The sequence below is a fragment of the Microplitis demolitor genome, chromosome 1 (genome assembly GCF_026212275.2).
Source record: "Microplitis demolitor isolate Queensland-Clemson2020A chromosome 1, iyMicDemo2.1a, whole genome shotgun sequence".
NCBI classification, from domain to species: Eukaryota; Metazoa; Arthropoda; class Insecta; order Hymenoptera; family Braconidae; genus Microplitis; species Microplitis demolitor.
Window position 1 is genome coordinate 16,262,949 of NC_068545.1, and position 100,943 is coordinate 16,363,891.

General features: G+C 28.1%; 1 protein-coding gene across 2 annotated transcripts; it reads right to left on the reverse strand.

Moving 5' to 3' along the window:
- Window positions 1-10,278: 10,278 nt before the first annotated feature.
- LOC103574406 (insulin-like growth factor 2 mRNA-binding protein 2) lies at window positions 10,279-100,698 on the reverse strand. 2 transcript variants are annotated; one of them, XM_014440781.2, is made up of 8 exons: window positions 99,515-100,698; window positions 84,948-85,011; window positions 16,316-16,492; window positions 14,581-14,961; window positions 14,263-14,515; window positions 13,170-13,526; window positions 12,406-12,657; window positions 10,279-12,316 (listed from the first exon to the last, which is right to left on the reverse strand). In XM_014440781.2, the coding sequence occupies exons 1-8, from the start codon at window positions 99,687-99,689 to the stop codon at window positions 12,032-12,034; spliced, it is 1,944 nt and encodes a 647-aa protein (XP_014296267.1). In that variant the 5' UTR covers window positions 99,690-100,698; the 3' UTR covers window positions 10,279-12,031. The 2 variants fall into 2 exon arrangements, with proteins under 2 accessions (XP_014296267.1, XP_008552073.1); XM_008553851.3 differs by lacking the exons at window positions 84,948-85,011; window positions 99,515-100,698 and adding an exon at window positions 45,585-47,470.
- Window positions 100,699-100,943: the final 245 nt, after the last annotated feature.

The window sequence follows — 100,943 nt, forward strand, 5'->3', positions numbered from 1 at the left end:
TTTTTTTTTTATTAACTAGAATAATTTATTCTTCTTCACAGTAGAAAAAAGAGAATGTTATCAACTTATGGACTGCATTGTATTCATAATATATATACAATTACACACAATCCTAAAAATTGAATGTTACGCATAAATTTAGTATAAATTAATTTTTATCTTTGTAAATAATCCGTTGCGAATGATATACAAATATCTGTAATCTTGAAAGCTATTTTATTTTCTTTTTTTTTTTTTTTTTTTTTTTTTTGTTAATCTTGTTTTTACTAAATGCGCTTTTACAATTTACATACTTTATTTTATACTTATTTTTTTGTACGACAAATATTTGTTTATATCGTTAATTGATCTATTAATATTTTCTTTTTTAATAATGAAAAACAAAAAAAAAGTAACAATCAAAATTCATGGAGTTAATTTGCATTTTGAATATTCCAAAGTAATATTAATTGTACAATATGTTTTTTTTCATTATATGTGATTACAGTATACTTTGATTTAATGGAAATATATATCAATTCTAGTTTATAAAAGTGATAATAAAAAAAAGTAAACAATAATAGCAATGCTACTGAAAAAAAAAGAAAGAAAAAAATACTTTCATAACATATGATGACAATTACAATTATTTTTTTTTTATCAATTTTTGCTTAATCAATACAGGAGCGAGCAATATTTTTTTTTACTTCATAGTTATCAATCTTATGTTTAATTATACCATAAATCGGTTATTTGGTTACTAAAATTTTGCATATCGCCAGGGAGTTTTGTTTATTTTATTTGATTTAATTTTTTTTTTTTTATTCATCATCTTATTTTTGAAAAAAGCTGTATTTTTTTTTTATTTGAATGAACTGACACTTATAGATTTTATAATACGCTTTTTTCTTGCGGTAATAATTAACGTAACCGTGGCGATACGCTTATTTCTAATAATTTAACGTATTTATATCGAATAAAATTGAATAATACAATTAATAATTTTTCAATAAAAATTTTTATTATTACCGCATTAATAAATCGCTTCAGTGAGGAATTGTTTGTTTTCTTTATCTCCAATAATACTTATTATTGTTAAATTTTAATTTAACAACCACTAATTACTCTTGCGTTAACAGACAATGTTTATTATTTTAATATTATATAACAAAAAAATGGTGGTTATAATGAAATTTACATTTAATGAATTCTTAATAATCTTTATAGTCATGGAATTGTTTAAAAAAAAATAATAATATTCAATAATTTTGATAAATTTTAAATATGCCAAACGTACTTTTTGTTTATTACGATTGTTTTAACGCAAGGGTATTACAAAATATTATAGACATTTTCATTTTTAATTATTATGATTATTATTATTTTTTTTCTAATCAATCATAGAATAATCAATTAACTCTTTCATTTTTTGTTAGTTATTCATTATCTTAAATTTTTATTCTATTGAATTCGATTAATAAACGGCGACAACTTGAAAATTTTATTTACTTATTCTATTAAACGTTATACCCATAAGAGCAACAAAATTAACAGATTTATAATCGGCATAATAACACATTGTCACAACGTTTTGCGCACGACAATTGCCAAAAATAAAAAAAAAATTATTTTAGATGTATTAACTATATTTATATTTTAAGATGTAAATATACATATATATAAACATAAATATATGTATATAATAATATACATATATATTTAATGCCATTGAAAATCGCAGTCTGACTTTATTTTATTAACATAAAAATTAAAAAAATGATACAATACGCGCAATTATCGCGGCAAACGATACGTAACAAGATATAACATGTTACTCACTATTTTCGTACTCTGTTACCATAAATGTTAATAATAAATCAATCTCCTATAAATATTTTAACATTTTGTTGATCAAGTTATATTAAAAAAAAAATAACAACAATTAAAGAAACTATTTAATAAATGTGTTATCAATAAATTAATAATCGGGACGGTTTTTTTTTTTTATTTTTACTTTTGGCAGTGACGTTTAAATTAATTATAAACTACTGCAAATTATGTATCATATGAAATTTATCGTATCTATATCATTATTTATATTATTAATTATGTGATAAAAAAAAAAAGAAAAAAAAAATACCAGTCCTTTCGCCTCTATATGTGTTTACACATTTACAAGCTTAACAGCTGGTTGAGCCTGTCAGACCTTCTCATAGAGCTATTGGTAAATATAGTTATTTCATATAGACCAAAAGCACAGCGTGGAAGGTCTAAGTGCAGAAAAATCTGTAACGTATGTTCACATTGAACCAAAGGCAAATGGCTAGGAATCTATGTTTACTACTATTCACATGCACCACACAGGTGAAAACTGGTCATGAACATGGAGAATACAGGACATAGATCTTCTGCCGTAATTATCAATAATTAACAGGAGATGAAATTTTAGTGATAATTTTTATACATAAAAACACATTTTGGTAACAAAGCGAAAATAACAATATATTCCATAGCATCATTATTATTACGTATTTATCAGTCTGTCGTTAGAAGACATGGCCGATGAGTTTTTTTTGACTTCTATAATTTTGTGGTAAATTAATAAAAAAAAAATTTACTGATGATCATTATAATCTGGCAGTTATGAAGAACAGTGGATTGATTATTATTATTGTAATTATTGTTATTAATATTGAAATGTAAATAGTAATCAATTATTAATTTTTATTATATTATAAAAATATTTAAAATAACATATTTTATACCGGCAGTAGTTTGTTTTTTTATATTTTTAATTACAGTAACTTGTGTAAAAAGTTATATTCGCTGTTAGTATTTATTGTTGTTAATATTACATGTTGTATATGTATTAAAATGAAATTTGCGAGGTAGTTTATTGTGAACGCATTTCTATAAAAATGGATTTATTATAGTTATAATTTTTATCCTAAATCCAATATTTAAAATGCATATTAATTCTGTTACTATTGAAAAAAACTATTGCACTCTTGAGTTTTACAATTATCGGCTTAAGGAAGAAATATTGTAGGCTGTTTTGTTAGTAAATTAATTATTACATTGTTATTATTCAAATAATTGATTAATTTAAATTTAAATATACCGTTTAAACGTTATATAAGTTCATTTTTTTGACATTTACGATATTATATATAATTTAAAATTTATTATTATCTTTTAAGCTGTACAATGATGACTTTCATATTATAGTTATAGAGCTTAATTCAGTAGATTTTTAATTCGTCGCACACACACACACACATACATAAACTTTTATCAAAATCACGCTTTTGTTTTGTATTTTTTTTTTTTTTTTTTTTATTTAATTTTTTATTATCATAAGATAAATGGGCAATTCCTCACGTTCACGTATCCTATGAAAAAACAAAATGTTTTTTTCATGATTTCAAGTAGCAGAAGCTATCACTCCAGAAGATAAACCTAGGTACATTTTTTTCTAATTTTTTTTATACAATTATAAATTTATAAATATCAATTTTTCGAAATTCAGTTAGTTACAAATATCTTTTTTTTTTTGTTAAATAAATAAAATAAAAAAAAAAAAGAATTCGTTATTTTGACATCTGGAGTGAAGCCATCTGCTATTGTATAAATCCTTATTGCCTATGTTTTTATTTTTATGTTATTCCTATGTTTTTCTGTACTTAATGATTAGCTGTAAATATGCAATAATTTTTAGACGTAAATGTAATTTTTTAAAAGTGCTGTACGTTTTTTTTTTTTAAATAAAATTTTAAAAGAAAATTTAAATACGCCAATTCATTAATAACTTGAGTAATGATAAATATTATAAAATAATATTAATTGATAAATTAACAAAAAAAAAAAAAAAAAAAACACTCCGTAATCCCTTTTCTTACCACAAAATAATCATTTTCTTAATTTACGTATATATTTTATTTTCTCCCTGTAAATCATCACACTTTGTACTGCCCCCAATTAAATTAATAATTAAATATTTTATTTTTTTTTTAGAATTTTTTTTTTTTTAATTTTTCATTTTTTTTTAGAATTTTTTAATTTTTTGTTACTCAATAAAAAACTATAGAAAAAATAATATTGTGGTAATAATCGATAGATGTAACGATTAGGGTAGAGTTTTTAACATAGTAGAGTAGCATTAATTAGACAAGAGGAATTGAAAAATAATTATAAAAATTTTTATCGTAATTACGAGACCGCTGAAAATTTTTATTCATTCCTTATTTTCTTGTTTCTTAATTTAATTAATTAAATACTATAATTAATAATTGTAATTGATATTTACGTAAATAATATTTTTTCCGAAGCCGGGGTGATCCCAAAATAAAGTAAAAATTAATTAATTAAAAAAAAAAAAACTATAGTATGTGCGGAATGAATGCAAGCCAGGAAGTTGTCTCCATTGACAATGCTTACCTTCTCAAAAAAAAAAAAAAAAAAAAAAAAAAAAAAAAAATTACAATCAACAATAAACGCATGATACTTCCACATATTTTACGGCATTGGTGCCGAATGTTTCTTTATTCAGTATTTTATATTTAATTAATTTCTCTTCATTCTGTTTGTATATGCATGCAACCACCGTTTAGCAGTAAAATATCATTACTTGAACAGCTACGGAAATGCTGTATTTCGTACTTATTCACATTGCATTATTTATCTCAAGCAAAAATGAATTTCATAATGATAATTATTAATATTAATTAATAATTAACTTATTTTTTTTCGTTTATATGCTTAGTTTTCTTTTTGTCTTAAAATCAATAAATCATTATTATTGTTTTGTTTTGTATACATTTATATACACGAATTTGTTATAAGTCGAGCATAATATACAAATTATAAATTTCCCACGTAAAAAAAAATATTTTAGTATAAGTTTCCAAGGGTTCATACGATACATGTACGATTGTTAATAAATATTTTTTTTACCCTATTTGAGTGATTTCGCATCGATCATCTATCAAGTATTAAATTATTTATACTATTTTTTTTCTTATTGTTTTATTGTGTAACGAGTGAAAAATGAATAATTAATCGATGTTATTTTATAGTTAATTACTATTATAACGTTTAATGCTTTTTTTTTCTTGGCATAACATTTTAAAAATTACATTTTCGGAATGAACATTCAATTAGCTTTTTCTTACAACGAATTGATGGTAAAAAAAAAAAAAAAAAAAAAAAAATAGGTAAACAAAGGATATTTAGAAAATAATATAAAGTAATAATGAGAACAATTAATAAACGGAACAAGAGTGTTAATATATAATTAATAATTATTTAAACGCAATTAATAAGAATGATTAACAAATTGAAATATATAATTATATACGCGGTATTGGAAAATCTGTGGAACAAAAATATGAAACATTTAGTTAATAATTCTTTTTTTTTTTTTTTTTTGTAACTTTTTGATTATTTTTTTTTACACAAAAAAATAAAGAAAAACCTGCAACAACTATTTTAAGTTATATTAATATCAATAAAATAATGGTCCACAGTAATTATTTTAAATAAATTTAATATAATATATAAAATTGTATTATAATTGATGAGGTAGTGGACGCGTTACAATAAGTTAAGTTTAAATACCTTGTTACGGCAAATGTTGAATAATTATTATTATTATTATTTTTTCAATGCAACTACTTGAGATTATTGTTCTCAATTAATACATTACAAATCACGCCACTCATTACTGAATTAATTTATATTCTGTGCTTAACTTTAATCACGAACCAAATTATTTTGGGATTTAGTATTAAGCTTGCATTTTATTTTAATTTTCTTTTTCAACTCCTTGAATTTCAATAATTCAATTTTTAAGACGAAATTTAAGAAAGCACGCATTTATTCAACAATGATTGCATAGCTTTTTATGTGCAAAAGTTATTAATTATTTATTGTATGTAATATTGACTATGTATATATATATATTTATAGAGTTATGATTTGTTTTTTACGGAGAATATATCTTTGTGTAAATAAACAGTTATTATTATTATACCCGCACGCTTTTTTCATAATGCCCATTATTGGCAACAAGATAATAATAATAGTAATAATAATATTAATAATAATAATAATAATAATATATTACGATGCGATAATATATTACGATTTTAGCAACATATTACTTAACTTTTATTCATGTAAGTTTTTTTTTTCTATTTCATTATCTATTTACTTAGTAAAGTCACCTTATTTTAAATATATATACAATAACTGATATATTTATTATCTTATTAGTGTTTATCACTTGAAATCATTTATATAACAATGCCCAACTGTTTACGATAAGGCCCACGATTTATTTACCGTGTACTACTTCTCTGTTTTATCATGTTCTTCTGATACTACTTGTTGTTTTTTTTCTACCCCTTAAGAGAATGAAACAGGTGATTTTTAAATGAACCGTTTTCATAGATAAAGGTCCAAAAAATGAAATAAAATATGTCATTCGATGCGTAAAGTTATTATTTATCGAATGAAATCCTTCCGCTTTGGAAATTTTAGTTTATACCTGAAAACGGCTCATTTGAAATTTCCATTTGCTAATGTAAGTGCAACAAGGACCGTTTCGTTTGTTCACATGTGTGTGAGAAAGAGAATAGATGGCAAACCTTATTAATAATACTAAAGCCCAAAATATTCCGTCTATCAAGACAATTGTTTTTTTTTTGTCTTACAGCTGTTGATAAAAACTTTACGCGTTACTATATATCATTTAAATCTTATCTTTCATTTTACCTTTTATAAACAACAATAATGATGTAAATTTAATAATTGGTCATAAACGTGAAAATATTAAAATTTTTTTTTTTTTTAATTTTTTTTTTTAAATTTTTTTTTTTTTTTTTTTTTTTTTTCCATTATTTTTTATAATAATTACTATTATAATTTGTTTTTTTTTTTTTTTTTCTTTTCTTTTCTTTTTAATGCTTATTATTATTTATTAATATTTAATATTATGAATAAATTATTCATTATCGGTTGGATTATTAATATTATTATCATTATATAATTATAAACACAGGTAAATGCTGAAAATTTTAATTTAAATATTATAGATAATCGATTTTTTTAAAAATACTTCCATATTATCAATGTATACATAGTATATGTATCATTTCTGGTTTAAATTTTTATTTTTTAATGCTTGGAAGATGTTTTACTTTTTTTTTATAAACACTTATTAATAGTTTTAATTATTTAAATGATTAAATGCATTGTTAAGATAATATATGACGTTGAAATAATGTAATTTTATACGCGGGAAAATTATCATTACTCGACTAATTTTTTTGTTATAAATACGTGTGCACTAATTTTTTATCTTCCTTATTTATAACTCATGAGTTATTTTCAGGGTTTCTTTTTCTTAGTGATTCGCGTAGCTGTTACGCATTATTGGTATATTTAGTTTGTCTGTGTAGCATCTAGTTTATTGTTTGCTCATACATTAATTATTTTAAAATAATTAAAAAATAAACATTAAAACAACGATTACAGTTGTAATTATTGTTGTATGTATTTTTTTTTAAATGATAAATGGAATGAGCTTTTAGTGTACGTCTCAGTTAATATCTTTTTTGAGTAACACACAATTACAATCTTTGCGCGATTAAATACTTTAGATACTAACATTTAAGATTTAGCGATTACTCGATTTTGTACATTTATCCGTGGTATCTTTATCACTTATCATATCTCTCTCCCTTTTACTTATTTTTTTTTCATCTGACACTGAACCACACTTAATAATATTCTTATTAAAATTATTAATATTAATAATTTCTCTGCATTTTTTTTTTCTCTTACTTTGTTTGATTTGTACATTCTTTTTCTACCCTCCGAGCATACGAGCGAGTCTCACGTGCTCAACATTATACAATAAGTTTCTCATTTATTATTTTTTGTTTTAGTATTTTCGAATTTTACTATTTATTTACTTTTTAATTAAAAATTTTTTTTCTTTTTTCCCTTTTTCTTACCACTCCTAGCGTTATCTTGAGCTGGAGTTAAAATTAACATGTGTTAATGTTAGGTGTGAATATGTTAACGTCAAAATAATTATTTTTAAACTCATTTTGATGTTGATACTTAAAGTTTTTTCGTTCTTCATTATTACTTATTTTTCGTTATTTGTTTTTTATTTCAGGTAATTAAATAATTAAATTTAATAATATTGTTTTTTTTTTTTTTTTTAATATTTTGCGCGACAATGAATTGCTATTTGGTCCATATGTCTTCATAATTATTATTTTCCGTCACAATTGTAGAGCTTCAGAATTGTGAGCGAGCAACGAAGTTGTAAAAATTATTTTTTTATTATTAAAAATTAATTTTTATTTTAATTTATTTAAGAAATTAAATATAATAATGAATGTTTATTAACTATCCAGAAGTTATTTAGCTATTTCAAAGAATTTTTTTTTTTTTTTCATAATTAAATTTTGAAGGAAACGTGAGTGTTATTAAATCAGTTTTTTTTTATAATATTGTGTGATAAAAATGTAAAAGAGTGTTATCAATATGGTTATTTTTTTTTCTTGACATACTTTTTTTCTGTTAGATAAATGTATAGTGTCACCGTTAAAATAGTTAATAATATTATATTTGAAGTAACTTTATTTATTTAAGATTCAAATTTATAACTGGAAATAGAGGAATAAGTGCCATTTTTAAGTTTCATGATAATCTGATTTATAAATTATTTGTACTCTATATTTCTTTTATATGATTTATTAATTGGCACTTTTCATTTTTTTTTATAATTAAATTTTTTTTTTTGCAATTACGGTTACTATTAATTATTATAAATATTTACGCATGATAAATAATCCAGAAGTGGTTGAAGAGGGAGGCCGTGTTTAATTTAAAGAAATTGTAAGAATGTTTCTTATCACATAAAACTGTGAATTAAAACGTTCAAATTTAATTAATATGGTGATACGGTCTCCCTGCGACCTGACCACCACCGTATTTTTTAAAAATATATTAAATATATCATACAATGTAACGCAATATAGATAACTGCCTACAACATTAATTATCTCTATTACTTTTATTTATCTCATCTTTGATTAACTCACTCACGAAATTACCTTGTCCGACGTAATATTCGAATATTAATTATTTATTTATTTTTTTTTTATTTTTATTAATTATATTAAAAATTTTAACTTTTTTTTTCTTTACTTATTATCAACTTTATCATTCCTTAATATCGTTAAAATTTTCTTAGTTATTAAAACATGTAACAAAAAAAAAAAAAAATTGATAAAGGAAAGTACTTAGATCTCCTCCAACAATGTATCAAAAATAAACTTATACTCTTATTTTATTTATTTTTTCTTCTCTAACTTTGTCAATTAATTCTCTCCTATTCTCTTAAATTTATGCTTTTACCTACGACCTTTATTTGAAACAAAAAAAAAATAATAATAATAAAATAAAATAAAATAAAAAATTTTCGTTAACTTCGTTCTCTATCATCCGCTCAAACCTACCTATCTATCATTCTTCGAGGAATTTATAAAAAATATCGTCAACAGAAAATTATTTATTCGAACTATTAAACGATATTTATTTTATATTTGATAATCCCCGAATTCGATAAATGTAATAGAACGTACATACTTTCCAAATTTAATCGATGATACGCAAACACAGCTCTATACTTTAATTTTTAAACTCATATTTTTTTTTTTTTTTTTTTTTTTTTTTTTTTTTTTGTACTAAAATGCCTATTAAATACCGAGAATTTATGATTATACAACAATTTTTTAATTTTTATTAACAAATATGAAAATAAAAAATTATTAATTGTTGTCATGTCGCGAGATTTATTTATCGAAGTATATTACGATAAATAAATAAACATTGTCCTCTTATTTAAACAGGCTTTAATTATATGTTTCACTGTAGATAAATAAAGAAATAAATCATCATGAATGAAACTATTAAATAATTAAAAAAAAAAAAAAATAAATAATTCAATTATTTTATTCAATAAAACCATTGAATTATTATTTTTTTTTTTTTAATTATACTCCAAAGAAATGATTGCACATTTATGGAATTACTTTCAGACATGATGATGCAGAATTGTCAGTCCGATAGTAAGTGATTTTTGAGGTTTTTTTTTTATTTTAAACCTCAAATCACAAATCTAAGAAAATCTCAGGTGTTAAAATTCTTTAAGTTTTTTACAATCATATAAAATAAGATTGCAGTTTTCTTATATGTTACATGCATAGATTGTTATATCTATAACATTGAAACAATTGTGTATTTGTTTTCCACATTATAAATACTGTGAAAATAATAAAAAGATAGTGAGGACCCCCATAGCCCACGACGATTTATTTTTTTCTTTGATTTACTAATTATTTATTTATTTTTTTAAAATTATAATTCATTTGGGTATTTTACCCTCAAGCACTATTCTTGTATCGATATTATTTGTTTTTTTTTTTTTTTTTTTTTTTTTTCTTCCATCAAGAATTTACGTATTAATCAATAACTTATTAATTAATATTCATCAATCAGTCAACATACGCACACTCACACAATACTACACTCATGGTAAAGTAAAAATCCCTGAAAATGTTTTGTGTCTCTTTGCAATTATTTATATTTTTTATTTATTTTAAATATTAATTATTATTATTATTATTAATCGCTTGATCACTTTCTGTACTCAAACTTTTATAAACTGAGTCCGTTAAACAACTGTTGTTAAAATAAATTTAACAATCATATTGAATAAAAATTTATTCGATTGTTAAATTAATAGATTAGCCGAGCGGCTCTTATTATGGAACTTGAGGCGATTTATTTTGTTTATTTTTAATATTTGAGCCCATTACGTGTAACATACAAGCGACACGTATTTTTACTTCACTAATAATACGAAAAAAATCATAAACGTTTCTTTGGTATTACGGTGCAAATCGGGCGTTGCCTAAAAGCTCCTTAGCTCGTTTAAATAGTAAAATGTTGTCTTTTTTTTTTATTTTTTAAATTATACAACTTAACTGCGTAATTCTATCTGTTCTTTTATTTAAATTTATTATAGCTCTTAAGTTTGCGCAAAACTTTTATTGAATTTTAATGATTATAATAAAACTGCAATAACTAATTTATTATTTTTGTTATGTATAAAAAGAAAAAAAAAAAGAATAAACAATTGTAAAACAAACGATTTTATCTGGATTACCAGAATTGGTAAAAGTAATAATAATAATAATAGTGGTAGCAAATATTAGTAGTAACATAATTGTGTAATCGTTAATTAACTTCTTTGTATAACATTATTATTATTATTAATATTATTATTATAACTTTAATATTAGGTAGACTTTAATTAGTTGGTTTATTATTTCTCATTTCACTCTGCTCTATCTTATTAAATCTTTAATCGTAATGAATGAGGTAATAAGGTTGTGTGTGTTTTCCATCATTTTCAACGTTTCATCGGCGACGTGAATATCATTATTATTATTTTTTTTTCTTTTTGTCATTATTTTGACAAATTTATCGCACAATTACTTGAATAATAAACGATCTTATAAATTACATAATAATATTGATACGATTTAATTCACGCCTACACTCACTTACTAAACAATTGCATTGATATAATCTCAAATTTACGATTATTGTATCTAGGATTAATGACTACCAGAGCCATGTGTTGTAAAACATTTACACATTATGATCATCTAAGATCAATAAAAAATCAATTAAAAAAAAAAAATAATAATAATAATATTAATAAAGAAAAAAAAACATTTAGCACGTGAGTTTGATAACAAACACGATTTATTTTAGAATAAAATTCCGAAAATTAATCAAACTCACGGCATGATAACCAATTAATTATCGTAATATTGAGATTTTATTAATACTTAAAATAAATTGTTTAAGTGAGTTAATTACGAGGAATTATGAAACCAACGAGGCCGATTGAAGCGTAATTTAATGTGACGTTGGTTGGCCATCTGTTGTAACTTGATCAACGTTACTGATTTTGTTGTGGCTGTTGCTGTTGACTTAATGGTGAAGAGCTTTGTGGCGAAGATGTCTGCGATTGTTGCTGAGACTGTTGTTGCGTAGGTTGCTGCTGCTGTTGTTGTTGAGGCTGAGATGCTGAGCTACCTTGCTGAGATGTTGCACTTCCATCTCTTCGGGTACGGACACCGCCTTCCTGGCTACTTCCACGACCAGCGCGTACGCCAGTTCCAGTCGGTCCGCTTCCTGGAACAACTGATTGGAGGACCATTGCTCTAATTCTTCGTTGGGCCGACTAAAAATAAATCAATAATTATTATTAAGCTAATATTTATAATTGCGTGTGTTTTATTTCATTTCAATTATTTTATTTTTTCTTTTTACCTGAACTGAGAAAAATGGTCCGATAATGTGAACGGTGGTTTCTTCATCAGCTGCTGCCGGTGTTGTTTGTTGTTCTGAAAGTTTAATCACACTTCCAGTAACTCGTTGTAGTTCTCTGACGTTTTGACCACCTTTTCCAATAATACGGCCAACTTGGGCACTTGGTACCAATATTTCAATTGTCAACCTCACGTCTTCAGTTCCTGCTACAAAACCTTCTTCGCGCATTTTTTCAAAAATCAAATACTGAGCCTGAAATTAAAAAAAAAAACAAGTTTTTTTACATCACAGTGATTTGTTTATTTTAACTAAAAAACAATATATTTAAATTATTAAATTAAATTTAAAAAAAAAAAAAATTGTTGGAGAGGTACGGGGGTTAAATTGTAAATGTTGATTACGAACTAACCACAGGAAACTCTTCTTTTTATTTACCTGCACGTATCAAGGTAATGCCTGTATAATCGCCATCACCCCAAACCGGCAGGATTTGATTGTTAGTAATGTTTTTATAAATTTATAAACATGAAAAATTAAAAGTTGTTATTTATACTGTTACCGGGATTCGAACCAACTTACCCGTAAGGACTAGTCTCTTACCTTGTACACATAGCCAATAACATCTTACAGATATATACATTTTAGACTATCGCATTAACGTATACTGAACTTGATAAGAACTACTGACATCTAGCGGTTATTTTCAGTATCACTTCTGTTGGCGTGTAATTTAAAAAAATAATTAAAAAAAAAAAAATACTAACTTTCCATTGAGACTCTGGTGAACCGACAATAGTGACTTTTCGTTCAGTTTGTTGATCAGCAGGCTTTTCCTGTTCTAAAGGAGCAATTTTAACACTTGCACCAGAAAATCTAATTATATTCCTGATGTGTGATCCTTTGGTACCGATAATTGCTCCTACGCTATTATTAGGAATATACAAGAAAGTTGTTTCTTGAGCTTCACTGGCTGGTACTCCTTGCTGAGGTGGTAGACTTCCTTGATAAGGATACGGTGCAGGTCCAGAACCATAAAGCCCTGGTCCACGTGAGCTATAACCCATACCAGCTGTAGACATCATCGCCATAGGATGAAGACCTGGGAACATCATGCTCTGGGGCTGTTGAAGAAAAAAAAATATAATAATTAATTAATTAATTTTATTATATAAGTAATTATCTGAATAATAACGAGCAACCTGCAGTCACTACGTGACTTCTCAAATATCTCTACTAAATTTATAAAAAAAAAAAAAAGGAAAAAAAGGATTTTTTGCTGCAAAAAATTTTTACTTGCACCAAGAAATTTTATGCATTATGATTTAAATACAAAAATTTTCTTGGGGCGAGAAAAGATTTTTTTGGGCAAAAAATAATTTCTTGCGCCAAGTAATTTTTTCTAGTTTTAAATAAATTTTTGTTTTCAATGAATCCTTTTTTTTCTATGCACACATTTTTGGCTTTGAAAAGCTTCCTAAAACCAAAAGAGAGTATAAAAATCTGTCGTTTTGAAATAAGTAATGCGAGATAAATAATAAAGCTATATACTCAGTGACATTCAGTCATATTTAGTGACTGAATAATTAAAATATTAATTTATTTAAAGAAAATAAATACGATCGTCTGTTTCCCGTGTAATTGAAATGTAATTCGAATGAGATAGACAAATCGATTTATGTCAGTACTTGGAAATAAAAAAAGAGTTTAAATTATGAAAAGGCGCAAATTCAAGTCAAGACCTTTCTAACGATACCAAATTTAATAACATTAACCAATCCTATCATATAGGTATGCCGGGAACCAAATTTTCCTTATTCTCTTAATAATATAGATAATAATAATATTTGAGATAATTACAGCCATTGCTTGAAGATCATTTTCATAGCTTTGACGAAGTTTACTGGAGATCATTGACTCGGCCTTGCTCATGTTGTCAATAGTACCCTTGACCGTGATAATACGCTCCAAGTTAAAGCTATTGATGTCATTTATGCTACTAACAGTTATCTTTGTGTCAGTATCCATCATTATTCTTTTTATTGTATTACCCCCTTTGCCAATAATACGACCAATCAAATTATTGTGTGCAAGGATTTTCAATGTAATTTCTCTGTAATAATAAATTATTATTTTAATTATAAAAAAAAATTAAAATTAATTATTATAATTACATACCCTTTGTTGGTATTATTAGCTTCTTGTTGCATAACTTCCAATATTTTTTTACAAGCATTTGTACAATTTTCAGGGTTACCGTAGATAGTAATTGCTTTTTCCAAAGATCCAACATTATCTTTGCGATGAACATCAACTCTAGCACGTGTCATCTGTGTAATTTGACGTATAGTGGAACCTTGGCGTCCGATTATAGCACCAACCATATCAGACTGCACCAAAATACGCAGTGGGAAATCTGTTTGACGACCGGAACCTGGTAGACCAGAGAAAGCTACACCACTACGCTGGCTACGTGCTCTTCGTCGGCTTTCCGCGCTCGACATTTCCACTTTTATCGGATTTCCGTCGTACTCATAGCCATTCAACTGATTCACAGCCCTAAATTTAATAATAATTATTTATTTTTTTATTTTTAAACGTTTCATTATTTATTTAAATTTATCAATAGTTCATTCGACGATAGATAAATTTATTTTCTTATACTTTAATAATCTAAATAAAATAAACTAGAAAAATTTATATCAAGAAATGAGAAGTCGTTTTTTATGTTTGCTCTAAAAATAGTTTTAGTATATATTTTATTATCAACATCTTTTTACTAATATTGTTTTAAATTTACAAAAGTATTAAAATTTCTATTAAGTTTTCGCGCTATTTTCAAAAAAATTCAAGCAGTAGATAAAAAAAGAACAGGGTAATTATAATTTCACTAGGATATAGGTTTTTTAAAAAAATTATTTACAGTTATTATTAATTTAAAGTTAAGCGTAATTTGATAAATTACAGTAAAATCTTCATGACAAGATAATAAATTGAGTTTCGATAAGGACATTCTCAGACAGTACCCCCCCCCCCCCCCCACTTTTGAAAATACTAAATGACTTTCAACTTCATAACCGTATTAAAATTTAATTAATTAATTAAAACAAAGTTAGAAAAAAAAAAGATTCTTAAAATGAATCAATGAAAAAGCTCTTAAACAGCTAATTTAAAACAAGTGTAAGTATTCTTTTTTAAATCTATATCTTAGCAAAATTATAATTACGTTAGCCTTTTTTTTCAATGGGTGTCCCAATTTTTTTTTATTAATTAATCAAATTCAGCAATAAAGTTTTAATAGTTGAAAGTCATTGGACATATTTAAAAAGTGGGAGCTATTGTCTAATGCATGCGATTATTATGAAAACTACTAAATACATTCACATATACTTATTTTTTGCGGCTGCGCTTAATATAAAAACAACTAAATGCATTCACATAAATCTATATCATAGGATTTAATAAATTCTGAAGAGGGTTTCTTTTCATATATTTTCTATTTTCGATATACTATTGATAGTGTTCTTCTTTTACTCTCAAAAAATAATAAGCTGTGTCATGTTATCTGTACAAATGAAGAAGAGACTCTTTTTCTACATCGTAATTCGTAAAAACTAATAAATATTTTTTTATACAAATTTTACTTATATGGGTAAGTAATAAGTTAGAAAAATTTATTGAAAAATTGGTAAATTTTTTTTATTTGTTTGATATTTTTAAGTTTGAAAAAAAAAATCGTTTTCATAATAAGAAAAAATTAAAGTTACGGCCCCAGTTCAAAAAGGCGGGGCAATTACTAGTATTTTTTCATATAAATTCAAAAATTTTCTAGAGATACTAAATTGATTATTGAATTTGAAAATGTTTATAAATTAGTTGTAATAAAAGTATATAACTTAGTAAATAAACTCACTGCTGTGCTAACTCTTGAGTCTCATAGCTGAGGAGTAAGGTTTGCGTATTTGGATCACGAGATGGTACTTTCTCAACGTTTTGCACCTGTCCGTATGTCGAGAACAGAAGCTCGACGTCCTCAAATCTAGCGTGAGCTGGCAGATTGCTGATTAGAACTTTAGCCCCAGAGCCGCTACTAATTAAGAGGAAAATAAAAAGAAAAAATTAATTGATTATTTATAATATTAAGAATAGATTTGATTTATTTTTTTATAAATATTTTATTATCTTAAAATTAAATTTATTCAAAATTATTTGGCGCGAAAACTTCCATTTAATAATAAATTAATGTATTTTTACTTTTTTTTTTTCTATGTAAAAAACTATGTTTTTTATCATTGCATTTGAAGAAGAAGTTAAAGATCATCAAAAGGTTAAAAAAAAAACGTTAGAACTTAAAAATTACTTTAGCTGTGAGATATATATATATATATATATATATATATATATATATATATATATATATATATATATATATATAAATATATCTTTAAAGTTAGAAATGCACATGATTGCCAATTAATTATTTTAGCAATTTTTTTGTTGTTGCTATTAGTTGAATATTGATTAAAAAAATTGAATTAACATTAACTAGAAATAATTATCACAAAATAACAAAAATAAATAAATAAAATTAAAAAGAAATGCGAGTTAATAAAATCGAGGTGAAAATGGATGGCATCAAAATATAAAAAATTAATTTAATTGAAAATATCGTGAATTTATTAAGGATAATTGCAATTTCACAATGTAAATTAAATTAATTTAATTAAATAAATTATAAATAACGAAAGCTCTTGTAAATATGATGACACATTTAAACTTTAAATTATCACAATTTAAAAATTTTTATGAATTTAATTTGTATAATGTGCTTTTTTTTTTAATTTATATCAATTGATAATTCTAAATATTCTGTTAATTTTGTTTTACTCTCTTTTTTAAATGTAAAAATATTACGGTTATTTTGGTATAGGTTTTTTTTCTGCGTTCGCTTTATTACAAAAATAATTCTATTACGGTTATTTTGTCGCCGGATGACTAATTGGAGTACCCATGATACTTGCATCGATAATAAAAATAATTTTTTATTAAGGCGTGAAGGCATATAATAAATTTTTTTATAGATTCTTTTTTTGACTACAAATAAAAAAAATTATAAATAAATATATATTTATCTAAAACTTTAATAATTAACTATGAATTATTAACTCTATAATTTTTGAAAAAAAAAAAAAAAAAAAAAAATTGGAATTAAAATATTGTGAATAGTGGCATCGAAAATGTGTTTTAGAAGAAGCTTTTATTCACTTTATTCTCTAACAGTGATGTGAATGAATGAAAAGAAGATGGAAGAAAAGGCGGACAAAAAATAAATAAGAAGGGTAGTAGCGATTTTCAGGCCATACTAGATAAGGCTACGGGAGAATACTTTTACTTTTGTACGAATCGATTTTTTAAACTTGCTGCGTAACAATTCAGTAATTCTGTCACGGTCGTATACTAGACTTTTTTTTTTAATTTTGCTAATTTTTTTTTTTAAATAAATTTTATTCATGTGATTCAACGATGATTAGAATAATCTTTATTAGATAACAGTCAATAATGAGTTATCTTAAATAAAAAAGCCATTAATACATTTGTAATCATTATCGTATTCAATATTAGAGGATGTGATTAAAATTTCATTATGTGTTTAATCTAACAAATGATAATTTGTTCGTTTTATTTCATTAAATAAATTGTAATTGAGTCACTTTAATTATCTATTACATTAAAAATAAACGAAAAAATAATTAATTTTTTATAGATTTTTTTTAACTTTATTTTATTTTTTAATAACGCCATCATATTTTTTATTACAATTCATATATATGTATATATAGGAAATATTAAAATTAATAGAAACTTTAGTTAGCTCCTTAATCGAGGATTCCCTTACTAAGATTTTTTTTTTGTAAAAATTTAAAACATAGAGAAACTCGGGGCAAAATGGACACTGTTATGAAGACGAAAAAAAATTGTTTTTCATTAAAAATCCTCAGTTAAAATTTTTATAAAAAATCAGGCAAGCTAAACAACCTAGGCAATGCAGCCGATTTTAAATTCTGTGTTAAAAATATTTTTCAATGATCCAGGTTTTTCAAGGTCTTTCGAGTTTTGTTCACGAAATTTCCTAAATTTAATCAATTATATTATGTGCTATCCAGGATAAATAAGGTGAATTTTTATTTTTGAACGTTATTTTTCGTTTCGCTCGAATGAATTGACGGATTAAGATAGTTCTTCTCACTATCGACGCGGTTCATCGTTTTGTAGAGCGGATTGGATTTTGGAATCAATTGGTTCATTGTTTTAAAAAATATTCATCAAAAAACGTTTTTTACCATTTCTTTCTCAAACGATATATCGTGAGCAAGTTAACCGATTGTGATGGTTCTTGCGGCAATTGACGAATTTTATATTGATTTCTAGAATTGAATTTATTTCTCGTCTTATTCGAATTTGGTGTTGAAATTTGAACAGAAATTTTGTGTGGACCGTTTTTAACACACAGATTATGTTCATTTTAACACAATATCTTTTACTGTGTATCTGATGAAACTTTGTTTTTTGAAAGTCGGAGTGAAAACAATAACTTACAGAACTTTTTGAAAGCCGTCGATTTTCATAGCGGGAAGTTTAAAAATCGTGGTTAACTAAACCATAATATTTTTTTATCTTGGTTTCCTCTAATTATTAAAAAAAGTTAATTATCTGATTACAAGTTTATAAGTTGATATAATTTCATAAATTATTTCTAAATTAATAAAATAAAACTATTATTTTCAAAATTTGTGTAAAAAGACAACAAAAAAGTTTTACAACTAATGGAAGATATCGAGGGAGAGAGTGAGATATTCTTATTCTGAAAAGAGAAAGATAGAGGGGAGGGGGTACAAAGTGAACCAATAGTATGCATATGGCAAGAGGTTCTTTGTTTCGTGTACCTATACAAATTTTTGATGGTAATATTGAGTGCCCATCAGAGGGTTCAGGAGGATATAGAAAAGGTATAGGCACTGATGCACAACCATTGATAATACTGATTTTGTCTGAAGTTTTTTTTAGCTATCCCACTACATACACATATTAAAAAAAATTTTTTTTTTAATTTTTTTCATTTTATTTTTAAATCAAACAATTATTTTCTAAAATCTTTCTATCAAAATAAAAATTTAAAAATAATAAAAATTTTTATAAATACTATTGGCTATTAGTAAATGTATGTGAGAAAATAAAAAAATAATAATAAATTAAAAAAAAAAAAAATTTATAGAGGCCAGACAGAAAAAGGAAGTAAAGTCTATAGTTGTTTGGTGTCGCGTCGTCAGGCGCTCACGGCGTCGCGAGAATCGATTTTAAAAAGGGAAAGTGGCGTGTGTGGGCTTGACAAGCAGCCGTGCGTACGGAGGAACTTAACGGTGTGGCGCGAATATAAAAGTGCTTGCTGTTGCACTCAAGCTTAAGCGCCGGCGTCTGATGAACTTTTACAAATTATAAACAAAACAAAATTAAAAAAAAAAAAAAAAACAATAAAAACGTTGCCCATCTACTGTATATATGCACTCGATAAATTCTGTCTTGTACCGGTATTTTTATCCAATACATAATTTGGGTAATATATATTCATACTTTGATAAAAGTTATATCAATAGAAAAATTGAAGCATAGTAATTTAAATTAATTATTATATCTTAGTTCAGGTCATAAAAATTTGAAATTAATGATAGCCCATGATAAAGACAATGTGCATACGCCATTATAATATTGAGTTAGATTGATAGTTATTATTATCATTATTATTTATCAATATCATTAACAAGTATGAGTATTTCGATATTTTCTGTTCTACATTTTCCTTTATGTAAGTTCTTATCTCCCTTTCAGTAATACACCAGTAGGATATGTGTACTTTTTCTTGTCGTTATATTAAAACAAAGATGTTGAAATATAATAATAATTTATATGTTAATAAGAATTAAGTCACTATATACATTTAAAAAATTTATGAAATTTCTTTTTATGGTGGCAAGAAAGTTAAAGTGGAAAATTGATAAATAAAACAATTATGAGCAACAGCAAATCTACAGAGACAATTATTATTCAGAGTATATACTGTCGTTGCTATAATTAGTTGGAAGTCATATATTATTCTTGTAAATATTACAGAAGAGCCGAATAAAGTAAACAAGTCATTTTAAAAATTATTAAGGTATTGATTTCCTCAAATATTTTTGCCCGGGAAAAATAATTTAGATTTGCGGGGATCAGATATGAATCAGATATTTTAGTAAGATTTAATTTTATGTATGTCTACATAAATCGGAGTAGATCTATTAATATCAATGTAGAATTAAAATTTTATAAGATCAGAATTATGGGCACATTCGGAAATGCAATAGCTAAATATAGCAATAGCGCGATAATATAAAAGATTTAATTTATTATTTTATAAAATTAAATCTTCAGCAGGTCTGAACTTTTTCAAGTATTTGAAACTTATTTTTATTATTTATAATTTTAAAAATGATACCCTATAGTATCTATATGTGCGTGTAAGTAAAAGTTTTTAGTGAGATAAGAAAAAAAAAATTATTTTATCGATTAAACTTTTAATATTTTCATGCCATTTTCGTCAAACTATTATAATTTAAAAATTATAATAAACTCCTACCAAGCCTAAACAATGTGTATTACAACGATTCCTAGCGATAAACACTAAAAATTAATTTGTTTTTTAAATAAATAATTTAACAGTTTGTTTATGAGAACGACATATGAAAATACAATAATTTCATATTTAAAATAATTTATAAATGTGTAATGACGTTTATAATTCTCACAATATATTTATAGTTTATCAGTATGTGCCTAGCTGTTATTTATTTTTCTTTTGTTTATGTCAGTAGAGTTATTTTTTTTATATACAAGAATATCTGTCGTTTGTACAGCCGTTGAGGTTGACAATTTAACGAACGAAAAACGGTTGCTCAGTTTAGTCATGTATATATTTACATATATATATATACCGAGTTATATAAATATAAATATATATAGTAAACTTGTCCAGTTATCAGAATTATTGAATATGTTATATGCGGGCAAGTCAGTTAAGTAGATGTATTATTAAAAATGACTCATTGTTACAACCTGCTTGGAATTATATATACATTGTTTGAAAGATGACGTGTCTATAATCCCTTACATTCATTCACCGTATTACCAAAAAACAAAAACAAATTCTATAACTATTATATATAATAATGAAAAAAAATCATACTATAAGTAGTTTTTTCTTTGTTAAATACCGATGCAAGTATTTCCGTGAGAATTTCAGGGTGATCGAGATCATTAAATAGGATACGATTTTCTGGATGAATATGACCCTCGTCGTTGACCCAAGTTAGATTGACAAAATTTAAAACCGCTCCAAATTTTAAATTGAAGAATTTAAATTTCACTTTATAATTTATTTTGTCATCGATAAAATTTATATTTATGTACAATTATAATAATTTTATGTTTGACTTATTTAATAAATCTAAACTAACGACTAAGAATTCTTATAATAGTTTCACGGTTAATACATTTTTAAAATAGTCAATATAATACGTAGATTGAATTTTATTAATCAAATAGCATGTTTCCGACAAACATCGACGTGAATAAAAATAACAAAGAGGGAAGACGCGTTCGTTTCGGACGTTCTTCGGCTTTGGGGAACTTCCAATGGAGGTCAGAGTTCATAATTACTACATAATTATTAAAATAAATATAATTTAAAATTACTAATGAGTAATGAGATTGAAGTATTTATTTAATAACTTTTTTTGTTGACTTTTATTTTTATTTAACACATGTAATGAGACTGCAAATCCATTATTTGTGATCCTTTGCGTGTTGTTTATTTGTTATTGTTCGACTTCAACTTGAGTCGTAATATCAAGACAGACTTTGACCTCCATTTATTTAATTTTTTTTTTAACAAAAATAAACAAGCGAGAATTCAAAATTATATACCAATCAGTATGAATGAAATTTATTACGATATTCAATAACGTCGTTGCTCAGTATTATCACCAGTGTAACCGCGATACGTCCTGTTGTGATCGTGATTAATAGTTATATAAAAAACACATGTTTAATATTAATGAAATAAATAAAAATGATAATTATAATTATGTTTTTAAATAAATTTAATTTGATATTCAAATTTATGAAAATAATTTAAAACTCAATGGAATTTTTTTTATTAACTTCTGTTTCAAGTTGTTATCACGATAAGAGTATTTTTATTGTAAAGGAAATAACTTATCTTGAACGCACGTGTTTGTTTATATAAAAATTTTAAAAATACCATTAAAGAACCAAAGTATCTTTTAATAAAATAGATCTTTATTAATTTGTTTTCACTTATTGACAATGTCGTTTGATTTCCACCCAAACTAATATATGCAGACTTAAAAAATAATTCTTACCAGCTCCAGTGGCTTCTTTTTATTATATAATAAATTTTGTTAATCACAAAAACACGATAAATAAAAAAAAATTACTTAATTATTTAATTAATATCGATAAAAAAAATGTTATTTATAACTACTTGCTTACTTATCACTACACTAGTAGCAATAGATTCATTAACAAAAAGAAGAAAAAAATAGCAGTACATTAACCTCCAGAAAAATCTAGCACTTTAATAGTAATGAGTTTAAGTGAAACCACGTGCTCTGCAACCGATGACGCACCGTGGTTTAACAACTTGTGATTTTATGTTATCGATACTAATCAATTTGACCTCGATTTTTTTTGTCTTGTATACACTTTTAAGTAAACGATATGTGCGATTATCAATAATTAATAATATTTGAATAAAAAAAATTTATTTAGAAATAAAAATAAATAAAAAAAAAAAAATTGTCATCAAAGACTAATGTAATAACTCAATGGAATAGAGTACAATAAAATTTACACGCGAACCGCACAATGTTCCACGGTGTACTAATGCAAAAGTCGCAGCGACGTTTCGTACTAAGGGCTGTACGAGGCACTGGTGCGCCACCACGGCAAATATATATATATATATACACACACATATATATATATATATATATATATATATATATATATATATATATATATTATAACGACAGTTTATAAATGTGTCTAAGTAACACTGACAGTAATAGCAAGTCCAAGTGTAACTAGTCTATATAATAGATAATTATCTTAATAAATTGTAAGACTAAACGTGTTTATAGTCAAAGATAATTTAATATTATAAAGAATATTTAACTTATTTTAAACGCACGTGTTTGTTTATAAAAAAATTTAAAAAATATCATTAAAGAACCAGTGTCATTTAAAAAAATTGATCTTTATTAATTTGTTTTCACTTATTGACAATCTCGGTTGTATTCCATCCAAACTAATATATATATATATATGTATATTAGAGTGTTTAAGAAAAAAAAAATTTTTTTCTTATGGTCTCAAAAGTTAGTCTTAGGTATAAAAAACTATTAAACTATATTAAATAATATAACTTCATGTTTCCATTATATTAAACAGTTTTTTTAAAGAAATTTAGGTTTTTTCATTTGAACTAATGTTATCTATCATTTTTTTTGTAATACATGGTAAAAATTTTCCTTACATTCAAAACAGAACTTTTTCTTTAATTTAAAAAATACAGAAAGAAAAAAACTTTTAATTCTTAAAAAAAATATTTTTCTTTCGAAATTAATACGGAAAATAAGTAAGATTTCAGAAATCTTTTTAAAACACCTTACTGATTATACATAACATATAGATTCACCATATAAACATGTACACGTAATAAAATCCGGAAATTATCTTTACATTAAGTTTTTCAATTCACTATTGTTTCAAGCTTCATAACTTTTTTTATGTTAGTTGTACGAAGAAAACACTTATGGGCTTTTTTGTAGAGAATTTAATTTACTACAAGACCACGTACTTTGATTTTCGAAAAAAAAATTTTTAAATACTTTTATATACAAAAAACAATAAAAAAAATTTTTTACACGTAATTTAAATGAGAAAATTAATATTGGTTGAGCTCTTAGTAGGATTGAGCTTTCAAGCTACTTTTTTGGGAGGATTTTTCTAATACCTAAGACTAACTTTTAAGACCATAAAATTAAAAAAAAAAAGAAATGTTTATTTTGAAACACCCTAATATATATATATATATATATATATATTTATATATATATATATATATATATATATATATATATATATATACATGGACTTAAAAAATAATTCTTACCAGCTCCAGTGGCTTCTTTTAATTATATAATAAATTCTGTTATTCACGAAAACACAATAAATTCAAAAATTAATTAATTCTTTTCTTAACCGTCCGTTATTCGCGCTTTCTCTAATGTCTCACTCGTATTCACGCCAACTCTATTAGGTTGAGTAGTATTGTACGACGAATCGCCGTATAGCACGAGTAACGAAGGGTTAATATCGGTAAAAAAATATTATTTATAACTACTTGCTAACTTATCACTACACTAGTATAACAATAGGTTTATTAACAAAAAAACAAAAAAAAAAGCAGTACATTAACCTCCAGAAAAATCTAGTACTTAGATATTAATGAACACAGTTTCAGGAGTCGCCATTAAGCAGCGAATGAGCGCACAAACTTTTCCTCCTCAGACACATATCATCTACTTTTTAACAGCCATTCAAATGAACAATTTTTTTTTTTTTTTAAACAATCACTGCTAATGTATTAGGAAATTGTATCATAAACGTCAAAGTTTCATGCTATAATTTGTTAACCGTGATTGAAATTAAGATCTTTTTGGTACAAACCAGTGATATACAGTTACGTCCTTAATACCGGTCAAGCTTCGTACTGTGAAATAATGTTTCGTATCTAGAAGACAAGTTTGCATACAGATATTTATGATATGTGTAGTGGGTGGACACCAAGTAATCAGTGGAAATCTATTGAAGAACTTATGCACTTCTTTTATTCTCCATGAGCGGGTGGGCAAACGTACAGACTCATTCGGACGAGTTCCTAGGTTTTTGTAAATCGTCCGCAACCATGGGGGATAAAATGGCATATTTTACTGCCGTAATACAGAAATGTATTAAAGTATTGTGATATTCTTTAATTCGTCGTTGTCGTACAACCCGCTCGGCACGAATGTCAGAAAGATATCTTTTTGATATCAGAAAGATGACATAATTTTTTAGATAACTTTATGATACCAATAAGATATCTTTCTGGCAATCATGCCGAGCGGGAAGTATACCAATCACGACATACAAAACTTAATGAAAATTGAAATATGTAAATATTAAATTTTTAAATATTTTATTTAAATGAAATTTTATTTGATATTAAACATGTTTGTTGTTGATAGTCTGTCTGCGTTAAAATTTTTAGAGTATTTATGCAAATTTGTTGATATTTTTTTTTTTTTCGAGGACAAAAGATTTATTTATAAAAGAATGTGGTAGATAATATTTATGAAAAGAAGTTATAAACCATAAAATAACTATTCATGAATTATAGGCGGGTGAATGCATTATAATACAGCGAGGGATACTAACACGTTGATGTAATTCTATATATATATATATTTTATACTATTGAAAAAAAGCTTCTCGTTCTTTTGGCTTTTTTTCCAATGAATTTTTATTTTTTGAGATTGGTGAAAGAGGTAGCAAAAAATAGGGAGTATACTATCTGAAAAAATATTGAGTAAAAGAGAGAGAATACAGGAAGAGAACGCCGGCGCCATTGGAAACAGGAAATACTCTCTATCTCATTCTGAAAAATCAAGCTAAAACTTTAAGGCCAAACTAATTTTAAATTTATTTTTATTCTATTTGTCATTATAAATTTAAAATATTTATTTTAATAAATATCTGCATTTAGTATTATTGCAAATATTTTAATGAAAATTATTTTATTGTAAATTAAACAAAAAAAAATATACAAAAAGTGCATATGAAGAAAAATTTTTTTCAATTAAATGTTATCATTTTAACTCTTTCTAAATAATTTAAATGTATTAAAATTGTGAAGACTGTTCAAATCATGGTATTATAAGAAGAAAAAAAAATAGATTATGTGAAAAATAATTTTATACATTGAAATATTATCAAATATTTAAACTATTGCTCGTTGTAAATTTTCAGCTTAAAAGACGGAGGGTGAGAAAAAATTATATGAAGAAAAAGGAAGTATAGTTTTGTGCATAGATCCCGTTAAATCGTGATGTGAGTAAGAAAACAATGGAATGCATTTGTCCTTGAGGGTGAAACTAGCGCGTTAATCTCTTCTTCATTCTCTTATTCTCCCCTTGTTTATTTATTTTCTACCCTATCTCCATTGACGTTATTCTCATTCTCCATTTTACTTGTTCTGCCATATCTCAACTTATCTTCTTCGTTAATGTTGACGATCAAAGAGAAAGAGAAGGATTATTTAAAAACAATTGTTGTAAGAAAAGAATAAATCATATTATAAAAGTAGCACAAGCAAATGGCAAGGAACGCCAGTGGTTTATATTTGGGTCCAATTAGCAATTTAAGGCAATAAGTAAAAGCGCACCCTCTTAGTTTTATATTTTGCCTTATATGCCCTCACTAAAAATTACATATTGCAATTAAAGAGAGTTAGAGTTCTAGACGTTTTTCTTTTTTATTTTTCAGTGTAAATTCTCATATTCTTCTCTTGTATTTTACATGTATATATGTACTTAAACTGAGAAAAGTATCAAATCCACTTTATAATCATTCAGCACACAAGTGCTATACTACCCCCATTTTTTTGTTAAATTGACAGTAAATGAATTTGATACTTACATAGTTCAAAAACCGTTTGAAAATTATTATTAAAATTTAATTTCATAAATAAATCAAGATAATTATTAAAAAAACAATTTTAAAGAAATAAATAGCTACTCTCGAGTAATTTAAATGAGGAATGTTTTTTTTATGTACTAGCTTTGTAATTGAAATAAAAAATACTTTTGGACTGTATTATATATAATCTAAAAAGCAATGAGAAAGAGGGAAGAATGCATTTTCGGGTTTTGTGTATAGTGAAGAGGAAAAGGGTCTTACCGTCTTTACCCTCTTGAAAATTTACGAATTATACATGTGCATGCAAATTTATCAACTATGAGAGAAAGGGAGACATTAAGTGCACAGGATGCCAAGAGTTGGAATATTAATTTTACTTTGAATATACAGTTTATTGACGATGTAATTCTATACTGAAGAATAATCAAACGGTGCTTTTGAAGACTCGAATAAAAAAAAAAAAAATAATAATATCTTTATAATTCATTCATTTAAATACTCTAATGGTTTCAATAAGACATTCAAGAATATGACTACGTCGCGATTACATGGGTGGTCTGTTCATATTTCGTTAAGTAACTTAAACACATTTTATTTATTGTTATGACTGTATAAAAAATTTATTGCACAAGATCTTTGTACTTTATCAGCTTTATTTACCAAACTTTTCTATAGCTATAGCAATTGTTTTGCTTTTTTCTCTAGGGATATTTTAAGTGTATAACTATATTAGCATACTTGGACGCTTAATGTTTAACAGTTTTAAAATTGTTACATATTATTGATTTGTAATTATTATTTTTTTTCTCAGTAAAATGTGCAGCTTACATTATATTAACAGACAATTAATTTTTTATTTATTGAATAAATATAATACAAAATAAACATCTTGTAAAAAGTATGAAAACCTATAGCAAAATGAGCCACCATAAAATCTATAAGTATCCGAGGCACGATGAGACATCATTTGAGATTTTTTTCTGTTCAAAAATCTTTATTTATGGTATCGGCGAGGGTACTGGGGCAAGATGACCATCACAAATAATAAAAACAAAATTTTTAGAAAAAAAAAAAAATAAATAAATAACTATGTTTCTAAGTTTATTTTTTGAGTTATTCTTTGGAATGAGTAAGGATTAAAAGAAACAAATATTCGGAATTTTTTTCTAATTTTGGAGTGACCACTCTGCCTGAAGTGATCAAGTTAATCCACCCTATTTAAGATCTTGTGTACAATAATTTATCAGAATAAAAAAAAATTTGTTCTAGAAAATGGTAACTCATTTAGCCTCAAACGTTTACGGATTCCGTTAGTTACAATTATAAATATATAAATAGTTACAATTGTAAATTATAAAATTAGTAACAAATGAAAATCAGTGTATTGATATCCTTTAAATGAGTAAAAGAAAAATAAAAAAATGTATCTTTAAAAATATTACAACCAGCTCACTCAGAATCACCCTCAAATATGTTGGTTAAAGTATAAAATCGATAAAAAAAGTCGTCAGGTGCAGAAGAAGCAGTGTATACGTATTACGACGACGCAGCTGGGGAGGGTTACGCGAATGTAACCTTGACCCGAGGGATGAACGACCCAGCGGGTGCGCGTGGCTCTCCCTTTATCCCTCACCTCAGTAGTACTCTGAGGTAAAAATCCACGAGACGGGTGCGACTTTCATTCCACTGATACTACGACCCCAGCTCGGTTATATTTCTGTGCTTTACTCGGCGCTTTCACTGTCTTTACTATCCACTGTATACTCTCACTCTCTGTACGATCTCTCGAGTTGTTCGCCGATCCGTTTTTCCTGTTTCACTACTTTTACCACTACCATTACTACTACTACGAGTCACCGTACGAGTAACTTTACTCTTGTCTACTTTTTACATCATACAATACACTGAAGAAAATGAGAAAATATCAGTGTGTTACCGAATAGGGCAAAATAAAAAAAAAAATTCAAGGCTAGAGAAAGTAAAAATAAAAACGAAAAGAATTATTAATTTTTCAACAACTCATATTCTGCACTTTGAGGTTATAATTTTAGTAGAATGTCACGTTTTATGTAGGAGTGTTTTTATTGTTCTCGTTGAAGAGTATACACAAAAGTCTCTTGTCTTCTTTCAACATTAACTAGGGCTAATAAAGCCCTTTGAATTTTCAAGTACATATGTTGATATCAAACAATCCCATTTTTTTAAATTTTCTTCTTACAATTTTTTATGCAGTATTCTATATACGCTGGACTGCATTTTTTAGTATAAATATATATATATTTATATATATATATATACATGTAATTTCCAAAGTCAGTTGTAACTTTGTAATAATATAAATTTTAAAAGAAAAAAAAAAATAAATTTCAACTTTTAAAATCGCATATAGATTTTCCACACTGTGGTCATTATTATTTCTATGTCTCACGGAAAAAAAATTTTTGTGGCATAATAATAAATCTCAAATTAATAATTCTATGAAAATCGAAAAGCGCGGGCACTAAAAAATTTTCGAAGTTAACGAGAATCAAATGTGGCCCAGATGATTTTGTTTTTAATCCCACGCCTCTCTTAGGAAATGAAATCTGGCACCCGATTAGATACCTGGATAGCGGACAAAACATTTATAGGGCCCCGATTGTGGACACCCGGCCGAATACCTGAGCAGAATGTAAGGTTTTCGATCTGGCTAGGTATTTGTAAGCCTGGTCCGGCGTCTGATCAGGTAAAATTGTATTTACACAACCAATCAGTAATCGTGTCATGAAAATAGAGGGTCTCAATATTTTGTGCAGGCACTCAACAAAGCATATGACCACCTAATTTTATTAAAAATTGTAAATTTATAAAAAGTACAAAAAATATGGGACATAGTAACTTGCCCGTTGAGACACCCGGCGTGGTACCTGAGAGTCAGACTATAGATTTTCCCTCGGCCGGGCAACCATTAAGGATCATATAATCAAGGTATCAGTTATTCTCCCGGCGGAGTGTTGTTTTGTAATCGGGGACGTCGGTACAAAATTCTACCAGTGCCCTCTTAGTAAAATTTACTTTAACGATGAGTTTTATTCATATAATTTATCAAAAAATTCGACGGAACAAGATATGAGAAGTCAAAATCACTGAAATATACTTTCTAAAAACGAATCAGTGAAGCAGTGAATATTCACTAATTGCCAGTGAAAAGTATACACAGAAAGAACAGTTAACTTGATTCAAGAAAAATTTATCTTCCGAATTTTCTTTCTTGATTCAATAAAAATGAAACACTTGATTGAAAAACCCTTTTTTTGTTCAAGAAAGTAAATTCTCTTGCATCAAAAAAAATTTATTATTAAAAGGAAATTGAAAATTTCTTGGTTTAAGGAAAAAAATTCTTAGCTAAAGAAAATAATTCATCTCACTCCAAAAAATCAACGTTTTGAACGGAAATAAGTTTACTTGGGCCAAGAACCTTTTTCTTGCCACAAGAAAAAAAAATTTCTTGCACTAAAAAATAAACGTCTTGAATAAAAAAAAAAGCCCCTTGGGCCAAAAAAAAAATTCTCTTGCTCTGAAAAATAAATTGCTCAAATGAAAATAAAAGTTGCTTGGGACAAGAAAAAAAAATTTCTTGGTCCAAAAGTTTGCTTCTCTAATAAAAACGAAAAATTTTCTCAGTCAGAAATATATTCTCTCTCCGAAAGCTTGACGTGTTGATTCTTTTTTTTCTTTTTATTTTTGTATTTTTCTATTTCGTGAAAAATTATTCAAGTAACCATTAATATTAAATATTAATATCATGATGTATTATAGAATGTACTACAATACAGTCCAAAAAGGTACTTGTCACTCTGTTAAATGACAGAAGAGTACTCGAACAAAATCGTGTTCTAATTTGGAATATAATAATTCTAAAATATCTATCTTACTAGGGATACTACAAGTGGCTAGGCGCGATCTCGTGGTGAGCACCGGCGACTTCCCTTTCTCCATATCGATCTTTTCTCCCAAGAAATTTTTTCTCTTGGCTTAAGCAACTTTTGTTTTCTTGATCGGAGAATACAAAAATACTTGCGTGGAAAGTATGTAGTACTTGTTCTGAGGAATTTTGTTTTCTTTAAACAAAAAAATGCAATATTGCTACAAAACAAAATGCATCTTGCTTCAAAAAAATATTTTTTACTTTAAGAAATATAAACTCTTGAAACAAGTGATAATTTTTTGATTTAAGCGTAAAAATATGTTGTCGTGAGAGAAAAAATTTTGATTCAAGATAAAAATTTCAAAATGATTGTTAATTGGTGCAAGTAAACTTTGATTTTCCGAATCGATCAAAAAAAACTTCTTGAATCAGAAATTTTTTCTTGATTCAAGTTTACTGTTTTTTCTGTGTACCATTATTTGAATTAGTGACATACTTTTCACTAGTAAACAGTGAATAGTCACTATTTTAACTATTTCAAATTTAAGGGAGTAATAACATCTTATAAACTAAAAAAAAAGCAAGAGATAAAAAATTGTTTCATTGTTCTATAAATAAATTTTTTTCAATTTTTTGATAATTTGGTTTAAGTTATTCCAAAAATAATTAATGTTTTTTAATTCTACAAAATATTTAAGATCAAACATTCGAATGAATAGATATCACGTAGTGAACGGAAATCTACAGCAGGTGCGAGGCGAATCGACCTTGAATCTACATATATATTATATTTCACATTATTTTAATTAAAAATTGAATTGACTTATATATATATATATATATATATATATATATATATATATATATATATATATATATATATATATATATAACTATTAAAATAAATATTTTAACAAAATTATTTTCATATTTTTATTTTTGACTCACCAATCTTGCGAATTGTAATTGCTCAAATTAGTTAAGAATTAGTATGCTTACCTGAAACAAAACAAAAAAATAAATAAATAAAATTAATCCATAAATTATATTTAAAAATTTATGCTTATAAGTTAACTAAATATGTACTGTATTTTCTGCAAGTTCATGGTCTCATGCATTGGTTTAGTCCGAAACTCATAGCTTGCAGAGACTCGATCGATTCGGCGAGACTGCAGAAGTTTCGTGTAAAGTGATTAAAGCCTTGTAGTTTTTGAGCAAACGGATATGTTAGTATTTTTATACTAAAACAATGAATACCTAAATCGATTTAAAGTAATTTACATGCCAAGTTCAATTTTCGAACGATATCTATGGAATTTAAATAAAATATGTTAAATATGTTTATAAGTCAAAAATAGCATTTAAAAAAAAAAATAAGTTTTTTCTGCTGAATAATTATAAAATAAAAGTGCATAACTCAAACACTGGTACATTCTATGTTTTATTCTTTCCGAAAAATTTACATAATGTGAATTACGCACGATATTATAACTGCAGCAATGAATTTTCATAATGTACACTCAAATAAATGTCCAATGAATAAATGTGGTTTTTCAAGTCGTTCAATGGATGATTTTTTTTTCACTACTTAGTTAGATTATTTATATATGTAAAAAAATTTTAAAAATAGTTTAGTAAGTGATTTATTATATATAGTTTCAAAAAATAAATATGTAGTTGAGTAAAAATTTATTTATTATATAGAAAATAAATAAAAATAGATTGTGGAGCGTACTTTAGATCATGAACTGTAATTAAGTTGTGGAATGAATGCGAATTAAATCCGGAATGAATACGGAGCGGATGATTTTTTTATTCTTTAATTCCATCAAAGTAAAATTCGTTTTAATGAGGAGTTCATTTTGCCATTCAAACTCCGGATCGAAGTAAATGCGGAATGAAATAAAATCCGTATCACTCCGAAATCATTCCACAAAAAAAACTCCCCTTTCGCTTCGTATGCGGAGTAACTTTTTAAAATTCCAAAACTCCGATTGACGGAGTAAAATCGGATTGAAATAAAATCCGTATTCACTCCCGATTTTTTACAGTCTATCTACACAAAAACAAATAATGCTTAAAAGTGTACAAAATTGTAATATATTTTTTCAATGATGAATTTTTTCGAGCAAAGAAATAAGGATTATCAATCAAAAAAAAATCTGGAAACCGATTGACCTTGCGAGTCCGGCCCGAGACTTTCCGCTGTTTTCGAACTCTATGAGCTCGAAAACATTACTGCCAATTTATGTATGAGCTTTTTGAGCTTGACAATATCTTCGAATACTTTTATATTTTAGTAAATAAATTGTTATTTTTTTAATTTTTCATCGTTGATGTCATTCGAACTAATCAACAGTTTCTTAGGTCTAGGACAGCTTTTGAAGCGGGTTTTCAACCTTTAACGCTAAAAAAAATTTTGAATTATTCAGTTTTGCAGTTTTTGAGTTTATTAGAAAAAATAACTTTTTTGAGATTATTCCAAAATTGAAATCTCTTGAACGATTAATCTATGTTTGCTGGTTGAGGTAGCATTCGATGGCAGCATATAAAGCTTTAGAGCTGCTAAAATTTTTAAATTGATCGATTCAATAGTTTCTAAAATATCCGAGAAAAACGCAAAAAAAAAATTTTTTTATTCTTTCGTAAACGATAATTTTTTTTTTTCGTATTTCTTATATGTCTCATAATCTATTTGACTAGATGATCTCAAATTTTCTGGAAATCTAAGTTCAGAAGAACTCTTTCGAATGCCGCAAGAGCCATCTAGATCGGTTCATTCATTAATAAGATATGAGAAGTGTAAACCAACACCCCCCCCCCCCCCCCACACACACACCTCTCTGAAAATTTCAGAATAAAATCATAGAAACTTCAAACGTTGACAACTGCTGGAAACTCGATTTTTCAAAATCAGGGCGAAACCAATAAATAACTTACTTCGCTTGTTCCACACAAAAAAAAATAGTATTACACGAGTATCACTAAGGCGCGTTGATCACTAGTTGAGTGCCCGATAAAAACCAACTAAATTCAAGGCACGTTAATCACTTCCTTGCCGATGCTTCGGCTTGTTCAATTTTTCAATAACAAAATCAAATTTGTTCATGATTATTATTACCCTTATATCGGTCAATTGTTCGTTGCTCAAAAATCGGAATTGTTCAATTCATGAAACGCGGTCATTACTTTCGAAACTCCGAACGATTCTCTTTTTCAATCCGTGCGTTGGATCGATTGCTCAGTCAAAGTCAAAATTCCAGTCATAGATGGCACTAACATTTTGCTCAACAGATAACTTTTAAGTATTGTAAAAATAATTAAAACCATAGATCAGCGTCGAATTTTCCACACGTTACAACCCCCCCCCCCCCTCCCACATCGACACAGGGTTACAAGGTGTTTGGTCACTTTGACCGTCGGTTTGATCAGCAGTTGTTTCTTTGTCGTGGTCGGCATCTTCAACAAGTTGTACGTCGTAACCTGTTTAGTACTTGTTGTAGTTCGTCTGATTGTCCGTTGTTCTTCGGAAATCGTATGATCGGCAGCACTTGCTGGACGTGGACATTTCCCAACCTTGACTAGTATCGATTGCAGGTCCTACACATCGGGGTTGGGTCGTTTTCGGCACCACATAACCAGCAGTAGTCGTGAGGTTTCGGACAATCACGATGTCCATGATCCGTATGTTTACAATTGAAGCACTTACCACGTAGCTTCAGGTCGGTTGTTGGCGTTAAATCAGCTCGTCGTATTACAGAGGTGATATTTTGTGTCGGAAATACTGCGGCGATTTGTGCTACCGGTGTGTTTCGGCTTCTCGGTGACGGTATCGGTGGTACAATCGATGTTATTCTGATAGAACCACTTTATTCGTTGTCTTTAAGCTGTTTGTAGGGTTCCATTCACAATTTGGTCTTTTTGGGCTTCTTTTAGTTCGATTTGGTCTTCTTCCAGGTTTGTTGATCATTACCGATCATGGTATCAAGAGCTGCGACATGCAAATAATCGGCAGTCCTGGTCTTTTGTTCGTATCAGCTTGGATGATATACTAACTCCAGCATCACACTTTTTTCCGGAGATATCGGCTGCCGTCGTTAGTTTCGATTACGAGGAATGTCGAACTTGCGTACCATATCGTACAGTTGATCGAAAGAGTCGAAATCGTATCGGTGTCAAATTTTCCACAGGTAATAATACTTAATTAATTTTATTTAACTTAATTAAGTATATAACGATGGTTGACGAAATTTATAAATACTAAGTAGTAGAAGACGCATGTAAAAAATTATCGAAAAAAAAAAAAAAAAAAAAAAAAAAAGTTACATGGATGTGAGTGACCTCGCTTCGAGTTACGTCAAGACATTGCAGCGTCATTGTGAAAGTCTAGATTTCATTAGAGGAGCTATATGCTAACTGAATGAGTGAGTGAGTGAGAACAAAAAATAAAGTAAAAAATATAGACGAGAACAAAGACAGGAGAATGGACCCAGGTTCTAGGAAAACGAAAGCGGAGCCCATGGTCAAATTATTTATGGCGCTGCGAAATTAAGAGTCTACTCGTTCTATTCCGTTTGAGGAGGGCGCGATCAGCCGCATGATGATGCCGATTAGCGGCCTTGGTCCAATTGTATCTATTCTGCGGTTCATTCTATCGTTGGAAGACTCCCTAGAATTCACGTCATTCAACCAAAGTGGAACATTCGTATGATGTATAAAATATGAGAGGGGAGAAATACTGACTAAACGCAATGATACTGCAACAAAATCAAAAATCTTTTCTCAATACATATGTCTTCATTTATTAAATTAGTAATTAATAGTTATCGAGATTGTCTACTGATTAACAAAATGTTTATTATATATTTTACTTGCATGTAAAAAACAAAGTAGTGAAAATTTACACAAAACAGCAAAACATTTAAGATATTATCAATAATTAGTATTTTGATACAAATAAAGTTACTAATTTTATTAAACTCACAATCACTAGAATAAATTATTCGAAAAACTGTATAAATACATGATTATAAATGCGAACTAAATACGGAATGAATGCAGAGCGATGGATTTTTTGTTTATTTAAGCTCTTTAGAGTAAAATTTACTCCAAGAGAGATTTATTTATATTTATTAAAAAAAAAATTTGGGAATTGGTTGACCCTGCAGGCCGGCTCCAAAATTTACCGCTGTTTTTGAACTTGAAAACGTTATTTTCAATATTTTTATTTACTGAAAACTTTTTGTGAATAAAGAAAAATCCAAAGAGAGACGCTTTGTTAAAGTCAAAAAAATTTCAAAATTGGTGATTTCTTAATATTTTTACTTATTCGATCACTATACTTGTTAATAAATGATATTTTTTATTAATTTTCATAAAGAATTGACATTTTTTGTGTTTTATGATCTTTAAAGTTAATACAAGCGCACGCAGTTTACTCCGCTTTTACACCGGTTTAACACCGGTATTTTAATACCGCCGAATTACGCTTTCTACACCGGTGTAATTTCATTTTAACACTGGGCGGAATTGAAATGAGTCCATTTTTAGCACCGCTCTTTTTACAGTGTACAAATATTTAATCATCTTTCATAAAATATAGCACTGGTTAATAATTACATACTATATACATAAATATACTAATTTTACGTAAAAAAATAGCCTACTGACTATTAAAATTTTAATCATTATTTTCTTTTATGTATAATTAAGAGACGAAAATTAACATCGCGGAATTTTAGAGACCGCACAAGATAATTGATTATTATTGTAAATATACAAGAGAATAAAAGTTTTACTGTTGAGAAGTTTTATCTATATCTTTGTCGTGTAAGTTGATCGGACAGTAAGATACGCAATTAAAAGGGTGACAAGGAAGACACAACACACAAGAAAGAAAGAAAGAAAGAAAGAGGGGGGGGGGGGTATCTTTAACTTGGTTCATGGTGGCACTTTATTTCCTTCCTACATACACTCTGGGGAACTCTCCATAGGCTATTCCTCTATTCCTCTATATCTTTCTCTTCACCAGAAGTGGAAAGTAATCAATACTTTGGGATGGTGCGTCGAGGCAAAAGTTTCGGTACATAGGTAGTCTGATATGATATTCCTGATAAATCCTCAGTTTAAATGTTTAAAATATCTGTCGAATATTATTTCATTTACTTCAAATATATACTAGATAAAATTTTTGTATATTATATACTCTTTTTATTATTAAATAATAATTGTTATAAAACTATCATATATATATGAGGGACATTTTGGTGACGAAAAAGATGAAATATGTCGCAAAAAATTTATTCGTGATTTTCTAGTTGCCGTGAGGAGTACGAGTGTTCACAAGAGAATGAAAGAATAAAAGATCGCCTATGTACTTGAGCGATTGAGGGGCGCATAATTGGCCCACGAGGCACCTTCAAAATAAACTACACAAGGTAAAAGTCCCAAAGAAGAATGAAAGGGTTGAATATATCTTCACTCTCACTAATGCATCTTTGTGATAGCGAGATTTCTTTGAATTATTTTATACGACTGTACATCACTACTTTAACTTTTCTTCATACATAATTAGTTGAAGTTAATTATTATATCACCTTCATTTCTGCATACTTAATTGTGCAATACTTATTTATTCAGCTAAGGTAAATAATTTTAACATAAATTTATTCATTTATTTGTGTGACAACTAAGTTATTCTTGAATTAAATTTTATTTAAGGTGGATTATAAAAGCTGATTCATATTTCGTGAAAAGTACTAAGCGCAGCATATACTTTGTTTTTATATACTTACTTATCTGCCAAGACATTTTCCAGGAATTAATATCATCACACACGTGTGATTTATCTAAGTGCAATGACAATGTTGAAAATGATCGTTTGTACAATTTAATATATTGTATGTTATTGTTTTTTAACACAAAAACGTGTAGAATTAAAAATATAATAATTTTTGCAAGTGCAAAAAGTGTGCAATTAATTTTAACTTACAAATTATTTGTGTCAAATCGAACAATTAAAATTTTCAATGAGTTTTCTGAGTTTTCGCAAATTATTGAATTATTTGTAAATTATTGTGAAATATTTTTGTAATTTATCACAAGACGAAAAAATTATTCGTAAGACAATTGTTTGAAATGTTATGGTGTCATAGTAAAGTCGAACCATGTTCGTCCCCTGCAGAAATTGAAATAAACATATGCAAAAATTAAAATGGCCATAGTAATTTTATAGTAAAATTGGCAACAAAATACACGGAGAAAAATCCCGTTATGAAAATTGAATTTTTAGAAAAAACGAAGTTATTGGTTTCGGTCCAATTTTCGAAAGGGCTCACGAAGACTTAAAACTGATTAAATTTTGAAGTTGTTCGAGTAGTTTACAAGTGATACGAAAAAAAAAATTGAAATAAAAAATTGTTTTTTTGGTTTTCGATGCATAACTCGAAAATTGCATGACAAATCCAAGTCTTACCAAGATCTTTCGATTGTTGTAAAACACGTGCAAATCGCTCGATTTGTTCCAAAAATATCACCTAACCAAAATCATCTTTTTTTTCGAAGAGCCCATAAATTTTCAAATAACGTTTTCGAGCTCTCTGAGGTCCAACAGCTGAAAGTTTAGGGGTTGGTCCGCAGGATCAATCGGTTTTTAGATTTTCTTTGTCGTGTTTTATAACTAACTTCATCCACAAATAAATTTACTCTGGGCAGCTGGAGAATTTGGTAGTAAGTAAATATACACAGAAAAAAGAGATTTCTTTGCATTATGAATTGAAAAAAAAAGAAAAAAAACTTTTTTAGGCGAGAAAGAAATTCTTGCGTCGAGAAAATTTTACAGTCCTCAGAAAATTTTTGTCTCTAACTCATAGTGCGAAATATTTATTGCGCCAAAAAATCCGTTTTTTCTGTGTAGTTCACTGCTGATAAGATAAATGTCCCAATACAGGAACGACGAAGGGTATACGACTGATTTTTATCGTTTTAAAAATATTCAAATAGATTATAAACCAAATAATTTATTAAATCATATAGAGAAGAAATTTACTTATTTGAAAATAATCAAATTAGTAAATTCTTCTTAAATTTAATATAAAATAAATTTTTTTTTATAACGCCCAAAATACCAAATACCGGAACGCTGAAATAATCCTGTCTCAATACCGGATATCGGTTGTTCTAATACCGAAACAATAAATAAAATAAGTTATTTTGCACTGACGTCTATTTACTATAGTGAAAATATTAACATTTATTTCATAATATTAATGTAAAATGCATTTAAAAGATTAAATATTTATTAAAAAATCAATATTTTGAACTGAAGAATAGAAACAACATAAATCATTTGAGGTTATACTATAAAAACGATTAAAAAAAAAAATTTCAACACAAATATTTTTTTTTATGATTTAAATCAGAGCTTATCTATATTTAATGCGTTTTTTATAACAATCATACTTACTGCATTAAAAATTAGGTCTCCAGTAACAATTAATATTGAACTTGATATAGCTAGTCAATAAAACATTAATATGACTGACTGTTCCGATACTGGGCACGGGTTTATTTTGGTGTACCAATAGATGAACAGTAAAGTTAATATAATAATACTTTTTTTTTATATTGTTAATATGTGTACTTGAATTTTATGTCATTTAAGATGCATATGCAAAAAAAAGTACTGAAAAGTAATTTTATACATTTTCTATAAGTTTAAGACCATATAGTGACTGGTTCCTTAGCCAAACCATTAAGAGACATTAAAAAGTCATGGATCCGAGACTATTGCTATAATTAACATTTTTTTTTCATATTTCGGATATATTCTAAAATCTATTTTATATCATATTTTGTAACTGAAGGATTAAGGTTTTAAATAAACAGTTTTATTTAATTTCATCGCGTACAAGTTAAAATATAATATAATGATTAACAAGTCGTTCCGGTATGGGGACATTTACCTTATGTCCCACAGTAGAATATAATATATGCACCAAGTAAAAATTAACAGAAAATTTTTACCTTGTACATTTTCAAAGATCAAATTTTTATTATTTTTTTTATTATAATATACTGAGAAAAAAAACTGTTTTCAAGTATATAAATGGTTGTATCGTACTGAGTAAATATTTGTTTAATTTTAGTAAAAATGTACTCCAATCAAGTATATTTTCTTAAAATAAGTATCGAAATTCTTAAATCAAGAAAATATTACTCGGTTGAAGTACATATTACTATGATTAAGAATATTATTTGGTTGTATAGAGGAGACCGGGGAAGACGGCCCCCTGGGGCAAGAAGGCCCACCTCAAAAATTAACCAAAATTTTTTTTTCTTGTTTTCAATTGATTATCACAAATTCAGATTATTTACTCATTTTTAGCCCTATACGTCAAACTAGGGGCAAAATGAACCACTTGAAAATTCTAAAAAAAAATGTATGACATATCATTATAACCTAGTCATGATTACTTTAATAGAAATATCATTTTTTGGTTAATTTTATGGATTTGGAGTAAAATAGAGCATTTGAAAGTTAAATATACCAACACTCAATTTTTTTCTACAGAAGTGAACAAATTACTCGTATTATATTAAAAAAGGTTATTTCGAGTAATATAAAAGTAAATACAGTTGTTAAAGAGAAAATTATAAACATTTATAACGCGGGAAATTTTTTTACAATTAAAAAAAAAAAAATTTTTTTCATTTTTTTTTCGGAAGGGGCCATCTTGTCCAAAAAAAAAATTTTTTTTCAGGAGCCTCACCAAAATTTTGGTGAATTGAGTTAAAGTTGGACGAGAGTAAATCAACTTGATAGTTAAAAGCCACAAAGAATAACAATCGGCTTAGGTGGGCCGTCTTGCCTCGGTCTCTCCTAGTACCAAGTAAATATGTTTTAAATGGAGTATTTATCCTTGGGAAATGTTTTTTTTTTTTTTTCAGTGTACTGTTTAAAAATGGATGAGTGAAATTCACTGAGAATCAATGGATAGTTACTATTTCTCTAGTTATAAGTATACATACCACTTATTGAACTAGTGGTATACCTGTAGCTGGTTCTCAGTGCATATTCACTAATTTATTTTTAGAGGGTAGCTTTATATAATCAATAGCTCCTTATTAAATTTTATGAACATAATTAAGTAAATATATCGTGATTAGAAAAACGAAATTAAAATCGATACTCTTACGACATACATTGTTAAAAATCCTGAGTGAATTCGGAATGACGTGGATTTTATTTTGACTTGCATCCAATCCGATCCGAAAGAAAAATTATCAATTAATGATAAATTCCAATTTCCACAAAAAATTAGTCAGATTGTATTAAATTAAAATATACACCAGCAAATCATTAAAACTTGCCTTTAATCGAATGATATATTAAAAATGAGTTTATTTCGGTGCAGATTTTATAATAATGTCCAAAATTAATTCATTAAATGAGTACTATTTGTATTATTTTATATTAATATATTATATAGGTTGAATTCATTTTAATTAATGATTTGCAATTAAAAAAAAAAAACCGTAAAAATAAGTATATACACATATACTTCAGTATACCTCTACATGCAAATGTAGTTGTGTATGAAGCCAGTTTTTACAATGTCGACTTAGATGATCATAAGCCGCCATTTTTACGGTTCCTCCATTATTAAGATATATATATATATATATATATATATATATATATATATATATATATATATATATAGACGAATAACGTGAATATAAATAAATAAAAGTATTTATTATTGTTATTTTGTAAAAGTTATTTTTTTCACAGATTAAAATGAACTTTTCACCTGGAAATTTTTCTATGATAATGCTTAAGCCAAATCTTTCAGGATAAAAGGGTTTAAAATTACTGCTTGAATAATTTTAGGTAGAAACTAAATAAAATTTAGTTAATACAAAAAAATATATATATATTATTTTTTGAGAATTCGACGAGAACGTCAATAGCGATCGAGAAGAATCTTTTGAAAATAGCCTGGAGTTCAGTTAGGAATATATATATATATATATATATATATATATATATATATATATATATATATATATATATATATATATATATATATATATGCATATATGTATATATATGCAGGTATACTGAAAAAAAAAAATTAAAAAAATAATGAAAGATGACTCAGTCGGGCTTGAAAAATATTTTACTGTAGTCAAGTAAATCCACGTAGGCATGGACTATAGACCTTCTTGAGAACCTTACTGGCTCCAGCAACGATAGATCTGTTCAGGTAGTCAATTTGGCTATAAATGAAACGTTAAGATGCCAACCGTGGGCGAGACAATAACATGTATATATATTTTTCGAGTCTCGGAGAGATGAAAAAGATTTTTAGATAATGTATAGGTGAAACCAGTGGATTGAGCAAGCAACAACTATTCTACGAAATCGTACAAATCCAATACTTGAACAAAAGATCTGAAAAACTTATTCTGTTTGTATATTACCTACTTATAAATAGATTTTCAAAATTTCTTTATTTCCTTTCTTTGCTGACCCTGAATCAACTATTCAAATCTTGAACATTATTATTTTTAAAACGATCAATTCACAAAAAAATGTTATGTATTTTGTTATTGATTTCACATTTTTTTTTTTTTAAGTTGCTAATAAAATAATTATTTGTCGATACTTTGCCTCATGTTAACGAAAAAAATATAAAAGTTATTGACATTACCGGCATTGCGGGGGCGAAACGCAGCTCTCAGCCAAAAGATAGAGCCACGCACAACTTACGCATGATTGAGTAATAAAGTAACGTCATGATGTTGTTTACTATAAGATTCGCGGGTTTTTATGGGTCATTTGCCTTGAACTTTTTTTATTTTAAATTATTTTTATACTTGTGTCATACCAATAAAAATAATAATGAATTAATTTATATAATTTTATATATATATATATATATATATATATATTTAATCATTAGGTAAGAGAACATATTATGAGATATTTTGTGAGACTAGTTTTATATATTTTTTTTTCACACACCGTCATCTCGACCTTTCTCTCTGGTTCATCGTGACCTCGGTAAAACGTTAATATGTTTATGTATATGTATAGTTTTAAAAAAGTTTTTTTCTTCTAAATGTTATAGATAACTACCGAAACAGTAAATTTATTTGACAAGTATATTAATAATAAAAATTTTGTTTAAAGACAATAAAAAGCTGTATTAGTTTAATACGTATATTAAAGGAATGATTAATAGTAAAAATTAGATTATAGTGAAATAAAAAATCACTATGACCTTGAATTGTGATCATCTAACCGCACGGTTGCCATTAATGCCGGGCCGATGGATGGCACTTCTCAGAATTTTATCCACATTCGAATTCGTCTCGTGTTCACCGCTTCAGGCAACTCGTCGTGCTTACACTATATTCCTTAAACTATAGAAAACAAAAAAACTATCTGTTGCTACACACTTTAATATATAATTTCTAACATAATGTAATTATGGATAAAAAAAAATATATTTATTCACTAATATAGATAGTAAATAATATAGAAAATATTCAATGTGCGTCATTGATAGGTATATCAAGACAAAAACAAACTGATTGTTGAGCAGTTATTCGGTAATTTGGTTTAATTAAGATAAAGAAAAATAAGTAGGTTTAATCATTTGTTACAAATATATGTACAATAGCTTGTGAAGGAATAAAAGCATTAAAGCCCTCTAAGAAGATGACAGTAATAGTTTTATTCAATAAAGTTATTTTTGTCGACAATACTGACGTCGTATTTATTGATATTCACATTGTCAGTTTACGTACTATCTAACACATTAATCAACAATTATTAATTATCTTTACACGACTAATATAAGTTACCTTATTGATTATTTAATATTTTACATTAAATTAAAAAATTATTACAATTGATTAATCGATGGCTTCGAATGCCAACTGACGCGAAAATCGAGTGTAAATTAAAATAGAAAATAGCTTCTATACTGATCCATCCACATACATATATATAAATATATTTTTTTTTCTCTATCTTTTACATGTGTTGTGTGAGAATGCTTAGACCAAACTTTTGGCTATCTAATGTTTTTAGAAAAGTCCGTACATCCGGAAAACAAATTCGTTATAACGCACACACCGACATACATTCATAACGCATAGAAACCCGACTTAAATATTAAAATTTTTTTCTAACACCAATATTATATAAATCATATACGAATAAAATTATAATAAAAAAATTAAATAATAATTTTGAAAATTTTTTTTAATGAAATAAATTAAAAGTTAAAGATATTAAACTAATGTAGTGTAATTTTTTTTTTTTTTTAGAATGAGTTACTTCCGGTTTTGGTGTAAAGTTTGTTAAGACTAAAATATGTATATAGATTGTGCGTTCTCAGGGTCTAATATATAATATGTATATATATGAGGGAAACGTGTATCTTTTACAAATATGGTATATATTTTCCGGTGTTATTTATGCGTCATTATATACATACATCGACATGGGTCTATTTTCGGCGGCCATGCAACACACGCGTGTGTGACCACCCATGCTAACGCTGTTTTATTTCACACAGTTACCACCAGCACCTTCTTCCACTGAGTCATGCCTACTTACGGTGCGCAGGCGGGCTCTCAACACAATTTGTCTCGTCATTTATTTAAAAAATACTTACTTGTTAAACTTAATATCAATACAAATAAATATACAAAATTGTCATATATTTATATATTATATAAATTATTGAATATTTATTTATTAAAATAGTATTGATTGAATTAAATACTCTCGCGCCAAAAATATTCGAATATAGCTATGAGATAATTCGGAGTACATTTGAGTATCAGAAGCCGTTAGAAATATTTTTAACGATAACGAAATAGAGATATAGTAAAACATATATTTTATTCTAATAGATAAGTTAAGATAATTTTTTTTTTTTTTTTAATCAATTAATTCATTTTTTTTCTTTAATTTCATTAGTTAAATTTTTTTTTCTTCTTCAAATTATTGTTGAATTTTTAAAATAATTTTTAAATGTTGATTCAAGTAATAATACAATTTTGATTAATGGAGTTTTTTTTTTTTTAATACGTCAATTCCTCAAATATATCTTATCAAGTTATGTATTGTCTATTTACTTAGACAAAGTATTTCCAATATGTAGTTAAAGTCTAACCGTGAGATTAGAATCAAATTAATATGAAAATATTAAGTAAATAATATATAATTTATTCAATTATTATCTTTCGCTTTAATCAATCGCTTAAAATCTAAATCATTAATACGATAATATTTTATTATAATATTTAATATTAATGACTATTAATAAATTATTCAACGAATAATTTTTAACAAAAAAAATAAAATAAATAATTTAAAAAAATAATAATAATTTACCTTGGAGTTTCACCATTTTTATCCTCGATATCTAAACGTTCCATTTCCTTCTGCAACATACCGCCCTCGCTGAATTTATCCAATGACATTATTGTACGTAACGTATGTATAATTATTCACAAATAAAAACGTAAATTAATAAAAAAATAAAACTGGCGCTTTATAATATAATAACTCGTATTTACAAGAACTAGCTTGTCGAGCACTGTTCAACTATAATTTATTATTTTTTATATACATATATATAATATCCATATGTATATATCTATCTTTATCTCTCTTCTTTCTTTACTTTACTTAAACTTTTTATTTTCTTTCAATATATATATAACTCAAAAACGTGTTTCTTAATTTAAAAAAACATAAAAAAAAAATAGCTTTAAATAAAGTTAGCTGCCGCTAACAAGTGAGGTAGACTCAAACACTGGTACACACCAAGATTATCCGTTCTCAATTGACACTGACGTAATAGTAATTCAAGGAGATTAAAGTATGGCGTTGACAGTGTAAAAAAGTTTATATGTATATATATTTTTAATGAGGAACTTAAACAAAAAAAAAAAACGATACAATTCGATATAACACTGGCAACACAGTCCTCACGCGGGTTTAGCAACCGGCGACAGTTGTTACGAGAATGGTAGCGCGTCCTCACTCCTACTTGAGTGCCCCTCTCCAGCTCTTTAAAATTTAGTATCCCGACCGCGTGCAGTCCCTTTTCCTTCCCTTGAACCTCCCTCACCCTTCTACCGGTTTTCTTTCTGTTCTTCTTCGCACTATTCTAGTCTTCTGGTTACACTTATCCTATTATTCTTTCCCTTAGCACCTTCACAAAACTATAAAATCTATTATGCACTTTAATTATCAGTTGTGCAGTTATTTTATAACAACAACAACAACATCAACAACAACAAAAAAATATTATTTTTATAATTTTTATTTTCAATATGATTTCACCATCACTTAAAAATTATGAAGAGCATTTATATTATCTTTTTAAAAACTTAAGTGCATCTAAAGAAAATTATAAACTGTATATTTCATTTCTGGAGTACTGATAGTTATAATGAGAAAAAAAATAATCAAGTCCGGACAGAAACACTTATGATTATCTCTGGGAAAATTTCAAGTATCAGTTACTGGTGTATAACATAAGTTAAATAAATTTTATTTAATAATACAAGGAAATTAATTTAGTAAAATAATAATTATTAACTTGTATATTTTATTATTTCAATTTAATGATATCAATAATATAGTTTGTTGTGTTTAGTGTAATAAAAGTATAAATATATACGAGGTAAGTTTAAGATAAAGTAAAATAACATAACACACTGGCGCACTTGGAAGCGCAACAAGAGGGGGATGAAGAATGAGAATAAGACGGTAAATTGGTTGGCGCCGTCTTGTAAGCCGGGCGCGTGCCAAAATCAAAACTATAGTGGCTCGTGCTCTTGTTGCACACTTTTAAATATGCCGTTATGGTTTTTGCGTTATTACTTTAATTTGATAATTTTATTCAGAATTTATTAATTGTTTAAAACGTTTTTTTTATTTATATATATTTTTTTATCGTAATACTATTTATTATATGTGATTTAAAAATAAAAATTCAGAATATTTAGCTCCACAATAATTATATAATAAATAAAATTAAAAAATATAACTCAATAATATATACTGTAAATTTAGAAAGAATGACCGAGACCGAAAAAACGGAGGTGGCGGTGAGCGCGTACGCGACGCGTATTTTCTTTTATACGATACTGGCCAAAACGTAAATTTTATCCTTGGATTTTAGGATACGCGCGTCACGTACATATACGCGTGCGTACTATCAGGGCGGTGGCGTCGATGGTTATAGCCGTGGTGGTGATGGTGGTGGTAATCAAAAATATATATGGTGGTGGTGGTAGTAGTGATAGTAGCGCCGTTTGAAATCTCTATGTCGTCGTTCATAGTCGTGGTCGTCGTCGTCGTTGGAAATATATGTTGAAAAAAGAAATTTTTTTAATAATTTAAATTCTGAAAAAAGAGTTTTATCGTTACAGATGATGCACGGCCATGTGAAAACAACAGCATGCTGTAATATTTTTAGAGTATATCTATATATATGAGAAAGCGCGGTAGACTAATATTATTTTTATAATCATGTATAAGACATAGCTTGAACGGGGTGCTTTAGGCCGCGCCCAGCCTATCCCTACCCTTTAGCACCTACGTCCCCACTGTTTTACTACAGATGTAGCCCACGGTGAGCTGTAACTTACATTCTCTACCCTCACTACTTGCATCATCCGCGTTCCCGGCACCGGCAAATTCCCCACTGCTCAAAACGGCGCCCGGGAGAATCACTCACTCCACCTTATTCCACGCGCGCGTTCACAAAACCCATGAGCGACCGCGCGAATTGGAAAATGCCTACGTCATCGAGCTGGTAACACATCAGAGACATCTGCCGGATGCCGGTAGGTAACCTTATTTTGGTTTAACTTATTTTTCTCTCTCTGCACACCCCCTCGAGCACCACTTTATGATGTTGATGATGAGCCAAAAGCCGACTCACGACTCACTCGCACTACTCTAGAGTAAAGAGTATAGAAGCAAAACGTAACGCGGACTTCCCACTATCGCCAAGGTCAATCCCCACTATATATTCCTCCACGTTATTATGTGTATTAATATCTTTTTTTTTATATAGATATGGATGTTTTTACTCGCTTGCATTAAAAGATTCGACAGTGAGACGAAGAAGATCGATGCGGGGAAATTTTGGGCCAAAGTAAGATAACAAGAGTGGGTGAACGTCGTCACACGTTACCGCTTTTATTTTTTTTTAATATTTAAATATTATATATTGTTTTATACGTATAACAAGTACTCTAGTCATAAATAATTGTATAAATATGCATTTTTTGTATGTAAATATAATATTTCTTCTTAGAATTCAAGTAGTATCAAAAAAAGTTAATTATTTAACTTTATAGAAAAATTAATAGTATAGTCAATATTTAGTTAAATAAAGTAAAATCTATATATTATTAAGGCTGTAAAAATAATATACGTATGCTGTTTCAAAAATTTCGGAACAAGCCTTTAAAATTAAAGTAACCGGTCAATAATATATAGTTCAATGTTTCAAAACGTTAAAAAAAAATAACATAAAAATATATATCAAGATAAAAAAAAATTTGTTGAGTGCTGTAACCTCGGTTCTATGAGTTATCCTCAGGCGCCGGTTCCACAATTTCGAGCGTTTGGATATATTCTTCTGAGAATTCTCAGGTCAAATGCGCGGCGACGCCCTCAAATTCACTCACTGATCATTCAAAGAACGAGATATAATTCAACTAAGGTGGCCGGATAGCCTATATTATTTTGATACCGTATCTTATATTTATTCTCTATCTTGTTAATATTACGAAACCTCGAGTGCTTCCGTGTAATATTTTCATGCTTACATTCATACAAAATATTCAAGTATATTTTCTTCCGGTTTTACTGATGAAAATAAATTTTTACACCATACCTGATATGCCTATGAATCATAAGCATGTAACGTAAAAGAAAACATGTTACATTCTAACTTGAAATACTTCACCAGCCGCAACAAAATATTATTTCTTGTTGATTGTAAGTTTTTTTTCTGTGTATGTATTAAACTTCTATGTAATGTTAAAAAAATAGTAAATAAACAAAAGTATTGTTTAAATAAAAGTACACACTATAAAAAAAAACCGAAGTAAGTCAACGCTATCCCTGTGTTAAGATTATTGGTGTTAAAATTTTTCTGGTGTTATAAGAGGTGACAAAAAAAAAACAAATAGTTTTATTTTTGAAGTATCAGAGATCAAATTGTATTTCGAATACAAAAAAAAAAAAAAAACATTTTTTATCGTTTTAAAAATTAATTATATGACAGATTTACTAATTTATGATGTACCTGAAGATCCGAATGTTTTTCGCAGAACGAAAATATAAAAACAAAATGAAAAATAAAAAGGAAAAATTTATTAGATCTAGATTTTTGAAATTTTTCGCATAGGTACTATTATATCAGCAGAAAATGACAGGCCGCCTCAACTACCCCTTAAGCTGTTAAATTACATTTTTTTCATTTTCGTTGCGCGAAAAACGTTCCGATCTTCAGGTACATAATTTATGGAGAAATGCAAAGAATATTTGTCCACAATGACATGTTAATGTGATTGTATAAAATTTAGGTAACAGATTTTTATGATTCAAGTCTCTACAAACTAAATCAGTGAAAAAAATGAAATTGAATTATCAATGACTAATTTATGATCTTTTAATCGGTTATTACTTTATGGAAAACATTAATTACAATAAAAATATATATTATATTGTTCCTAAAGATTTAATTTGATAAGTGATCAAAAATTTATGCAATTTGTTCAGTTTAAGAAGGATTTGATCTTTGTTCTTCTATCACAGGTGTGAGTACTCGAGTTGATGAAAGGTACCGTCATTCTTGAACTTGCACAATAAATGAAAACTTTGTTATTTTTAAACAAATGAATTTTTATGAAGAATGAAAACGTACATCGCTAGATTATATATATCTATAAAGATATGCATTAAGCCTCGTTCTTAATTTTGCGTTTAGACGTTTTATTTGAAGGAAAAGCTTGGACAAAAAATACTACAGACCCTCCTTAATAAAAGTAACAAAAAAGACATTACAGATAATAAAATTGTTTTGATCGGAGTCAATTTACTCGGCATGTACAATGTTTTAACGCCAGTAAAATAACACTGTTACAACGGTGTGAGTCCATTTTAACACCGCTTATTTCACAATGTACTATAGATACACTGTAAGAAATAATGTAATTTAATTATTTAATTTTAATTTATTTACAATAAAAATGTGGTCAGGATCCATTTACTGTGCTAGTGTGACAAAGAGAAAGTAGTATTTATTCCTTAGGGTGCGTAGGAGAGCGCACCTGTGAGTAAATCCAAGACAAAACTTTCTTGGCTTAAGACTCTAGTAATCTTGGTTTGAGATTTTTCGTGTTTGATTGGAGAAAGGATTACTTAAACAAAGAGTTTAAATTATTCAAACTACTTTATTTTCAGTTCAAGTTCGTACCATTTTTTGTTTCAAAACATCTTAGTTCTTGAATTAAGAGTATAACTTTCTCGAACTAAATATTTTTATTTTTTGGTTTAAGTAAGTAACATACTTAGGTTACGAAAAATGTTTATCATATCAAGAAATGCGAGTTTTTAAAACAAGTAATTCTATCATTAGGCCAAGTATGATGGGTGTATTAGCTTAAGAATTTTTTTCTTAATTCAAGAAATTATTTTACTTCGTCCAAGAAATATTTGGTTTTCATTCCACCTGCTAAAAAATGTTTTGGTTGAAGAAAAATTATCTTGAGTCGAGATTTTTTTTTCTGTGTACTTGTGCTAAGATGGGCCGTCGTGCCCCGCTTTCTCGTGTTGTATTTTAAAAATTTTTTATATTAAAATCTAACTCAATATCTTGATTAATCACATCAAACATATACTTCTAATTAAATATATTGTAACATGCTTTAATTTTATTACATTCGAAAAATTTATATGTATCCACATGCAAAATTAATAAATTTTATTACAATGCAGTAACAATTATTTTTGAAAATATCTAAAAAACAATGTTGACCGTTTTGATTTTTTAGTGTTGTCTTTGAATAAATCGATCAATTTACGCTAACTATTTAAAGATAATTAAATAAACAAATATTAAACAAAAAAGAATAAAAATATTTTGACGTTGCCCCTTTTATTTTCAATATCGGTTAATCATGTTCTTTAACCAAACAGTGTTTAATGACTGACTTTTGGCACAGATTGAGTTTTGTATCATTCACTCATTTTATTTAGTTTGTAAATAAAAATATGAATTTTCTAGTACACGGAGAAAAAATTAAAGGAACTGTTCCTAGTACGTTTATGAAATATCATCCCATACCGTTATGGTAATGATTACTTGGGATTATGGGATATAGACCCATACTTTTTGGGAAGGTTTCCATAAATATAGTAACAATTCCTATCATTATGGTAACAGTTCCCATATCGCATATGAAAGAATCATGGTAATGATTACCATACTCATAGGAATAGTTCCCATAAGCAAATAGGAACCAATCCTATAACCACATTGTAACAGTTCCTATAATATTATGGTAATCATTCCCATAATGTATGGGAATTATTACCATAATATTATGGGAATGGTTACCATAATATTATGGGAATGGTTACCATAATATTATAGGAAAAGTTACCATAATATCATGGGAATGGTTACCATAATATTATGGGAATTATTACCATAATATTATGGGAATTATTACCATAATATTACGGGAATGGTTACCATTTTATTGTAATATAGTTTTACAAAAAGATTAAATATACAAAAAAAATGCTTATTACAAACAAAAATTATTATAATTTCTAAATATTATGGCAACCATACCCATAATATTATGGTAACCATTCCCATAATATTATGGTAACTGTTCCTATAATATTATGGTAACCATTCCCATAATATTATGGTAACCATTCCCATAATATTATGGTAACTATTCCCATAATATTATGGTAACCATTCCCATAATATTATGGTAACCATTCCCATAATATTATAGTAACCATTGCCATATGTACATAGTAACGATTACCATAATTCCATAGGAACTATTCCGATACCGTATGGGAATTATATCCATAATTATAGGAATGGTTACCATAATATATATGGGTGCCGTTCCTATAATCAACATTTCAAAAAAACTAGTTACTATGCAGTATGGGAACCATTCCCATAATATATTGTAACTGTTACTATAATTTTCTTTCCGTGTAGTTGTAATTGTCTAGTGAAAAAATTTTTTTGTTACATATTTTTAAACCACTAAAATTTTTGTATAATTCATGGCTTAACAATTTCAAAAGTAAAATTTAAAATTTGAATAGAAAGCTATGAAATTTTGTTGAACGGAACCGATGTCAAACGACTAAGTCCAAGAGTAAATAAATTCACAAGGTTGAAAACTGTCATGGTTTCAAAGTTGTACGTATAAGGTATCTTAAGTGCACTTTTAAAATTTACGCTTTAATATACTTTCTATTATTTATATTTACTTATGACATTTATGACAGGCAGATTTATAACTTGATGGGACAGAGGAAGTAAGTTTTTATATTTCAGACATTGTGTCTAGTGATGGAGGATACAATCAATAGTTAATTTTATTGCTTAAATATTTTATAAATTCTAGATAATTTTGTGGTGCATATAAACTTATAGACAATTAAAAAAAAAAAAAGGAAAAGAAAAACAAAATGTTGTTTGTCGTTTGAAAGAAAAATAAATGTTTACTCCTCCTCTATTCCTACTAAAAAAATCTTTTGATCAACAGTTTCTTTTCTAATATAAGTGATAAAAAATTCTACAACTTGTTTTCACCCTGAACGATCTTTTTGTGAAAACCAAGCATCCTGAAGGTCTTTAGTACAAAGTGCAGAGTGAGCCGAAAAAGTGTCAGACACTATATCCCTCGTTGCAATTTTATACTTGAGTAAGAAGACAAGAGTACTGTGACGAGATGGACATTAATTTCCTCATAGAGAAGACAATCGCCTATAAGGTATATTATATTCACGCTTAACCAAGAGAATAATTGATTGTTCGTTAAACAAATATTAATACCATGGTTAAACTTTTAAAAATAAAATTAAAAAAAAGTTATAAGTTAACTTTATATGTACTTTTTTAGTTCAAATTTAAGTGTCTACCGTAGCAAACGTTAAATAACAAAAAACTAAATATCCGTTTACGACCTTTAGGGTAATTAAAAAAACCTACAAATTACTTATGAAAATTTTTTATTCACACGTATAAGAAACCCTCTAAGAATCGGAATGAAGTGAAAAATGTTCAGATTGCGTAAAAATTTTCAAAATCGTAAAAATATTAAAAAATATAATTGTTTAATTGCGAAAAATATTAGTATCTAGAAAATTAATGATCTAAAAAAGGCCGTCGCAAAATGAATGGTTTTCAAAAGCCGCTTAATAATTTAACCAATTTCTAGTGTTATATTTCGGGCATTTTTGAGTGATCTTAAAAATCTATTTCAAGGTTCTATATTGCATCATATAGTTGCTTTTACAACGTCATAATCAACGAAGGATACATTTTTAAATGAAGCATTGTAATCTGTAGCTTACTTTATTACTCTCTAAAAATAAATTAATAAAATTCATTGCGAATGAGTGAATATGCACTGGGAACCACCTATATGTATACCACTGATTGAATTAGTGATATACTTATAGCTGTAGAAATAGTAGCTATCCACTGATTCGCAGAGAATTTCACAAAAATTCTAATAATACGATTTGAGGGATTTGAAATTATTGAATCATTCAGTAAAATAAAATGTTTCTAAAACTTTGTAGAGTATATAACATATTTTAAATTTGCCCCCTAACTTTTTTCTTTACAGCTAATAGTTTACTTACACAGAAAAAACAATTATAACTGGGGTCAAGAAAAATATTGTCTTTCCAATTCTTTTCTTGATTCAAGACAAACAAAACAGTTAAATTTACAACTTTTTTTTGGTTCAAGACAGCGAACTCCCTTGCTCCGAAAAAATTTACTTTTGAAGCGAAATTGCGCAGTTCTTGGTTTGAGAAAAAAAAATTCTATTGCTTCGAAAAATTAATTTCTTAAATAAAAACAAGAGTTCTTGACTGAATCACAGTTTCTTGGCTTAAAAAAATAAGTCATCTTATGCTTCTAAAGCTGAGATTTTAACCGAATTTTTTCGACCTTTTCTACTAAATTTTACTAATTTAAAAGAGAACAGCCATACTGTTTGTAAATAAAGATCCTGAAAAAACAAAATTATTGAAGATAAATAACTTATAAAAAATTTCAATCTAGCGTAGAAGACACCGTGAGTATTTTTTTATAACCAACAATGCATTGAGTCAACTGAAAAATTCTTGAAAAAAATTTTAGGTCACTCAACATCGTCCAAAAAAGCTAAAATTCGTAAATGTCGGTTAAAAAAGATTTCAGAAAAAGTAAAGTTTTACCAAATTTTTGGAGTGGTCCGTTTTGCCCATCTTTTCCCTGTTAATTTGTATTTTTTCCTATTTATATTGTTGTGTTTCCAGATTTCCTCTAAATTGTAGGTTAATTTTTTTTCAAACTCTCTCTATGTAGGTGATATCATTATTTGCATTAGTTTAGCATACATATATATGTATACAATATATATTATAGATATTATAAAATCAGGCGAAAGAACTCGATACATGTTATTGATCGATTACTCGTCGAAGGTCAGGATAGGATATAATCTATAAACTTGGCGTGTATTGACGATGGTGGAATTATCGGTGGGCAGAAGTTTGCCGGGCCAAACAACCAAAATTGTGGTAAGGTTAGAAACGTAGGGGAATGAATTCAAGGCCAACCCTCGTTTAAAAATAGACATTTCTTATATTTATAAATACGGTTATTAACAAATAATAATTTAATGTAATGAAAATACAAGAGTGCATGTATATAAAATGATACATTGTATGTACGAAATACTATTAGCTAGTTCTTTTTTTTTTTTTTTTTTTTTTATAAATTATTTGCTATAGTTATGAAGTGAGCATTTGGTTGATTCTAAGTTATATATTTAAAAATTTTACTTTTGTGTAAGCATGTCTTCTGTCGTATGAATACTGTGTCTTACTTTGTCATAATCGTTTCTGAGTATTGAAACTTGGGGTAGGTTTTGTGGGATTCTGTGCAATCTTTAGTGATAATTAATAGTTGTGAGGCTCGTAGACATAAAAAATGAATGGAGTGTAGCCACAAAAATATGATGAATAGAGTGAGAAAGAAAAGAAATATTTTGAAAAAGTTAAAAACAATTGGCTTTATGAGAGTTAGCCACAAATTTGCAAAACTTGTTGGATTGAATTAAAAGTTTTAAGACAAGTTTTTTATTTTATTTTCTTTTTTTCATTTTACTAAGATAATTAATTCCACTATTAGATTGTTAATTATGATTTTATCAAGCAATACAGTTGACTAAAGGAGTTTCAACTGTTGGTCTTGGCGTGTTCAAGAGTAATTTGATGGCATCCAGTAGCGTGGCAGTGAGTATATTTAGGGGATGCTTTTGATGACGAGGGTGACATCAAGTGGATTTTACATTTTAAATAAAAATTTAATGCTTAACTACACCCATTATTATTTTATTTTTTTTATTTTCGTTGTATCCGTTACATTCGATCCTAGAATATCTTAATTATTTAACACACTTTTTTAAAATATTCATTTTTTTAAATTACTTTGTCAGTTGGTAAAGTGAAAAATTCATTGAATATAGAAAAAATTTTATATCACTAATGAAAATACGGAAAAAAAAATGGTTGTACACAGTATGGAATGAACGGTATTGTTGAATTGAATGTCAGGAGCGTATGAGAATAGGGTGCAGAGGATCGAGGGTGAGAGATAGTAAAAGGGAAAAGTGGAAGGTACCTTGAGGACAGAACCCGAACTGTTGGGATCGTTAAGGGGAAGTGAACAAAATAAAATAGAGTAAGAGAGAAAAAAAAGAGGATAAGAAGTGTGAGTGGGCGAGTCCTGGAATCAATAGCAAGACTACGCACCCGGGAAAGAACTTCTGCAACACACTGGGAACGCACTCGGTCCATCAAGTCTTGTTTCGATTCCAAGAGAATTCGTATCCATAAAATAACTTGAAAATTTTATATATATTTATAACAAAGAAGTGCTTATAATTGTAGACAATAATATTGTTTCATATTAATTATAACTTTGTTATATTGAAACTTTGTACTTTAAATTTTATACTGTTCAAATTTTCTAACTAAAAAAAAATGTACATTTATGTTATTAGAAAAATATAAAACTTTTTAAAAAACTAGTTTCTTGATTTTATTCAAGTGATTTTAAATTTTTCAAAAACTTTATATGTTGTCTTACTTGTCTTAAGAACGGTTTTCAGATAATTTTGTCCAAGCTTTTCTCTGAAATAAAAGCTTTAAACGCAAAATAAAGACACAGTATCAATGTTTTACTCTATGAACTAGCGAAGTGCACTTCAATTTTTTAATCACTTCTATTTGTTTACGAGAAAAGCTTGGACAAAGTTCCCATTTACTGTTCAAGTGCAACAAAGATAGTACCGTTTATCCAGTTGAGTGCGAATAGAGAAACGAATGAAAACGCGTCTTAATCTATTATTTTTGATAAAAAGTTAACTCATCAATGACAATTGGCTAATGACTAGTAATTATTTTTATACATACATATATATATATATATATATATATATATATATATATATATATATATATATATATATATATATATATATATGTATATTAGACTGATTAAAAAAATCGACTATACTTTATTTTTCAAGGACACACTTACAAAAGTTTCAGCAGGGTAAAAAAAAAACGCCTGTTCAAATTAGAACTTTTCATTGCAATTTTCCATTTTCTACACGGAGAGAAAAATATCGTCAGAATGAGTATACGTATCGCTATTCTGGCTATACGCTGTATACTCAAATTACTTAACTATACACCGTATGACCAATTCAGCTATACAGAGTTTCCTCACAGTGAATCGTCAAAATGACGATCCGTATCCTTATTTTAGGTATTTTATGAATTTCTGACATGACTATTGCGCAAACTCTGTATTTAGGTAGCCGTCAACCGAGAGCGATGAAACGTATAGCCAATTTAGCTATACGGATCCTCACGCTGGCAAAACAGACACCTATATTAACGATACTACATACGTTTACAAAGAATATTTGTTGTATATTTAAATTAAATAAATGAATACTCATCCTAACCTAAATGCATATCTATAAATTAATGATACTATAGACTGTTAAATTAACATGTGAGTATTCTTAAACAAGGTATACGAATCGTTATTTTGACGATACGTCATTTGAAGATACATTGGATAGTCATTCTGACGGTATTTTTCTCTCCGTGTATTTAAATTAAGTTGGAAAAATTTTTTTAAAATTTTGAAATTTTATAACTCATCAAAGAAAAAATACACCTAAAATATCAATCCATATTTCTGTAGAGAATTGAATGCTCTACAAAAAAAGTCTCTTAAATTTTGTTGATAAATTCAATATTTCAAAAGTTATTCGAGGTCAAAGTTAAATTTATAGAATTCTTAATATTTTTCCACTTTTCTAGTGAGACGATCAGACTTATTATAAAATGTAATAGGACCTTTTTTGTAAACCATTTCATTTCCAAAATATTATGTTTTACGAACTTTTCAAAATTACTGAATTACAGTTTCAAAAGCTGTATTATGGTTATGATTTTAATTCTAATGCAAATAACTAAAGAGTATTTAAGTATTTTGAAAAACTTATGAAAGAATAATTTGTTGGAAATGAAACGGTCTACAAAAAAGATCCTATGGCATTATGTAATAAGTCTGATTGTTTCACCAGAAAATTGGAAAAATATTAAGAACTCTATAAATTCAACTTTTACCTCGAATAACTTTTATAATATTGAATTTATCAAAAAAATATAAAAGACTTTTTTTGTAGAGCATTCGATTCTCTAAAAATTATTCGTTGATGAGTTGTAAGATTCCAAAATTTAAAAAAAAATTTCCAATGTAATTTAAATAGGAAATGGAAAATTGAAATCAGGAAGTACTCAATATTGATGGAACTTTTGAAAGTGTGTTCTTGGAAAGTAAAAAGTCGTTAATTTTTTTGAATCAGTCTAATATATATAATTGATAAGGACCAATATAATTTTTTTTATAACAATAAAAAGGATGACTTACCTCCATCCATTGGTGAGCTGGATAACTGGGGATTCCGGTAAAGCTGTGCTATTTCTGTAAGCAGGAAGAATTATTTAGGATTAGAGGAAGGATTATACGGATATAGGTGTAGGAAATACTTGGAAAGAGTAGGGAACAAATAAATTGTTTTGCCCATGAAGCTCAAGCACGAAACGTTCAGTGTACGCTATTTTGCTCAATAGGATGTTATACTACTGAGTGAGAGTGGTCTTTTGTATTCGGTAACAGGAGTGCATTGGCGTCGAGAGTCATAGGCAAATGTTACTACGCAAGTGGTAAATTTCAGTTCTCGTTCAGTAGCATGCAATAGTTCGTGCATCAATTAGAAGCACATAAGGGAAAAATTTTTCTCTTATATATTTGTAAAAATTAATTACTATAAGTTATAATATTTATAGTATACCAAAATAGTATAAATGTTATGATATTCAACAGGTACAATTTTATGAATAAGTCTGAGGCAATTTAAAATCTATTGAATTTTATAATTGTGTAAAAAATTTAAACTGAATTCTCGTGTTGTTAAAATGTTGATATACTCTTGAGTTAATTTAATTGCTCTTTCGGCGACATCATTAATTACTTGTAAATCGTTAACAATTCGTAAGCCTTCAAAAAGTATTTAGAAAGGCTTTAGTAACACGAGAAGACCAAAAACAATATTTGATACAAGTTGTAAGTGAGTACAAAACAAAAAATCCTAATGCGACCAAAGCTTGCTTAAAAAAAAAGTTATAAAGAAAGCAAAAATGATAATAAATCTGCTTATAATATTATAGGCAAAGAAATTTTTACATATTTATTTCACCACTTTCTATTAATTTATTTTAAAGTTCGTCTGTATGAGGAAAGGTATGTTATTTTTTTATTTCTCATAAAACAATTTTTTTTTTCTCTCGATTTTCTGTTTAGGCTATGCAATCTACATAAATGATCATCGGTACTCTAGTGATAATTATAATTATCTTTTATTTCAACGATTTTATAGCCAAAAAGGTAAAAATGAAAATAGAATTTAAAATGTTATAGAAACGATAACAAACACAACTTTAACGTTAAATAACTTTTGAAGGAGTTATTTTATCGAAAATTCATAAGAGAACTTTTTTGTAGAGCGTTCAATTTCCTATCAGACTATTTTTTGATTAAATTTTTACTCTCATTTGTTTCTGAGAAAAAAAATTAAAAGTCAAAAGTCTACAAATCCCATGTTATTTGAATGGGAAATATAACATGATTTCGGCACGGTTTAATGTGAAATTAAGAGCCTGATTGTGTTGGATATTTTTTTTTAGGTCATAAAAAAAAGATCCAGGGGGCGATCGATAAATAAAATCGATTTGGGAAATAACGGGCACCTTAGTATGTTATAGTGTAATTCGTGCATAGAAAAATAAGTCGATTTGCTCTCTAAATACGAATTAGTGAAAATCACTTGACAATCACTACATACACGGAAAAAAAATATTAGTAAATATTACTAAGATTCTCGTCAACGGCGCGCCTAGACCAAATCTCAGTAAATATTACTGAGTAGAACGTAAGAAATTAATAACAGATGCATTTTTAACTTCCCGCTAAGAAAATTGCAAATTTTCAAAAATTCGGGAAATTATTGGTTTCAGTCCGATTTTCGAAAATCGAATTTCTAAGAGATCTTCACGTTTTGAGGTTCTAGGAAGCTATTCTGACTAATTTTACGATGATGTCCGAATGTATGTATGTAAATATCTGTAACTTTTGAACGGATGAACCGATTTTGATCTTCAAGGTGTCATTCGACGCGGCTTGTCAATATCTAGAAGCAGAAAAAAAATGAGCTTGATCGGTAGGGCTCGTTCAGAGATATTCTAAAAATAAAATTTTTTCAAAAATGTTTTTCTCCAATAACTTGTAATGTGCTCGATGGATTGATTTCAAAATTAACTGAGCTCTAAAGCTTCATAAGCCGCGTCGAATGCCACCTGAACCATCAAAATCAGTTAATTCGGTTAAGAGAAACCGCTGTCGAAAGAATAAATTAAAAAAAAAATTTTTTTTGGTATTTTCTAAATTTCTCAAAAATGACTCCATAAAGCAATTGCAACAATTGATCAGTAGTAGAAATCAATAAAACGCGTCGATTGCGACCTTAAACGTCTCAATCGGTTTATTCGTGAGAGAGATATCGTTTGAGTAAAAATGGTAAAAAACGTTTTTTTCGAAAAACAAAGGCATACTAAAATATTTTCGAGCTCGAAGAGCTCGAAAATGGATCCACAACAATTTTTTGAGCTCAAGGAGCTTAAAAACGGCGGGAAGTTTTGAGGCTGGCCCGTAGGGTCAACTGACAGACCGATTTTTTTGACAAGTGTCTTGTAGTTTTTTAAGGTTTTAGAAGTAATTTTAAATAGTCAAGCAGTATACTTAAACGATTAACTGTTAATTATAGCACTTTAAACATTAAAATCATAATTTTACTGATTGAAACGTCATCAGTTATTGATCATAAAATAAATAATTAGAAGTTGAACTACAGTTATTGTCAATCATTTTTTTCCGTGTGTATTTGGCAGTGAATACACGGAAAGAATTTTCATATGAATATTGCCATGTTATTTATTCTAAAAATTACTCTAAATCGAGTAATCTTGGGCCATTACGACTTTTTACTCTTGAATTACGAAATTTTACTCTTTCAGTGAGTAAAAATCAATCAGATTAATGTTTATTCATACTTACGAGTAAAAATTACTTCTATAGATTAGAAAATTTATTCGAGTTAGAAGCTGTTTTTCATTAAAAAATTAATGGGTTTAAAAGAATGGTATATTGGGGATCAAAGATTAATCGCATGAAGTAAAAATTAATAGATTAAGATGAGATATTCACAATAATCGAGTAAATATGAGACTTTTAAAAAATTACTCAATAATAGAGTAAAACACAGTCGAGCAATGTTAATATTTAAACAAAAAATTTTAATTTGACACAAAAAATACCAATTTTTTACAACAACCCAGGATTACTCGAAAAGCCAGAGTAATTTTTATCAAAAAATTCTTTCCGTGTAGTCACTTATTGCCAGTAAAAAGTATACCACTATTTAAAATTGTGGCATACTTTTCACAGTGTATAGTCACTATTTTTATTATGTCAAATTCAACAAAGTGGATCAAAGAAATTATGTTATTGGTTTAAAACATTGGCATTGTGCAATATTCTAGTTACTGCTTCTGTATTGGCTCAGTATTGCTGTATGAGTTATAGTAGTTTTCTTGCAAAAAGAATACGTAAATTAAGAATTTCACGGTATTTTTGACATAAAAATTCATGAAAGAATTACTACAGTAATAGTAGCATGAGGACAGTATGAAATTATTCGCTCAGCCATAGTAGGGGAAATTAAATCGACTGAAGCGTTTGCAGTGGTTACTTTTGGAGTTACGGGAGGCTATTATTACTAAAGTTGTAAGCAAGCACACGTGAAATTATTTATTTTGTTATTATTTATTTTTCATTTTGATATTTTCTTAGTATCATTTTTTGACTTTGATATGAATTTCAAACAACTTAACCTAAATGTTTGCTGCATTCTTTTTTATTTTTTATCATTATACTTACTTGTGGTTGATTCGTTTAACTAAAAAACAAAACTGCGAATACTATGAAATTGTCACATATTTTTTATAGCTTTTTTTTTTTTACTATTATTTATAATATTTATTTATTTTTATGTGTCTTGCTATTGATATGCGTAGAAAAACATATTTTGGCAGCTTCCCGTAGTTTATATTTTGTCTGGCGCTGAAGTCACACTCATAGCGAATAGTAAAAATTACCGATAACATAGAAATTTTTCAAATACATCGAACAGAATTAACAATATACATATTAATTTTTACCAAGCAACAGATTAAATATTATTTTAGAAATTTTTATTAGTTATTAAGAATTAATTCTTAATAATTTAAAATGAACACGTAATGTAGGGTAGGGAGGGGCTAGATGATCATAGGGAAAAGTTATGCAACCGAAATATCTCGAAAACTAAGCAACTTACATAAAAAGTTTAAATGGTGGAAAAAAGGGTTACGGGAGAACACATTACGTGATTATCAATTGCCATTCGGTGCTCAGGCTCATTGACAGAATGCTTTGTTTTTTACGCGTCAAAAAAAAAAAAAAAAAAAAATACACAGATCTTCAGAATTTTCCTCCAATACTCATATGAAAATACTTTTTCGTGATCATATAAGTATTCAAAGATAACTTACTCATTGTTCTTTAGATTATATATGATTATTTATTTTTAATTCTCATCATATTTTTATAACTTAATTTCTACTTTCCCTGATTAAGAAAAATTATTTGCTTCATGTAAAGTGGATATCTATATTAGGTGCTTCGTTTTCGGCGAAAGTATTTTTTTTGTTGCTCAACAAGCAAAGTATAGTTTTTTATGCCAAAACAAAAATTCCTGCCAAGTTTGAGCTCTTAATTCGAATCCTAAGTACTTTCCATTTGATTTCGAAGATTTCCCATTTAAAATACACGTAAATTAAATTACTTTTTTTTTTTAACTTTCTAATACTCAGCTGCGTTTTCTGATATCAACGCGGTTTTGGTCGCAAATTGTAGGGCATTTGGTGTTCTTCAAAAGTGCCCATAGTACCTCAGCTGTAATCCCAGCTGTCTCACTTGTGTCCACTGCGGAAGTCATTTTTCGTATGAAATTGACCTTTATTGGCTTGCAGAACGTAAACCAATGAATGCACATCAAAAATGTAAATAGGAATTTTATAGGAAATTTTATTCCCTTTAAAAAAAGTTCTATGAGTCAAGTCGATTAAGTCCATAGTTTCTGAGTTATAGGAGTTTTAATAATTTGAAAAATATAATATTAAAAAAAAAATGACCATTGATATTTTATTTTTTAAATTATTAAAATCACTATAACTCGGAAACTATGGACTTTAGCGACTCGACTCATATGACTTTTTTTGAAGGAAAGAAAATGTCCTATAAAATTCCTATTTACATTTTTGATGTGCATTCATTGGTTTACGTTCTGCAAGCCAACAAAGGTCAATTTCATAAGAAAAATGAATTCCGTAGCGGATACAAGTGAAACAGCTAGAATTACAGTTAAGTTACTATGGGTACTTCTGAAAAACACTAAATGCCCTACAATTTGCGACGAAAACTGCGTCGATATCAGAAAACGCAGCTGAGTATTAGAAAGTTAAAAAAAAAAAAGTAATTTAATTTACGTGTATTTTAAATGGGAAATCTTCGAAATCAAATGGAAAGTACTTAGGATTCGAATTAAGAGCTCAAACTTGGCAGGGGTTTTTGTTTCAGCATAAAAAACAATATTTTGCTTGATGAGCAACAAACAAAAATACTTTCGCCCGAAATAATGCACCCTAATCTATATATTAGTGGATTCAAATTGTTTTAAATAATTTCAAATTATTTTGAATTATTCCAAATCATTTTTTTTCAGGGTTGTTGCCTCATTTGGGACTAGTTGAGCAAGGCGTACTGAAATTCATGAAATGCGTACCGAGTGTTAGACTAACCTGTATAATTTAACCTATATGTTTTTATACATGCAATTGTGATAATGATAGAAATAATTTAATAATTTGAGATTGTTAATCATCTAACAATATTTTTGGTCTCATAATGAGTCACTACTGCAATTTGATATTTATTTACTTGATAATTATTCCGAAATACTAATTATATATTATTTTAAATATTAGAATTAAAATAATATTATAAGTATGCAATAATGATAATAAATAAATATTTGCTTGTTAACAACAATTTTGTGTTGTATTCATATTTTTTTGGAAATGGTAAAAAACGGTTTTTTTCAAATATCTTTATGACGGCTGAATCGATCGCTTTCAAATTCTAGTCAGGTCTAAAATTCAATAAAATGTGCCTATTGCCACCTCAAACGTCAAAATTGGTTAATTAGTTCAAAAGATATCAGCGTTGAAAAGTTAAAAAAATAACATTCTATGTTATTTTTTCCAGATAAATCAAAATGTACTGAACTAAAATGTGTCTAAAATGTTACAAACTTTTTCTCTTCATGGTCTCTTTTGATCATCATATAATGTCATCAAACCTGTTCTTCAGTTTATACCATATTATCAACGGAAAAATTGAAAAAACACAGTTTTTAATCATTTTCTCGGATATTTTATATATTATTGCTATGACCTAAGCCAAAAGTTATTCAAATCTTGATTTTGATTCCTGACATTGATTTCTGCATCAATATATTTAGTTTATTGAATATAATCGGGAATTAAAATTCAAAAACCGCTTGTTCATTAATGATTTTTGATTCTTAAACTTTTAAACTGTAACATAAAGCGTAACTTATTAGAGTTTGAAAAACTCATAAAAAAACAATCGCATGCTATAAGATTTTCGAGCCCGAAGAGCTCGAAAATATAGTCACATTAATATTTTCGATTTCCGTGAGTTCAAAAACAGCGGGAAGTTTTGGGGCTGGCTCACAGGGTCAACCGACAGACCGATTTTTTAAAAATTTTCTCTTGCTTCAGCGAATTTTGCTACACTAGAATTTATGTTTTATGCATAAGCTCGCGCTTATCGCTTGTTAATTGATTTATTTTTCATTCGTCTATTTGCTTTTTCTAATTATCTTCTTTATTTTTTTTGTGATTCTATTAATACTTAATTTTGTAATTTTCGAATTTAATTCTATATGTATTAAAAGTGTAATGGTGATTTAAATTTTAATAAGATTAATTATATGTTAACGGCTCATTAGTTTAGTGACATTAAAGTAGAAAAAAATAAATGCTTCAAGAGATACAGATCATCGTGACCAGGTGACACAAAGAGTTTCGAAGCCAATCTCTTACTCTTTAATTGTCTACCCTACATATCAGGTCACGCCAATTAAGCAGAACTGCCGTTAAATATCACCCTTATCGGACCTTTCAGTACTCCGTACCCTTTTGTGGAATTTCAATTCGCTGAAAAACTCGTTCAGTTTGTTTTTATATACAGCCATTCTAGCTGTCTTCGTGGTTATAAACTCACTTCCAATGTGCAATTCTCATCACAAAATACGAGAGAGTCTTTCGATTATTTTTCAGCCGGTATTTTGTTGGCCCTTAAGATACCAATTTATGATTAATAAATGTCGTGTCAAAGTATATCAACTTATAGCGTTATCAATAACTATATACATATGCGTATTGATAAGTTTTTATCTTTATCATAAAATAATAATATATAAATAAAAAAAGCTTGTAGACCATAATATAATATGGTGGAGAAAAAAATCATTTAAGTTAAGACTTAGCCAGGTGCATCATTTAAAACATGAAATCTTATGGTTGCTGTACGTTAATTTTTAGTGACGCGCTACTGATGATAATAGGCAGGTGTCGGTTGTTTGAAGATTAATGCACCTGAAAAATCGCGCCTTACCAGTACTTTCTTTTCTTTCGTTTTTTTTTATTATTATTTATTTTTTTAGTTGTTTTTTAGCACGAAACAAAAGTTTATGATCGCCTTGGGAGTATTTTTAGTTAGCGAAACAAGAATTGTGTAGCTCAGGCGCCTTAAAAAAAATATATATATAAACATACACAGGTATGTAAAGGGATGGGAGAGAAGTAGACAACTCAACAAAACCAAGATAATAATAATTATTGCACGTCAGCGTATTTTAATTTCGTGATAATTAACTGACGCTTAAATTGCTTTCATTATATCACCTGCAGATAAGGTATCAATTTTTCGTATACACTCTTTTTATTTTTTTATAAATCCACTTTCTTCCGCTAAATATTTATGCATAATACTTGTACTTTTACAACTCATCAAAAAAAAAAAAAAAAAAGAAAGAAAAGAAAACGTAATTTATTCCAAAAGAAATGAAACAACAACATAACAAATTTTGTATGTAAAGTTTTCGTTGCTTTTATTTATATGAATATCATATGCTTTATATATAAGAGAGGCAGGGACAAAACGGAAAAGGGGAGGGAGAGAGGGGGAGTTATCCAAAAAATTTTGTAAAAAAAGTTTGTTTTTTGAACATTCTAAAATCACTTTTATGAATAGAATTGAGCATTATTTTTTTTACTGTTTTCGAAAAATTTTGTTTATGTGATAAAAAAAGTATGAAATCAATTTGATTTTTTTTCATATAAATTGACAATAAAAGAATACCCAATGTCAATTTACTTCAGATGCATTTCAATAATCAACTTAAAAATGTTTATAATTTTTTAATTTAATCAATTTTTGATAATTGTTTTTTTTTAAATCTTTTATTTTAAACAATTCTCTAAAAACGAAGTAGTGAATTAACTGAGAATCAGTTAATAGTCACTATTTCTCCAGCTATAAGTATACTACTAATTCAACCAGTGGTATGCTTATAGCTGCTTCCCAGTGCATATTCACTAATTTGTAGTGAATTTAACTAATTCATTTTTAGAGAAAATATATAAATGGTTTTTTAGAAATATCTTCTTTAGAAATAAAACTCACTTAAACCTTTTACTCTGGAGTTAATAAAAAATAGTGATTAACAAATAAAATATTAGCAATTGAAAGAAGGTAGTTAAACTTTCTTAAAAATCGATAAAAACTATGAAAAAACTTTTTTTATCTTCCATTGCATTCTATAATTATCTAAATTGTAATTTTTCTTTATGTAAATTACTTATAAGAAAATTGAATACAATCAAATTTATTCAATATTCAGAAAAATTTTTTTTTTTTACCTTTTTCAGGAGCTATCCCATTTTGCCCGCTAAATATGACAATTTTTTTTTAACAACAGAAAATTTTTTTGATTTATCGAGAATATCAATACAAATAAAAAGATTTAACGTATTTGAGTCCCCAAAGATTCAGTATTTTCTTAAGTATCCCCTCCCCCCACCCCTATTAATTGTTGACAGACATCATCTCGAAATTAGTCGAAAGAGCTTACTAGGACCTCAAATGTCGAGATTTATAAAAACTCGGTTTTCGAAAATCGAACCGAAACTTAAATACTCCATCTCTCAGTATAAAGATAATGGTTTCATACTTTTCATAATTACACGGAAACGTGTAATATATATTTTTATGTTTCATTCTTATACATTATATATTTCTTCAGCCATAATTTTATCAAGAAGTACTAAAATCTCGGATACAACAGTGGTTTTTCAAATTTTGAAATTGGTTGGATTTATCTCGAAAACTTCTAGCTCGGCTTCGCCTCGGCCAACAATTACATGTGATTTGAGTCATATCTTATTTTACTGTTCTAGGCGTGTAATATACTATTTTTTAGCTCAAATAGAAATACGTGGTTTAGTAATTAATAAAAATATTAATGTTTGAGCTGTGCACTTTTGGATTTTTCAAATTTTTAAATTTATTACTTTCATTTCATTTTATTTTTTACGAATACTTTTTTAACAAATATTCTAATTTAGCATAATCAATTACGGTGCAACTCGTAAAAAATTTCTAAAATACATTTCAACCTGTCGTTTTGTCAAAATTACACGGAAAGATTGGAACCCGACTGGTTACTATTCTGCTCCTGACTGCGAGTCTTGGCACATATCATTCAGTCAGGTTCCGCACAGTAATCAGTGATTATTTTGTTTATATCCGAAAAATTTAATAATATCTTTTAGTGTTTCTATGTGGCACCCATTATGCTTCTTTGCGCTCTAAACAACAATTGTAGTGCAAAATTTACTTCGCAAAAAAAGTATGATAATTATTCAATACATATCTCAATTATGTCCCAGAAGTGGTTTTGGCGCCCTCTAGGGGACGTCAAAACTAGCAAGTACCACCCTCTCCGTGGGTTCTGGGACCAGTACTCCAACCGTTAGCGGTGCCCGCATGTCTTGCACCCGTAACATGCGGCAACTCCGTGGTTGTAGGAAGCCAATAGGTGCCTCTGCGTGGGCGAAGCCAACCCCCTTTGAACGTCTTAAAATTCTAAGGGTAATAGCCCGTACACAATACTATCACTAGCATATAGTGATAATCACTCAGTAATAATAATCGAGGGAAAGTTTATTTAACTGCTGTCTTAAATCCGAAGGAGTATAATGTGGAAGAAACCCTTTTTGGGGTAACGAGTGCAGGCTGTAACTCGCCACTAATCTGCAGCATGTCCACCAATACATGGAATTGGTACCATGGAGGACCCAATCCAAGCCCCACTTCGACCAGAGTCTCTCTATTTCCTGAGATGGTAGGAGTGTTTGGGTCCAAGTGAGGACGGTCTCGTGGTGGTTGTTGGTGAGGCACCCACATGCATTGCATGCCTAATGGGTAAGCTAATGTGAGCTTATGCTCACATTTCGCTTTTATAATACTACGGTAGTGGATAGGCGATTACGCAGCGCGAGTGTGCCCAAAAGGCTGTGAAATCGGCCTCCCGTCAAACGGAGGTGGACTTAACCGTCCCGTTTCATTAATTAATTATCTCAATTATGTTCCGTAAGATTCATTTTGTAATTTTTGTTATGTGATTCGTTTTGGAACCGATTTTTTCATTTTAAAAATCTATTAAATGAATTACCGAAAACAAGTTTTTAGATTGAATGTGATGGACGATTGGCTTATTATATTGATAAAATCCTCAGGTGCTCAAACTTGATACCACCTTCCCTATAGGAAAGACACACTGTAGCTAAATACATAACATACTGTTGTTTCTCAAACTTTTAGACATTGAAAGTCATTATTTTCCGAAGGAAATAAACCTTCATATAATTTCCTCCTTAATGTTTTTTTAACTTTTTTAAAAATTTTCAATACCGTTTTATTTATGTGTATAATAATAAATTTAAAATTTGAACTGTGTCCGATGATTATTTGAACTTGTAAGCTGATTTTTTATTTTATATACGTCAAGCACCATTAATAATAAATTTTAAAATACCTAATTATATCAGACTACTGAACATCGTATCACGCATTTTTCAATATATTTCATCAGTTTTAAGACCGTAAATTGCGTTCCATCGAAACAAAATTACCTCAAACTCCTGATAATCGTTCGAACGAGCCATATTTTATCGATTCTTTTTTTAATAAGTAGCTATGCATATACTACAGCAATAATCATTACAAAATATATGCATGTATACAGGGTAGCGAATTTTTCAATTAAAAATGTTACAATTACTATTCTTGAAAAAATTAATAATTAAAATGATTTTTAATATTAATTTTTTCGAAAATGGAAAATGAAAGTCATTTTAATTATTATCTATAGAAAAAATTCGTTAATGTAAATTACATTAATTATTTTGTTCAAAATTGTTAATTGAAACGATTTAAATGATTAATTTTTTCAAAAATGGTTAATCAAAAGTACTTTAATTTTTAATATTTTGTAAGATGGGTGATTAAAAGTATTTTAATTCTTAATTTTTTGGAAAATGGATAATTTAAACATATTTTAATTTTTGGAAAAATGGATATTTAAAATCATTTTAATTTATTAGTTTTGAAAGAACGAATCGTTCAAATATTCTACAGATTTTTCCTACGATGCATTGTTAGCTAATTATAAACATCAGAAGGTGCAAAAAACATGTTTTCAACGTTATCCTTATGGAAAATATAAATTATAAAAGTGCAATGCGGAACCTTTTAATGTTAATATCAAGTGCTCTAATTTTTACAGGCGTAAATTTAAATCTTAATGACACTTTTGAAACTGTTTCCAAGAAAAAACAAAAATTATTTATTTTTTAAACACCCTATTATAACATGTTTTATTTTTCGAATCTAGCGGTGCAAATTTTTTAATTAAAAAAATTACAATTGTGATCATTAAAAAAATGAATGATTCAAATAGTTTGAATTATTCATCTTTTATTAATTGAATAAATATTAGTATTTTAGTGTTTGAGCCCTACTGGATGGATAAGAGGATACTGACGTGGGTAAAGAAAATATAGTGCAGATTCAGGTGCGGGAATATAGACGAGGCAGGAAAAAAGGATTCAGAAACTGGTCATGCAGAGCGTGAAGTAATGTAAAAGAAACGCTAGAGCACATCCTCAGATGTAGAGAGGCTCAAAGAGGGGTGAAAAATGAAACGAAAGAGTGGGTGAATGAATGGATGAAGGATAAGTGGGAGGCAGATTCCGACTGGCTACTCATGCAAACATTAAGAGGTGAGCCCGAAAAGGAGCTATGTGAGTACATAAGAAGATTTCAAGAAGTGACGAAGAAAAAGGCGAAAGGGGAAGAGATGTAATAAGGATAAAGCGCAAATTAAAAAAGAGAGCTGTGAGAAAGATACCAAAGAAAAGTTAGGAACAAAAAGTTTTGAAATAATGAAATATAAAGTAATTAACTAATGTGTGGGTGTTTATTGGGAAGAATAGAAATATATAAGTTAAGAACAAAGCAAAGGAAAAATACGTGAAATTAAAGTTAATATGTAAAAATGTACAAAGATGTATATAATTATCTACACATTGAATAAATCTATCTATCTAGAGTTTTGGTGTTTAATTAACAAAAAAAGAATTAATGACACTACTTACATTTTTCATTTTCCGAAAAATGGATTATGGAAAAAATGTAATTAATTTATTTTTAAAAAAATGGAAAATGTAAGTTATTTTAATTTTTAATTAAATAAAAAATGACGTATCTATCTTATCGTAGTTATTGAATTTAGACAAAAATGGATAATTACTACCTTATAAAATACTTAATTATAAAAAAACTTAATAATTAAAATAATTCAAATTTAAACATTTATTTTTAATTAATCAAACATATCGAAAATGCATTTAAAAAAATGCATTTTCTGCAACCCTGATAAATATATTGATAAAATAATTTTTTAAATATTCATTTGATTAATGAATGCTAGTGTACACGTACTTTGAAATAAGTTTTTTTTTTTCATTCTGAACCAATCATTGAAAAAATTAGACATCGATTCTCCAAACAAATTATGTATAACAAAGATGAAAATTATGAATTATAAATAATTTCTTATTATTTCCTAGATCGAAAAAAAATATTGCTGTAAGAGCAATACCGTTATTGGCTTATAGTAACCATCTTAAGTTTACAAAATCGTAGATTGCTAATATCATAATACTTTATTTGCGTGGAGGTTAGATAATATGTTACCCATACAATGTTTTGTTTAATGGATATATTCATACTTGGTATTACTGTTTTAACTATTCATATAAATTGCTATAGCAATCCTAATTGTTAATGTAGTAATGCGAATGGTTAATACAGTAATCCTTATTGTAAATATATCAATATATATTGACAATATGGCAATACGTATTGCAATATTGATAATCCACGATTTTGCAAACTTAAGATAATCACTATAACCTAACGTTACTGCTGTTACAGTAATATTTTTTTAGTATATATATTCGAGCTCAAGGAGCTCAAAACAGTGGGAAGTTTTGGGGCTGGCCCCCAGGGCCAACCGATAGACAGATTTCTTTTTTTTTTTTTTTTTTTTTCATTTCTTCTTTCTCCGAAGACGCACTCTGAATGCAGAATGTGTTGAAATCGATTTTTTTTCTTTTCGTGTCTGTTATTTTTGAAAAAGTTTTATCTTTATGACTCTCTCAACAAACTCTCGTTCAACTATTGTACTAATGATGAGTTTTCTTCAATTATCGATAAGTCAAATCCAAGTAAAAGTAGTCACCAAAATAAGGCGATTTGAGAAAAAAAAATATGGGCATCGGTCGGCGCCGCAGGCCAGCCCCAAAACTTCCCGCTGTTTTCGAGCTCTTCGAGCTCGAAAATAGTCTTACATACGATTGCTTTTCATGAGCTCTTCAAGTTATAACACGTTACGTTTCATGTTGAAGTTTGAAAATGTATGGATTGGAAATCATCAATAACTGGTTTTTTTTATTTTTAATCCCAGTTATATTCAACAAAATATATCTATTCCGTTAGAAATCAATGTAAGTGATTAAAATAAAGACCAAAATGAGTTTTGACTCAGATCAAAGCGTTAATATATAAAATATTTGAAAATAATATTAAAAACGGTGTTTTTTCAATTTTTTAGTTGGTAATGTGATTTGAATTAACAAACGAGATAGATTAATGTATGTACAGTGATTTAAGAGGCCATAAAGACAAAGTGTAAGTATAATTTAGAATATATTTTAGTACATTATATGATGATTTATCAGGGACAAATAATATGAAATGTTATTTTTCAAACTTTTCGACGCTGACATATTTTGATCGAATCAACCAATTTCGACGTTCAATGTGACAATCGACGTATTTTATTTAGCTCTACAGCTCACTAGATTTTGAAGTCAATCAGTTTTACCGTCTCGAAGATATTTAGAAAAAACCGTTTTAGCATTTCTTTCTCCCACTCTTGCGAATGAATAAACTGATTTTGATGGTTGAGGCGGAAATCGACACATTTCGTCAAGTTTTAACGCTGGTTAGATTTTGGAGTTGATCGATCCAGTCGTTTTTTAGAAATTTTGAAGAAACTAAAAAAAAAAATTTGAAAAAACTAAAAGAACTAATTGATGTAAAATTTGCAGGAAAGTTGATATCTAGCAAGCTCTGCCGATTGCCACCAAAACCATTAAAATCGAATAATTAGTTAAAAAGTTACAAAGAGTTTACACACATACTCAGTCATCATTCTAAAAATAGTCAGAATAGCTTCCTAGGATCTCGAAACGTTGACATCTGATGAAATTTCAATTTTCGCAAATCGGGGCGAAAACAATAACTACCCGAATTTTTTGAAAATCGTCGATTTTCTTAGAGGGAAGTTAAAAAAATCAATAATACTGGGAACAACTTTATTCTGTATGCATATTGTTTTATTGTCTCCAACAGAATATTCATATAACAAAGAAAAGTAGTATACTACACACCAAAGGAGAAAAGTAGGGAATTTCAGTCCATGTGTGTAATCGCCGATCTGAACGAACGGCGTGGGAGGCAAACATGCGGATTGGGACATCCTACCTTTCTCCGTAGTGTGCATACTATTTTTTACCATATCTGCACCTGAAAGTTTATATTTTTGCCTCTGTTTGTGGGAAGAATGCCGCATGCGCTAAATTTAACCATTTGTTTTCTCATAAAAGAAAAGAACGACTTTCCTCCCTCTAAATAGATTAGGAATTAAACCTTTCGATAAACGTATGGTACACTCCGACGAGAATCATATAAATAAACATCATCCGTTTCACATTCACTTCAACTTAACTCCGAATTGAATCAGCGTTCGCACTTCAAATTTTGTATGGTGTATTTGTCAATATTCTTAAATTTTTTTGATAAACATGATAGAAGTGATGAGAAAGTGTAGATGCATGTTACTAACTTGTTTAATCGTCAAGGTTATGACATACAAGTATTGCTTGAAGTAATACTTAAAGTAAATATATATGTGAATATGTAGGTTCGAAGCTTTTGTAACTAAGAAGTTCGTTGCAACTCCCCTAAGAAAAGAATAAACAATATATTATACATGCATTGAAACAGGGGAATAGAATAGATGAAACTCTTCATTTCTAAAACTTTTGTGTGAGTCTAGTTTTTTTTTTTGTTACATTGTTTGTTATTCTGCTTCTTTACGTGCCAACGCGCTAGAATATAGACAGTTTATTTTTTAAAAGAATACAATAAATGAAATCTTATAAAGTCGTGCGAGACAGATGATGTTCATAGATATTTAAATTTTACTCATAATATAAATGATCCATAAACCTTAAGCTTAGTTAAATTTACATTTGAGCCGATATAAGTATGAAACTAAAAAAGGACAGATATATATATATATATATATATATATATATATATATATATATATATATATATATATATATATATATATATATTCTTTATTATTTTCGAATTATCTTATGTAATGATGAATAATAAATATTAATTCTAGCCCAGAGTGAATTTTTCGTGAAAAATTATAATTTTACTCAGGGTAGAAATCAAATATTTTAAAACTTCGAAAAGCTTCAGGTATAAATTCAAATAATCTTTATGTAGTTTCATAAAATTAAGATTCAACGACCCTTCTGAGAAATTGTATAGTATGAATATTGCACTGTAAAATGTTGTAACTAAATAAGATATCACGTACAATATTCATTTTAACTATAACATTATATGAATTGTTTTCTTTTTTATCTGGATTATTTGAAAGAGCATGCGCTTAGTTTTGATGCAACAAGTGCAGAGTGCATAATAGTGGGAGAAGCACTGAGATTAAACTTGAATGAAGAGAGTCAGAAATAAAAAGAGAATGAGAATGTGAATGATGTAAAAGATGAGCGTGCGTTCGCGAAAAGGGTGAAGCTGCAACACGTCGGGGGAGTGGTTAGAGTAGGGGAATTGCACGAGGTTGGCACGCGCCGTATCCGACAATTGCCCGTTAAAGTTCGAGGGGGAAAGCGGGAAGCTTGAAGTGCATGGACTACTGGAAGAGGAAGCGATGCATCTTACGGTTAGCGCCAATGTCGGCATAGTATTTTTTTTCTTTATTGTTTTTTTTCTGTACTTGTCATTTAATGAATTAATCACACTCGTCTGATGCATAAGGAAAATATAACAGATAGAAAAAAAATTAAATTATTTATTATGACTTTTCGATACTTTTCAGGTAGTTGAGTGGCTTTTTTGGCTGCAGTATCAGCGGTATCATTTCCTGTTATCCTAACGTGAGCTGGTATCAACGCTATTATTAATTCTTTGTAGATACTTCTGTACTTTTCTATTTCTTCTTGAATGTGTATTATGAGTGAGTTCAGCTAATATTCTATGATTGGGATTTGATTTAAATGTCCCAATGGCAAGGCGTAGCGTGGTGGTTTGAATAGTATCTCTTGTGGTGAACTTATAGCTTCTATATTCTTGTTCAATAAGACTTTAGTGAAGCTGAATCTCTTGGAGCTTTGTATACGTTTGATATTATTCTAAATATACTTCGTACACTGAGAGAAAAAACTGGTTTTCTGAACTATGAAAAACATAGTTCAATGAAGCCGCCATTACTACCCTCAGTTCAGATAACTAATATATAGTTTAAAATGTACGATGATATCATAGTTGTTTTAACTGTGTTATAGTTCAATGAACAATGACAATAGCGAACGTAACTAAGTAAAAAATGCTATTCTTATTACAAAAAAATAATGAAGAAAAATCCTTAATTATATCCGTCGACGACTTAAATGATGCTAAATTAATGAAATTATAATTGTACAATTATTGTACAATTGCTGAAACATTTGTGATTCTGCTGAAGTATAAGTTCTGAGAAATAATATTAAATAGTTACTACAACAAAGCAAATGCTTAGATAAAACTACTACTTTCAAATAGTTTCGGGCACTATGATATAGTTCAAGAAACTAGAAATATTAATTAAGATGACTATTTTTTTATTTCCATCCCTTTCTAGTTACCATAACCATGCGCTTTTTTCTCAATGTAGGGATCTGAACATTCAGTGATTTCTCGTAGTTTTTCCATGTCTCAGTTTTGCTTGTTTTAAGCGTGCGTCTAGTTTTGGCTTTAAGCTTTTTACGTTCAATCATTAACTTATCGGCTTTATTAGTCTTATATCGATAGAAAGCATTTTTAGCTGCTTTGATATCTGATTCACAGTTCCTATTCCATCAAGGTACTTTTCTATTCTTGCACGGTTGGTCATTCTTAATAGGTATTGCTTGATGGGCGACCGCTTTTATTGTTTTAGTGGTTCTCTAATAAATTAAAGCCCGTTAGGTCAATATGTGCAGTATCTTGTACGGATAGCACATACTCATCTATTAAGTACGTGAAATAGCTCCAATCCGCCTTGATGAGGATCCATACAGGTGTTTGGAGACTTATGTATTCTGAATCAACTTTTTTATGTGTTCGAATGTAAATAGGATAATGGTCGTTATCTTGTGGATTATCGTCTGCATCCCAATTAAGAAGATGGGCTATGCTTGGTGAACAAATACTAAGGTCAATTATGCTAGTTTCTCTAATCACCGTGGAGAAGTGTGTTAGTTTCCCATCGTTTAATAAAATTATTTCATGTTCATCTAGCCATTTTTCTACCATTATACCTTGTATTATATATATATATATATATATATATATATATATATATATATATATATATATACCAGACTAAGTAGCAAAAGTGATTGTATAGACAACTACCAATACTACAGGAAATAGTAATCAAAGTATTTGTAGTGTGGTTGCGAAACTCCAAGTATAGTTATTGATATTATAGATATTAACCTAAGTATTATAATAGATATACCTAGTGTTGAATAGATAAATATTATAATAACATATACTGTCATTTGGTTATAACTATAATTGTAGGTAAGATGAATATGAAATGTGGTTAAGCTATTATTAGTTTAGCTAATAACTGTTATACAACTAGTTTTGTCGTTTACTTTTGAATTTTAATATTATAAATCATCATCTTTTCTTTAATAATTTGTTCAGTTTAAAAGAAAAATGCAATCGGACGTCGATATATATATATGCATTAGAGTGCTTCATTTCCGGTGAATGTATTTTTTTCGTTGCTGATCAAGCAAAATATTGCTTTTATGCTAAAACAAAAATTCCTGCCAAGTTTGAGCTCTTAATTCCAATCCTAAGTATTTTCTATTTGATTTCCCATTTAAAATACACGTAAATTAAATTACTTTTTTTTTTTTAACTTTCTAATACTCAGCTGCGTTTTCTGATATCGACGCAGTTTTCGTCGCAAATTGTAGGGCATTTAGTGTTTTTCAGAAGTACCCATAGTAACTTAGCTGTAATTCCAGCTGTTTCACTGATGTCCGCTGAGGAAGTAATTTTTCGTATGAAATTGACCTTTATTGGCTTGCAGAACGTATACCAATGAATGCACACCAAAAATGTAAGTGGGAATTTTATAGGAAATTCTATTCCCTTCAAAAAAAGTCATATGAGTCGAGTCGCTAAAGTCCATAATTTCCGAGTTATAGTGATATTAATAATTTAAAAAATAAAATATCAATTGTCATTGTTTTTTTTTAATATTATATTTTTTAAATTATTAAAATTCCTATAACTCGGAAACTATGGACTTTAGCGACTCGACGCACATGCCTTTTTTTGAAGGGAATAGAATTTCCTATAAAATTCCCACTTACATTTTTGGTGTGCATTCATTGGTATACGTTCTGCAAGCCAATAAAGGTCAATTTCATACGAAAAATGACTTCCGCAGTGGACACAAGTGAAACAGCTGGGATTACAGCTAAGATACTATGGGCACTTTTGAAGAACACCAAATGCCCTACAATTTGCGACCAAAACCGCGTCGATATCATAAAACGCCGCTAAGTATTAGAAAGTTAAAAAAAAAATAATTTAATTTACGTATATTTTAAATGGGAAATCTTGGAAATCAAATGGAAAATACTTAGGATTGGAATTAAGAGCTCAAACTTAGCAGAAATTTTTGTTTAAGCATAAAGAACAATATTTTGCTTGATGAGCAACAAAAAAAATACTTTCGCTGGAAACGAAGCACCCTAATATATATATATATGTATATATATATATATATATATATATATATATATATATATACATTGCAGCGCAAGATAATATCACATATTCAATGTAAATTTTTTATATTTTTTCAAACGGAATGCCATCTATAGGAGTTAAATATCTAAAAATTAATCAAATAATTTTAAATAAATAATCCATATGTATGTTTTAAAATGATAGGTGTACACTGAAAATATCAATTGTAGTGAATGTAAAATGACTGTAAGGGGATTACTAACAGCTTTTTCACCTTGCGCAATTGAGTAAAGTGTATGTAATAAATCCCCTTACAATTTGCAGTACCGGAAGAAAAGAGTAAAGTAAAATCTAAAGGGTTTAACATTTTGTTGGATAAAAGAGACTTTATCAAAAGCTAACTCAATGTAATTGACTCGTGTATCAAACTAGGGATGCACTTATTGCATTATTATGCTAATCCATAAAATGCAAACCCCTGTATTGCTTCACTGTGGTATACTTGTCGAGGTATTTGTACTTACTATTATGCATTGAAATGTTACATACAACTTGTAAAAGTGGTTATGTATACCTTAAGTTACTTAAGGTGGGTACAGATAATGCTTATGGTGAACAAGGGTCTGTTGCATTGCGAACGATGCACATGCAAAGTTTCAATAATGATGCACGCACGTGTCTACATTGTATTGTGTGGTTTTATGCTACTGTACAGAATTTCCACACGCCTGAGTTTCTCGTGGTTGCACATCAAACATATGGATACTCAACTTTGTTACCATGTATTGTAACTTTTTTAAAAAAAGTTATGAATACATTTATTAACCACCACTTAATATATATATTAGAGTATTTCGATTCAGAGCAATATTTTTTTTCACGGTGTTGACTAAAAATCCTGTAGAATGTGTAGGAAAAAAAATTTGGTCAAAATTTGAGCCCTTAACTACTATTTTAAGAGGTCGCCAGCTAGGTCATCTGCTAGTTTGCCCATGTAAATAACATACAAAAAATATTTTTTCACACTTTTCTTCATTGCAATCTGTGAAGAAATTTTTTCTCGACGTAGATCATAATTAATTCTCACAGAGCATAAAATTCTCTAAAAAAAAGACGCTTTCGACAAAATCGTCTAACAGATATTTTTATTACATCATGAGTCCTAAAGGTGGATTTATATAAAAATTTATTTTTAATTGCATTAAAGGGCGAAATTATTGACCGTATGCAAAAAGTCAAACGACAACTTTGTAGAGCTCATTAAGCTTAACGAATTCGTTACATAGTACTTAATTATTCTATCAACAACTCAACAGTTATGAGCTATTAAATATAAATTTTTGAATAAAGATATTAATAAATACAAACTAAAGTTTGAAATTCAAGTTTAAAGAAAAATAATTCACTAGCTGCTTTAAAATCACATTGAAATTTTTAAAATCGACTAATACTACTTCATTGAAAAGTAAATAATTCAACGATATTGAATTCTTATTAAATTTTTTTTTTCTAAGTTCCCGCTATTAAAATTGAAAATTTTCAAAAAAAAGAAAGTTCCTAGGAAGCTATGTTCAGAATGATGTCCGAGTGCTTGTGCGTGTGTGTGTAAGCTTTTTATAATTTTTGAAATAATTAACTGACTTGAACGGTTCTTCCGGCAATCAAAAGAGTTTGTCAGCCGTCAACTTTCCTGAAAAATTTAGATCGTTTGATCAAGTAGACTCGAAGATATTTGAGAGTTACGAAAAAAAATGTTTATTTTAGTTTTATTTTTAATTTCTCCGAAACGACTCGAACAATCGACTTCAAAATCTAATCAGCGTTAGAACTCAGTAAAATGCATCGATTACTGCCTTAACCATATCAATCAGTTAAACCGCTTAAGATATAACGCTGGAGAAAGAAATGATAAAAAAACAGTTTTTCGCGAATATCTTTGAAACGACTGAACCAATCATTTCTACAATTTAGCCGGCTCTACAACTTAATAAAACGCACCGATTGTCACATTGAACATCAAAATCGGTTGATAAGTTTAATAGATATCGACGACGAACAGTTGAAAACATAAAATTTTATATCATTTTACCCGGATATATCATAATATAATATACTAAAATGTGTTCAAAATCATACCAAGTCTTGTTTATGGTGTCTATCGATCACCACATAATGTACTGCGATTTTTCTAGTAGCATGTGTTTGAGCAAGATTTTGGAGTAAGTATTTTGAGCAAGACCCCTAGTTCCTAGTGCCTTTTTCTACGTATGTGTCTTTCGCAGGATCGTGTGTCAAGAAACCTATGTCAAGATTTGTCTATGTCTTTCTCATGGTATCGTACGCAAGAATATTAAAGATATCTTGAACACGTGCAATGAAACAGTGTCTGACGCATTTCTTGCACCAGTAACTTACATTAGGTACTTACGCATGGCTTGCTCAAGATCTGCTCAAAGTTCAAGGTCAATTTCGAGCCTTGAGCAATTCTTGAGCAAGCCATGTACAACTATCTTTAACTATAGTCTTCCTCCAGAATTGAGTTATAATCTGGAACAAATTTCTTGTGTAAGGCTTGCACTAAGCTTGCAATTTAAATCTGGCCACAAGTATCTGTAGTAAGACTCATACGTGAAAAAGACACTAGCACTTATCGATCTTGAGAGCAGGCTTGCTCAAGAATTGAAAAAAATTTTTATATGGGTTGTTCTTTACTTTAAATAATATTACCAACAAAAAAAATTGAAAAAACACCGCTTTTAACGATTTTCTCGGATATTTTATATACTAACGCACTGATCTCAGTCAAAACTCATTGTAATCCTTAAATTAATCACTTATAAATGGATTTCTGCCTGAGTACATAGACTTAATTGAACATAATCGTGAATAAAAATTTTAAGAACACTTGTTTATCAATTATTTTCGGTGTCTTTGATTTTCCGAGTTCAATATGACACGTGCCTGTTTTTAAGTTTAAAAACACCAATGTAATCCGAGATAACATCAAAAAAAACAACAGGAAGTTTTGGGGCTACCCCGCAACTCTAATCGATTTCTAGATTTTTATTTTTTTTTTGTCAATGAAAACTATATAAAACATAAATAAAGTCATTTCTTTTAGGCTAATGTAATGACTGAAATTCATTAATAATACTCATAATAGTTATCATAATTGATAACTTTATTCTGTTGATAAATTATTAATACTTTTGTTTTATAATCATTAGAATAAATTTTAAATTTATAAATACAGAATTGATTTATAATTTCCGTGAATCTTTCTCTTTTCAGTGAAGTAGTATGATTCGATTTTTTAAATTTCAATGTGCTCTTAAAGCAGCTAGTGAATTATTTTTCTTTAAACTTGAATTTCGAACTTTAGTTTGTATTTATTAATATCTTTATTCAAAAATTTATATTTAATAGCTCATAACTGTTGAGTTATTGCTAGCAGAATTGAGTACTATGCATCGAATTTGTTAAGCTTAATGAGCTCTACAAAATTGTCGTTTGACTTTTTTCATACGGTCAATAGTTTAGCACTTGAATGCAATTAAAAATAAATTTTTATATAAATTCACCTTTAGGACTCATGACGTGATAAAAATATCTGTTAGAAAATCTTGTCGCAAAAGACTTTTTTTTAGAGAATTTTATGCTCTGTAAGAATTATTTATGATCTAAGTTCAGAAAAAATTTCTTGACAGGTTGCGGTGAAGAAGAGTGTAAAAAAATATTTTTTGTATGTTATTTAAATTGGAAAACTTGCAAATGAAAAATTATGCTATTTTCCAATAAATTATAATCCTGGTTAATAAATAATATAAATATAAATATAGTAATTTTATGTCAACAATAAACTAGTGACTATTAAAATTTTACTCATCTTTCTTTGAGTAGATAGACGTGTTGTAAAATCGTTTTCAATTAAAAATTATTTTTCTTTGATAAAAAGTATTTTTTAAAAATAAAATATATTATTTTTAAATACTTCAGCATACTTTACTAAAGGGTTAAAAAAAAGTTAATGGTTAAAAAATAGACTTTAAATATATTAAAAGTTATATTGTGTAAAGTTGACTTGGGTGAAGCGTTGCAGTTCACTTCACATGATTGACGTATACAAAGTTTTGATGTTAGTTCTCACACTCAATTCTAAATTCACGCGGAATGTTTAGTTGAGCAAAATAGTACATAACGAATAAAATTATGATAGAAAATGAGTGAGAAAGTAACTATAGAATACACTGACAGTGTCGTTGGTTTCAATGAAAAGGGCGAATCCCTAATTTAAACTAGTTCTCGAATGCCAGTTAACCACTTTCAACTTATTTCTCTCTATCTACTTTTCATTGTCCATCCTGTTCTCGTAGTTCAGGTTGTGCTTTAGATTTCAAACATATTGGCTTATATGGAAATTATCATTTAACCATGTATTGGTAATGTTGCATAGTCGAGAGGGCGAAAGAAAAGTTGTATAGAAACCAACTAACAGAATGAGTTCTATCTCTTAATGTATTAAATGATACAAGTTTAACTACTGGTTCGACTAGCTTGCCCATTATATTCTTGTTATGATACTGTATATATTCGCTCTATCTATTATTGTTATCTATTAATGTTATTTATTTTTTTAACTTCTTCGATATTCAATATGTCTTTTTCACCACTTCAGTCGTTATTGTTAATTCTTTTTTAATAATTTATTTAAAAGATCGGGGCTGACGATACTATGAAAATAAAACGCATATGTCAATTTAAATAAACTAAATCGAATAACAATTTATCAATGATAGTAAAAGAAAAAAAAATATTATATTTTTAATAAAAAAAAATCGTGGTGAATATACTTAATGAAGCATTTTATATTCGGTAATTATAAGATTCTAAATGATACAGTTTAAATCTACAAGATTATTTGCACCATATATTTACAAGCATACTAATTTTGCGAATTAATGCTAACAAGATTATATCTTGAATAACAAAGAATTAAGTGATACATATCTATTATACATATGTATTTTTGAATAAGATAAGAAGAACATGACAAAAAAATTAGTATGAAGGGGTAAAAAAAAATAAATAAAATAAATATGCCATCCGGCAGACAGAATGAAGTATAGATTTGTCAAAATGAATTCAAAAATTCTAAAAATATTTTAAAATTTTTTCAATAGCTTTGAAAATTTAACATTGCATCGGAAAAAAAATTCCACAGCTTTATATTCTAATGACTAGAATGATGTGTGATAACTAAATTTTTTTTAAATATATCATGTTACTCTTGCTAAAGCGATAATTTCAATTATTTTAAAATTTATTTACGCTGAAAAAAAATTATTGCTGTAAAAGCAATAGCGTTAGACTAAAAACCATCCAAAGTTTGAAGAATTGTAGATTGTTGATATAGTAATACTTTATTTACGTAGTAAAGTTTAGATTGCTATATCACCCGAACTATATTTTGTTAAATCAACTTATACATACATGGTAGCTATAAACTATTAACAATATAGATTGCTATAATAGAAATCAATGTATATGAATCGTTAAAACAGCAATACTAAGGATAGAGATTAACACCAAATAGTACACTGTAAAATATTTGCGAAGTGAACAGGGATCGAATCTGGAGTGATGCGTAGTGGATGACTGTGTATTTATTTAATCCTCTTGGAGTAAAATTCACTCCAAAGGATAGTTTATTTTAATATTTACAGTGTATAATTGAATTGAAAATACTTTTATTTGAGTTTGAAGATATAACTTACTATATAGTTGATGCAATAATTTAGTATTGCCAATTCAACGATGCGTTTTGTTATGACAACTATCTACCATAAGTATAATACTTTAGATGGTTACGATAACCACACTTTTTTTTTTCAGTGTATAATTTAATTCTTATAATAAAATAAAAAATCTATTTTTTCATTTCGGGTATCACCGTATGGCATATTTTTTGTTAGTACATAATTTGTTTTCCACTCGATGAATGCAAAAAATATTTTATGTAAATAGTTGATTTTTTCGGAAATATTTTTAATTGCTAGAGGTAATTATAACATATATTGCAAATGAAATATAATTAATGAGAATTTGAATAATTTTCAAATTTTTTTTTCGTCGGCATAAAATGGACAATAAAAGAGAGTCAGTATTAAGATGAGGATTAAAGAGGAATGAAAAAGAAATAATTGATCGCAGTTGTGTGGCACGAGCGAAATACGACTGGCTCTTTGTCGTTTATTTTTTTCTTCAAATTCTTGCAGCTATATATATATTACTACTCGCCCTTACATTAGTTTTGGAATATGAAGAGTATAGTAGTAGTAGCTCAGAAAAAAGCAGGTGCCACGCTTTTTCGAACGTTTGGTTCGCAAACCAGAGAGGGAGGAAGCCGCGTTTTGATCGTTGTTGCACCAGCTCCCAAATATCGTTATTAGAACAACAGTAATTCTTACAATACTTGAATGTTTTTTAACCTCTTAAGAGAGCTATAAAAATTATCAACTACTGCATTTTGTTCAAGATAAGTATCTGCCAGTGATAAATAATCATTAAATGTTGTATATCAAGATAATATATAAATATAATAAAAAAATTTTTTTTTTTAAATCTACACCTTACTTTGTTCAGTTTGGCTGAATAATAAAAATAAAAATAAAATATTACTTTTTATCATTATCTGCAATTCTATAGTTTGAATCTTTGAGTTTTTTGTAATAGTGCGTGTCTGTACTAATTCACGTTTACGTGCGATTTACCGCCAAATATGAAATTTCACTTGATTATTATAATTATAAATTATTTTTTCAACTCACCGTTTTTTTGATCCACTCGCAACTGATGGTTCTACAACCAGTGCAGATCCTAAATATATATATCCTGAAAATAATATTAAAATAATTGTTAGTCAAACTGATAAAAATAATTAACTTTGATAAATTTGTAAGTAAAATACTTTAAATATTGCACCCGCATTCCAATAAATTTACTTTGATCTCATCGAAATAAGTGATAAAAATAAGGGCATCGCCATTTTCCCCTCCAACAAAGGGAAGAATTTTACCTTATAGTTCTAGACCTAATTATATATTTGTGTTTATCATTATCTATATGATTAAGAGAATAAGGAAAATTTTGTTCCCGGCATATCTACACGGAGACAAATGTCAAGTAAATATGCCTATGCAGCACAGTAATAATTACATTACTCTATAGTTTGTGTATAAGAGCGGCAGCACACAAACTATAGAGTAATGGAAATATTACTGTGCTGCATAGGCATATTCACTTGATATTTTTCTCCATGTATATGATAGAATAAGTTAATGTTATTAAATTTGATATCATTAGAAAGGTATTGACTTGAATTTGTGCCTTTTCATAGTTTAAGCTCTTTTTATTGCCAAGTATTGAGATAAATCGATTTGTCTATCTCATTCGAATTATATTTAAATTACGCGGGAAACAGACGGTCATATTTATTTTCTTTAAATAAATTAATATTTTAATTCTTCTGTCACTAAATATGACGAAATGTCACTTAAAACATAGCTATACTATTTATATCGCGTTACGAATTCCAAAATGACAGATTTTTATACTCCCTTTTGGTTTTAGGGAGCTTCTCAAAGCCAAAAGAGTGCACACAGAAAAAAAAGGATTTGTTGACGCAAAAAATCTTTACTCGCTTGAAGAAAATTTTTACTTACCCCAAGAAATTTTTTGCATTGTGAATCGAAAACAAAAATTTATTTAAAACTATAAAAAATTACTTGACGCAAGAAATTATTTCTTGAGCAAAAAAATATTTTCTCGCTCCAAGAAATTTTTTTTATTCAATTTATAATGTAATAAATTTCTTGGTGCAAGTAAAAACTTTTTGCAGTAAAAAATCCTTTTTTTTCTGTATATATTTAATAAATATATTAGTGATATTTGGGCAGTTACACAGTGACTGCAGGTTTCTCGTTGCTTTTAAACACATGTATATTAAAAGAGAAAAAAAAATATTTGATTAAATTATAAAATTATAAGTTTAATATTGTTTATTAAAAATAAAAATTTCATTAAATTCAAATATCGTATGATAAAATATAAATATAGGAAATAATAACTTTTTATTTATAATGCAAATAAATAATAATCTGTGGAGACCAGTGGTCAGTTGAGTGTAATGATGAAAAGAAATAGCCGTTTCTCATGGAAAAGCAACTTATGTGCATACAGTAGTTACCGGTTTACTATGATGTGTTATGCAGAACCGGAAAACCATCTTTGCTTCCGGGTGTATTCAGGAAGCTGCACGTGCAGCAGCAATGGTTGAAGTAGTATAAGCAAGAATAAAAAAGAGAGCAAATGAGTGGCCAAGCTTTAGTATAGAAACAAGGGGCAGGAATACCTAAGTACAATCTTACTTGCTTAGTTGAGCTCTACTCATATTCTAATCAGGATCAAGAGGTTATGTGAACGTATCTGTGGTCTTGGTCACTAGCTTTCTGCATCTTTATAGCGCTCTAATGCCTAACGGGCAAAACTTAACGTTGTTTTTTCTTTTTCTGCTTGTTATAAAGAATGAAAAAAAGGAACTACTAGTCTTTTACATTTTTTTTTTCAAACCATCAACCAGCTGCTAATAATTTATTATTTATTTATTTGTATTTAGTTGTATAAAATTTACTTGTTATTTGTTAAATAAAATATTAAAATTATAAAATAGGAAAATGATGTTTTAATAATAATAATTAGTCGTAAATAATAAATTACTTTACATAGATGATAATAAAACATAAACATTTGAAGCTAATTGGATGAATAAGCATTCTATAAATTTTAACAAATTAAAAATGAATAAAATGAGCGGTTTAAAAACAAAAAAAAAAGAAAAAATGATTATTTAATAAATAGAAGTACAGATAAAGATATGATAACTACTACTACTAACACTATATTGCTACTCAGAAACATTCCGTATCAAATTGTCCCCTTATAAACCAACCCCAAGATATTATAATAATATTTGCAAGTGTTTCTATGCAAGTAGTCTCAATGTGCAACAGGTTTTTTTTGTAAATATTTCGTAAAGTTTTTATTGGGTCAGATTTACAGAGAGAATTACCCGTTTGCGGGAGTTTACTCGTTCATAGTACTTTAAGTTTTTTTTAAATTAAATCTATGTTAACTATCAGTCATTTTTGAACTGTACTGTCAATTTATTGCCATACTAAATAAAATTGTTTATTTCAAGAATTCGAAAAAATTTTTTTGTTAATTTAGGTATTCTTACATTGAGTAGTTTACTTTTAGTATTGTTGCATTCAAAAGCTTATGGTGTATGTAATACTTATTACAAGTAAGGAAATAGATTAATTAATTATTCTGTTTGACCAAGGAATCGATGCTCTTTGCGGTTATTGTTTACATAAAGTTTTATACAGGATAAGAAATTTTATAGAAGTATAAAAATTTAATATTTGTTTTTTTTCTTATATTGTTCATTAAAATTGAAAGTATACAATAATTTATATTCAATTGATTATTTTTATGTAAAAGCGGGACAAAATAAACTATGAGACAAAATTCTGAAGCCAAAAAAAAATTTTTCTCGTAAAAAATGCTGCTTGTAGAAAAGAATGGGGCAAGTTGATAAGCTCAGGGGACAGCAGGCAATTTCAAATTTTCAGTACCCAAAAAAAATTTTTTTTTTTTTAATCTTTGTCTTGCTATTGAAAATTGAAAAGAGTTGACTCCGGGGTAAAATGGGTCACTGCTAAAAAAATAAATATTTTTATTAATTACCGGTAATCTTTTTTTATTATTTTTGAAAAATTTATGCTTAGTTTGTGAAAAAAAAAAAATTTCGATTAGTGATCTATTTTACTGCAGAGTCAATTTTTCACCAGTATTCAATAAAAAAATAAACATAAGAAAAATTAATTTTGTTTCTTACTGAAAATTTTAAATTAAACGCACTACCCAGGCACATAAATTTGCCCCATTCTTTTTTACAAACTAAGCATTTTTTTAACAAAAAACAACTTTTTTTTTGTCTCAACAATGGTGTCTTATATAGCACACCGTTCCCCTATATTTCGAAAATGAATATACGACATTGATTACCATTTATATTTTAATACACTGTAAAATTTGTTTTACTTTATCCACATATTCATAATAAAAATAAACTTACAGTATACTAAAAATTGGAATGCACGCAAATTATAATTTAAAATAATCTATGGATTTTTCGAATTGTCTAACAAACGGTATTAGTGAAGTTAACTCACGGTAGATAAAAGAAAAATAAAAATGTTTGTCGTTAAATAATATTTAAAGAAGATTGTCAAATAAATAATATATAAGCATTAAAGTTAATTTGCAAGTTATTGGGCCACCCGTTATACATATATATATATTGTAGTATAGAGTTTGAAGGTAAGAAATGCAGAAACAGCAGTTGCTATGCTATACTACTAGTTGGTTATTCTCTCAAGCACACTTATCTCTATGAGTGTGCATAAGAGAAAGAGAGACTATAAAAGAAGTATATAAAGAAAGATGGATGGATAGAAAGAAGTAAAGTACACAGACGTTATTTTGAGGGTGTATTGGAGAGCTAGCTGGGGATAAAAAAGGCGAGAGTGAGTGGCTTAGAGAGAAGAGGGAGAAGATTTAGAGAGGGTGAATGAAAAAGGGGGAGATCAAGAGAAAGAAAAAGAGGAAGAGAGATGGAAAAAAACGAAGCGAGTTTTTGGAGAGCCGGTGTTTGCCAGAGTAGGTTAGCGGGCTCTTCCGAAGGAGAGGGTAGTATTAGATTGTCCTGGTGAAAAAGCAGGATAGCAAGTGCCTTTATAGTGGGTCAGTACTAGGTCGACATCATCCGGTTGGGGCCCAGGGAACCCAAGGTCTTTTTAGTGCTCCCCTAAACTCAAAACTACGACACTACACTAGGTAGTGTATTTGTATTAGAAATAAGTCGAATATGAATTTAGTTTATATTATATTATATACATACATATATGTATAGGTACATGCTTTCAATGCGTAAGCTACCTAATATTATATTCGTTCTCCTTACATTATATATTCCCTCTGACCTGTCCTTATGCTTAGGCTTAGCTAGTATAAAGAAAGGCTCTATTTTATTCCTATGCATTAGTATATACTATACTATATAGTTTAAGTGAAGCGTCGATTCACGATTCCTCATCAGTTCAGAGAACTCGCAGTAATTTCATCGTGAGCCACATAACGATGTTTCCGGTCATTCCCTAACTTGTTATAGTCGACGCTACCAGACACCAGGGCTATAACGATATACTAATTAATTAGTTGATACCTTTTTTTTAACGTATATTTTTTTTTTTTTTAAATAATATTATTATTTTTTTATATAATTATTGCTATTATTATTTAATATTTTAACTTGTCTATTATGAGACATTAATGATTTTATAGTTTGTGTTTAAATATACTGAGAATGAGACTGAGAACAGGTTTCCGTTTACGCATTCCAGGCCAATGTCGAATACGGCCAATTTAGCAGTAACTCTAAATAACTCATGTTTTATTATTATTTAATTATTTATATTAAATGCATAAATAATTGAATTTATTAAACAGATATAATTATACCAAAGTTATCTTGGATAAAAAAAAATGCTGGAAATTCGAAACGTGCACATCTCAATCGCTCTAATAATTATTAGTAATCTATTTTTTTATTATTACTTTGATTATATTATTATTTTGTAATTTTTCTGAGTTTTTTCTTTCAGTTTAATTTTTATTATTCAAAATTTTTTTTTAATATTCCAATTTTTTTTCTTAGGTGTTGCTTTTTTCAATTTAAACCTACTGTCACGCTAGTGCTAACTGACAATAGCTGGTGAAGGAAAAACAAGAAAAAAAATAGAAATAGTTGCCGAAGTGAGGCGAAAAAAATTTTTCGATCGTAAAGCACTCTCTGATGCTTCGCATCATGAGTCGTGCAATTATAATAATAAAAATAAAAAATGGCAGATAAATTTTTAATGAACTACCGGTTTTAAGTTGTTTATTAATTACAACTAAGCAAAAAAAATTTAGATAGTGATTTTTAAAAGGGCTTTCACGAAAAAAAATATAAAGCTAATAAAAAAGAAACTAGACCAATTTATTATATTTTCCGTGAGTTATCACGTTTCCGAAGATTCGAACATGTAAGACAATTGATATCAATGGTTTATTAGATTTAAATAATTTATTTAAAATCAATGGAATAATGAATCGACTTAATACTCGGTCGAAATTATTTCTTAATAAATTGTCCTTGTACTAGTATAAAATTTAACCCATTTTAGTGTAATCAGAAAAGTGTAGAGATGATTTAACGTGAGTTAATTAGTCGAAAAAATAATTTCAATCGGAAGGCGTTCGCGTTTGAAAAGTGCAAAATTTTGTTTAAATTGATGTCAAGGTCATGGAAGTGGGGAAACATCAACAATAATCGGCAATGCGGAAACAATTTATTTTTATCTGATAATAAATAAAATTGAGGGTTTTGTCATTATGATAACTCGGTATTTGGTTTAAAAACTAAAAGTATCTTTGACGCGTTCCAAACAGTATACTAATAAAAATTGTTCCAGTGAAGCGAGTTTGGCCTTGTGGAATATTTCGTTCTTCCTCAAACCCTCTATAGTTATTTCTTTTTCTTTTTCCTTCTTTGTCTTCTCCTTATCCTCTACCACATACTCTTCTATTCTCGCGGGCTTTTTACTAACGCTTCTGCGTGGCGGCGGGTCCCCAGCGTGAGAGCACATGGCTAAAAAGTATATGAACCAACAACAGCATAATAGAATGCTTTAACGGATAGGTTAACTGACTAAATCAACGAAAAAGTATATTTATTTAGATCACATTTTATCTTTTAATTATTATTATTATTTAACTTTTTTTTTTTAATTTTTGACCATTACCTCAATTAATAATTAATGTTTTTTTTTTTTTATATTTTTAATAAGTATATTGATTCTATTAAGGCCATGTGGATAAAAAACGAGAGGTTTTAATATTTATTTTCTTCAGATGTTAGAGCTCTGTATTATCATCTTATTTTCGTCACACATTTAAAGTTAACCGGATAACCTTGATTCCCCTTAATATATATATTTATGTATTTTGTTTTTCACATTTTTCGATAGCGTAACGCAGTAAATAATGTAAAATATAAACCGATAAGTTAAAAAAAAAAAAAATTATTTTAGATACAGAATAGAGTTGAGTGGAATTGTTCATTACAATTTATTTTTATTTAACTTAGAAATTATTAATTTGATTTTTTCTTTCAGTTTGATTTTAATCATTTAAAACTAAAAAAAAATATTTTGCCCTTTTTTTAGACACCGATTTTTTAATCCTACGGTAACATTAGTGCTGCTGCCAGTAATTGATAATTAAAAAAAAGTTGGACAAATTTTTTATATTTTTCGCGAGATCGTGCTTCCGAAGATTCGTACACGACAATTGACAGCACTGGTTTCTTGGATTAAAATACGTTATTTTAAATCAATAGAATAATGAATTGACTTAACTCTGAATCGAAATTATTTCTTAATAAATTGTCTTTGTACTAGTACACAATTAAAACCATTTTAGTATAAACAGAAAAGTGTAGAGATGATTTAACGTAAGTGAATTAATAGAAAAAGTAATTTCGTTCGTACGACACACACAGCGCGTTCGCGCTTGAAGTGTGCAATTTAGTCAATGGGATTAATTCGTATATGTGCCGTCAAAAAAGATAAATTTTTTTGTGGTTTGTGTGCAAAGTTCAAGTTTCAGTAATCACATTAATGATAACGAAATGCTATAAAAATAATCGAAAAAGAGAGAAAAATAAACAACTGGTAAATGAGTAGTGCATGTTATTTACACACAAGCAATCGAGTAACTCGTTCTCCGTTTAGTGAAGAATGAAATAAAATAAAAATAAAAAGGTAGCGCGCCGATGGGCCAGCAAGATGTGGTTGCTATTCGTAGATTAAATCACTCGGTCAATTTTCTTTCTCTTTCTCTCTTTTTAAGTTTAAGTCGTCGGCGGAGGGACAAAAGCCGATATTCTCGGAAACCGACTCGAGACCGCGACTCGAGAATTAAAATAATATCCGTCCGTTCGAAGATTAATGACAACCATTGCTATTGCGATTTCTCTGCAATGTCGAGCTGCACGTCGCCTTTCTTTTCTAAACATTTCTTTCTCCAGAATTTGTTAGTATTATTCTCGCGTTTTTTTTCAAATATATATATATATATATATATATATATATATATATATATATATATATATATATATATATATATATATACCATTTTTTTTCACTTTTGGCAACTAAATTCATGTGTCCTAATTTCAAATCAAAACTAAGCATAGTTGAAAGAAAAAAAAAAAGAGACAACCAGACAATTCGTGAAATGACAAACTTTTTCTTACTAATCAAAATTGCTCTGATCTTGTCAGGCTCGTACACTTTTTTATCACTTTAAATTCTATGATACATTCATTTATTATTGCTTGTGGTAACAAAGATTGTCGTTTATAGGCAAGAAAAAAATTTTTGAATCATGTCACTACTTATCGTCTTGCAAGACTTGGCAGGTGTTTTCTAAATGAAAAAAAAAAAAGGAAAGTAAAAAGTAAAAATGAAGATAAAGGAATTTCATACATACATATATATGTATATATACATGTATGAATTAAGAATATATACACGGTTCGTTGACACCTGTCTGTTGTAAAGCAAATCTTATCCTACTCAATGGCATTGCGCATTTAAAAATTAACATATTTATTTTATAATCAATTTAAAATATCTTGTGATAACAACTCTATTAAAAAAAAAAATTTAATATATTATAAATTGAATAAATGCAAAGTACTTAATTTTCTTAAACACTTGATTAATTATTAGTCATCGTAATCGAAGGACCTTTTATAAAGAGTGAATATAGAGATGTGATGTTGATCTCACCCGGAAGTCGTAAAACGACGATTGGGCCACAAGCGATTCTCTCGTTGGACCGCAACGACCCGATGTGATGTGTCGTTCCCATGAATGGTGAGTAGAGTAAAAGAAAGACTAAAAGAAAGACATGACGAGAGATAGAAAAAGTGAGAAAGAGTTGAGAAAAAAATTATTATGTGAATAAAAGTAAAAAAATATTCGATGAATAAAACTAATAACTTTTAATTCATTTTAATGCAGTTTTGATAAATTCAATGATTTTTTAAATTTTTAATAAGTTGATAAAAAAAATGTAATTATCCTGCATTTTAATAATTAATTGTGTTTTTAAAGTAATTTAAAATATAGCAGACGAAAAAAAATTAGTTCTATAAATTTAACAGTATGTATATTTATAAATAACAAAATTTATTATTTGTTCGGAAAATAAAATGAAGTAATATTTAATAAATATTAGATTGTAAGTTATATATATTAAAATTTAGGTTGTGTAGTAAGCCTGCATACTATAGCTACTTATAATGATTTTAGTCGGTGTTATTTGCTGAAAGTCAATGCCCGGGTATCTAAAGCAAACACGTGTCACTGAGGTTGTTCTTCAACAAATGAAAGAAAGAAAAAATATCGCGAAATGATGGTGAGTGAGTGCAAGAGGCAGATGTCTATGAGGAGGGATGGAAACATTAGTGAACTGCTGATGGTGGGGTGAAGATGCCAGAGGAATTGAGGGAGTACTCAGAACCAACAACCAAATATCACCCACCGACAAGTTCTTCAAGCTTATGTGTGAGGTTGGATGGAAGAGAACATGAATTAGAAGCATCATCATTCTCATACATCTGTAATTACATACATATGTATGAATATTTATATATGTATATACATATAAATATATGCGCGTAGTCTATACATTTTTCTACTTTCTCACTTCTATCTCATTCGTCTTTACTGAGTCCCATGACTAAAGATAGCACTTCCTCCTTGCGGACGCGCAAACACTTTTTACACTGAAACTACATATATTATATTAATTCTGTCGAGCTCTGTACCATCAGCGGTGCTCAATTTTTTATATTATTTTACTATTCACTTGACAATGACATTGAATAAAAAAAAGTAATATAGTTAATACTATGAAAGTAAATTTATATTTTTTTAAATTATTTTTATTGGAATTAAGATAGTTAAAATTTATAATGAAGTTGGTTTATTATTATTATTTTTTCTGATTTATAAAACACTAATGAATATAATGTTATCGCCAGAAGATCTTAAATTTTTCATGATGTGAGTTTAAAGTTTTTTATATTCTCGTTATCCGGTGGCCCGTTGGCGGGTAACTTTTTTCGCAGAGAGCAGGTGAGCTCGACTTGTAGCACGTGACAATCGATCCAAGCTTTTAAAACGCGAATTTTTAATAACAAAACAAAAATAATATATATTAAAAAAAAAATTAAATAAATAAAAAAATTGATTTTCGTATGATATACACTCAAATAATGATACGGTATTTTTTACATAAAAAATTTATGGAAGAATTATTATAGTATCATGAGAACAATTGAAATTATGGTTAAAATGACCGATAACATAGAAATTTTTCAAATACACGGAACAGAATTTATATGTGCATTTGACAAAGCAACAGGTTGAATTTCACTTTAGAAATTTTTGTTAACTTCATCGTAAATGATTATGGTAAATTAGAATAACTGTTTAAGTATTCGTAAAAAATAAAATAAAAGTAATAAATTAAAAAAAAAAAAATTATAATTAAAAGAAAGCCGAAAAAAATTGGTTAAGTGCGTTCATTAGTTCAACGTACATGCAATCTCTTCGTAACTACAAAGTATAAGCATGTTAACTTTGTAAAATAAATTATAATATATTTGTTTGAATAAATCACCGTTCGCCATAATAAAAACAGTTGATCTACGAAATTTATTCAAAATTTCATAAGCATTTTAATACATATCTATAATTATAATACCAAAGGAAATTCACAAGATGTTATACATAGAGATGCTTACTTACGCTTCAATACGTCACGTAATTCATTCTAACCTATTAGTAATAGAATGAACGAAAAGAGCCGAATATTTCCGAATAAACTCGAACCTAAAAGGTTTTTGATAAAATTACTATGCTGTATAGTACAAAGTATCGAAAAAGTTGTAATTTTTAAATTTAAATTGATACATTTTCTATTAGAGCTAGTTTTTTTTTATTGTAAATATTAGAATAAAGCAATCGATTTTTTGATAAGCCGGAAATATTCATATGCAGTATAGTAAAAATAACTATCTTTTAGAGTATATGTTTAACAATTTTATTAAAATTACTAAAAAAAATTGTATAATTGTCAAAAATAATGAGTTGTTGTACCGTTACCATAAGTTTTTGAGTAATTTCTACTGTAAAATTATTTTCGTGTAACTTTAATAATAATAAATGCAGTTAATAAATTTATTGCAGTAATATCGATAGAAAAAGCTTTAACGTTAATGATTTATAAATAATAAAAAAACTTGGAGTTTTGCAAAAAAAAAATAATTGTTCGAAAAAGAATGTTTTGTTTGGGAAAGACGTTTACCCATTGGTCTCTGCTCGTAAAAGTAGACATAACATGAAAGCTGCCCGTTTTAGAAGCGGAATAATGTATTCCTAGGGGCATCTGCTCGTCTAGTCGACGCAGAGGGCGGGTGTCGACACTCACAAGTATCTTGGTGTGTTGCTTGTGTATTTTATAACCACGTGTACGTATGTGTCTTACACAGGTGCGTGGATAAATGAAGGTAAAGAAGTAGAGAGGAAAGACGGAATTAAAAAAAAAATAATAAAAATTGTTTTTTAGAAGAGAGTAGAAAGATAGAGAGAGAAAATGGTGAACGGTCATGTGGTTTGCGCGTTCGACGAGCCTATTTCAAAGTTATACCCTCTGATAAACATCATTCGACTATGCTAATAAACGAACGTACTTTTTTAACATTTAGCACATTGACATTTATTATTTTAAATACGGTTATTATATTAACATTTCTATGGAGTTGATAAATATGCATATATATATAAATATATACATATATATTGATTTGAGTGAAATAATTTTACTGTATTATATATATATATATATATATATATATATATATATATATATATATATATATATATATATATATATATATATATATATATATACTTTGGGGACGGAAGAATGCAGCAGTTTCCTGTTGTCTCGCGAGTCTGACTCTCGACCTCGAAGGCTCTTCTCTACGCTATATGTGTCTTTAAAAAGGGTCGGCGTGTGTGGGAGATTCACACGATGACGGAGAATAAGAGTAGAGGAGAATGAATATGATAAATAAAAGTATGAGTACTACAAAGCCGGAAAGATCGGTGCTCTTGTGACTCAATACCAACATATATGTATGTGATGTAGATATATACTGAACACCGAATACCTTGTGTTATATTATGTTGTGTGTATAGTGTATGAGCTGGTCCAGGAGTTGATCTAAAACCTAACCTACCAAACTAGTTTTGGCCTTCTGGCCATCAAGTTAGAACTAAATTTTGTACTTTGTATCCTTCTCCCTCGTTTTTTTTTTTTACACGACAAAGCTTACATAGTACAGCCGTTTTCAAGACTTCCGAATAGTTTAGTTTGCTAGTCTCTTTACACTTTCATTTTTTTTTTTAATTCTTGTTTTATTGTCTCTGAAACTTTTCACGGTTAAAAACTCGCTCCGTGGGAGTTTTAGAGATCATCTTACAGTTGTTATTATGATATACTAATTTCTTAGCTCTTTACATCAAACGAGATGTTAATAAATTTGTTTGTTTTGGCTTTGCTTAATAAAAAAAATTATCACTTATTTTATTTTTATCTGATATTACCCTTAACAAATATTATAAGTTAATTTTTTATACTACCATAAGCGTAAAATATAATTGGTGTAATCAATACAAATATTTAAGTAAAATAAAAGCAATAATTACTAATTTTTACACTGAGCAGAAAAATAAATATTTTCTTCATTAAATAATTTATTAATAATAGTTTGATATTAATTCAAATAATTAAATAAATTATATTTATAAATTTAAATGCGACAGTTTTTTTGAAGTTAAAAAATTTTTTTTCGAATGATAAAAAATTTTTTGGACAAAAATATATTTTATTGATCATCATTAAAAAAATTTATCTTATTAAAATTATTTTTTTTTTCGCTCAGTGTAATGAGGACAGGAATACAAGGATGTTACAAGCATTAGGAATGAAAAAAAAGCGCACCAAGCATCATGCTATGTAATTATATTGTTACATATTTATTGTTCATTGAAAATGTTTCTTATTACATAATAAAAATCAGGAGGGGTATTTACTTCTACATGTGTGTATATATATATATATATATATATATATATATATATATATATATATATATATATATGATTCATTCTTCAATTCGTTCTGTTTCTTTAGTAGTTTGGCCAAGAATTATATTATTCTGCCTACTTTGTTATTGTATGACCGTCGTTGTTTAGTTGGCTAGTTTTCTACTTATTATGTGTGACAAACTATGTATGTATATGTATGTACATATGTATATTATTCAGTATGTTAGTATTCAATGTCATAAGTACTCAGTTACCACGCCTGTTTCTCTGTCTCTGTCGTACAAAACCATGTTCTAGATTTAGGTAGTAGTCACGGGTTTATAAATTTCTTTTTACGTAAAATATGTAAAAAGTGTGTCGAAATAATTTAAGGGCTCACGATTATACCTCACGTTACTTTAAAATTATCTACTTATAATATAATAATAGTGATAATAATAATTTTTAATAGATCTGTTTTTGTCATAAATTATTTAAACGTCAATGTGAATCGACCTGTTACATTCTCTAGCACGTAACCTTGACCGTGTATCTTAATGTATATCATAAATAACTCGAAGATAAAAAAATTTAAACCGTGTATTATGTTGGTATTTGATATTATACGAAACAAAAAAATCATTTTATCTATAATTTTATCAAGTATACTTATTGTTCATATAAAAAAATATATCTTTTTAGTAGTGTTAATAGGAAAGATTTCAATCAAATTGGTTTATTTTTTTTTATGTAAAAATATGACAAAGTGTTTATTTAGGATTATCACACGATAATCAACGTATCATTACGAAAACTAGTGATAGTCAATGTTAAATGATAAAGGTTTTTTTTTCTTTATTTCTTTCTCGCTTTACTAATTTCATCATATAGCTTATCTATACACGGTAAAATGCGCGTGACCTTGAGAATAGAAACGAGTATAGCAGTTGCCGCCATTTTGATCATGCGTCTTACTCTCACCACGTGGCCGGCTTGTACTACTTCTTTACTCATGTATTCGTAATCAATAAAAAATACAAAAATAACAAAAAATTATTATTTTTTTTTCTTTAATGATTATTTTTTTTTGTGATTTTTTTATTTTTCTGATAAATTTTAGTCAAATAAATTTGAGTATAATTTATACTAGTACAACTGAGTCTGTTTGCATGGATTATTTAAGCTAAAAAAGAAACGACAAACCGGCTGTCTTTTTTTCGGCGGAAACGTTCTCGAGGCCATGCAAAAGGGGTTCTCAAAGCAAATGGAGCTATGCTAATATATACATATATATGTACATATATTTTTGACTGACTACTATGAAGCACAGTATCAAAGAAGATTGTTTCGTGTACGACGAACGATCTGTATGAGTGTTGGTACGTCAATGTAAGTTAGTAAGCACGCACGGACGTAAATGTCTTTTATTTTTTGATACAATGTTAAATTTTGACAAGTCTATTATTACGATAAAAATGTAGAAAATTTTTTCAAATAAAATTATTATTATTTGAGAAATAAAAATGCGAACCAACCAATAACGTGGAGAAAAAAAAATTAATTCAGCATATGTATTTTTGTACAACAGTCAAGTCGTAAAGCCACTAATTTGTAAGCTATATAAAAGTATTAAGCATTGTCATATGATTGATATTACTTGTGTAATAATTACAATTCATGTCTTTTATATTTATATATATGCCGCCTGAAAATAAATCAACAAAGATGATACTAATGCACAATAAAAAATAATTTTTATCCTCAGTGAAAGACTTGACATTTTCATCCAATATTCGTCGGCTGAATTATTGATAATTATTTCCTGAAAGCATTAAAGAAAAAGCAGTAAAAAAGCATATTAAAAAAAAAATATATTAATTTTGAGTGATCCTCTTCTTAAGGAAATTATTCTGAAAGCAACAGCATAAAAAATTAAAGCAGTAAGCAAAGCTCTTAATTAAGTAAATAATTAAATAGAATATGTTATGATTAAAACTTACCATTAAGTTTGTCGATGGCTCGATCGGCAGTAGACTGGTCATTGCAATCGACAAAAGCATAGCCACCCCGTTTAACAAGTATCGTTGTACATGACAAATTATGGTCCTGGAACAACTGACGCAAACCAGCTTCATTGCATTCCGCGGGTAAATTACCCACGTATAATTTCGACATTGTAGTCGGGGTGGTCGACTGCTGAACCTGGGGTTGCTTTTTAGACGCAATGATGACGGTTTTTCCGAGTTTATCCTCGGACACGTGGTTTGCTAAAGATAAACGTGACTTTTTGGTGATTGTTGTGGTGAACGTTATTTCTTTCTCAGTTCCACCAATATTTTATTTTCTACCACTGATATGCTGTCTTCTTCTTATTTTCTCTATCGTCTTCTTTCGCCTCCTCCTCCACCACCTTATTCTTCACCGTCGCCGTTTACTATTTCAACTGCCTCCACGATATAGCCACGCGCGCGCATATACAAACTTTAAACACGAGTGATACTAACGATAGTACTGTCACGATTGGCAATCGAGCAGAAGGCACAAAGCTCGTTATGTATTGCTTCTAAGAGGAACCGCTTTTTGCGATTTTGTTTTTTTTTTATTTGTTTTTTTTTTATTGCGATTAATAACAAATTTCACGAATACGATTATTTTTTATATCAGAACACGAAAACGTTTTGATTTATTTTATAAAAATATAGATCACTTTTAAAATTATTGCTGATTAGTTTGAGCTTCTGCAATTGCGTTTAATCTTGCTGTCAGTGAAATAACACGTACCGTTTAAGTGTCGTTATGAACTTGGTAACGAATGAATGTTCATAGGTTTTCTTTTGTTTGTTTCCTCTCTCTCTCTCTCTCCCTCTCTCTCTCTCTCTCGTTGTATTTCTTTTTCTCTTTCTATCTCTCTTTTTCCTTTTCTCTAAAATATTTTTTCTTTCCTTCAATTCGTAATATTTAATAGTCTTTGTTTTCCTTAATTTTTTTATTACTGATGTTTCCCGCGCACTTTTTTTGTGACTGATGCGTCCACCAGTTTTGTTCACTTGTCAGGAATTAATAAGCTAAGCGCGCGAAAAATCAAGTCTACCTATTTTCTCAGTCAGCAAACAAACTCGGATAACAGTGTGGAAACGTCGAGAACGAAGAACCGCTAAAGACTCAGAGTCGTGGAGCAGTACACCCTGGACTCTCCTTCCAGCTCTTCTGGCTCGAGCACGGCTGCCTCGCTCAGCTAGCTCAGGCTCTAGTAAAACACGATACGATGCGAACTCGTTTTTTTTTGTTTTTTTGTTATTTTTTTTTATTTTTTTCTTTCATCGACGACACGACGCTCAACAGCGTGAAATCCGCAAGTCCACACCACTGATTGGCCGTTAGTACACCACGTGGGCGCCCCCCTGATTCCCGCCTATGTGCCCCATTGGT

Coding starts and splice junctions, on each gene's coding strand:
- LOC103574406 (XM_014440781.2), bottom strand. CDS start 99,689: ATGTCGAAATTATACGTGGGTAATTTACCCGCGGAATGCAATGAAGCT. Junction 16,493..84,947: donor GCGAGTGGATCAAAAAAACG/GTGAGTTGAAAA, acceptor CCTCTTAATTAG/TAGCGGCTCTGGGGCTAAAG. Junction 13,527..14,262: donor ATGATCTTCAAGCAATGGCT/GTAATTATCTCA, acceptor TTTCTTCAACAG/CCCCAGAGCATGATGTTCCC.